This window comes from Saccoglossus kowalevskii, chromosome 1, assembly GCF_978046115.1.
Source record: "Saccoglossus kowalevskii chromosome 1, keSacKowa6.1, whole genome shotgun sequence".
Lineage (NCBI taxonomy): Eukaryota > Metazoa > Hemichordata > Enteropneusta > Harrimaniidae > Saccoglossus > Saccoglossus kowalevskii.
Window position 1 is genome coordinate 31,310,319 of NC_140641.1, and position 144,179 is coordinate 31,454,497.

General features: G+C 34.6%; 8 protein-coding genes across 10 annotated transcripts; 4 read left to right on the plus strand and 4 right to left on the minus strand.

The window, feature by feature from the left end:
* Nucleotides 1-12,471: 12,471 nt before the first annotated feature.
* Nucleotides 12,472-13,647, minus strand: LOC102801460 (heparan sulfate glucosamine 3-O-sulfotransferase 1-like). Its single transcript, XM_006812167.2, has one exon. It carries the CDS (start codon nucleotides 13,645-13,647, stop codon nucleotides 12,472-12,474), a length of 1,176 nt encoding a protein of 391 aa, XP_006812230.1.
* Nucleotides 13,648-17,305: 3,658 nt separating this feature from the next.
* LOC100373547 (uncharacterized) lies at nucleotides 17,306-47,783 on the minus strand. The gene is made up of 8 exons (XM_078012408.2): nucleotides 47,433-47,783; nucleotides 43,186-43,384; nucleotides 30,849-31,040; nucleotides 25,768-25,945; nucleotides 24,959-25,092; nucleotides 18,792-18,933; nucleotides 18,148-18,314; nucleotides 17,306-17,915 (listed from the first exon to the last, which is right to left on the minus strand). Exons 1-8 carry the CDS (start codon nucleotides 47,703-47,705, stop codon nucleotides 17,776-17,778), a joined length of 1,425 nt encoding a protein of 474 aa, XP_077868534.1. The 5' UTR covers nucleotides 47,706-47,783; the 3' UTR covers nucleotides 17,306-17,775.
* Nucleotides 47,784-49,265: 1,482 nt separating this feature from the next.
* Nucleotides 49,266-78,439, plus strand: LOC102801220 (uncharacterized). Its single transcript, XM_085500810.1, has 20 exons — nucleotides 49,266-49,553; nucleotides 53,678-53,877; nucleotides 56,029-56,137; nucleotides 58,088-58,204; nucleotides 60,748-60,809; nucleotides 63,036-63,188; nucleotides 64,188-64,301; nucleotides 65,233-65,304; nucleotides 65,884-65,986; nucleotides 68,500-68,576; nucleotides 69,533-69,597; nucleotides 70,041-70,224; nucleotides 70,342-70,494; nucleotides 71,119-71,196; nucleotides 71,699-71,861; nucleotides 72,736-72,893; nucleotides 73,084-73,178; nucleotides 73,773-73,851; nucleotides 75,968-76,076; nucleotides 76,604-78,439. Exons 1-20 carry the CDS (start codon nucleotides 49,466-49,468, stop codon nucleotides 76,678-76,680), a joined length of 2,256 nt encoding a protein of 751 aa, XP_085356936.1. The 5' UTR covers nucleotides 49,266-49,465; the 3' UTR covers nucleotides 76,681-78,439.
* A 2,328-nt stretch (nucleotides 78,440-80,767) lies between these two features.
* LOC144359189 (uncharacterized) lies at nucleotides 80,768-87,067 on the plus strand. Its single transcript, XM_078012401.2, has 3 exons — nucleotides 80,768-80,917; nucleotides 83,926-84,396; nucleotides 86,437-87,067. The coding sequence occupies exons 2-3, from the start codon at nucleotides 83,946-83,948 to the stop codon at nucleotides 86,472-86,474; spliced, it is 489 nt and encodes a 162-aa protein (XP_077868527.1). The 5' UTR covers nucleotides 80,768-80,917; nucleotides 83,926-83,945; the 3' UTR covers nucleotides 86,475-87,067.
* A 5,046-nt stretch (nucleotides 87,068-92,113) lies between these two features.
* LOC102801105 (uncharacterized) lies at nucleotides 92,114-99,270 on the plus strand. 2 transcript variants are annotated; one of them, XM_006812164.3, is made up of 5 exons: nucleotides 92,114-92,217; nucleotides 93,645-94,122; nucleotides 94,815-94,909; nucleotides 95,993-96,164; nucleotides 96,908-99,270. In XM_006812164.3, exons 1-5 carry the CDS (start codon nucleotides 92,164-92,166, stop codon nucleotides 96,955-96,957), a joined length of 849 nt encoding a protein of 282 aa, XP_006812227.2. In that variant the 5' UTR covers nucleotides 92,114-92,163; the 3' UTR covers nucleotides 96,958-99,270. The 2 variants fall into 2 exon arrangements, with proteins under 2 accessions (XP_006812227.2, XP_077868522.1); XM_078012396.2 differs by having other exon boundaries at nucleotides 92,114-92,208.
* A 5,247-nt stretch (nucleotides 99,271-104,517) lies between these two features.
* Nucleotides 104,518-112,959, plus strand: LOC102800986 (uncharacterized). Of its 2 annotated transcripts, none has more exons than XM_006812163.3 (8): nucleotides 104,518-104,609; nucleotides 104,829-104,958; nucleotides 106,883-107,130; nucleotides 107,701-108,582; nucleotides 109,589-109,738; nucleotides 109,857-110,060; nucleotides 110,633-110,681; nucleotides 111,450-112,959. In XM_006812163.3, the coding sequence occupies exons 1-8, from the start codon at nucleotides 104,538-104,540 to the stop codon at nucleotides 111,737-111,739; spliced, it is 2,025 nt and encodes a 674-aa protein (XP_006812226.2). In that variant the 5' UTR covers nucleotides 104,518-104,537; the 3' UTR covers nucleotides 111,740-112,959. The 2 variants fall into 2 exon arrangements, with proteins under 2 accessions (XP_006812226.2, XP_085348717.1); XM_085492591.1 differs by having other exon boundaries at nucleotides 107,704-108,582.
* A 3,260-nt stretch (nucleotides 112,960-116,219) lies between these two features.
* Nucleotides 116,220-119,656, minus strand: LOC102800863 (galactosylceramide sulfotransferase-like). Its single transcript, XM_078012455.2, has 3 exons — nucleotides 119,540-119,656; nucleotides 119,057-119,193; nucleotides 116,220-118,537 (listed from the first exon to the last, which is right to left on the minus strand). Exons 2-3 carry the CDS (start codon nucleotides 119,185-119,187, stop codon nucleotides 117,307-117,309), a joined length of 1,362 nt encoding a protein of 453 aa, XP_077868581.1. The 5' UTR covers nucleotides 119,188-119,193; nucleotides 119,540-119,656; the 3' UTR covers nucleotides 116,220-117,306.
* A 2,213-nt stretch (nucleotides 119,657-121,869) lies between these two features.
* Nucleotides 121,870-122,676, minus strand: LOC102800755 (uncharacterized). Its single transcript, XM_006812161.2, has one exon. The coding sequence runs from the start codon at nucleotides 122,674-122,676 to the stop codon at nucleotides 121,870-121,872; it is 807 nt and encodes a 268-aa protein (XP_006812224.1).
* Between the last annotated feature and the right edge of the window lie 21,503 nt (nucleotides 122,677-144,179).

Below are 144,179 nucleotides of genomic sequence, written 5' to 3' on the forward strand. Positions count from 1 at the left end.
ACGACGCACGGTGTAGTTATGTGACCTTCGTAACATATTATAATTATTATTCATATTTGGACACATCACACGTACATATCGCGCTGTGAATTTTAAAAGTCCTACCACACGGTGTATCATAAATTACCATAATGGAACCAGGCGTTCACTATCCAGGAAACGTTCACTATCAAACCAACTAGTGTTTAGTGATGATGTCACCTATTACGCGACTATGTGATTACAATATATGATATGCTGTTTGTTCTGGCGCCGATATCGATAGTCGCCGCGGAAAACTAGACATTTTTGTTTCAATTCAGAAGAACAAAACATACATATACTTGATGAAAACAGCGAAACCCCGAAGAGTAACACAGTTGGAAACATTTTTTCGAAGCAATCAGGACATTACTAGCGGTCGATGTAACAAACATAGCGCCATATTATATTCAAAGTCAATTAAAGTTATTATGCAAGCCCCAGAAATCGCTGGATCGCTGTCGGTAGTTCGGAAATCCAAAAATAAATGTATTATAAATTAATATCAACATTTTATTTGCATTTAAAAACCTTAATTATAACACAGCTATATGAATGTACATAAATGGGATATAATAAGTTTGATGTTAGGCATTTTGTGTGAACGCAGTTAATTCAAATATGGATAAGTGTCGTGCCACACTGTGCTATTTTATCTGACATATAATGCCAGTCCGCCCTCTACTGAACATGAATGACGTACATATACTGACCATAGTCATTCAAAAATGTTAAATGCTTTATTATTTATCTACTGAATATGTACATTACAACAATTATGTAACGTACATCTCATAATTGTTGTAACGTACATCTCAAAGGTTAGGACCAATAATACTTATTGACTTAAACAGATAATTGATACACTTCTAAATATACATATCGACGATGCAAACAAAACAACGTGACGCATAGCATATTATTCATAATATATGCATTAAAGTGTGCATGAGTATAAACAAGTTATTTCATTCAGTGTATATTTCCAAAACTAATTCTCATCCTAGTTTATGTAGACCATCTCATATATTTAGTTGTATTGATTTAACATTTCATGGAAGAAAGAAAAAATCGTTCTACTCACGGCATGATTTTCAGACTGCCTTAACTCCATTATCTGTGCACGTAAGACTACACATTGACAAGCACAAGATGAGTCACAAGCAGCTAGACGGCATTACAGAGATGCTACTACAATTTACGGAAATTACGAACAAGTGATTAGATTCTCCAGTACTATGCAACGAAAGCAATAACAGGCTCGGCAGGATAAGGACTTAAGAATGTCAGCACATCTCTACGACATCAAAATTCCATTTATTAACTAGGTACGACCACAAAAATTCCATTATAATGCTTTCAGAGTACGATGGAATTGGCAAATGAAGTAATGGGAAATTCAATTGGTTAGTTTACAGGATGCTCACTGATTTTGCCGTTTTATGTCAGCGGATTGTGAACTGACACATGATTTGTATGCAAAGTGCGTCCTATATACAAGCAGACTTCATGCTGACATGTTGACGTTCAATTTTTTTTTTCATGTTGTCTTTCATCGTGCCTACTGAGATACTTAATTTTATTACCTTGAAGGTGCATGTAAGCAGGATTTCATTGCCTGAGGCATGAAATGCACTTGTTCTCCGTGATATGATTAGGAATATATTATTGTGTTTTAGGTAACCATGTAAATGGATAATTTTTTCACATTGGTGTTTATTATAATAACAAGAACTCAAAGTTTCATGTAAAAAAACTCATGGTTGTTTCATGTTAAATTATTTCTATATGATTCCGTTATAGATCGTTTAATGTTTTAACAATCTCCCAAAAGATGAATTATTGTATATCTTCTCTTGGTTTGACGCCACAAGACAATAATCATTATAGCCATAGTCGTGTCAGTTCGACCAGTAGACGATATCGCTCCATGCTAGTCGCATGGTAATTATCATGGGTTATTCTTGTGAACGCGTGTGTTCACGTATGATATAGAACGCCTGTGTGTTCTCGCGTGAGTGAGTGTGCGATATAGACAAATTGGTCTGTACATCTCATAACATTTTTGTAAGTAGATTATATGAAATTTCATTTAATCTACCAGAACATATAATAATATTTCTCACAACATAAAATCGAATTAGAGTGAGATGAATTGACCAACAACTGACAGTTAAAATAGACATAGTGATAACATGTTGTGAGAATATTCATTATTTTAATCATAACAATAAATTCATAAGCATATCTTCGGTTTGTCCATCTCCAAGATGTGTATTTTGCTTCAACCCATACTCAAACTTGTTACAGTGTGGTTAAGCTTTATTGGTTAAGCGATACTTCAGCATAAGTTTGCAAGCGGGTACCCACAATCCAGACATGCATAGTGTTCAATTCGTGGAGGCCAAATTTGATGTGTAGTTTTAGCGCTCTAGACTGATCCCCGTATTCGATGTGTTACAAGACTAAATAAGCAGTTAGGTCTAGAGTAAAGACATTCGCAGTCTTTATTTTGTCTATATTAAAGACAATTTCATTGCAGCTTCACTTAGTCGATTTTTAAGTGCGTTCTCAAGCATTTATAACTGAGACTGATACACCATTAGGAGTATAGACAGTCGATCAACCACCTCTCTGAGTTCGAGCAGAGAAATGGAAAATTGACTTCGTTTAACCTCCTGCTATTCACCATATACGGCTCTGAGTTGTCAATCACCTAGGGAAATTAGGTAAAATTCTCCGAGCATTATTGATACATTATCCGATCAAATTGTGCACAGTTCTCTAATCGTCAGCAACAACCTCAACGGTAGACGTATTTAAACTGGAAACTGATAAGGATACAACGTTTTGTTACGAATTCGAATGAACGTGATGCGATGCACCTTTTAAACGTTATATCTAAATGATGATACTCAACACATAGCAAAATCGACGCGTTTTTTTCTCGTTCAAGTTAATGAAAGAGTTAATTGGTTTGTTTAATTACTTACGTTTACATATATAATTACTAGCAATTATGATGTAAGTGATATGTATAGACAAACATAATTTTCTCTCTTTAAGACATTGAATGTATATCCAATTCCACTGTGTGGACATGGATGACAGTCTACACTGTTCATAATATCATAGAATAAATATTTTTCCAAAAATCATGATCCAAGAAAATTTGAAGAAAAAAAACATAGAAAAATAACTGCTGCTCGTACCATGTGGAAATTGTTCTGTTTAGGTGCAGTAAATATGTGACGAACATTAAGTCCTGTATAAATGTAAAATTTTCGAATTCACACGCTCTGAGATATTCGTCAAATGAGTAATGCGTTGATATCAACGCACCTTTTGAATGATTGTAAACATATATGCGCATATATAGTGCTATATAATGATTCATTGTACTATTGTAGTAGGTAATATTATTGTGCATCCGCACTACATTCAAGTACAAGGGTCAGATGATGTACAGTATAAAGTAACATATGCATTGGTCACGACACTAATATAATACGTCTATTATATGTGCAAATCACGAGTACTTTCAAAGAATTAACCGATATTTATTTAACATGCTGAACAATGTGATTATATACAAAAAACATTACAGTTGAAGAATACACTGTCGTGAGAACCTCCTACAGAAGCTTTTGAACAGAATCATGTCAGTATATGTATAGAAATCATGTTATTAACAGTGTACAAGTAAGTGAAGGCCTTGTAATACATGGAATCATGATTAAAGCACGGAAAGCATGAACAGTTTTTTCAAACACGTTTAAATTGGTTGATATGTACGGTGAGAAGGAAGATTTTGTGGAGGGTGTGCGGCCGTCGCTGAGTCAGTATGACCTTGTTTATATAAGATGCGATTAAGAATTTAGGAAGTACGAATTAGATTTAGTTGAAGTTCAGAGACAGGAAACGACAAACAATAACCCTTTAAAAAGTCATGCTGTCGCGTGCAAATGCTGATAAAGAAATATCAATGCGTATTTAAAATGAGAGAAAGAGAGAGAAACTTGACTGACCTTTCGGGTCTGATGTAAAATGGTTGTTGTTGTCACAAACCAAGTCATTAATTCGTAGTATTGTCTGTAATCTGTGTAGTTTCGTGAGATAGTGTGACCAACCGTGTGCCTTTTCAGATCATGCACGCCTAAATTAACTAAATTAATTACGTATTCGACAAAAATTGCTAGACTCTTTTCCTTAATCAATGTCAGAACAATCCAAAGTAATTCTCGGAGCGTACTGTGAGTGACGTCAAAGAAACAAATCGTCGACTAGCTTGGACGTAAACAGTTATGCTGATAAAAGGGAAGACCGCGTACGCATATTAAATTGATTAAAATACTAGAATTTACTTCCTGCATTACACGACCAACTATCACCGGATATATTGATTAGAATCACAATAAAAAGCCAAAAAACATGTTGAAGTAGAAGTTAATCAGCAACTGTATTTTGATAACACGTTTAGTCAGGTGGTATTTCAACAAAACAAGATGGAAACGCGTTAGACAATATCACTATAGTGTATAGTATAAAGATGTAATACGGACGAAAACATAATTTAAAAAAAAAAATTGTTCGATACTCCATGACAAATGGATTACGATTTATCATAAACTAAAAATGTTGCAATTGAACTGAAATCTGTCATTATTGTTAATGAAAATATAGATAAGTTATATACTATTCAATTTTCTTAGTAAAATTGACACTAGTTGTTAAGTATGATGGACTCCCCACGATTAAAATTAAAGTTGATATTCATAGTAAACATGAAACCATCAAACGTGGCCTTATAAACGGCCATTTAATTCATAGTGGTGGGAGTAGAGTAGGCCGGTGCTTATTTTTATTACTGTTGCCAAGTCTGACCACCCAGTTTGCCTTTCACCATGACCATTTCCATGTGAACATAAGTTCCAGTGAATATCAGATTTGACTACGTGTTCTAAGGTGTAGTAGCACTTGGAAATGAGTGTTGTGACATGTGGCAAATGTTCAACTGCCTTAGGTAACAAGATCAGCTAAATTTCCACCAGAAGCAGGCAAACCTATAAACCTGTATGTACTCACGGACAAAGAACATTTTCGATGAGAACTAAATGTGACAATTGCCTCACTCCCTGTTAAACCCACCTTAAATATGTCACACCTGCCACATACCGCCCGACGAAATAGATTGACTGAAGCATTGCAAAGGACTGAATTGTAATCCGTAGTAGAACGAGATGGCTCAACGCTATAGGCCGCCATCTTTATTTTTAATTTTGGATGCAATCATTATCTTATAGGGTGGGGATCACGGGTCATAACTTGACGGGAGTTAAATATCATGATTTTTAAAAATGCCTTGATCAATAAGAGCCTTAACTGCAGGGATTTTACACTGATTTTTCAGTGTATAGAGTAATATAAAAACTTTATCACAACGGCGATTAAAACAACTTTCTGCATTATAAGTATCACTTCCCTGTCAAATTAGAGGTCCATTTGAAAGATAACAGGCCAATTATATCACGCTTTGCCAGGCTAAAACTTCCATCCAATCAGAGGATTCCAAATAAAGATGAGGTTGCTAGAGGGCGCTATAACTAAACATTTACCTTAATTTTCATTATTAAAGCTGATACTGTACATGTATATTTGCACATTGGCGTGCATATTTTCGATCAATTTATTTAATATTCTGTTGAGTAATCGTGTCATGTAAACTATAGTATTCCGTATTATGGAAATAGCTCATTATATTTTACCGGTAAATTCAATTAAACATAAGCTGTCGATTTCAATTAAAACATGCGTTTCCGTACGTGCCTGAATATGTCATATTTTATATGTGATCTTATATATATGTGACAGCGGAATGGACACTTCTCATGCGCACAAGAACCGACAGTGTAATGTACAAACGTGATTGAATAATTAAAAGAATTGTATGGATTTTAAATTAGCACAATTTGTTGCGTTGTATGTCCGATTTCGTACAGCTGTATGTGCCTATATTTATAATTGTGTTGAAATCAACACATCAAATCAAACACTTGTTTGTCTTAACTCTCGTTCAGAAAAAAAAATGATTCACATCGCACAGCTGTCAATCATTGGACAAGAAACGTCAATCCAACAAAGTAGGAATTTACTCTTATGTCGTCACAGTATTTGCTGCATTACTGAACATGAATCACAATCGTTAACACGAATCCCAATGGCAGTCGCACTCAAAAATGATAAGCATATGAATTTTTAAGTGACTCGTTGGCGTCATATATAGAACTCTATGGCAACTGGATAAGATTGTCTTATTACTAAGATGCAATTCCAGTAAACAATTATATATCTTATCTGTAGAATTATAGGAAGATAGCCTTAAAAAATACGTGTTATATACATCGTATATACTCTATCGTCAACTCATTTTTCAACCCTGCTCGTCTTGGAAGTTTTTGAAATAGTACTCTGACTATTTCGTTCTGCGTGTAGATAAAATGTTTTTTAATTACTCATTAGATTCTTGAAACGACTTGATTCACAAAAAAATACGTTCACCTCATACTGCCACACAAATACAGACAATATTCCAACAATTGAATTATATTACGTCATTAATACCCGGGGGATTTAAATATTAATGGTATATGAAGTCAATTTTACGAAAGTAACTTTAGCAGGAAAACAAATTACATTATTAGATAAAATTGGTCATTTCGAGAATTAACCACCCTACTCCCAGAAGCCACGAGATTTTGTAAAATAATATTTTTGTCGACTTCAGTTGACAGAAGGATTTAACCTTACTGTATGTTATTCACGTTGAGGCCCAATTCTAAACACAGAAAATCGTGGTATGTAAGGTATTTTAGATTTGTTTGAACTTTTATATATTACTATAAAAAATTTCACCTTCAATACAGCTTCATTATTTTAACAGTATGCAACCAAGACAGACTAAATACAGAGACATTTAATATAGGTGTTCGGCTGTACGGACCTGCACCTATAACTTCATTTAGATACCCGGAATAGCTACATATTGTGCACTGAATATCTTTAACCCAACATATTATTTAGCAAGCCAATGTTCCTTAGAATATTAATTACATTCATATTACTAAAATATAGGATTCGAACTTACTTGCAAAGTGTCTCAGTTAGCCACACTAACAGTCTCAGAAAAGGTGAAATGCCAAGTAACGCAAAAAGTGTTTTTCGCATAGCAGTTGAGGGCGGTATTTTATAATTTACCGTCGGTAGCAGATGCGAGTTACTATTTGAAATATAAGTTTCATACTTGTTTAAATGTTAGATTCGTCTATAATTTTCCGCGTTCTCAGAGACTTGTTTTTATTAGATCTAAGGACAATTTCCCATTATATAGGAATCCAGTTTCTGTGCTGTACACATGATTGAGACATACGTAGACAACTAGAGAAGTCATGTTGTGGTTTTGAACCAGTAATCAAATTAAATATACATTCATTACTTCGATGTATACTATAGTGCAGAAAATGGTGAGTTTTGTATATTTTATTTTCTTCGTTGGTATAGATCAGAAAGGTCACGACCAATTTTCAAGGTCAATGGTCAATGACATGGTGAGTCTTTTTTTCTTTTACCCCCCCCCCCGTGTAATGGAATATCCATACAGATTATCGTTGTTGTTTGTCATTATTATTTTAGTCTGCAATTGCAGTTTACCCTTTTCGCAGCCATCAACTAACTATAATAATAAACACGGCATAGAAAATAAGTATTTAATTTGAAATTGAATTAAAATAATCAAGCAGGGTTAACGGGTAATAGTTCATAGGTTAAACCTAAGAAAAGCCTTATTTTTTGGAGTCCGCTTTACGCCATTGGGAGCGAAGATTTGAAAATTGTTATGTTGTACAGGGATTGCTTTGGTTTTGTTGATATATATATGGAACTCGTGAGTTAGTGTGAATTTCGGTTTATTATAGACATTTTATACTGAAATTTAATTTAATTTAATTTAATTTAATTTAATTTAATTTAACTCTCAACAACAGGAAACCTTCGTACAAACTGCATCACAGTTTGCAACAGTAAATTATAATCAGTGACACTATGGCATGTCTCTTATGACTTTATGACTGTAGAAATTCACCACCAGTAACGCTATAGCATGAAAGTAGAAACTGCGAATGCAATAATACTCATGTTATCAAACTTTTCTAGAGAACATGAATATATCAATATACGAAATTTTAAATACGGCACAACGTTCAACATAGGGTTAAAGCGCGGTAGTCGTCGAGCTGCGCATGTACAGGATATATGGGACGTTTCCAAGCTTTAGATAAGTAATTTTCATGTGATTGGAAGGTATCGAAGGAGTCACCCGCGGTAATCAGTGCAAGTCGCGCCCAGGTCAAACCTCATACTTGCGATTTCCATTTGAAGAGCGCATTGAATTTAGGGAAAATCAATGTTTATCCACACAAATGTGGCACATGCGCAGCGCGACGACTGCCGCGCTTTAAGCGAATCAAAGCAAAGCATTGTCAACAATCGTCTTTGAATACAGATCAGCTTTCCACTAGACCAAGAGCAATTTTCTCAGACTAAAAAAAATAATACAATACTAACTACATTATCCAGAACATGATCTCGGGTATATAAAGGGCACACTAACGGCAAACAAATGTACTTTTACATTCATTAATGTGAATGGAACACACAATATACTAATCGTATACAGCTGTCAATGTAAATACTAACCATATATTTTTTTTTGCAAATCGTGTGGTTACACGCCTTTCATTGCAAATAAATATGTTGAATTAAAAATATAAAAGTCACAAGGATTCTAACCCAGATAATACGGTCATCATGTAAACCTGTGTTAAAATCGTGCTCCTGTCATTAGAAAAAAGTGAATGTGTGAATGAACATGGTTAGCCTGAAACTATCTGATAAACCAGCAAAGCCAGACAGCTTTCAAAACAGTTTTCAAGACAGCTCTCAAAACAAAGAAAGAGACTAGTTAACTCGTACAGTTCCTAGCGAGGAAACTGACCAATTCTAGGGAAAATGTAAATAATAGAAGCAAAAAAGCATGGTTAGAACAATAAGGGCGCGGCAATCCGTAGTATGAGTATATGTAACACCTTGGAACTACATAGAATTGTTAGAGCGTAATCGCAACAACAAAAAATGCTGCTCGCTGGCCATGGTTTTACGTACTGACTGCTTTAATTTCATTTACAAGAAAAATTGCTGAAAAATATAAATCGCTGCGTAGGTGCAATAGAGATGTTGCAGATTTGATGAGTAGACACTAAAATTGAATGTGTTGTAAAAGAAAAAAGTGTTATTGATCTGATGTTATCAAGTGGTGATTTTCTTATGGATGCACTCTCATAAAAAAGCTCATAACAAAGACAAATTCACTAAATGTTGGTAGTCTTTTGGATCCGGTTGCCATGATACAGGAATTGTGAAAAGGTCTTTATTGTTAAATCACACTAGTTATGAATTCATGAAATGTTCACAATGTTCACGAGTCATGTCATGGGTATTACCAAGACATTTTCATTGGGAATTACTATAAAGACCCAAGAATTTGCCATGGAAATATGATTGTGGTGTTGACGATATGGTTATGATATATACAGATTTATTGATATGTATCATACACATCAGATGTAATAAACATTTACATTTGATATGTATTTATGTATTATATATTATCGAAATACAACAAAACAAAAAACAAGTTTTCTTTTAATTCAGTTTACCAAACATTGATGCAGTCAAAACGGGTCAAATACATTTGTGTATTGTGCAATTGTTTATAAACGATACATTATTGTAATAGGGTAGATGTATTAGTGGAAATATCGAATTCTTTGCCTTCTAGTTTGTAATGTTATTCTGCTATTTAATTTGCAAACAACGTTAAATAAATTGATTTTAACACATTGACCAAGCTTCCACCGCGTTATTATTATATAAAAAGTATATTTATGCAACTCAGTCTCACGCACCAAATGAATTGAATCGCAAATTGGGCTACAATTGTGTCTGTACATCGAACACTTGTTGTCCTGAAAAATTGGGTCGGTCGGTCGGATTTTTTTTAAGCTCCGTGACTTTGCTAAATTTAATAGTTGACCCAGCTTTTGCTGTCATGTACACAGCAAACGTGTTCGCCATTTTCGTTACCGTTGTACACATGTACGTACACACGAGGATAAACCCGGAAGTGAGAATACTGACAGCGCTAAAACAACGTGCAAGAGCCGTCGTTTTGTTTGTGATGTAAGCGGATGTAAATTCAATAAAATTTTGTGCATTCCATGTATTTAAAATTATTATTCGGAACATGTCAGAGAAATACAGATCAAAGTCGCAACTTTATATTTGGGCCTATTAAAAAAAAACCGCGAACCGATATTTCATATTTTTCGGTCGGTCGCCGAGGGCAACAAAACATTTTTTTTGGCCTAAGCTAAGGTCGTATACGAAACTGGCAAAGATTGTTTAAACAGTATATCAGTCATTTCCGGTTTAGTAGTCGCACTTGCGAGAGCGCTGTACTAACATTTACAAAGTATTCTATCCTGTCAACAGAACTTTGTTATGGCGAATTCGGTATGTTCAATTACAACTACATGTATATAAAAGTTTTCATATTTGTGTATGATGTTTTATCGTTTTGTCTCATGAATATTATCTGGGACATATTGTAATGAATAGATTTTTATTACATCGAATTACCATGACTACAAGCGTGTCTTGTACAATAAATTACAATAAGGTATATCACAAACACACAACTATAACAATGCTACTCGTCACGGTGGGTAGACGCGCTGTATGATACGAAATTACAATTCAACAAGTCTCTTTTTGATTTATGACAGGGATTACACAAGAGAAATATGAAGAGTGTTTACTTACAGACTCGTGGTGTGGGTGGTTCTCCTCTAAATTGTTGTAACAACGATTGAAATCCTCACCACGAACCGTCGTTGGAACTGTCGATCAATATGTAGATACAAATATGTGTTTACAGCTACTTGACATTATGATGGCCTGAGAACCCGGAGGTAATATAGGTAACAATCTACTAACACCATAATTAAATTTATCTGTATTTTTTCATTCTTAAAAATACACAATTATTACAACCTCGTATATATTTATAAAATCAATTACGAATCAACATTAACTATTTATGACAATTTCCTAGAAGCGCACGGAAATCTAATTTGAATATTATGGGACAACTAACAACTGACACCAAAGATATGAAACAATTTCCGGTACATTTTATTCTAAAATTGACATGCACGGGCTGCTTTTAATCTGTTTTCATTAAATTTGTGATTTTTTTAATGGATATTTATTTTTCTATTATATTTTCTGAAATTCTTACACAAAAATGCGACGCCCACGTTTTTACCTGAAACGCGCAGTACCCAGAAACATGAGTATTTTGTTAGTCTAATGTTGTTAAACGACACTCATCATTGATGTGTGTACAAAGTTCATTTACCGGACCAAAATTCTATATGTTCGTTCCATGATACTTACCGTGTTTAAAATAACGAACATTCCCACCACACACACACGCAACACGTATCATAAATCAGTACACGGAATAAAACTAGGCCAGTCACTCGCATCAAAACAACGCATCCCTATTCACCTACACTTAGATATAGTTAACATCCTTGGGCCTATTCCGTATGCAAATGATTTAACCAGATGAGTATAAATTCCATGCGAATAATAAATAATGTTACATGCAGGGGAATGTTGTTCTTATCAATCGTTCCTTTTTGATTATTGTTGTATTATAGTACTGACGGGCATGCCTATTGTTGCGTATTGTGACAGATGTTGGGATGAAATGCATTAGGATATATGTTCACAAGCTTTGAAAAGACACATACACTTTTCACACACAATTGTACTGACATACGGACCAAAGGCCGCAAATGTACTTTACATATTAATTTATCAATTTAACAATCGCGTGCCAATATGATATATTGAAATATAAACCCCCCCCCCCCAAAAAAAAAAAAACTACAAAACTATGGAATAGTGTTTTACTGAACTAACCAGTTCTTTTATAAATTCGTATCATCATTGTTACAATAATTACATGGCTTTGAATTTGTTTAAATATGTCTACGTGTTGTTTGTATTGTGCGAGATTCGACGTACGCACTGCATTGTAGTCGAAATGGCCGTGTTCACTATATTTCGTTTTGTGACAGTTGGGTTGACGTGATAAGCAACGCGGCCAACATTTGCGTGACGTTTCTAGTGATTGTGAGTTGGAATATAATATTACATGTATGGTGTGCGTGCTCGTACACATAATTTTATACTACTGTTCTTTCACCCGCAATTTTATAAAATACGTTGGTAAAGTGCTAACTTAATAATAAGTAATAATTTGTCTTAACAAATTTCTGTCCAAGTGAATTTTTGACGGAACAGATTCTCCAGAGCGAGATTATATGGTCGATAAAAATCACATAGTTGTTTAAAAACATCAAGAGCAACATCTGGGTGAACTCTTCCTTTGTTCAAGGGTAAGCAGTGTTGTGTTGATGGAAACGACATGCACTGTAGTCCCCGTGATTCATTCCGATAAAAATGCTCTCTTCTGAAAAAATGCGGAACGCCGAGAAAAGTTTCAATTTTTCGCAATTCTAGGGCAGGGTCCTCTGCCAATATCCCGCCGTCAACTACGTGTAATCTATTCATCGGTATATGGTCTAACCATCGTAGGAGGTGTTTTAAGTAAATTCCCATATCAACAAACTCGTTTAACTGGTCTAGATAACCGTTTCGTATTACAGAACTTTCGAACGTTTCCCCAACGTACTTGTGGAGTCCCATCATTTCCTCAGTACCAGTTTTCTTTCGATTGTATTCCAAGTAATCCGAAACGGCTCGCCTCACTGGATCACAAAGCGTTACGATAAACACAGTTTCCGGGGGCATTTCCTCGGCGACTCTACGAGGCAGATCGGGGGGTCGGAACACGTAGGCTGGAGTCTTTTCAATACCAATCTCTTCAACGGTCGTATACGGCATCTGTTGTTTATACCACCCGTAACTTGGTTCAGAGTCTCCATTTGTATTATATTTTCCCTTTGAATCGAAGAAATGAACCTCCAAGATAGGACCAGTAATATAAGGATGGACAGTCAAAAAATGTTGAAGAGCGGCAGTGCCACACTTACGAATTCCCGGAATGATGGCCCTAGGAACACGTTGCACACAATCGCGTTCATGCAACTCCGAATCGTTACGTAACGCTTTGGGGATGTGAAAAGGTAATGTCGCCGTATAACATGATTTGTCAAACTTAGCTTTCACGTAGTCATCTTTATTGTGAGCGGCCGTCCATGGTACATCTATGGGTAAGTAACCATCGCCTGTCTGAGCAGTTGTCCTAGGCCTAGTTGTGTATACTGTAGTCACTACTGGAAGAGCGTTTTTTAGAAATTTGTCATCGGTTCTACAAGGCTTGAGGCTCACGTGGTTGTAAACAAACAATATAATAACGCACCCGACGATTGTGAATATTGGAGTTGAAGCATATCTGGATAGATACCTGTTAAACATCACGCCTTGTTAAAGGGGACATAAATGTGTATAAATCAAAACGCGATATGCGCGGCAGTAACAGCTGTAACTCGGGCATGCATGACTGTGAATTAATTTAGTCTACACTACATCATTAGTGTTGATGACAGTTCAGGATGGTGCAAGGTTACGGTTGCAGTTCAAGCGAGAAGGAACTAATCACCTCTTTCCAACAACACTGCGCATTAATCCGTAGTTTATTGTATGTAAACAATCAGGAATTTGAAACCAATTGGGGGGAAATAAATTATAAACTGTCACCATATCGGTTAACATTTATCACTGTATATTGAATCCGCAAAAAAAAACTGAATCAATTAACACTACATCACATAGTAAATTAGGCTTATCGCGGGAATAATATCACAGCTTTGCATACCAATCAGATGATAGCATATGCTATCTTCATTAATGAACAAATAATATAAATTACAGGACAGACTTAAGTTTGTCAAGGCTAAAGCTTCTGAGTTGCGAGAACACCTTTTTGCAAGTCCAAATTTGATAGAATTGTCTATTGGAAGAAGACCCCTTTTTGAAGGGCGCCAAAGCAGATTTTCAGGCGTCGAGGCAATCGCATTTAATTTCTCAATGAAATTCAAGCCCTGGTATATAATAAACACGCATACGGTCTCACAACCATGGCAAATGCGTTCAGCCACAATACACAGACACGCAAGGCAACTCACTACGCCACCCAAGCCGTCAAAACAAGACGGCTCAAAACAAGCCGTCAAAACAAGCCGTCAAAACAAGACGGCTCAAAACAAGCCGTCAAAACAAGCCGTCAAAACAAGCCGTCAAAACAAGCCGTCAAAACAAGACGTCAAAACAAGCCGTCAAAACAAGCCGTCAAAACAAGACGGCTCAAAACAATATAACTGAAAATGCTCGTATCGGTAGGTTCGAAATTTTATCAGCCAAAACTATTTACAAAAATCATTTAACGAACTCCGAATTTAATTTTAATTAAATATCTCAGCATTTTGAACAATAACTAAGTAGCAAGTCACGGGGAAAGCATTTCTACTATATTTTGGATTACTAAGGTAAACATGTTAATGCATGTCGTTGCTTACCACAGGTCCAGCTGTCGCATTTAATAACAGTTTGCATTTGATATTTTGCTTGACGCACTTCAATTATTTTAATTGCGCATTTTGTTCAGTGATGTAGACGGACAAACCAACATCTTAGAGCAGTAGTCAAACTTATATTATCTATTATTGATTTATTTGTATGTTTATTTTAAGCATAACAAACATTAGTGTACTCATATCATTATAAATATCATTGTAAAACGAGAATGATGTGGAGTAAGATTCGTCGGGTGATGAAAAGAAGCGACAACAGCTTATTGGCAGTTGAACAGATTTATTGAAACACCGATACAGTCATGACTTATGATCGACTTATATACATTCTGAATTTGGACGGGAAGAGTATAAATGGCAGCGTTATAATTGGTCAATTAAGATGCGCTATGATTGGCTACTTTTTACATCCGGTCACATTTGATTCGTTACATTTAAATGTAAGATTAAGTGATATGGTAATTGGTCTTATAGGGCAGACATGTGATTGGGTAAGAGGCTGGATTCGTATTCGAAATTGTCACCAAGCTCGGTGATTTTGATTTCCAACAAATGAATCGCATAGATGTTATAACATGTGAAAGTGAAAATTTCCAAATCATTCATCTGAAATGTTTTGTGAAAGTTCTGTATTAATATAGATTTGTATTAATTAATTGTATTAATTAATTAATTCTTTTTATACAATCATCATACAGTTTCATTGTCGATTATTGTTGGTCGAGTAAAACAGTGTGAAAATGGTTTGGTTATACAGTACATTTTCAGTTTATTTCTGTTGTTTGAAATTGATTTTTGAAGTGCAAACCATACAGTTAATTGCCATAGAATCAGGCCGAAGTCATCGAAAAATATTATGTGAGAGCATGACTTGACTAGAATTTCTAATGTGCATACGCTTTCGTAAAAATAATATATTAGTAATATAATATTGTGAATCCATGTTTGTTATAAAAATTATTTTATTATTATCCTGATTTGGTTACCTTGGTTACTTCTATTACCGTACTGGTAAGCAGTACTGTGTTTATTAACTATATAACCTAACCAACAGTTTAGTTACATATACTGCAAACGTATTTGAAAAATATAAACAAATTCTCTGGAATAATTTGAAATGCTGTATAGTAAAGTCAAACCATAGAAATAGCTTAGTATCGGATAGATTACTGGGCTTACTGCCAGAGGAGGCCGCATGTTGGAACTGTTAGAACCCCGGTGTCAGTAAAATAGGTCAGCCTGAGGGGAGGGTCGACAAAATATTGTAGTGGTGGGAGGCAGGCCGGAATATAATCAGTATGACTTCACTATGTAAAATTTAAGGGACATCATACTCACTATACCAGACTAGTATGCAAAGTACAAAGCATATCCGTAGTAGGTGATAGGTGATCTGCCTTAGGGTATGGTCATCATTGACCATCAAGAAAATTCTTCAAAGCTAAATATTGGACTTAAAAGAGTTTATAAGATTGAGACATGATCTATGTTTGGTGAACTGAATCAGAAGTCTCTCGTGTGTGAGATGTAGTGGGGACAAAATATTTATCTAGTTAGTGTTGACTACAACTAGAAAACATATTCTCAAGACTTACACTGAAAGTAACTGTGAAGCTGGGGGAAATTAATTACTCTAATGCCAGCGGAATCAACAACCTTCAACGTCAATTACAAAACTACCAGGGAGCACAACTTCTCGACTGCCACTTGGTAAAGAAATTGTCTAGGCATATATCCAGAAGCCAGTTACTGATCGGAACTTAGTCAGCAAATTAGAAAATCAGTGCACTCATAAAGGAACTAAAGGACTGTACTGAACAGTTTGACGAAGTGGGGAAAAGCCCCTCTATAGTAATAGAACAAAGGTGGATAGCAACATCAGATCAACTTGATGAAGAAGCAACATTTAAAACTAACCAACTAACTAAACTTGCCAATGTGACTGATTGACTGTATTGGTGAACTAACATCCTTAGAAAGTGAGTTCTGTTACTGTAACAGAAGAACTATTTTAAAGCCTAATGGCGCGAAACAATTAGAAACACGTCAAATGATCACTAAAATGATCACCATTTTGCAATATTGGATATAATTGTCGAATGAATGCAGGTCCGTATGTGTGACATCTATTGATGTATGCATGTCAGCACTATAGCCCTGGAACATTATTTTTAATGTATGCACCAAGGTTGAAAGATATCCATTGGTATCCATTTTTTGTGTTGCATTATCAACTTTAAGTATGAACATGATTGTGAAGGCATTTCAGAGATACAGCTCCGAACAGCATTTGTTGAAATTAAATATGGTCTAAAAAACATAATGATCAAGGGTTCGTTATGTGCAACGTATGTACTACGTTTAAACAAATCCATCCATACACAACCAGGATCTAGCTCAAGAATGATATAAATGCTTGAATGATGAATTTTAACCATAAAAATGGCCATCATTCAGCCAACTCGAATCGGATCGTGTAACGAATGGACGTGGATATGTATCCCAAGATGTATGGTGTATTGCAGATTAGTAATCCAACATGGTAAAACGAGTCAATACTTTTGTAATTTATTGTTTCATAGTAAGTACAATGTATTATGTCAATACATGTTATTCATAATAGAAGTCAAATACATAAATATACCAGGAGTTAGTCTTTCATCTCACAAAGCATCGAGAATCGGCCACTTATTTCTAGTTTAAGCCAATTATGTCATAAATTGAAATGAGAGACAAGATAACTTGTTCAGAATTTAAGTGAGTGTTTCATAGTCCAATATTAAATGCAATTCATTAAATACATTGTCTTGAGTACAAGGTCAATGTAATATATTGTAATATTGAAGCAGATTTTTCAAGAAATGCAACTTGTCATTTTGTCTTAAGTAATCTATGTAGATGTGTGTGCACAATCACACTTATAACACTCAACAGAATACAAACCCAGAATATATGTATAATGGAGTGTCATGAAAATTAAAACAGAGCACAATTACTGTGCAGTCACTCCCTGTCAGCTAGAGCCCATACCAGCAGTGCAGCCGAAACAATGATTATCAACAGCAATTCGCACATCAATCAAATCATCACACGATTCGATATCGTGTACATTCAGGAAATTTGACTTCAATCGATCCAGATGATCACTTCGCCCTGAGTAAAAAAAACAAAAAAAAAACAAATTGATAATAATAAGAAAACCACCCAAATTGTCTACATCTTTAATGACATACTCCAATCGTATTTAATATAAATTATTGTAATTCAAACAATGATATATATATATATATATATATATATATATATAATTGAATAAATCAGTAATCCGTAATTAGGAAACCTCCATTCATCCAGGCAGTGAATTCGGTGAATTTATTCAACATACCATGAACTTTCTTTGTACTAATGCCAATATCCAACTGTTGATTAAAGTCACAATCAAATAGCTGCCCATTCCAATTGACACTCAGTGTATTATAGCACATTAAACCTGGCACTGTAGCAGGATTAAAGTTCCTAACCAATACATCCATATAGTCTTGTAATTCATTTCTCCATGTAAGAAATTAAAAACATACTAAGTATTATATGCTATATACAAATTTCGTTTCAGTACACAAAATCTACAATATAAAGTATATTTCAATGAAAAACAAAAAAACTTTGCATCATATTTACAAGTGGTATTTTGACAAGTTGAAAACAGATGCACCAAAATACTCGGGGTAGGATTGAGTGAGTACATTTTCATCAATCAGTTGATATGATATAAAATTCTCATATTTGTATTTGTAATTCTTACTAATTTATTGGCAAGACTTTAAGTTCTCACCAACTGAAGAGTATCATAATTCCCAGCAGACTGAAGCAATTTTTTTTTCAATTATTTATTTTTATTTTCAAGTTTAATACAGCAGTCAACTTCGAGCACACATATTCACACATTCTTCAAAGTTGCATTTTCAAACCAATGTTAGTCAATCAGAAACTTAAAGTTCAACAATTATAAACAAGACAAGGGATCAATACCTTCTGTATAAGAAATCAGCAAATCTTTTAATTGGCATGTTAGTAATGGTGAAGAGTTTGTTAAATTCAATACCAAACATATTCCATAATTCCTCTCGATACTTCTCTTCCAATTGCTTCTGACCCGGTGGCAGGAATGCCCCTACAAAATAATAATCTATTATACATCTGTCACTATATCGACTCAAGTTACAGCCTGCTTTAAGTGTGCAGTATTACACATCAGTATCTGCCTAATACCATATTAAGAAATGTTAATTCCAAATATGGAACAATTACGTGATTTTTCTAAGATGGCAAATATTTTTGAAAACATATTCATCGCTAGAAAGTTGCAATAATCCTAATCATTTTGCTCAGTTAATTGGTTAGATCAAAAGATAGATTATTAAACAGTATACATGTATTATTATTATTCAAAATGTTGGTATTTACATCAACACAAGAATGCATGAACAAATATTACATTTTATCTTATGAACAACTGGGTCATTCCTAATATTTTGATTGTGGCAACATTTAGTGGAATTGTTGTTGAAAATTATGTTGAAAAAAAAAGTTTTTCCTCCCTGAATAAAGAATTCTGTTCAGTTTTTTTCCAACTTATTTTGACTCAATAGGCCAACAGTTCATTGTTAAATTTTACCAAGGATGTTTATTTGACCATAATCTTTAGACGACCCCGATTTACAGCACCTTGCATGCAGAGTTGTTCTTTTTTCTAAATTTTGTATTAAACTTTTAAGTATCAATATGTGTAAGAGTGCTGTGAACATTGAGAGAAATGTTTTTCTTGTATTAAAAATAATGGAAAAGATCCTGGAAATGTCACTAACAGTGATGTTCCCACGAAAGAACAAGCCATGCATGGCACAGTCCCCGTTAGTTATCAAATTTGAGATATATAGTTATGTTTATAGTAATATAGCTGAAATATAACCATGTCAGGAATATGATTTTTTTAACATTAAAATGATTGACATTTGTATCTGATCCTCAAACAAGTACTTGTCCATATTGAGAGATATTACTCTGGAACAGCATTCAAAATCAGCCATTTTGAATACATGTATATATATATATAACATGATGTATAACGAATATATAAAATTTGAATATAATCAGTCAAAGTATTTAAGAGATATGGCTCTAGAAGCCCAATCATTAAAACAAAATGGCCGCCAGTCAGCTATTTTGAATCCAATCTGAAAATAAAATGACATGCATCAGGAACCTGTAATGTCTAATGTGTGTTATAAGTTTGAACAAAATCCATCCATAAATGCAAGAAATGCTTGATATTCAAGGATTTTTTTAGCACAAAAATAGCACACTTTGAAAAAGATCATCAAACCAATATATCCGTATATCTGTGACATGATGTATAACGAATATTAAAAATTTGAACATAATCAGACAAAACAAGTCAGACATATGGGTCTGGAAACCCATTCATTAAAACAAATTGGCTGCCAGACAGCCATTTTGAATCTGATCTGAAAAATAAAATGACGTGCATCAGGAACCCGTAATGTCTAATGTATGTACCAAGTTTGAACAAAATCCATCCATAAATGCCAGAAATGCTTGATATTTGATGATTTTTTAGCACAAAAATGACAACCATTCGGCCATTTTGAATAGGATCGTCAAACTAATATATCTATGACATGATGTATAATGAATATTTAAAATTTGAACATAATCAGTCAAAACAATATATTGGAGATATGGCACGAGAACCACATTGATTAATACAAAATGGCCGCCAGTCGGCCATTTTGAATGTTATCTGAAAAACAAAATTATTTGCATCAAGGTCCCATAATGTCTAATGTATATACCAAGTTTGAGCAAAATCCATCTGTAAACAGCCGAGAAATGGTTGCTTTTTATGATTTTTTAGCACAAACATGGCCGCCATTCGGCCATCTTGAATCAGATCGTAAAACAAAATGATGTGCATCAAGGTCCTATAATGTCCAACGTTTATACAAGGTTTGAACAAAATCCATCTGTAAACAACCGGGAAATGCTCGATTTTGATGATTTTTAGCACAAAAATGGCCGCCATTCGGCCATCTTGAGTCAGATCATGAAACAAATTGACGTGCATATGTATGATATCATGTATGATGTATGTGTGAAGTTTGATTGTGATTGGTCCAGGCATTTTTAAGATACAGGTCCGGATGCACGCACAGACGCACGCACGCACGCACGCACGCACACACGCACGCACGGATGTCAAAACATAAGTTCCTGTTTTCGGACTGTGTCCGAACGGGGACTAATTAAAGAAAGCCTAGAAAGAACTCCTGTGTGCTGAAGATATTGGAGGCATGAAGTACAAATAAGGAATAATGTATTTACTATATATATTTACAGTTAGAACATTAGCTTCTATTAGAGCAAAACAAATATAAAAATATAACTGTAAGCAATGATCAGGAATCAAGTAGATAGGGATTAACAATAATAAATATTTAATGAAGTCATGACTATATATGATGACTTGATATGTTGGTCATATATCTTTTCAGACAACAAAATTATAGCACAAGTTACAGTACTCTGCAACATACTTAAGATATTACAGTTATGCATGTTATTGAGGTCACATGATCATATATAGTCATCTGAAACATTAGTCATATCATGTTGGTTATGCAAAACAGTTAACTAATATGCACAGATTTTTATGTGAAACTGATAAGGTCTGTATATTGTTCCATAGGATCCATGTACCAAGTTTCATTGAAATAGGATGATTAGTCACCGATTAGTACTTGAGATATCAGTGGGAAAGCAAATTAGGTGATTAATAAGCACATACGTTTACCCAAAACAAATTAGATTTGTACATAATCCTAGAGCATATATGTACCATGTTTCATTGAAATGTAATGAATAGTATCGGTACTTGAAATATCAAAGTCAAAAATTTACTAATAATGCAAATTAGGTAATTAACATGCAAAGATATTTGCCTAAAACTAATATAATTCTGAACTCTACTTGTCAAGACGAGTAAATTGATATGCATCTTAATAGGATTGGACCATTTTTGAATTTTTGACAAAAATGGGCAAAAAATGATTTTTAAGTTTGGCATCGCCCCTGACATGAAACCTTGTTATACAAGGACGTGATTTAGCATAGATGCCTGCTTGTAACAAAACATAGTTGAACTCTGGTGGCCTTGCCCTTTGTTATATAATATAATTCCCTTTATCATAGTTTGTTTCAATATAAATATGCATTGTCATAATTAATTTTGAATACAAACAAGTTTTAGGGTTGAACCAACAGTGGGGAATCAGTCTACCGAATGTCCTTAAAAGATGTAAATATCTTACAAAAACATTGGTGCCTTATTTGTTTAATTATTTTAAGGAACATAATTTCCAGCTTTATTCAAAGTAATTCAGATATTTTAGAATAAAAACAAATGTCTCATTGCAAAAAAAAGTGCTGCATTTAGAATGCAGATTCATAAAACATGCAAGATAACAGAAAAATTTAGCTGGCTTTAGTCCAAGTATTTTGTACAGGTGTCTGTCAAAAATTAATGATTCACTGAGACAAATATGAACTGCCTTATTGTGTGTCTACTGTATTATATGAAAAGTAAAAAAAAACACCCTTTATGAATAGCTATCATGTTGCAAACTCTGCTTTGTATGCAAATCAACTTAAATAGTTGGTGTCCAGTGGAGGGAGAAGTCAACAGTACTGTTGCCTCCTGAGAATCTACATCTTCAAACACTGCAATCTTTGAAGTGCGTTTTTAAACTAGTATTATAAAAACTCTATCATTCTGTTCTAATAGCTGAAACATATTTCTGTGAGTTTTCATTTGTCGAATGAACTGTTTGTCAAATACAGAATACATAAATTTTAGAATAATTTTCTTTTTAAAATGTGGATGAAATGTTTTGCTTTTATGTATTGTTTCTGATTTGATAACTTTGAACTAAACAGATTTTCTATTAGCTTCAGATCTTGATCAAAGTTAGGCACCCAGTTCATAGGAGTGCTTATATTGATTTGCTGACATCTTGTTTTCTGTAAAGATTTTATTGGTAGGTTTGCAAATGTGTATCAGACTGTGCAATCTCTCCATGAGTTGGTTTTAAAACCCAGTATGGGATTCTGAGATACATTACCAAGGATATTATTACAAGATAAATCATTTGCTTCATTGAACACATACAACAATGCATATTTCCACTGAGATCAGTGACCTTTGATGTGTATCACCAGTGATTAGTCAAGTAGAAACAGTCAAAATATTTTATCAGATTTTCTCAATTTTTGCATGATATTTTCATACAGGACATCTGTTGTTCAAACTCAGGGAAGACTTTATACTGATGAATAAGGTGACCAAGTTTGATAAAGTTTGGAATAGAATTAGTAAAGTTATTATGCACACAATAACAATTATTAACGACGACGACGACGACAACAACAACAACAACAACAACGCCGGACAAAATTTTTCCCTTAATATACCTTTCCTTTCCATCTTTGATGGTACGGGCAAGGTAAAAATGCCAAACAAACATTTTTTTGAACACTTTTCTACCTTCTGCTGGCTGTCTGGCTCATTAGCGCAGAGCATCTATGTACCAAGTTTCAGAGTAAGCGGTTCTTTAGATATCAGTGGAACAGACGCACACACACATACACATCTAATCTATGTTGTTACAATACACATTGGATTAACTTTTAATATAGTTGAATGAAGTTTTAATAACTTATGTTATGTTTAGATTAAAGGGCAACTCACTATAGGGTCGTGATTTAATTTGTGTTCAATTAAACTCAATGCAATTGCAATTATATATAGAATTGCATTTTAATTGAAGTTTAATGAAAATGCAAAGTAGAAAAAACATCATACATCCTGTAACATAGAAATGTTTACAAAGCTTCGGATTAGTATAGGGGGTAGGTACAGTTATATTAAATTTTATATAAAGTTGACCATACCTCCCCCCTTTACAAACCCCAAGCTATGCAAACTTGTCTTAAATTTTATTATATATTCATATAAAAAAACGTTGAGTAGACACACACACACGGCACACATACACAAACATGAGCCGGTATGCTGGTTGGCGTTCAGCTCTGCTTAAAAAACAAACAACATATTTTCGGCTGTTTCAATGGTAGGACGTGAAGCTAACTTATGCTTATAACTAAAACCGAGTCCAACATACAAAGTTCGCAAAATGCATTCAGTCTTCAGAAGTCACTTCACTTTATTACTAGCATGTATTTTTGCTCTTATAATTATTATATTCACGCAAGTTGACCCCTTAACCTATATTTCAATAAGATGACAAATTTTCTACTGTTTTGCAATGGTATTTTCTAGATTCTTTGAACGCAGCATTTACAGTTCATTCAAAGGTCAAAGTTGTTTTGGGACTTATGTTGATAAAGTGTAACAATGTCGACACCGGTGATCTCTCGTCAGTGCGCAACTAAAAAGCATGATCATTTGAACACTGCTAATACAAGACTGGTATAATAATTTGGGGCGAAAGTATTAAAAAAATCATTTTCTTTTTTGGCTGTTGCCATGGCAATGGTGGGTCAGGAATTTTTTTCTGATTTTACCAATCAACTAGAGTGATGGTATGACCTGCCTGCCAAGTTGAAGCAAAATTGGCCCAGCTAAAAAAAATTACAGAAGAATTAATACGTGAAGACACAGAAAATCACAAGCACACACACACACACATAGTGATTTTAATGGCAATCCTCACAGAGAGGATTGCCAGCATACAGACAGATGCACTAACTGCAAAGACTTCTTTTGTGTGCTACCCTGCATGATTTTTGTATCTAAATTGACCAACTATTAACTATCTGTGTCTGAAGAATCTTCAAGATGATTAAATGTAGCAGAAAAGATTGTGACTGTATGTGAATAATATGCAAGCCTGTCGGCAGTTTTGTTCCTGGTGTGACACACTTGAACTAACAAGTTTGAGACCTTGAAAACATTGAATTCTGATGTGTACGCTAAAAAATACATTATTAACCCCTACAAGCTACAAACACATGGTTGATATTTTAAAGCATTGTAACCTTTATGTAAGAAATGTATTTACAATTATCAGGTACTTATTCAGTTATTGATGCATACTCACCTAATGGGTTGTACACTAAGTCTAAGTCTAGACCAGATCCTGGTTTACCATACCCCAGGGAATTCAACAGTAATAAAGAGCGGATACTTTTATCAAAAACTCCACTACCTCTCTGTAAATTAACATTCTTTTTACTACAAACAATACAAAGATTGAAAATGAAAGATTAAAAAAGTTATACATGTATATCAAAATAGGTCATTACATCATCCTACCAAAAGAGGGCAGTATACATAATAGTGATTCATGATGAAATTCTTCAATTTATATTAGTTTTAACTCTCATGTGGTCAAGTCAATGTAAAAGTACATAGAGCTGACAGTATTATGGTTAGTCTCAATATTTGTCATATCCATTAAGTGTAACAATGTTGTATAGTTGATAATAGCATTTGTTACCATAACAACAAAACAAAAATTATCCCTATGATATAAACAAATGTGTAAGAGGTCCACCCATATAAAATATCAAAGATAAAGTCAACAATTTCATTTTTTCCCAAATATATTCATTAAATTAAGAGAATATAAGGCATCACAAGATGTCCACCAAGGTGTCTACATATAAAATATCAACGCAACTAGGCTAGGCATTTTAAAGAAGTAGAAAAAGACTTTTTCACTAAAAATGATGAAAATATTCAGCAAGATTTGAAGATCACAAAAACGAACAAATCTGAGAGAGGTATACCCAATATACTGCATGAGTATCAAAGCAAGTGGACTTGCAGTTTTCAAAAAATTATGAAACACGCCCCCATTGATATTATTATCAGTTTACTTTGTTTATTTTCAATCAAAATACTTACCTGTAACTTGGCAATGACGCAACGATCTGAATCTGATTAGCTGCAAGGAATTCAGCAGTATCCTCTTGCCCTGGTTCTAATAGTGCAGTTAGGTTACACCTATCTAATACCTTTTTGCCTAACTCTCTGGCAGACTTAGCAAGATAACGGAACTCATTGCACAGTTCTGGGGCACCACCTGTGAAGAAGTTTACAGTGTCTATAACAATGTAATGGACTTTGTTTTGGTGTTTTTATATGTACGTTGTAATATATTTCTAATGTAAATTCCTGAATAGTATTATATTAATTATATTCTACATATATATACTTGACATGCATGTGTGTCTTCTAAATTAAATTTATAAATTATTAAACGTAATTCAAGAAACTCATTTGATTTTCAGAAAAAGTTACTTACTTTTTTTATACATATATAAAAAGAAACAATTTATATTCGTTGATACATGCATATTTTCTGGTTAAAACAAATTTCTTTCTGCTGAAATTTCTTTTACAAACAAAAATTTTTCAGAACTTTTTCAGAATTAATTTTGACACTTAATTTTATTTAATTGTATTAGAATAAATAAATACACAAATTATTGGCAGCTCATTAATTTCATCCATCTTCTGTGAGGTACGAATTTATGTTTATTTATATTCATGAATATTTTTTTCAACATCAATAATACTTGTACGTAATACTTATTCCATTAAGGATGTAGTACATTTTTTTATGGCACATGCTAATCAAAGTGAACTTTTTATACTTTATTACAATCTATAACAATGTTTAATTATTCTATGGAAATTTCATACAGTGGTCAAAATTAACAACCCACATTGTTATAAATTACTAAATTTGCATATTTGCATAGATTTTAAATAATTAATAAATCACAGTCAAGTATGAAATAATTTTTGAAAATCTTTACATTGTCACACGCAGCGTAATATTACCGTAATTGGTATAGTACAGGTGTGATGGTTCAAATATCAAAATGGCAACAGTAACAAAAAGACTTCCCTGGCGGCGATGATAACATACGAACACGGAGCCAACAGATGAGGTTTCAACTGGTACTGGTATTATTATACTCTGCAAACATCAAGTACAATAACGTGGTAAAACTCCACTACTCCAATAACTAGATACTTAAACTCCAATACAATTCTCCGATCTGATCTCAGTGCTGAACAACTCCCCTATATATACCCGCACTGTCTATAAATAGACCATTACATCAGCATACATAATGAGTCTTGAGCTTACTACAAATTTCTAGAATGTTCCATTACCTTCCATTGCCTCCTACAGTGTTCTATTACCTATTCAACCAGTTTCTAAAAAAATATAGAATATTCCACCCAGACACAGTACGGTTCTAGAACATTCTCAGTGACATGGAAGTGGTAAATAAGTCGTATGCGACATGCCTCCCCTCTCAAGAATATTATAACATATAATATTACATGACTAGCAACGACGTCAATAATACGAATATGATAACAATTTCAAATAAAACAACAATACAATATATCAAATCGAACTGAATAAAGCTCTGAGTACATAAATTCGAAAATCACATACAGTAAAATATAATAAAATATGAAATATAATCATAGACGAATAACATTCTACTATACTGTTCAAAAGTTCCTCAGTCCATGAATCTACTCAGGTAGTCCGCTACCACATTGTCCCGTCCAGGAATCTCCTCAACAGTTTCGGCACAACCACTTGACGTACCGTCTAGCCTCCTGGAACTGAACGATCCCGATACACACGATATAGCAAGCCTCCATATACCTGGAACTCGGTTGTATGGTGCCCTCTCACTTCTGGTTCCCTCTTATTATAATACTTCTTCAACGATGTGTCTGCTTGCTGCATCTCGATTAATTTGTCTTTTGTTACATGTGCTCCAGTCTTTACATCACACACTTTGAGCGGCTTCAGCTTACCAGATTTCTTCGCTTGCGCTCTGGTTGTTACTGCTCTATTCACATTCCACACTGGATCCGGGTCATCTGGTGGTCTTGCTCCGGGTACATTCCCAACAATTAACTCATAGATTGGGTCATGCACACATAATGCTTCAACCGTGCCTCTCAAATATGGCGTATCAATTTCCACCATGGCGACTGGAACCCTTCTTACAGTACGATCAACCATCAATGTATGACCCATCTTTTTTGTATACTGGTCATCTGGTACCAAGCTCTTCTTGACTATAATGCCATTACACCTAGTGTCTCTCAACATGGTCACAACTGTGTCACCAACCTTCCCTTACCCCACAGGCAAAGTCTTGTCCTCCACAACGCCACTCCTTCCATACATGCACCATTCACAACCTTTAACTGCTCCCCCGATGCTAACAACAAATGGTCCTTCTCAATCATTCTAGGCACATCACTGCTAATTTGAACAGCACAGCTAGCACTGATATTAGACTCCTCTTTAACCACTGCAGCTGCACCAGTAGTAGTGCTGGGTTTGACACTCTTTCTTTCTTGACCCCTGTGTTGTACACTATGACAGAACTTAGCCACATGTCCTATGGCACCACACTGAAGACACTGTTCACCTTTGTCATGGTTGACATCAGTAACGCGGGATGGACATTGTGCTGCTCGATGACCAACACCCTGACATACATAACACCGGATACTACTACCCTGTCCCACATCAGTATTTCTAATGGCAGTCTTATTATCGTTACGCCTCACCTGGTCCTTCGTAGATTACTGTCGACCATGTGCTACTAGGTACTGTTTTGCTATTACTGCCAACTCATCTAAATCTTTGGGTGCTCTTTCTTTAAGATAAACTGCAAGATCTCTTGTACAGGCACCAATAAACTGCTCCTTCACCATCAAGTCGGTAACACCATCATATGTTGCTGCAGTGCCTGACAACTCAACCCATTGAGCAAAATAATTCCTAAGCTGCACAATTAACTGGTCAGGACTCTCTGAACTTTCAGGTTTAATTTCACGGAATCGCTTCCTGTACCCATCTTCTGTGAAATCGTATTTTGTCAACAGCGCCACCTTCACACGATCATAGTCAACTGCATCAGTGTTGGACATCCTGGAATATACTTCCACTGCTCTACCAGTCAACAGCGCACTCAATTTTGTGGCCCATCCATTTCTATGCCAACTCGCATTCGTTGCAAACCTCTCAAACCGCAATAAATAAATATCAAGTTCGTCCTTACCATCAACAAATGCAGGCAACTTTGGTGACTGTGCATCACTGACCACATTTCGCTGACCGCTAAAATCAGCCTGTTGGAGCCCCGGCATTGCTGCTTGCAGCTCTAATTTCCTCAACTCAAATTCTCTTTCCTTTTCTCGCTGTTCTGCTTCCATTCGCAATTTCTCTCTTTCGCCTGCTTCCGCTTCCAGCCGTAACTTTTCCTTTCTTTCCTCAATCTCCATTTTCCTTACCTCTGCTTCCCTTTCCTTTTCTCGCTGTTCTGCTTCCGCTTCCAGCCGTAACTTTTCCTTTCTTTCCTCAATCTTCATTTTTCTCACCTCTACTTCTATTTCCATTTTTTCCTTTCTCTCTTCCCTCGCCGCTTGTCTGTCAGCCCGCTGAGAACTCAATTGCTCCAAAATAAATTTCCTTTTGTCTTCTCCAGTCATTTCCAGTTCATCCGCCCATTCCATCAACTCTTGTTTCGACATATCTTTTATCTCGCTGGCCATGTTGTCTTCTATATGTCTTCACTGTTCCCGGACGAGCCCCCAGATGTCACATGCAACGTAATATTACCGTAATTGGTAATAGTACAGGTGTGATGGTTCAAATACCAAAATGGCAACAGTAACAGAAAGACTTCCCTGGCGGCGATGATAACATGCGAACACAGAGCCAACATATGAGGTTTCAACTGATACTGGTATTATTATACATCAAGTACAATAACGCAGTAAAACTCCACTACTCCAATAACTAGATACTTAAACTCCAATACAATTCAACGAGATCTCCGATCTGATCTCAGTGCTGAACAACTCCCCTATATATACCCGCACTGTCTATAAATAGACCATTACATCAGCATACATAATGAATGAGTCTTGAACTTACTACAAATTTCTAGAATGTTCCATTACCTTCTATTGCCTCCTACAATGTTCTATTACCTATTCAACCAGTTTCTAAAAAAATATAGAATATTCCACCCAGACACAGTACAGTTCTAGAACATTCTCAGTGACATGGAAGTGGTAAATAAGTCGTATGCGACATACATGCTTACCTATAATTTACAGTTTACTTGGTGTCAAAACATTAGTCACAGAAGATTTCATGACCATTTAAAAAAATAATGCAACAACTTTACTATTCACCTATTGATATGCAAATTAGCATTTTTCATCAATTGATATGCAAATTAGCATTTATCTATTTATCTTTGTTTTAATTTTGACATCAAAATGATCAATCAAACGAGTACTACTCATCAGATTTCTTCATTTTTTTAGAAATTGTAGACAGGGTATATATGAACAATACCTCATCAGCAATTCCTGTTAAATTTTTGCATTCCAAAGATTTCATTCTCTGAATGTAAAGATAAGCAACATATTCTGGTAAAAATGCAAAAATAAACATTTAAAAGAAAAAGAAATTTTGTACAAAATCTCTGTGACTGTTATGTTTCTTGTGTTTTATTCAACATTTTTCAAAAAAAAAATGCAGTCCGTTATATTTTCTTCAAAATACTTCAATAAAGGAATTATTTACCGTGACCACATGAAGGTTGTATCTAATGTAACATTGATTTTACATTAATGTGAATAATGTGCTATCAGATATGGTTTCAAATAAAAATATGAAAATAATTTCTCACAAAATAGTCCCTTTTATAGTCTGCACTTTCCTTCAGAAGATTGGGACAAAAAATAGTCAAATTTTTTGAGTAAAAACATAAAATTTACTAAAATTTTGTTGGCTCCAAAATTAGGGTTCATTTCTAGAAATATTGAAGAATATAAGAAAATAGTGCAAAAAAATTGGGCGAGAAATTCTGGTGGTGAAAAGGTTAAAGGCAGCTGTCTTAACAAACAGAACTGAATACCTGTTAGATCCAGAGTGTGAACAGAAGGACTGTTCTTCAGAAGTTCAAGGCACTTTTCAGCAGTTTCTTTGTTCATCATTTCTTTCCTCTTAGGTGAAGACTCTACATGGCAATGGCTGCAAACCTGGTTACAATATAAACCAATGTTTAGCTGCAGAACTTCAACTGATTTCCTTTTAAGAAGTCCTTCAACTGAAAAATAAATGTTTAAGGATACAATATGTAACAGTTTTTACTGTGCCTATTATACTATCGGTTTACCAATATTATTTAACTCAAAAGTAGTTGCTTCTAAATTCTAAAGTAAAAATGCTTCAGTATAATAATCAAAGAAAGCTTAGAAAGAACTCCCATGTGCTGAGAGTATTGGAGACACATTAAATATAATTTGAAATTACTTAGCTGAAAACTAATTATGCAAATCAGAAAATTAACATGAACAGATTTGATTGTAAAACTAATGAGGTCTGCGCAATGTAACAAAAACTCTATGTACCAAGTTTAATTGAAATGTGATTAGAACCAAAAAATTATGAATTATTATGCTAATTAGGGAAATAATATGACCAGAGTTTTACCCCAAACTAATTAGGTTTGTACATTGTCCTAGAGCATCTTTGTACTAAGTTTCATTAAAATGGAAATTAGTACTTTAGATATCAGTGTGAAAGCTTAAAATTGGTTAATTATGCAAATTGGGTAATTAATATGTACAGATTTTAACCCACAATTATCCAGGTCTGTCTATTGTCCTACAGCATCCATGTATAAACATTCATTGATATGTGATGATTAGTACCCGAGATATCAGTGTGAAAGTTGTAAATTGGTTAATTATGCAAATTAGGTGATTAATATGCACAAATATTTACCAAAAACTAATTGGGTCTCTGTATAATTCTAGATTCATTGAAATGTGATGATTAGTACTTTAGATATCAGTAGAAAAGCAGAACATTAATTATGCAAATTAGGTAATTAATATGCACAATTATTTACCCTGAAACTAATCAGGTCTCTGCATAGTCCTAAAGGATCTATGTACCAAGTTTCATTGAAATGCGATGATTAGTACTTGAGATACCCGTGGAAAAGCTGAAAATTAACTAATTATGCAAATTAGGTGATTAATATACACAAATATTTATCCGAAACAATCAATCTCTGCATAGTCCTTGAGTATGTAAGTACCAAGTTTCATTGAAATGTAATGCTCACTACTTATATCAAAAGCTGAAAATTAATTAATTATGCAAATTAGGTAATTATATGTACTGATATTACCATAAAAACTATCAGGTCTGTGCAGTGTCATATGACATCTATGTACCAAGTTTCATTGAAATGTGATGATTAGTACTTGAGATATCAGTGGAAAAACTGAAAATTGACTAATCATTATGCAAATTAGGTAATTAGTATCCACGGATTATTACCAAAAACTAATCAAAACCTAGCATTAGTTCAGAGCATCTATGTACCAAGTTTCATCAAATTCCAATGAGTGGTTGTTTAGATATCAGTGGAACAGTCATGGAACCACTAACAAATAGCTAATTATCATGCAAATTAGGTAATTAATATGCACGGATTTTTACCAAAAACTAATCAAATCTGCGCATATGTTCAGAGCATCTATGTACCAAGTTTCATCAAAATCCAATGAGTGGTTCTTTAGATATCAGTGGAACAGTCATAGAGCAGCTAAAAATTAGCTAATTATCATGCAAATTAGGTAATTAACGAGCATGGATTTTTAACAATACCTAATCAAATCTGCGCATTGGCCCAGAGCATCTATGCACCAAGTTTCATCAAAAACCGATGTATGGTTCTTGAGATAGCAGTGGAACAGTCGGACACACATACACACATACACACACACACATACAGACACACTAACTGCAAAGACTCCCATTTTGTGCTTCGCACATGGGAGTCAAAAATGATGATGTTGGGTAATTAAAGAGGGAATAAATAGAGCCTAATTTGGTGTTTGTTTTTCTTAAGTTACAGTACTCATTTCGCCCAGCCTCCCGCCCGCTTCCGGATTTCGATCGCTTTTTTTTCGCTCGCTTTGTTCAATTCGACCGCGCAATTTCCGCTTTTTTTTCGACCGCGCAAATCCGGAAGTTTCCGCTCGCGCAATCGATCGCTCGCTCGCTCGCTCGCTCGCTCGCTCGCTCGCCTGACAGAGCAACCGCCCGCATTTACAGTTCATTACCTACTGTTTCATGTACAAGTGTGTCATTTTTGTTTTTATGATGTTAAAATAAGAATAAATACAATCAAAAATTTATAGAACGACCGTTGAAAAAATACGGTGGATCACACGGCCATATAAAATTGGTAATAATACATACGCGTAGCAATAATGTCCACCATAAACAAGATCGAACCAAACATGTGAAATCAAATACGACACTGACACAGACACAACTAATATGAAATAAAACCATTCAATTTTTGGTGGAGAGATAAAAATGTCTACTGTAGAGTATGGTATTCATTGAGTAACCGTGTATAGGGTGACGGTTGTCATGCACGCATGGTTTGGGTTTAACACGGGTCAAGTTGTAGATATGTAAATCTATGGCACCTATAACAATTGAAGAATATCTGCAGGAATAGTAAGACTGTGAAAAAAAAACGACCAATCGATTGTTATAGAATGACAGCAGTGTAAAATTTGTCAAACAAATATAATACTTGCAAATGTAATGTCGGCCAGCGCCCATCTTACTTGTCCGAAGTTGTCGAAGCAGACATCAATGGAGATCGCGTTTTTTAACTAGGCGGCTGGCAAGCGGACTAACACGTTACATAAACTTGTTGAATTACAAGTATGGTTTTTATTTTTGCGCCCAATGTCTCGTTATAAAATAAAGGATTCAAAGTTTGCAGGGTATTCCGTTTTTTGCGAACTCTGGGCGAAATACTTTCATGAGCTGTACGTAGTTCACTTACAGCCAAAACAAAGTCAGCTTGGGCATTAAGTTGTGAGACGCGACAAAACAAACGCTGCCAGTGATAGATTACGTGAATAAAAAAAAACAAAATCAACGCAATCAAAGGCGCCGACCACACGCTTTGGAAATAAATAGAACGCGTTGCTAAGAGGAATCGCACCTGCATCTCGACGACGTCTCCGGTCATGAGCAGGGTTTGCCGCGTCTTAGAAAAATTGAAAGTTAAAAAGGAATCTGTGTCGGGGAACCATTCACAATGTTTGCATGAAAAATCCCCCGCGAAAACCTTTTTTTTTTCTGTTACAAACACTATGGTACCTGAATCCCGATTAATTCATAAATATGAATCGTTAAGGGTCAATTTCCTGCAATCCTTCAAGATTAAATTTGCCTCCGAAAATCTTTCTAACGATGACCTGGAAGATTTCCATGATTGAGTGCCAGCATTTCTGTTCTAAGATTTATTCAGTATAATAATACAAATGTTCACCCCAACAGAGGTGCACATACAGTTTTAGCGACCCGAAGAGCTCATTGTCAACCGAGGCGAAGCACTACGATAAAGACTTTCCGTTCCCAATAAATAATAATAATAACAACAACAAAAATTCTCGTTCCCGACATTATGAAATTCTTTCGTTTTGGGGGAAAAACCCTGAAAAAAAACTGATTTTGACAAGATAATTTAGAAATTGATATTAAGAATAATTCATAACGAAATGTATTCCATATGTACCCATAATTTTTTTTCATAATTACTGATTACACACGAATATTACAGAAAAAAATAATTTGCTATATTATCTATATTTGTGCCTTTTATTTGTCTTGAAACAAACTTACTTGGTAAAATTACTGTATTTTTCTACATAAAAACAAAATAATGTCACAATGTCTTTATTATCATAGCGTTGTTGGTAAAAGTTGAAAATGATACATCCACGTGAACCTGCTTATATGAGATCGAAGGAGTCTCTGTTTTCAACAGCCGTATACATCTAAAACTGTGTCATCGCTAAGTTTCCTTGGTGGACCACGAGCTCTGTTCCTTGTTTGCACGTTATCATGTTCACACAATCGCAGACATTATTTGTAAGGGTGCTCTTTGAAATGGCACATTTTCTCGATGTTTTAGCGAGTACTCCGCGGGTATATGGCTTGTTCTCACATCAGCATAATTTTTCTCGAATTCACTCATCGCTTTCCCACATGCACTTCTCGTTTTTTGCTGCTAGCTTTTTTGCACTCTAATATGTTGTTGTTTTAGTCTTTCTAAACATCGAGTTTATTTTTGACATTCAACGAGATCGCTTGAATTTTGAATTTGATGACGGTTCGAATTTATCCACTTTTACAGTGATCAACATTGCGTTCGAGTAGAGTTACTAGTAATTATAAGCCTGATTTACATTTTTCTTGCGGTGTTTTTCGTCAATGTATTAAATATAAGTGCTTTGGGAAATAACATAATTATATTGCGCGAGTAAAAAAGTTTGGTGAGACTGTCACAACATACTAAAACAGATGTTTTATTTATTTCCAACGCGCATGGTCGGCGCCTCTGATTGCGTTTATTTTGTATTTTTGTTTTCAAAATGTATCACTAGCTGCGATTGTTTTATTTTCCTCAACAAATTAACTGTTCCGAGATCTCTTTCATTTTTCGTCCGGCTGCTGCCAATCCAATAATTCGTCGTCACATGTAATCAGACAAGCGATTAATCGTCACAGTCATTATACTAGTAGTTTAAGTCCAATTGATTTGTAGAAATTCAGCTATGCGATAATTATATGTGCAGTTTTGTTTTGCGCACCCAGACACGATCAAAAGTTAACCAATAGATTTTCTGAACTACAGCATTCGTATTACTTGTGCAAATTGAGTAAGAGTCATAGTGTGAGTTGCGTTCGCAAATAACAAAGTGTCAAATTATTTTGAGCGCCGTTCGGAATAAATTTAGTCAAAATCACACAGAAACACACACACAACACACAAATACTAGTACTCAATAATATCGCGATTGACCAGTCATATAGCTGCTTGAACTACACACACAAGGACGTAAATATGTAAATACAGGTCACAGTTCGACTTGCGTAGCAAACGTTACAATGTGTCAAGTGATTTGAAGGCGTCTTTTTTCCAAAACAGAGAAGCAATAGGCGTTGTATTTTGAATCGTCATTAAAACCTAAATTTATTACGAATAAAAACTTAAGTTTATACATACAATGTACGATCATTGTTACTCCAGCGGTCGGTTGGCAAGCGGACGGTGTTTCTGAAGCCAGTCATAGCAGAAGCGAGCGAGCGAGCGAACAAAAGCGAGCGAGCGAGCGAACAAAAGCGAACGCGAGCGAGCGGAAAAAAAGCGGTCGGTTTCCGGTCGGAAAGCAGCGAGCGGTCGGAAATTAAGCGATAAGCGGTCGGAAAAAAAGCGATAAAAGCGGGAGGTTGGGCGGAATGAGTACTGTATGTATATTGATTATAAATTTAAAAAAAAAAAATTTTAAAAAGTGATTATTATAAGAGTTATGATGATTTAAATATGAGAAACCATAAAACTGTGAAAGACTTCCGTCCACGCCATCTTGCCATAAAGTAAACGCCCACCTGAGGTACAAACAAGAAAGGCAACAATTATGTATAAACAACTTGGGGATTCATAGTTGACTGGATTGGTGAATTAACTTCCAGTCTAGGGAGTTTCGACTTTTATGTTAATGTTTTTTACAAGCTAATCAATATGCAAACATTATGGATGTCCAAATGATCAAGACAGGCATTTTGTTTTCTTTTTCTGTCCACCTGGTTTCTAATAAATCAGTACTGCTTGATGCGTGCAAATTATTTCAAAGTCTGGATGCTGGAGTATGCAATCTTGAGTTCGTAGGTGGTGGTGGAAAAATTTTCATCCATGTATTCACTGGGCTGCATGGGCAAATCAATGGAACAATTGTCACGGGAACACCAAGCAGATTGTTCACAGACTTCCTCGTAATTTGAAATAAAACTATCACCCGAACAAGGGTCTTCGTCGACATTGGAAAGACTCACGTCACTCACACTGGACTGATCTAAATCTTCGCTAAGTTCACATTCTACCCTTACCAAATTGTCCGCCCCAATAGTATATTAATTGTATACATATTCTGTACAAAAAGTATACTTTTTTGAAATTGTGTACATTATTTGTATACAAAATTCATACATACAAGAAAACAGCAGTACATTATTTGTATACACACTTTATACAAATTCATTAATGTATATTTGTTGTATACTAAAAATGTACAGATTTTTTGCATAGGATTCAATGCCTAAATATTGTATAATTTACATATGCAAAAAATGTACAATATCATGACTAAGAAATAAAGAGTAACCAAAAAAATTTATGTTAGAATCATGTCAGAATGAAGTATAATTTATGTATACATTAATTGTACAAATTATTGACTTGGCATCTTGACAAATATTAGTATTATTTATGTATACATAGAATGTACAAAAATTGGACTTAGAATCTGAATAAACTTAACTACGCCCAATAATACAATATATGTATACATAAACTGTACAAAAATATGAAATTTAATATTCAATTAAATTCATAAAAGAGTATAAAAACATTTTTAACAGATTAATTACAGGAATACTGAACTATATTTTTGGATATCAGTAAAATTATATTTTTACTACAGTTTACTGAAAGAATTAAGTCATTATAAGAAGTGTGCATAACACATTTCCCACGAAAGTTGTTTGCCTAATTTGCATATATTAAAAATTATTCTGTTTTGGATCCTAACACGACTTATTGCCAATTTTTATGAACTTTTTTTTGATCAATTTAACTAAATTAAAATTTAATTTTCCATTATATATCTAGTTTTGGCATTTTCAGTTGAGGAAAATACAATGAAATAAATCAGTATTATTCTCACCACAATCAGTTTGTTGTACATCCTTGGCTCACATATATGTCAAACAGATCCAACATAGGTTGTAAATGAATGTACTTGTATAGTCAGTCAGGTAAGCATAAACAATTGATAAATTGAATTCTAAATGCAAGTATGGGTAAATACAAATACATGCTGTTGTGTAATAAGACCTTACACTTGGGCAAAAGAAACGCACAATGAAGTTGAATTTCATTTTGTTAAATAAATGCCCTTTATATGAATTGAGCTTTGTACAATTTTTGTATACAAAAGTGTTCCAAATATGGGATACTTCTTGTATACAAAAGTACATTTTTTGTACACTATTTGCATAGTATTTGCATACTTTTTGTATACAAATCTGTTCCAAATATAGGGTACTTCTTGTATACAAAAATCATACATAAAATGTACAAATTTATTCAGAATTTGTATACTTTTTGCACACAAAAAGTATACATTTTGTCTAATGAATTTTGGTAAGGGTACCTAGATCATAAGCCCAGGGGCATTAACACGTAAAATCAGGAAAAGTAAGGGATGAGCTTATACTCGAGGACCACCTCAGAAAAGATGTTTTTGTTTTTGAGTTTAACATTGTAACCATCATGCCACCCACAAAAATTATACAAATTACATCTTTCGTTCACCACGGTGGGTAAACTGAGTGTGGAGGAACATGGACCTACCAACACAGGATGAACATCTACCCACTGTCTTTTGATCTATGTGCGTTGCGGCTATTTACTCTCTACTTGAGATTAATTAATGTTCATTATCTTTTTACTGCAGGCACTCGACTCTTACAGACTAATCCTGTGCAATTCACACCTTCCGAACATGTTTGAATGACATCGCGTAACTTCTGACCGTATAACCACGATTATCGTGACACCATGACGTGATCTATACATTACAACAAACAAATCATGTCAAAAACATGTGTATAACACGATCAAATTTGCACCAGAATAACCGAGTGATCATTTTATGCGTAAAAAGTAAAAAACTAGTTGTTTGTCAACCCTGAAAAATGACACAAGATAGTTAACACACATGTAAACAAACAATTCTGATCAAATCAAAGCAATATTCAGAGCAAAAAAAACCCAACAGCAAACTCAGTGTTCTCCCCAGGCCTTTCAAGCACTGCGGGCCCGCGTCGCTTAGACAAACAGCCGCGTCGCTTTTGTTTCGCCCGCGATCCTTGAAATCCTGCCCGCGATGCTTATTCACGTTGTATTGTTTACAAGTGTCAGCCTCGTCTAGCACATCTTTAAAACAATAACATGTATTGATCGAAAGGTAATTCCGCCTTTGTACATAGTTAGCTTTACAAAAACAGTGATAAAAACGGAAGTCTACAAGAAATTACCAAGTCTATCAAGGGTGCGGAGCTGGCAAACCCAAAATACTAGGGTAGTAATAATTTGCCCATTGCGTCGGGATGGTTTATCCCGAGTTGCTGCACTGCGATTAATTGCGTTTTTACTACTTCATCGCCAGTGACACTAATTACCAAGAATTAAAAAAACAAGTGAAATTAAGTCGCATCGGAAAAAAAACCTGTAAATAAATCGAAGTAAAAATTATTCAACTGCAGACGAGACGGACGAGGAAAAAACGAACCCTGACCTCTAGAAATACCTCATTCATAGTGCATCATTACCGAGGAACGCCACCCTAAGGCGACGTAACGCATGTAGTGACATCACAACCGATGCATGCTGGGTTACAACGGAGATTTTGATTGAGGTAACAAAGATGGCGGCGCAGAGTGCATGTTTTTCCACGATGTTTAAAAACAACATTTCGTTGGCGATTTTGATGTAATTTCTAAGTTAATCATCAATGAATCGTTTTAATTAAGCAAACATTCTAAGTTTGTGTATTTTTAAACAAAAAAGTCAGGAACCGATGATCGCAACAGCAGTGGTGAATACCCGTTCAACGCAATGCCGTCAGCTGAAAATGTTACGGTGATCGTAGCGTTACACAAATAATAGATAGATCAATGAAAAATCGCTGACTTTAGTTTTGAAATGCCGTTATAGAAAAAAAAATGTCATTATTGATTTATTAATTTCTTCATACAGATTTTACAAATTTAACAAACAAATGTAAATTAGCCACGATGCTTGGCTTAGAGTCTGGGGAGAACACTGAAACTACTACAAACGGTCAACAAATGTTGCAGTCAAAAGAGAATACACGTAACTATTAACATTAAAAGCGTCATGGATCGGAAATTGTCGGCAGTCAAGTTATGATTTCTTGAAAAATGTAATAATTTCTAACATTAAATGTGGAGAAACTGGTTGGCTGAAAGGTCAACTAACAGATGTGATGAATTGCACATGTCTATTGACTCGTCACTGAAACTGCGCAACTCTTGTATTATATTCACATAATATTTAATTTTCCGTACTAACGCTACGCCCACTTTTTAGCGGCAACACACATAGTACATCAAAGAGATTAGGTGAAGAAAAGAATAAGCCGATTAACTCTCCTAAAACAAAATGTTTTTTTAATACTTTAATCTTGATATTCATCCTATGTTGGTAGGTCCATGGGAGGAAGTATTTAAACACCTTTTACGGTCGCCAACAGGTCACACCGTTCACACTTCTTTCACGATAGTCTCAAAGTAAACGATTAAATAAAACCATGTCCAATAACCAGGTACACGACTTGACGATCACATTTTTGGCTTTTCGAAAGCTATACTACTCAAAGAAATATGAATTACTTCAGTATTGCAACATCGGGGTTCATCCTGAGTAAATGACAGGATAAAAAGGATGCGCACCACGTTGTGTACGTTCGCCATGCACTATAAAATAATGCGAGTTTTCTCATAAAAGCATGAACCAAACTACCGAACCAATCACGATTATTTTGAAATGAAACATTTTTCACAAGCATATATTTTAAAGAATATCATTGACGCCAGAAAAAACATGCTGGACTTATAATTGTGAATGCCCTCAACTCGATGAATGTCTAAAAATAGAGGAATGGGCTTATAATCGGGGAGGGGCTTATGATCGGGGGAAGTACGGTACTTTAACGCAATTGGGCTTCCACTGTCAGAATACTGTGGTTCAAACGCATAATGTTCTAATCAAAGTTCTAAAAAGCACATTGTGTATATAAAAGTTGAGTTTATACTAGTAGTACACAATGCTGGGCAGCATGAATGGCTATGTACAATGGTGTATACGCATGTGATCAGATACTAAAACGTCATAGCATTGAAAAGTACCCGGATGTTAAATATGTTCGTTTGTTATTTATCCCCTCCATGAATGGCCTCCATGGTGTTTAATTGTAAGCATTTCAAATGCCTATCCAAGCTAGTTAAAATTAAACCATTGCAATTTTATTTCAAATTCAGTTTAGAATATACACAACTATAAATTACGGCCGCATTGAGGTTCGCTTTAAGTTCCATTACATTCTGATTAAAATAAGACCTTAGTTTAGCCTTTATTTATTTAATTTTACTTTTTTTTTCAAATATATAATATATTCATTCATTCTTCATAAATTTTGATTTATTAAAGTAGTAAAGTTAAATTGGTAATTGGTAAGCTCACAACATTTGAAATAATAGACAATGAGTTGTATGCAATAATAAAAATTCCAAACTAAAAAAAAAAGTACAAATTTAATAAAATAAAACATAGTCCCTGTTCAGTTTTTAGTAAAAGTTGGGGGAGTATTCAGCATGCTAACCCACCGTAAGTGATGTCAATGTCAATGTCAAGTTTGATTGAAATCTGTCCAGGCATGCATTTAAAAGAATGGTTGCTCGTCAAGTGAATTTTGTTTTTTGTTTACATCAGTGATATCGTTATTTCAATAATGTTTTTAATATTTAATACGCATTTAAAATGTATTCAAATTTATTAGGAATGATACAATTAACCCATTCGTAACCAGTCACAGTTTGTACGTTTCTAGACAAATGTTACACTCAACCAACAGAAATTTAAGTATGCGGGAGTCCAACTCTGGAATAACGTTGACCTCGCTGATAACTAGCTGATAAAATATTCAAACAAGACCAACACAGCTCAATTAAAAAAATATATTTTTAAAAATTTGTCTTTGAACAAAATTTGTTCAGGTATGTTCGAGAAATGACAAAGAACACACAGCATGGACGGAAAGACACACTGACAGAGAGAACACACAGCATGGACGAAAAGACACACTGACAGACAGAACACACAGCATGGACGGAAAGACACATTGACAGACGGAACACACAGCATGGACGGAAAGACACACTGACAGACGGAACACACAGCATGGACGGAAAGACACACTGACAGACGGAACACACAGCATGGACGGAAAGACACACTGACAGACGGAACACACAGCATGGACGGAAAGACACACTGACAGACGGAACACACAGCATGGACGGAAAGACACACTGACAGACGGAACACACAGCATGGACGGAAAGACACACTGACAGACGAAACACACAGCACTTAAGTCCCCCTTTTGAACTTTGTACGATGAGGAAGAAAAAAGTACATGCTGTGCAATATACTGTCTCATGACAATCTAGGTCAGACATTAACAATCCTTATTTACTGAATTTACAACTTTCATGATCCCGTATTTAGATCATTCGATACAGGAAAACTGCTTGTGTATGTACTGTGATTGCGAGCTATGAAAGCTATATCTACACCATATCCATACAACATATACCATATACATTTGCACCTTATAGTGCCATTACAAATATATGCTGTTGTTTCAAGAGACTGATGTTTCATTTCAGTTAATAAATTTAATCCCATTTCTGGCACTTATTTATAGATTTTTATCTGTACACTAAAATTGACACCACAACAAGATGGCTCTAGTGTACTATAACTCACAAGTCTTTTAAACTGGAGCATGCATGTTCAGGTTTTTTTCTAGAAAAAATGAACAGGAGGGAGCACACACAGGTGAGGGAGCAGAGCAACCAAGCTGGGGAGTAGGTGTGGAAAGTGTGGAAGGGCGAATCGACCTGGAAACGCCATATCAGAAGGTTTCTATGCCATTGAAATATTTTTGAAGTAATTTTTTTTCATTTGGTGTCCAGACACATTGTCAGCTGGGAAGTTTTCATGGAGAAAAATATATATGGCTCAAGAAATATATTTAAGACTTGAAAGTTCAATCGGCAATTCGGTAATAGCGCGCCAGTCTGGACGCTGCACCCCTGTTCTTCGGTTTAGAAAAAAATCTGGTAAAGTGCTTAGATTTGTGTTCCACACATACTTCTATACAAGACAGCTATAATCGCTGCATGGAGTCTCTAGTGAATGGACTGAAAATAATAGAAGCTGCATTTAGAACTATAAGCATCAACTGAATCCACAACACTGAATTTCTGATACTCACCAGAAATTTCTCTTTTCGCAAGTTGCTGTTTTAAGAAATCCCTGAAGTGCGGAACTCCAAGGTTATATAATGCACGTTGTCTCTTCTTCCTTTCTTCCTTTGTCAATTTCACCTGACCAAACTTCTTTAAGTTTTCTGTAGTTATTTTAAATTCTTCATTCTCGCTCATGTGTTTCAGTGTTTCTGGGATTAATGAATTCTGAATTAATAATAAAATGTTGTTATATATATGTGTCATTTGTGTAATCAATCAAAATTGCGTGGCTTGACCTTTCATTCATCACATTTCTCATCCAAATGATGATATAAATTTTTTAGCAAAGGACTATCCAATCAGCGTTACAGATAGACCCACCCTTATGACAGTGACTTTGATCAGAATGCACATGCAGTGCTAAGCTCATTATAGTATTATTCAATGTTATTTGTATTTTTGACATTCCTATAATTTTCACAAAAGCAAATAAAGTTGAATATATGTAAACGATAACATTTTTTTCGATTTTGAATTATGCAGTTCCCTCTTTTCCTCACAAATTCACAAAATAGTCGTGTTATAGTCTGCATTTTCTTTCAGAAGATTATAACAAAAATAGCCAAAATTTTTAAGTAAAAACGTAAAATTAACTAAAATTTTCCTGTTGGCTCCAAAATTTGGGTTCATTTCCAGAAATTTTGAAGAATGTAAGAAAAAAGTGCAGAAAAATTTGGGAAAGAAAGTCTGGTGGTGGAAAAGTTAAAAATACAGTCAACCAATTAAGCTACTTGCACACAAGACACAGGTCAAACCTCTATGGTGGTTTTGAGCTATTAACAAATAGTTTCTATGGTAAAAATTTCTAACAATATCTCACTCAAAAACCCACAGAAATGTTGATAATATATGTGTCCAACTCAATAATTATGTAACACTTTTGAAAATTAGTTATCCATCCCTATTTTTTGGTTGAATACAAAATACCCACATTCTACGTTAAATTAGTTGTTTTCAAGCTTTCGATGTTCAGTTATAAGGGCATCCCCCTCTAAATCCACCATGGGCAATTAAGAATGAAGATAGTTTTCAAAATTTGCTAAAATTTGCAAGGCTAACCGAGTCGTGACCTCGATGTGGTTCGTAACCAGTCTTGTGATTGGTTGTTGACAAATGCTGAACAGGCCACGCCTCCAACTGTGCCATGCGTTCGGGCAAACCGTTAGGAATTCCTAAATGGAGTCAATTTGTGTAGTTTTCTTGATTTATTCTGCAGATATCGGTAAAATGTAGGTAAGGCTTTGGCGAAATTCGAAGGAGCAACTAATATTCTTCAACCTAATATTTTTTTTAGATTTTATTTTTTATTTTTTTCGTCTGTTTTTTTCGAGTTTAAAAAATGTGAGCTGGCTGGAGCCTTCATCCCTTGTCTATTTCTTACACTAGATACCAGCCGATACCCCCCCCCCCCCCCCCCGCGCGCTCATAGAGACTGCGTATTACAGTTGATTATAGTTCCTGGGCTCCCTGTGGTCCAACGCTGTACGTCAACAAATTTGGTGAAACGCAAGTTTGACAGTCACTTTGGTTTCTTCGCAGTACGGGAATAACATAAACTCGTCCGTGGGCTGCAACACACTGAACTCAGTTCTTTCCAAGCTTTTCGTACGCTGACTTGGTGCTTTCCAGAACACGTTCGTGTTCACGGTTCCAACACAATCCCGTTTTCGGCTGCTGCCATCTTTGTCTGTCCTGCACCTTCTTCTCTTGCGCGCCGAGTGGTGTGACATCCCGGGACGCACCAATCAGTGTAGCGCGTCTCAACAGGCGTCGATCATGAGACCAAAACTTTTCCATGACGTCACAAATACGGGTTACCTTAATAAATAACACACGGGCCCGTAGTAACAAGAAATATAAAGAAAACTACATAGATTTAAAGAAACGGTAAAATTACCCTGGTTTCATAATCATTATATTTCAATGACATTTGGTACATAGATACTCAAGGACTATGCAGAGATCGATTGTTTTGAGATAAATATTTGTGCATATTAATCACCTAATTTGCATAATTAGTTAATTTTCAGCTTTTCCACTGATATCTCAAGTACTAATCACATTTCAATGAAACTTTGTACATGGATGCTGTAGGACAATGTACAAACCTGATTAGTTTTGGGTTGAAATCTGTTCATATTAATTCCCTAATTAGCGTAATAATTCATAATTTTTTGGTTTGAATCACATTTCAAAAAAACTTGGTACATAGATGGTCTGTTACATTGGGCAGACCTCATTAGTTTTACAAATATGTTCATATTAATTTGCATAATTAGTTTTCAGCTTTTCCATCAATATCTCAAGTACAAGTAATTTCGAATTAATTTTTAGTGTGTCTCCAATACTCTCAGCACATGGGAGTTCTTTCTAAGCTTTCTTTGATTTTATATTGTCACTTTTTGGCCTTTCAGAATTTAACCCTTAATTCCCTTATCATATTTATTCTATTCAGTTTTAAAGTTTTAAATTGTTTTAATTGTTTTAACTCTATTCATTATTTCTTATTTAACAAAAGTATTTTGCAATCTCCCTTCATAGTCATAACATTTTCAGTCCAGTGTTGTTTTAAACAGTATGTTTGTTAATAAACATTCAAATATGATGAATCTACTCATTTACATTTTGAATTATCATTTTGAAATTCATATATATTATTTTTGTGATATTTCTGCTATACATGGCTTTTTAGTCAGTAATCTTATTTGTAAATCAAATTTGGCAATTTGATGAATTAAAAGCATAAATAAATCTTTGTAAAAGTCACACTAACTCCTATTGTCTTAAACCTTTGAATGCCAAACTGCGTAATAAAAAGTAATATATAATCAATTAATTATAATTAAACAAAATAACAATATTGACAATTAAAGCTTTTATAAATTATAATTAAAATTATGGGAAGCCTTACAGTTGTTTTAACATAAGCCTGTGAACTTTGACCAAGTATAAGATAGAAATCTAGTGCAAAATAAACATAGAAACCCCATCAAATAATGACTTATAATTAGAATAAGCCATAAATTGGCAATGCACAGTCCTTGTTCTGTATTTAATGCCACAGTCAATCACTGTGTGAGTATACTTTTAGCTAAACAGTACAGAGATGCAGTCTTTGCTGCCATTAACCCTCATCTGGTCAAGGAAAACAGGATTGCAAAATAAGGGTTAATGCACTGTAATATTGGATATAATAATAAAGTATGTTTGGTTATATATTAAACCAAAATCTAGTATTTAGAATCATTGTTTGAATTCAACTATTCAAGTAATATCAGAAGAAAAAAATGTGTTAAATGTGTGTGTGCACCTATAACTCAGTATGTATGGTACCTATACGAAGACAACATTTTATTGAATCACAAAATAACATAAAAATCTTTTGTATGAGTATAGAACTTTTTTGCAAACTTTTAAGTGAATCTGATGATATAATATGAATTGGTATCGAAATGAATTGACTATTTGTGTTCAAATCTTGAAAAAAAAAGAAATATTATATCAACTTTCTACCCATACAGTGATGTCATATATAATTGATGAGTGAATCAAAACACTTTTCATAAAACTATGCACAAGAAAAAAAAAAGTACTGAGAAAAAAAATGATTTGTTGCCACATTGGTGAGGAAGAAATTGCATTTTATTCATTTCCTCCACCCCTCCCCAGTTTTCAATTGGTTCACCCTAGAAAGGAGGCACGAGGGATAGCTGGTACTGCAGGTTACAGGAAATCAAAAATGCATTTTACGTTTGTACAGGAAACAAAAGGAAAGTTCCAATTACAGTAAAAATAGTTGTTTACACTTTACAGATAAAGCAAATTCCTATTTATATTTCACAATTTTATAATATACTTGATAATTTGTGTTTAAGAATCAAAATTGGAAATTGCGTTCGAATTACAACATTTAATGTTTAAAATGCTTTAAACGCTTACAAAAAATAAGGTCTCCGTACAAATTACGAATGAATAAAATAGCTGATTACATTTTATACGTTGTCCATGTCTACAAATTTACGTTTTTAATTTATTTAAATTAAATTACTACGAAAATAAAAAACAAATGATTACAGCTTACGAAAATACCCCTTGCCGACCCTCACCCTGGACTTGTTGATCGCTGCGGTGGCATACCGGTAAGCCGAGTGGGTCATAGACCCTCTTTTAGAGTAGGCTAACCGATTTTCAATAATTAAAACAATCTATCTACCTTTGTACGTGTATCTAAATCACGAAACCATTCTCTAGACACTGCAGGGCTGGGCTTCTCCGGTCTTTTCAGTCGGTGTGCGTGAATGTTGACGTCCGTGTTGTAGTCCGGGAGATCAGAGCCCGGTGGCCGATCCGGACCGCGACCGTCTGCATCTTCCAATTTACCAGGCTTCTGGCGTTTGATTGGATCGGGGCCTGTCTGGTATGACTTTGCCAATGAAGTTACAGCGTTGATTCGTACAAAGGCTCTGCGTGACCACGATCGTATCATCTTAGCAATAACAAATGCCCGAATGATGACGCTGCCTACTCAGAGCATGGAAGGTCAGAGCTGCAGTGCACAGTCACGTGGTGGCTGGAAATGCAAACAAATATAACTCAGTACCGTTTATTATTTTTTATTTCACAATTTTCCTTCACCACTTCTCTCAAAACTTAGGAATTACAAATCGAGGACAAATCAAAAATTTAAAAAGTACTGATCGATGTAGTAGGATGTCAACTCTCAAGCGACAGGACGGTGCCCCCCCCCCCCCACGGGACGGTGAACCCCCACGTATTGTTTTTTTTAATTTTGACGAGGATCGAACCGTACGCCGCTGACTTCACAATCGTGATCCAGTTACATAATTGCGGATGCTCCGGGTAATGTCCTAGTTACGATGTTTTAGAACAAACTAGGACTCCTAACACATCTTGAATGAAACATAAATATGTGCGCCAACAATTCCACAGTTTGAGCGTTTGTTGTTTTCAATCAATGACGCTTGATTTAAAATGGCTGCTACTATATAAGTGCATGGGATGGACCATTTGAAACCCTGGGAGGGGAACATAATTAAAAGTAAATTTAATTTAAGTTAAATTACACAATGTGGCACTCAAATAATTTATAAATCAGTCATTGTCTGATTTACTTACTATCTCATTTGCATAATGTTGCATGACATCATCTTATTTGAAATGGTTGGAAAGACAAGTTGCTGATAACGCAACTTTCAAGAAGAAAATAGTAAAATTGGACGGATGTGTGGAGCTTCTTGAAAGAAACTGACAAAGATTATTTAGTGACATTAACAACATCTTTGGCTCGCACATCAAATGTATAGTTGTTATCAAAAGTATATTATGTGTATAAAAAAAAAGTAAAGGGAAGAAATAAATTATATGATAGCTTGACATGTTCATGCTCATCCCAAGATTTCAAATAGTCAATCCATATTCAAAGTAGCCGTCCATCACAGTTTGAGTAAATTAAAATCTTAATCCCCTAAATGTTTTATTCAATGTACAAAAACTAGTCTGACCATGAGTGAGTGGTGCCCTCGCCGGCCGAACGGCATCAGACCCAAGTACTGTGTTGGGTTTGGATTACCGCGGTGGGCGCAACTCACGCGACCTTGTCAGGAGAGACAAACACTTTCTGGTTTGCAAACAATATGATGAAGTTTGTCTCTTCACTTGGCATTAGCATGACGATGTGCAAAAGGAAAAAATAGATGAACTGGTCATTTGGTTTGGTCATTTGTTGGCGAAAAACACCATTTTGTGAGTCAAAACATCGACCACTTTGGGTCCAGTTTTTAAATGGCTGTTTTAGTATTCCTTCGCAAATGTACCCTCTCCCTTCCCGGGGAATAAACAACTTTTTGTCATGCTAAACGCAACACAAACGTTTCACTTTACTCTTCCTTGATAGATGATGCTTGTGAATGACACATTTCACATTGTGAAAATGGACTGGGATTGATTTAATTGCATTGTTGAAAAGCCCACTTACATTCGCCTCGTAGTGCGCCATCAGGCGGCGGAATGGAACAGGAACCCTGAAGTCACCTGACTTTGAAACTTGATGAAATTGAAGAATGGGTTTGGTACAACAACTGGGTGCATTGTTTGTTTATTCCTCGGAGATTTGTCACGATTGAAGCGACACTTAGCGGAAATGAACAATTCTGTGATATGAGAACCAGACCTCGACCTGCGTGAACACCAAAAAGACTATATCCTGTGTTATATATCCAACACAACATGACGACGACGTCCAATCCAGCGCTGCAACTTTTTGCGGAAGACGCTGAGGAAGAAACGTTTGCCGAGTCCACCAGCGTTCCTCAAGGTACGTCACTGTTACTACTGTCCCCCCCCCCACAAACTACGACCATGGCCGATAGTAATGTGTAGTTTGAACGGTTAATTATGAAAATGAATGTGGCGTATTCACTCTTGGTTAACGTGCTGTCACATGCTATATGCATGGTCTTGTGACTAATGGATCCTGGCTGCGTGGCTGTATACGGATGTGTTTCGGGAATATAGTACAACAATGATGCAATAACAGTACAAAATACTAGTGTCACATGATTCTAGGAAATCTGATTAATGTTGTTATTGTTTGCTTTGACTATAATAATATGAAGGGAGGATATATAGTTGTTCAGAGTGTCATCATCATCGTTGTTGTCAGTCAAGGAATCGACTTGCATACAGTCTCTTCTTTATTTCAATAAAATAGAATGTTATTGGAGTGTATAAATGGTGAAAGCCGAGTTACCGCGAACATCAGGGTCACCGACTTTCGAGTTTACTCAGCTTACGTCAGAATTGAAAATGTAAACAATGAATGTAAGAAAACCAAGTCTATGTCGTGATTTTTATTTACATTCAAGAAATCGCAATAATTAGTGGTTGTTTTATGGATTTCTAGACGATCCGGCCCTGGTTTGTTGCGGCCCTGGTTTGGACGTTCCGGCCCCAAAACAGTTTGGTTGATCCGGCCCTGGTGTAAATTATATTCGATACATGTTCATATCTAATGTTAATATATTAAATGCACAACGAATGCTTGACAATCTTGTTTAACAACTATTTTTCGTCTTTTGCAGGGCATTTTCACGATTTCACACCGTGTTTGACAGATGTATGTTCATTTATTCGCCGCTTATGCATGTGAATGGCAGACATTAGATTACACATCTAATACAATCTGTTTTAGTCAGGGTTCATTTGAAACATTTGCTAGACATCATATAGAAAATCATTCCGGCACTAGGTCCCACATTACCAGTACATGCGGTGTAGTGTGGTATCATCAGGCGCCACCTGATTCATTGTTGCCTAGTTTGAGTTTTTTTTATAATCAGTGGGAGTGATATAATGCGACCGTGACATGGGACGATTTAACTATTATCATTGGGACTGATATAATGCGACGTACCGTAACATGGGACGATTTATTTATTATCAGTGGGACTGATATAGCGATTTTGACGTAAAGAGGCTGTTATAAAATATCAGTGGGACTAATATGAGACGATGCGATACAGATTATCAGTGGGACTGATATAGCGATTTTAACGTAACGTGGCAATATAAAATTTTCAGAGAGCGAGCAATATAGAATTCTGAGCAGTTAACTGATAGCTAGACTGAATCAGAATGACTGAACTGTGCTTTGCTCCCTAGTCTTATACACTGAGTGTGTGAACGACATTTCATTGTTCATAATTTTGACCACTTACGTACGTGCGCGGTATCATCAGTCACGCACTTACTTCTAGTCAAGTTGTTAACACCTTTTAGCGGTGAATTTTTTTCTTTCAACAATGATCTGCCGCCAACCGACAGGTCATTGTTTGTAATTTAGCGTATAATCACGATTACTTTTAGTACAAAAAGTCGAACATTTAACATGGCGACAAAGTGAGGCATCTTGCTACATTGTTACATTCCGACTTCTGCTCTTAATTTATTCACGCAATTCCCCATGGAAACACATGCAAACGAACCACACAAACGCGGACCCTGTGCGGAACTAAAATGTTTATTTGTTTATTTACTGAAACACCAATAAAACTATTTTGTCTGCCTTCTACATTCTTTTCCTCTGTTGATTAACGTTCTTAATTCATTACGTGACAAACCACAAATGTGTATTCGAACCCTGACTAAAACGGATTGTATTAGATATGTATTCAAGTTGTCTGTCTGCGGGCCACACATGTCCATGTGCACAGTGTCAATCACTCGGGCCATATGGTGCTTAGTACAAAGGTGGCGGCGAGTAAATGAAAAAAACATCTGTTGCATTGTGTAAAATATGGTGTGAAATCGTGAAAATGCCCTGCAAAAGACGAAAAATAATTGTTAAACAAGATAGTCAAGCATTCGTTATGCATTTAATATATTAACATTAGATATGAACACGTATCGAATATAATTTATACCAGGGCCGGATCGACCAAACTGTTTTGGGGCCGGAACGTCCAAACCAGGGCCGGAACGTCTTTTTTTTTCACCAGGGTCGCAACAAACCAGGGCCGGATCGTCCTTATACCGTTTTATGCAGCCATCAATATAAAAACTCGCTGAGGCACTGCTCATTTTCGTCCGGAGGAGGGGGTATTTTGAAATTGAATAAAGAGGGTTATGTGCGGAAAAAAATTACATAGTTTAAATAGGCTCAATATTTACTAATTATTGTATATATTTTATTGGCTGCACACAAATATTCAAGTTCATAAACTTTCTTTCACTATCAAAATTCAAACTTTTCTTTTCACAAAATGTAAAGTTTAAACAAATCTTTGCACTAGTTTTCTTCTTTGAATAACTCAACTCATCATAATGTATAATACTAAAGAAGGTAGTAAAAAATTACTATTATATATTTGATTCCCCAGCACCCCTGACCAAATAAAATGACCAGTCCCTAATGTTCAAATTTAGTTATTTTTTTAAGCTTTGGTTTAGCAATATATAATATATGCAAAAACACATAGAGAATAAATATTGTTTCTGTCTATATATATATATATATATATGGATAGTGATTTTAGAATGTTTATAACTATTATTGTATTGCTAGCAAAATATAACATATATTTAGTCCTTGTTTTTGATCTCTGTGCATCCGTGCGTCTGTGCGTGTGTCCGGACCTGTATCTCATAAAATGCCTGGACCAATCACAATCAAACTTCACACATACATCATGATATTATACATATGCACATTAATTTGTTTCATGATCTGATTCATGATGGCCGAATGGAGGCCATTTTTGTTCTAAAAATCATCAAAATCAAGCATTTCTCGGCAGTTTACAGTTGGATTTTGTTAAAACTTGGTATATACGTTGGACATTATAGGACTTTGATACACATCATTTTGTTTTTCAGATAAGATTCAAAATGGCCAACTGGCGGCCATTTTGTTTTAATGAATGTAGTTCTAGTGCCATATCTCTGACTTGCTGTGACTGATTCTGTTCAAATTTGAAATATTCATTATACATTATGTCATAGATATACAGATATATTGGTTTGACGATACTATTAAAAATGGCCGAATGGTGGCCATTTTTGTCTTAAAAAATCATCAAATATCAAACATTTCTGGCATTGGGCCATTCCAGTTTATATCTGCACCCCCCCTGTTGATGAGCTTGTGTGTTTACTTCATACAGGGTATAATTTCCATGGTTGTATAAGTCATACAAAGTTTTATTTCCAAATCCTTAGTCCTGATTCACAGTGTTGATGAGCTCATTCGTGCCACCATCCTTATCTAATTTCAGTAATAACTATTTCATACTGGCCCAATTTTTTTACCATATACAGTCAGAATTCCAAGTTTTTTTAGTCATACTGTTGGAAATCCAACCTTATTAACCGGTATGTGGCGAGATAAACTGGGCCATATTCTATTTAGTAGCCATAACTGCCTGGATTTCCAGGAATTTTTTTCCATACTCATCTGGATTCCCAGATTCTGTTTCTCCATATACAGTTGGAATTCCGGGGTATTTTCCCCATCATACAGTGCTGGAATTCCGACCACATCAACAGGGGGGGGGGGGGTGCAGATATAAACTGGAATGGCCCATTTATGGATGGATTTTGTACGAACTTGGTACATACATTAGACCATACATTAGACATTATGGGTTCCTGATGCACGTTATTTTATTCCTGATGCACGTTATGTTCCAGAGCAATATCTCTCAATACTCGTTTGACGATCAGATACAAATGTCAATCATTTAAATGTTAAACAATCATCATAATCATATTCCTGACATGTTTATATTCCAGCTATATTACTATAAACAAAACTATGCATCTTAAATTCAATAACTAAGGGGAACTGTGCCATGCATGGCTTGATTGAATGTTTTTTCTGAGACTAGAATTGATTTAAAAAATGAAATGAATTTTAAAAATGTGCACGGATTTATTCTGTAGATGTCGAACCTGCAAACCTGCAAGACGATGACGGATCAGTTAACAACGGCACAGCAGTGACTGTGCTTTCCTTACCAAGACAGAGAACCTACTCGGCTGGGACTCCATTGACACGTGATAGTATGGTGGATGGATTTGTTATTCTGGGTAAACCGCCAGAAAATGAAATTGAAGCACAGAGAATATCTCAAAACTATATGGTAAGCGATATATCTCCAGATTCACTGCGTTCCATTACCCACCATAGACTCCGGTCAGTCAAAATGACTATTTTAAACTGTAGGCATTAATCAGCGATTCAGCCAATCTCCATATACAGTGATGTGTGAATCAAATCACTGTGCTCACTGGCAGTATGTGCATGATAAGGGGTTGATATTTATTTCTGTTTTAATTGTGTACCAAAAATGTTGATTACCGGTATGTATTCTAGGAATCCTGGTTTTATACTTTTAAATGTATTTTTCCTTCATGCACACACATGTCTTCTTCAGCAAAGGTCTCACTTCATTATTATGCTTAAGTTGGCAGAATTAAACCTGTAATTTCTACTTATTCTTAGTAGTATTTACTTATATGTTATCATTATGAGACATATTTAGGCAGATTACACATTTTAGGCATGTGGCAGTTTTGAAAGCAAGGAAAGCTGACTTTAGCCCACCTTAGAGCCATTATTGACCTCCGTGTGCCGTGCGTGCGTGCGTGCGTCTGTGCGTGCTTCCGGACCTGTATCTTAGAAATGCCTGGACCAATCACAATCAACATTCACACATACATCATACATGATATTATACATATGCATGTCAATTTGTTTCTTGATCTGATTCAAGATGGCCGAATGGCGGCCATTTTTGTGCTAAAAATCATCAAAATAAAGCATTTCTCGGCTGTTTACAGATGGATTTTGTTCAAACTTGGTATATACATTAGACATTATAGGACCTTGATCCACATTATTTTGTTTTATGATCTGATTAAAGATGGTCGAATGGCGGCCATTTTTGTGCTAAAAAATCTAAAAATCAAGCATTTCTCGGCTGTTTACAGATGGTCTTTGTTCAAATATGGTATATATATTAGACATTATGGGACCTTGATGTGAATAATTTTGTTTTTAAGATAAGATTAAAAATGGCCGACTGGCGGCCATTTTGTTTAATAAATGTGGTTCTCGTGCCATATCTCTGACTTGCTTTCACTGATTATGTTCAAATTTTAAATATTCATTATACATCATGTCATAGATAGACAGATATATTGGTTTGACAATCCTATTCAAAATGGCCAAATGGTGGCCATTTTTGTACTAAAAAATCATCAAATATCAAGCATTTACAGATGGATTTCGTTCAAACTTGGTACATATATTAGACATTACAGGTTCCTGATGCACATCATTTATTTTTCAGATCGGATTCAAAATGGCTGTCTGGTGGCCATTTTGTTTTAATGAATGGGCTTCTAGACCCATATCTCCGACTTGTTTTGACTGATTATATTCAAATTTTAAATATTCATTATACATCATGTTATAGATAAACAGATATATTGGTTTGACGATCCTATTCAAAATGACCGAATAGTGGTCATTTTTGTGCTAAAAAATCATCAAATATCAAGCATTTATGGATGGATTTCGTTCAAACTTGGTACATACATTAGACATTACAGGTTCCTGCCGCACGTCATTTTATTTTTCAGATTGGATTCAAAATGGTTGACTGGCGGCCATTTTGTTTAAATGATTGGGCTTCTAGAGCCATATCTCTTAAATGCTTTGACTGATTATATTCAAATTTTATATATTCGTTATACATCATGTTATATATATACATGTATTCAAAATGGCTGATTTTGAATGCTGTTCCAGAGCAATATCTCTCAATATGGACAGTCAAGTACTTTTTTGACGATCAGATACAAATGTAAATCATTTTAATGTTAAAAAATCATATTCCTGACATGGTTATATTCCAGCTATATTACTATAAACAAAACTATATGTCTTAAATCTGATAACTAACGGGGACTGTGCCATGCATGGCTTGTTAATTATTGGGGTGTACGTCCGGGCATATTCACAGCCTGAAATTGTACTTTGGGATAATTGATATGACTCCTACAAGTGCAACATACCGGTATATAAATTCGGTTGCTCAGGATTACTTCAGTTGCACCTTTACGGGCTTTTCGACCGGCGTTCCACAGCAACTTGAACAGTGCCCATAGAAATATGCATCTTAGCAATGTAGAACATTCTGTGAAGTAGCTCTGCTCCGCCCAAAGAATTTGTAAATGCGGTTTGAAATGTATTTCATTCAATATTTCTTTCTTTCTGTGTTTTAAAGTTTGGTTTTAAAAAATGGAAAAGTCATCTTACACCAAGACCGTTGTCAGAAAGATCTGATGTTGTGAAGGAGCTTTATGCAGAACCTAAAGCTGTCAAACCTTTTGTAGGTTAGTATTCAAAACATTGTTATTTAGTTGATTTCATTTTCTGCCTGCCTTTAATTTAAATAATCAGGCAGTACTGTCACTTGACCTCTGCTAAGTGTTGGTTGGTATGATTGTCTTATTGCCTTTGTGCATACTTCTCTCTTCATAACCTCATATTGAATGACTGTTGATGCGTCCATACTTATCCAGACACTTCTCTCACATGATTTGGCTGCATGATCAGGTTCTAACATCACACATACATCAGACATTAAAATCAGACAATATGCATATGATTTTGTTCCATGATCCAACTCAAGATAACCAATTGGCAGTCATTTTAATGCCCAAAATGCATCAAAATTACACATTTTCACCATTCTGCAACCGAATGTCAGTCATGTATGGACGGATTTGGTTTAAACTTCATACATATATTGAACACACTGGGATCTTGATGCATTTTATTTTTTGAACTGAGTTCAAAATAGCTGAGGGGCATCCATTTTGTTTTAAAAAATGCAGTCCTGGTGGCCATTTTTTGAAAAGTAATGCATCTTCGATATGCCTAGACTGATCAAGTTCTAAATTCACACATACATCAGACATCATATCAAACAAACGCACATGCATTTTTGTCACCCTCAAATCCAAAATGTCTGACTGGCAACCATCTTATTTGAATGATTGTAATTTCACAAGCCATATTTTTGTTGCTCGTTGCTACAAAGTAAACTTAATTACGTGAAAATTCACGCATCAGAATAAAGAGGGAGACACACACACAAGTTAATGGTTTGTAGGTTAGCTGCGTAATGTGATTAGCTAATAAGGTCATGGTCATGACACGTAATTGTCATACATGTCTCTGTCATAATTATGCATATAAGCTTAGTAATTGTGTAATGTAACAGGGACTATGTCATTGACAATGACTTATCTTTGAGAATTTCAAGAACTAGAAAATTTTCTCCAATTAAATTTATGTTGTGGTTTCACACATATATGCTGTTTTTTGGTCTTTTTCTAATTTTTGAATTGTTATTAACTAATCGTAAGTACTGGCACAGTCCCTCTATCAATGGTAAAAATAAATGGCTATTTTAATAGAAAAGTGCAGAAGAGACGAATAACAAATGTGCCGACCTGCTTCTAACGTTGTTAAACTGTTCGATTTATTGGTTAAATGAACGAATTGAACCCCCACGTGAGGGAAATAAAAAGGGCGTAAAATACTGTTCGTCTCGGTCAAACTCAGTGTATGATGCTGCATATGTTCAAAAAAACAGGGAACAAAAATTATGGCTAAAATAAGATGAAAAAACTCTCAGGAAGAATCATTAAACATACTCACCAGAAAGAATTACTCCTCGTAATGGTAGAAATACTTCTATATTGATTATAACAGGTGAGATTGGGTTAAAAAACGTTGGAGAACAAGACAAGGCGAATAATGGCAGGAACTAAACTGACAAATGATGTGATGCTTATTTTGTAGCTATGCCTTGGGGGAATGCCGTACGCGGTTGGTCACACCTAAAACAATAGTCATTGCCAGACCATTGCCAGACCGTTGCCAGACCGGTGATAGAGGGACTGTGATACCGGGCATTTTTCTATACTCTTTAAATTTCAGCCACATATAACAAATGAAATATATCTACATGTATTTATATAGATTTCAGTAAAATTTTTAAAATGTCATAATTGTGCTCGTTAATTCATCTATCTAAAGGTTGGGAAAATGTTTCTCATCAATTTGATCTCCAAAATGGATGCTTCTTTAAAATTGTTATAAAAATGCTTTGACTTTGTCATGAAAAATTAATTTTCAGGTTGGTTTTAGAAAATTCTACAAAAAACTTTCAAAAAAGCTGTGGTGCACACATAACCGATTCGCACGAAACATGATGCAACATGAATATTTATTTCTGTTCCTAATATAATATTTAATATAAAACTTATTTTCAGCTTCAACTATCTCTATTGGTAATGTTTTATACTGTCTACTATTTGGATGGTGGATTGCATTGGTATATCTTGTTGTGGCTTTTGTGATGTTGATAACAATCATTGGAAAACCACATGGTAAGTTTAAAGGCCGAAAACGTGATTGTGTAACTACTGTCAATTACAGTGACAACAACCATGTGACCTCTGACACACACTTAGAGATTTCAAACCAGCCATGGAGGCATGATAGAAAAGATATTCATTGACAAGTTAGGTTATTTAAGTGTCCTCTCCCCAAAATATAATACAAAATACTTCACTCAACATACGGATTCTTATCCTCCTGTATGTGGACAGTCGTTTAAAGGCTCACATCTTGTGCCAGTAACATAATCCTTATTATCGGCAGTGCTCTTGCATTCTTAGTTTGTCATCAATCAAGTAGTTTTTCCATTTATAAATTTCCAAATTCAGTTTGCTTATTATTAAATCTGGAAAGTAACATGTTAAAAGCCTGGTAAAATAAATATTTTTGCATAAAAAACAAAAATATTTAGAAATTCTGGATTTACAAATAATAGTTGATGTTAAACTACATCTGTCTCATTGTTGCCATGGTTACAAAGCATTATACTGTAGAATACTTTATTTTCGCTTGGAATTTATTTTCGCTATTTTCGCTGAAGAGATGATTCCGTGAAAATAAAATCCAGCGAATATACTTTTTTTCCTATATTTCACATTAAACTCATTAAAATCAGTGAAAATAAATTCCAAACAAAAGGCCCAAAAAGCCTTTTCAGCGAAAATTAATTCCAGCGAAAATAAAGTATTTCACAGTACTCGAAAAATGTTATTTAGTGGACAGCTTTTTTGAGTTAAAAAGTGGTCAAAATCCCACCAAAAAAGTAACAGTACTGAGAGTCTCAAATAATTTGCTGCATCTGCTCATGAGAATCACATAAGAAGCATTACCGCCCCGGTAGTTTACCAAAAATTTCATTAAAATCTGTTTGACCGTAGATACAATGCTGTCATTTAGGTACATGTAAGCACATGCCCTACTAATAGAGCAAATATTGTATTCGGCTTCCAAAATAAACTTTAGAGCCCTGTGAAAGTCAGCACACTGTCCTAATACCAGCCATTCATGCTGCCTTGAGTTGAAACCGCTTTCTTCACAGACTATATAATGTCTGTGCTTATGTCAAGGCTGTAGTTTTAGGAGATGGATATTTTTTGTAAAGTGGAACAGTCAACACTGGTGTGTACTTGTATGTAAATTACCCCTAACAATGGATCGATTCATGAATGGGTCGATTATTGCTCATGTGTGTGGAGTCACTCCAGTGCATGGTTAATTCCATAAATTATACGCTATACATACATGTATAGTTGGTAAACTCTGTTTCTAAAAGATATTACCTGACCTTCTGAATGATTTACATTTTTAAATAATGTTTTCTTTTTATATAGTAAGTAAGTAAGTAAGTAATTCTTTATTGCTATCGTATCCCATTTGAGATCTTGACATAAAATACAATAAAGTCAAAAACATGTAATAATAAAAAAAATGAAAATAAAATGAAATACTAAAAATACTGTAAATGAATGAAATAAATACATATCTCACAATAAGAGATAAATGAATAATTGTAATATTTTATAATGTAAATAAATGTAAATCTGTGTTTTGTGGGGTTTTTTTGAGGCAGCTGGTACTGAAGTTATTGTTTGATTTTTTGCTCCCTAAGCATAAAGCAAGTATAAATGTGTTTTGAAACGTCTTTAATTATGTGATCGTTTTTATTATTTAATATGTTTATTAATGTTTATTAATTATATAGTAAGCTGCAACAAGGCCAACTAAAACAAATTTAGTGTTTCTGGTAATGGTTTAAAAAATACTGAGAGCATAATTATGGTTTAACTACAGATGTTAAAAATCACATCTAACTTAGTTTTCAAAATATATTTCCTTAATACGAGAGCTAGTCATTCACTACATAAGTGAAATGCATGAAATAAAAAAAAAAACATGGGTTGAATGACCATACATGACCTTCCAACAAAAATTGGGTAGGTAGTAGGATTACTGAAAACACAGGATTTATTTTATTTGGCATTACAAATGTTGAACCAAAGTGTCAGCACGTAACATGCAAACGATGTTAAATTATGGCAACAAATAAGCACAATGTAAATATTGGTTTATGTAATTAATTTTATTAGTTGAAACTTGTGCTTCTTTGACTGATTATGCAAATTAGCATTTTTGAAATAGGACTGTGGCAACAAATAAGCACAATGTACAATATTGGTTTTATTAAATATAATAATATTAATTATTAGTTGCAACTTGTGCTTTAATATTTGATTGATTATGCAAATTAGTATTTTTGAAATAGGATATTGTTCTCCCCAGCTAAATTACAACAGCTAAGTAGTTTGCATATTAATATTATCTAATATGATTCAAAATATCTAATATGATTCAAAATATCTAATATGATTCAAAATATCTAATATGATTCAAATATCTAATATGATTCAAAATATCTAATATGATTCAAAATATCTAATATGATTCAAAATACTGGGAAGAACACTGTAAGAAAATCAGTGGTTAGCTTTGTGAACTTTTTAATGCATTATGTTTGTTTTGATTTTTTTTGCAGCTGTTTTTTGTGCAAAGTTTGCTGGTTATTTCTTCTGGCCATTTGGGAAATTTGTACAAGAGGTAGGAAAAGTATTTATTTATTTAATTGTTTGTTTGTTTGTTTATTTATTGTTGAAGTCAATGCAAATCATGAAATTTTGTAGCAATGAACATTCTTTACCAGAATTCAGTGACTTTAGTAAATTTTAGTCTATATTAATTGGTTTACAGTATTTGTCATTTTCTCCTAATAAAGACAGTGGCTTTACTTTGAGCACCATCATTTTCTCCGGCATAGTTTTGGTGTGTCATTTTGTCATTTTTCATGTATTTTTCTATATTTTTTTGATAATTTTGTACCATAATTTCATTGGCTACAAGTCTTGTTCAAAATGTTGGAAAAATTATAAAAAAAAATATGGGTTTAAAATTTGGCAATAGTGACGATAGTTGACTTTAACGCTCAAATTCATCTAGTAATTTGATGTAGAATCTCTTATATAGCTATCAAACTGTCTAGTCAAGCGTGAACTACTATAATAATACTTAAGGGTGTGTGACTAAATCTTCAAGATTAATTCTAGTGGTTGACCTAAGTTCAGCATTTTCTGATAAGACCATGTCAAAATGTATGTGTCTGGCACTTCCCCAATAGAAAATTTCTTTGTTAGAGGTTGATTGATAGAGTTTAATGAAAAAATTCAGAAATTTCTTAATACTTTGTGAATAGACTTCTTATACATGATCACATGCAGCAAACTGTTGTTGACATGGACTAAATATTTGAGATGACCTGTTCAATTTTGAAAATATTTTGTATTAGGTAATGAAACAATGTGTTGGGATAAAACATGTTCTCACATGAAATCTCTTGCATGTATTGCTCTAACTCTATCCACATTCGTGAAACTGTATTCATCAACCTTAAACAAGTGGAATTACATTTGCCTTGTATGAGGGCGCAATTTATATACATGTTTTGGTTCAACGTCCACCTTAATTGTCAACGTGTATTTTGAAACAAAGCGGTTTAAGTCCTCCATGTAACACAAGTTTAAATTCTCTTCTAAATATATCTCTTGTCATGCATTAAATAAATCACTTTTTTTGAGAGAAAAATTTTCTAGTTTACATGAACACATGAATTAAAGAAATAATGTTGTAGTAATGAGCATTTTTCTTGGTTCCTTACTACTGCTGAAAGTAATGTTAGGCAGCACACATTGCGAGTCATTGCAGTTACACTGTCTGCATGCATTTTAATTACCTATTGTAATTGTCATAGCTATTAGTCAATTTTTTTCTTTTCTTTTCTGCTGATATTTCAAGTACTAATCATCACATTTCAATGAAACTTGGTACATACATGTAGATGCTCTAGGGCAATGTATACAACTGCTCAGTTTTGGGTAAAAATCTGTTCATATTATTTACTTAATTTGCATAATAATTTAATTTTTTTTATTTTCCATCTATATCAAGCTCTAATTACATTTCAATGAAACTTGATACATGGAGGCTACAAGACAATGCACATAGTACCTTAATAGTTTTTTACTTTAAAACCTGCGCATTACATCTGCAATTACTCAATTTTCTACCTATATCCCATTACTAATTATTTATTGTATTTCAATAAGACTTGGTATATAGTAACAATGATAAAGACCCGATTAGTTTTGGATTCAAATTTGAGCATAATAATTGCCTAGTTTGCATAACATGCAAAATCATCTCATTTCATTGAAATTTGATACAATATACTGGTAGATACAATGTACTTTGGGGTAGTCCACAGACATTAGTTTAATGTTGAAAAACATGCATATTGATCAGATTTAACTTGTACTTGTGGTGAATGTGCTCTGGAATAAAATTAATCTGCAAACCACTGATGTAAAATCAAAATTTATTATTATAAATTACTATATATTATAAATGTAGATCACATTCATGTTGTGCATCTCAAAAAGCAGACAAATATTAGTTGCCAAGCTTCTTGTTTGAAAGGTTAATCTTGAATTTTGAATTAATTTTCAATAGGCTTCCAATACTTGTCAGTACACAAGAGTTCTTTCTAAGCTTTTTTTCCATAATTTTTGCTATTACAATTTTGTTTTGAAATTTCTTGTTTCCCCTATACCTACAGTGCATTTAAGTCCAATGAAATATTCAAAATACAGGTGCAAAGTTGTATGTTGAAGATAGGTAACACCCCTCAAAAGGACAGTGACACAGTAATTTCACTGTTTCAAATAGCCCTGGGATTTGGCCACACACTGTATTTACAATGTCTTGTTTTTTTAGCATACAGAGTATGCTGGTGTTCTTTCATTCAATAGCTCTTACGATAGCAATAGTAGTAGTATGACGGAATTGCCAGATGAAAATACGCCTCTCAACATCTCATCGTCGCAGGCAAAAACAGATTTTGTGAAAAAAGACAACAGTAAATATTGGGTGAGTATGACATCTGCTGATATGTATACTTATCTGAGTGGAAATTGTATACAGTAAGCCTCATTGGTAATTGCTGGATAGCCAATTTTTTTATCACATGCAGTATTACCCTGACATGGTCAATGCGAGTTGCTGCCCCCTTAGCCACCAGATTCATTCATTTGCATCAGTTTGCATTGCATTATAGTGAATGTGGCAGTAACTCACACCAACCATGTCAGCTTTAATTCAGTATAGGAAAAATATATCACCCTTGGTCTAAGATAATTTTTGTGGATAAAGAGGTATGTATGGGGGTCTAAAAACTAACTCTGCGACGCGATTGTGCGTCTCGCCGAATGCCGATTATTGCACTCTACGACAGGATCGCAGTGTCACTCTGTGAAGAGCACGATTCCCAATGGTTGGTTAGTCGAAAAAGCGCGAATCTGAATGGTCGATCGATTTACCTCCTTGATTGATGTAAGGCTACACCACATGCCTTATAGAAATATTCAGTTTTAAATGGTTATTTCGCCGACTGCTCGCGAACTACTACACAAAGTATTTACCGATGACATGCCACACGGTTCGATAATCAGCAAGTATTTAACATTGATTCATTAACATAGATAACATCCCCCGGAGGGGATGAAGGGGTACATGAGATAAACGATGATGCAGATAATTTTTGTTCATGTGAAATATTGTTGTATTTAGAAGAGCTGTATTTCTTCTTCACTCCATTTTGATGCTTGTATTGTAAAGAATAATATTCGCAGTTTACAATCACTGCTTAAATTGATAAGTTTGGTTTTCAATTAAAAGGTTAATTTCCAAAATACACAGTTAGTAATAGATATTTCACGTTAACCTGGCTTTTGCCATTTACCCATTCATGATATTTTATTTTATTGAAAAAACACCAGAAATTAAACAAGAGACTGTATGCAAGTCTAAACTACATTCTTAATTTTTATCCTTACCTAGTAAATATTATTGTTATTTTTATTTTCACAGCGAAGAGTTGAGACATATTTTTGGCTTATATTAGGCGTACCTTTATTAATTATTATACATGCGGTTGTATTTTTAATAACCTGGTTTTTCGTCATATTTATACCAGTTGCAAAGGTAGGTTTACAATATTATTATTACCGTACCCATTTGTTTCAATGTCTGGAAACTTTGGAAATATTCATTGGCCATAATGAGATTTTGATGCACATTATTTTGTGTTATAGATGGGATTAAAATGGCCGACTGGTGGCCATTTCGTTTTAACAAATACACTTCCAAGTGACGCTATCTTTTTGATATGCTTTCAAACTTTTCACATACATTATACATTATTTCAAGTTCGGATTCAAAGTGGCTGACTTGTTTCAGTTTTGTTTACCATTGCACAAGTCAATGACTGTCATTATTATTTGTCCAGGGCCTTAGTTTTTTCATTTGTGGGTCATCTTACCCATGATAGTTATTTCATGAAATCAAAAAATTTATATAAATACATAATAATTAAAATATGGAATGGAAATTACCAGGCAAAGATTGCCTATTAAATCTTAATTAAACCAATTGATTTTTTTTTAAATATTTTCTGCTGTTATTACGAATATCCCATACAAATTTTTCTATGGATTTGGTCATCAGAAGTGCTGTTGTACCTATTTAGTGCATTTGAATGGATATGGCTTTCAATCATACTGACCACACTGGGAAAACTTCATCCAAAAAATAAAAATACACAATTCACATATATACTCTCAATCAAAGATCCCGGCATAATTAAAAAACTTGCCATTTATATTTACACAACACAAATATTTATTTAACATTTACCAGTAAATACTAGTTATGTAATTTTTATAATATTTTTACATATATTTTGTTATTATTTTAAAACTATTTTTTGCTGTACTTATCCTATGTAATTCTTTTTACACAGAGGCAATAGAGTTATTATTATTATTATTATTATTACTAACCACTGATCTAAATTGTAACATGTCTGCAGTGTGTGTATATATATCTCTTACATTTTGTATTAATCTTTATCCAGGTCAACAGCATTGCAATTAGAAAACTTTTGTTTCTTCCTCCTGAGAAAATACAAATAAACAAAACTAGCATGGTAAGTATTTGTTGTTTTATCCTTGTCTCACAATGTGTAGTCGCCCCCAACTTTTTAACAGTGTTGTCATTCAAAGCAGTGTCAGTCTGTCTTTTTACCTGGTAAACAAAACTTAGCATGTAATATTATTGTACAGTCATGACCTGCAATAGTTTTGTGAGAAACCCATCTCTTGAGCGAGCTGATAGTGGTACATGATTCCTTATAAACATCTACAAACCTTTGGGGCCTGTAATGAAATAAACCTAACAAATGATTTTTGAAAAAACTTTAAAAATGATCTACATTTGGTTCAAAATTACCAAGGGGAAATTATATGAAGATATGACACAAAATGTTGCTCTGATTACCCCGGTAACCATAAACAATGATGTGGGATAATAAGATTTTTTTTTTTTATTTCTTATTAAAATGGAATCGGCTACAGAATAAGAAAAGAAATAATAAATATGAATTTTTTGTTAGTATGAATTTTGCCAAAGAACTTTCTGTGACTTTGTTATAAATTACAGAGATATGCTTTCTACACTACATGTAAATATCATACAATTGTTTTTCTTTATTTGTTCTCTCTACCAGAATGGAAGCGGTCCTCATGCTGAAGTGGTTTTGTGTACATACCAGGCAGTCAACATTTACTATTATAAATACACAATAGATGGAATGAATGTTATTTTAGTTAGTATCCTTTTATCACTTAAGACATTTGATATGTAGTGATTATGTTGAGCATGCAAGTAGGGTTGTATGTGAGATAGACACCTCTCAGGTATTGTTGTGCAGGAGATAGACCTCACTCTTATTGTACATACGTATTGTCATAATTAAATATTATGCTTGTATAAATACCATTAAATGTTCACCACTAGGAACTTTCATGATTTCATCATTTGATTTGGCAAACACAAAATTGTCCCTGTCCAAAAGATCTTAGTGATATCCTGCTTAATTAAGTGAAGGTAAGCCACAGGAGGATATTGCACAAAATTATAATACTGTAGAATACTTTATTTTCGCTTGGAATTTATTTTCGCTATTTTCGCTGAAGGGATGATTCCGTGAAAATAAAATCCAGTGAATATACTTTTTTTCCTATATTTCACATTAAACTCATCAAAAATCAGTGAAAATAAATTCCATACAAAATGCCCAAAAAGTCTTTTCAGCGAAAATTAATTCCAGCGAAAATAAAGTATTCCACAGTATATTGCATTCATTGTTTATCATTGTGATGTGTTGACTCAGGAACACACAAAACATCAAAGAAACCAGAGATGCAAGCTTTCAAATTCAACTTCTTATTTATTCTGCCATTTTGAATTACTCCAACAGCACTACATTTCACATATCAATACACTCGGGTGGTCAGATGACATATAACACCATTACAAAAATATGTATTCTAACGCATACAATAAAGTAGTCCCAAAAACGTCACAATCATTGATCAAAATTTGATGTATGTGATAATAAAAATCAGACTCAGTATTATGACAGAACCCCACAACCTCCCCGTGGCTTTCGTTGCGTATGGAAGTTATTTTCACGAGTGATGCGGTATATCCTGCGGCTGTACTTTCTCGAGTGAAAATAACTTCCATGCGCAACGAAAGCCACGGGGAGGGTGTGGGGTTCTGTTATTATTACATATGTTCCATACTTGATTATTTCGTAGTAAAGAAAGAACGTGCAAACCGGGATGGAATTTAGGTCGGGGAACCCCATTGCCCATTAATATGTTCCAATATAAGTGTTACGCCCTAGCAGCGCGTGTCAGTGTAGAACGCGCCCGGAGAACACGTGTCACTGTTTGTATCATGAAATTAAAATAATCAGACGTCTAATCTGAGTCACTGTCCGAATAAATAACTCGTTGACGTTTAGTTGGGAACACGACAGAAGCAGAACTTGAACTGGACGACTATGATACACAGTTTATGTTGAAGTTAAAAGTTCCGCAAACATGCCGTACAACTGCGGTACTCCACTGACGGGATGACTTTCGTCGACAGCGGTTGTCACTGAGCTGCACGCTACAACTTCGTGTGCGATGTTGCTTACTGGTCGTGGATTGACTGAGTCTTGATTACCGGTTAAAATGTTGCTCTTTTGGCGTTGGTAATTTTTATTTGGAACTGAGTAACGCCGCAACGTCGCCAGCAGAAACCTGGTATCACGATGCTGATGGTTGCGGCTGCATAGTAATCGCTGATTGTACTGCTGGTGGATCTTCTGAGAGCTCTTCAAGGTTTATAAAACTCAGTTTCCAGGTGGTCAACATACATTAAGTTCTTCCAATCGTAGTATTCCATGTGATGTACACCTGACATGCCAAAAATGTTGTTGAACGATTTGAACTGGATAAAAATAGCAGACGAAAATATGTTTACAACTAAAATAAAAATAGTTCGGTAGCCAATGAAAATACCATGTTCATTTGCATATCGACCGTAAAAATACCGAAAACATTATTGCATGGGTGATATGCAAATTAGTTTGGGCCAAAATAAGTGACTGCCTAAAAGTACCATTACTGTTGTTCAAATTTCATTTCACTCGGCAAGTATATTCATGTACCCCAAGGGGAAAATATCATACTTCTAAATATTGTTTATTTCGAAAAACTGTACTCCTGAAGGGACTACTTTGTTTGCTCTCAGACTTCATTTGCATATGGGTTGTGGAAATACCGATTTTGATTTCATGGACGAGTCAAAATAAACTGCAGTACATATGTAATAATGAATGTTATTGTATTGTAAAGAGCAACACAATCTCTAACCACAGAATGAACAAACATTGGGAAATGGACCCTTCCCCCCAAAAAAGGGTTAATTAATCTAATTACATAAAAGCACACAATTCTCCTATACGTTATTATTCTGAAAACGTATTGCAATATTGACATGCGTTACTGCAATTAATCTATTACTAGTATTCTGACAAGCATTGGGCTTCTATGATATTAGGAATTGAACTTGTCATCTTTAGTCTGCGTCCGAACAGGGGACTAATGTTTTGACCTCTGTGCATCCGTGCTTTTGTGCATCCGTGCATGCGTCCGGATCTGTATCTTAGACATGCCTGGACCAAACACAATCAAATTTCACACATACATCACACATACATCATACATGATATTATACATATGCACATCAATTTGTTTGTTATTTGTTTTAACTAATATCTTTCCAGATCTTCTATCATTTGTGATATTAGCTTTATTATTAGGTTATATTGATCATGAAGATCAAGTGTCAAGTGAAACTACAGTAAGTATTGACAAGGAGATGATATATTTTACATTGTAACAATTACCTATGTAAAGTCAAGAACGCAGGATATTAAAGAGGTATACAAACTCCTCATAGCTATTAGTGAGGTTGTAAGATTTTTAATATGGGGGGGGGGGCATACATTCCTACAGTGTGTAATCTTATCACAGAGACTGCTTGCCTAATTTATTGATAATTTACTATTCAGATTTTGAGTGTAAAATAAGGAAAAATAGCGATATATTGAATAAATACCTAATACATGCTGATAGTACATTGTTCATCATAACAGTAATGAGAACCGGTCACCAATATATTACTCATGATCAATAGACTCAGTTCATATCCTACCTGGAGTTGAACATAAAAAAGGGTTGACCCTAACCCTGGCTGAGTGTGCCACAGACTCAATGGGAAGGCTAATTCCACTGGTCGAGTTTCATTCACTAATGAATGTAACTTTGGGGGAACCTTGCATTTGACTAGGCTTGGTTGATGCCAGGATAGCACATTAAATTGTCATTATGATTGGAAGATGGTCACACAGCCCTGTCATGCTGATGTAGTCCATATATTTGGTCTCTTTGGCGCTATATGTCAGCACTCGCACTCGCAAATTCACGTAAAAAAAGTTAGGTGAGACAACAGTGACGTTTCATTTTTGGAACAGTTGCCTGGCACAAAGATACCTGCAACTCAGACATTAACTTGCTTGGAATTAACTACTCTTTAAAATTGACACTGAAGGTCATTCATTATTGTTGTAATCATAAGTCGCGACATGCAAGAGTCTAAATACTGGTATTCTGTAGTGTGTGCTACATTGCCATATGAGGGCACTGTTTATCTTGGAATCTTGTCTTATTTTTTATCAACCATTAATTATCACAGTTATCTGTAATGTACATATCTGTGTTGCATATTCAAAAGATTTTCATTTCTTTTTTCTGTAGAAATTTGTCTTATCCCTACTTGCTATTATTCCGTTAGCATACTACATTGGGATGGCTGTTACCAGGTTTGTGTTATTCTAGATCAAAAACATCTCTCTCTATCTTGCCTAAGTGTACCGTATTATTAAATTGGTATCAATTAATTTTTCCTAACATAAATTACAGATGTGTTTCTATGGTAAAAATAAGTAATATTTAGATGATTCTATATACAAGGAATGTAATTTTTGGTTTATATTCACTAATATCGAAGATGGTTTTCTAATAGAGCAAATACTGTGCATCTATATACCGAATTTATACTCAGATCCTAATATAATACAGTGACAGCATTCTACGACAAACATTGAACTGTATTTTGTATCGTAATAAATACTTTATTTGCAAATTTATTTGCATAGCCAGCTTGTTAAAACATGTGTGTAAGTTCACATTCTTGCATTCTTGCAACTGGTTTGAGAACTGATTCCAAATGTATTAAATATTCTTTAATTCTTTGATATTGCAGTATTGCAGCCCAAAGTAACTTTGCAGTTGGAGCAATATTGAATGCAACGTTTGGATCCATTGTTGAAATAACACTCTATGTATCAGCATTAATCCACGGCCACACGAACGATAACCACTGCTATTCAGAACTCGTCAAATCAGCTCTGACTGGCACAATATTAGCAACCTTACTTTTCATTCCAGTAAGTCTCTGATTGGTCAGAAACATTCACATCTTATTTGCATACTGATTTAGATTAGAAATGATTCTGCATAGAAAAGGGTTTGTTTTTGTGTTTACTTGTTTGTTTTCTTAATAGGGTCTGTGTATGATTCTTGGTGGAATAAAACACCATGAACAAGCTTTTAATTGGAGGTCAGCTGGTGTGACCGCGTCATTGTTATTTGTCTGTATTGCCGGTGCCTTTGCTCCAACCATATTCTCCAAAGCATATGGCGTTCTCATCTGCAGTGTAAGTGTGATCAATTTTATTTACAAAATAAATAGGTTTCAAAATCAACATTTCAATAAATTAAATTGAAGTACATCTACAGCCCATCCTTTTACACGCTTTGATGTTGTTCTACAATAACATCTGCATTGCATGTATATTGTAATCACCCTGCATCACATATTTTCTTCATGCTATTTACCACACCATACTGGTAATCTAATAAACTTGCTCAGCAATGATAAATTGTTTATTAGACCCTTTCTATAAAGAAATGATCTTGCAGGCATGGGCAATCATGGAAGTTAACTGGTGACGTTTTGTTTAGATCATTGCTGCAGTGATTAGAATGTGTGATGCAAGATGGATGAATTGGCGATGTGAAAGAGATAAATTCTTGCTATCAATCTGATTTAAACATGATATAATGTGATAAATGCATGATAATGTGCAACATATGAACTATAATCATGTACTTATTTAATCTTTACATTATGACGATGCATTTCATTCTGGCATATGTGTAGTGAAAAACTAGTAATCTATATATATACCATTATTGTATTCTATGTTCATTCATCATCATCGAAGAGGGAAAATATATAACCGTGTTTTCAAAAAATCTATAACTATTTTGTTTTCCAGGGCTGTACAGAAATGGCAAACCATACTATATTTGATAATGATACAGAGTTTATCTGCTCCCGATGTACCAGTCAAAGAGTGAGTGTACAGTATTATTAGATAAATATGGTTCATGTAGACAGATTAACTGCAAATAATTCATTTTTGAAATGTTACCATTCTTGCCAACTGATGTTATTCAACAAAATTCTGGTCCACAATTCATTGGCAATGTCCCAGTCCCCTTATTGTATTTGGCTGAATTGACATTTGAGAAGACAAAGAGGGAAAAAAAAGTGTACATCTATGGTTGCCAGTCAGCCATTTCAAATCAAATCCTAGACACACATCAATAACCCATCATGTGTGATTGTAAGTTATGAGTATGAATAAAATTTTCCTTGACAAGCCCGGAAAACCTTTGATAATGTATTGTTTAAATATATGTAAATATCTTTTTAGGTGAGAAATGGCCACCGGTCATAAATTTCATTGAATTGCAAATATTTTCAGCCTAAAAATTATCTTCAGAAAACATTATCACTAAGAATGTTAACTATTTGATATTTTCATTTTTTTTTTCTATGATATTCTTTTTCAGTTTGATCAAAGCAATGAGCTATTTACTGAACACATCCAGCCTTTGATTTATACATGCACAGCTCTATTACCGCTGGCCTACATTGTTGGCTTAATATTTACATTAAAAACTCACACGCATATTCACAAGATTGAAGTGAAAAAAGATGAAGGCACTTCACAGAGTAAGTTTATACAAACCTCAAATGATTATTTTGAGTTTATATACTCAAGTACCCATACCTTACTATTTGTAGGCAATTTTGACTTCCCATTCCCTTAGGAACTTCCCAAATCTGACTGACTCTCTGTAATAAATTGTTTCACTTTTCTAAATGATAAAATTACAGCATCTATTATGACTATCAATTATGGAGAAAGGATGAAGATCATTCTTCAACATCGGTAAAAATTGAATTTGCAATTCTAAAGGATGTTGGTGCAGCTCAACTCATGCAGCAATGAAGTATGGTGGTAATTGCTTTCTTCACATTGAGGATTACATATGAATGAAAATGTTCAACATCGTATAGATCTCAGTAACATTGGACTGCCGTATTTCGGACAGTAACAGCTTCTGTTATAACCTGCTCACAATCACATAGTACATTATGTATATTTGTTGTAGTTTATTGTGGTATTGTGGATATAACTATAGACTTTTTTTTTGCCAAATAATACCCCTACCCAGGTTCATTTGAAAATTAACTACCATGACTGGAAGTAAAGCCTGCCCTCTATGGTGGTGACTAGCCAGTCAGCATTTGGGAGGGGGGGTTAAAAAAATTTGTAACATTGTTAGACCCGGGCCTAAAAATATTACAGACTCTGAATGCTTCTATATTTCACCAAATGATCCAAAACTTTCTCAGTTTGCAGTTTTTAAATTTGACATGTGATCGCTTGAAAATGTTCGATTACTTATTATGAATACCGATACCTGCATTCTATATGTAACATGTGATCTATATCAAACACCACACAACATGTCGACTGTGTTGCATGCGTAAACAACATTACTGTATCGAATTATAGTAGCTTTTATGTGATTCCGTTCAGGTGGGAGACATGGACATGGACATGGTCACGGGATAGCTCACTGGTCGAGGACAAAAAGTTTTTTCATCTTACTTATTTCGACTGTTCTAATGTCGCTATGTGCTGAGCTTGTAACAGAGAATATACAACCACTGCTGGAAAAGTCTGGCGTATCACTGGTAAGTCTATCATCACTGCATCATACATGTAGTTAGTGTTTATAAACTTTATAGTTTCTTTCACCATGGTGATAAATATCTACTTTTACCTCCATGATTTCACAAAGCACACAATTTTGTGCTGCAAACACATTTCATTTTACAAAATACCTTTGTTGATTATTTTGTTATTGTCATATATTATTTGCAGTATTTTATTGGTGTGACATTATTAGCATTGGTGCCAGATATCCCAGAGATTGTCAACGGAATACAGTTTGCTTTACAGAATAACATGACTCTAAGGTAAGTATTTGTAACATAACCAATGAGCACTCGACACCATCTGTATTAGAAACCATTGCTTCTATTAAAATGGTACAATGCAACTAAAGGGGTGCGACTTCTATTAGAACATCTACACATGAGAAATTGTTGGTTCTCAACTTTTCAAAAAGATTGAGTTAGGCCTCTATTAGAGATACGGCTTCTAGTTTTATTGCATGCATTAATACTAGACATGTAGTAACATTTAATTTATTCTCTATACTATGGCATGATGTTAACTGAATGATTGGATTACTATGGGTCTATAGAGATGTCTATGCCAGAGTATCCGACAGAATCAAAATGTATGCAATTAGAAACAACTGTTTTACTGTGGAATACTTTATTTTTGCTTGGAATTGATTTTCGCTGTTTTCGCTTCAGGAATGATTCAGTGAAAATAAAATCCAGTGAATACCTATACCTTTTTCCTATATTTTACATTCAACTCATCAAAAATCAGTGAAAATAAATTCCATACAAAACACCCAAAATGTCTGTTCAGCGAAAATAAATTCCAGTTAAAATAAAGTATTTTACAGTATTAAATTAGTCTGATTTCTCTCCATACAGCATAGAAGTTGGTTGCTCTATTGCAGTACAGGTGTGCCTTCTACAGATGCCTGTTTTGGTTATTGTCAATGCAATTTATGTAAGTAAACATTACCAAATATTTATTGGATTAAGGTAGAGATGCAGGTTTGTGGGCACTTGGGAGTGAAATATTTTTTTTTTTGCTTTTTATTATCCAAACAGTCTTGGCTATTTTATAGAATTGTGAATAGTGGAACATACTCAAAAAACGATTTTAAAATATAGATAACAAGTGCAAACATTGTCTCTTTTGAATACTTAGCAAGATTTAGCAAGGCTGTACAATAAATAATAAAAAAGAAACATGGTGAAAAAAAGAAATGCACTATATTTAACTTTTAACAAAACGATAATACATTTAAATTTGGAACTGTTACAGCCATTTTAATTATGAGCATTAGCAAACTTCTTACTGAGTGAATTGTTATGCAAATTAGCAATTATCTCAGCTTCTTTTTAGTGCACATTCCAGAACTTTAAAAAAAAAATAGCTCCTTGACGCTTTGACCTTTTGTTTTGAAATTTTCACAAATGGTTGACTATGTGTTTATCTTTAAAACGCTGTCGGGGCATTGTTTTTGGTTGAACAGTGTTACAACAATCGGACAGACAACTAGCCTGGGTGTTAATTTATGCATAAACTTGAAGTAGTGAAATTTGAGCTGCTGCCCTGCACAATTGACAACTGGTAGACAGTTTTCAAGACGGCACTTTCTTCATAGTAAACAGATGTACCCATAAACCAATTTTGACAGGAAACAGAAGCATGGTTTAGAAGCTAATTTTTTTTAAATCACTTTTGACCAAAAAAGCACATTTTTGTGCATATTTCAAACTACAGTGTCCATACAAAAAAATACTAACAAAATTTTAAAATTCATACAATAAGCTTTCCGAAAATATATAGTTTTGTGGACAAGAGGGGTCACCTTGGTTTCCTAATTAACTAATTAAAATACCTGTCAGGTAATCTGCATCTCTACCTTAAGTATGCAAGGGTGTGATATGTGATGAAGATCACACGCGAATGGAAAACTTACTGCGAATTGGATTGTGATCACAAAATCATAAAAGAAACCTTATTTCTACAACACCTAAATACAAATTAGTAAATCTGTGCAAAAATTGTTTGTATTCATCACAGATAATTTTTAGGTGTGTTTTTTGAATTATTGGATGTGGTGATCAACTCGCTCATTTCTTTTTACGTAATCAAACATTTCCAAGTGATCACATTGTTTTGTGACGTTGTTGGTTAGAACTGGTTTAATTCATGCACATAGAGCAGAATCTCTTTAAATCCCTCACAAAATGCAAGAGTTCACGCCTCTTGAGATCGTCATTACATGGTTATGAAAGTTCACCCTTATATTATAAATATTTGATATTGTCTAGCCACCCTATCAAAAACACATACTATTCACTCTATATTAAATGTACACTTGCTGATTTAAATGACAGAGACTAGTCTATGGTCAAAATAATCATATTTCAATGATCTATCATACAATAAATGCAATTTTTTTTATGCACTTCTATTAGAGATGTATTTCTAATTGAGCAAATGTAAAAGATTTCCATAGTTTGGCATTGTGCTATTGACAATGCATCAAAAGAGAAATGAGTACATTTATTTTTTATTGAATATATGGTAGATAATTAAACTATGGTTTTCACTGTTCTCATTACATGTACAAGTAATACAGCTACTATATCTTCAATATCTTTGGTTATTTCACGGTACAACTATGGAAAGCTATATCTAGTCCTCTCCCACCTCCTTTACCGGTAGTTTGGTGTCAATTGAATGGGAAAGATGACATTTTTAATATCCTTTAGATGTGATTTATTATAAAACTACACAGTATCACTCCCATTGTGTCAAACCTGTAAGCACAGTACTCTGAATAGGCGGTCACATTATGATCAGGGGCTACTCATAAGGGGGGATAGTATAAAGGCCACAATTAATTGAGTTAATTACCTGTCATTTGATACATTGTCAGGCGGTCTATGCCCAAATAATTTTAATTAGGGAAAATATGGTTTTGAACTGATTACTGATATATATTATTTTTATAGTTTTTCTACACCAATTGCATTACATCACAAGCTAATAACAATTCATGTGTAGTTACAATGACATTTTTTCTTTCTCTTTTTTTTATATTCAGTATATTGATTTTATTTTAATATTTAATGACTTACATCTTTGGTCTGTGGTGCTGAGTGTTGTGCTGGTCAATTACACTTTCATGGATGGCAAGTGTGATTATTTCCAAGGTAAGCATAATCAAACTTTATTCTGGGAATTACTGTTCTTGCCCTTGGGTCCTTGTATATAGGGTTGAACATCTTATTTTCATTGCAAACATTTCAGTCTGAGCATAACTTGAGACCAGGAATTTGTACTTGAAATGAAAATCCAAATTTCATACTCCTGATCACGCTTACATAATAACATGTAGTACTGTAAAATACTTTATTTTCGCTTGGAATTAATTTTTGCTATTTTCGCTGAAGGAGTGATTCAGTGAAAATAAAATCCAGCATATAAACCTTTTTTCCCTATATTTTACATTCAACTCATCAAAAATCAGTGAAAATAAATTCCATACAAAATACCCAAAAAGTATTTTCACCGAAAATTAATTCCAGTGAAAATAAATTATTTCACAGTAAATGCAATTTGCATGCAAAATGTATACATTTTCCCACTTACAACATGTTTACCCCTGTGTCAATCACAATTTATGTAAATAATAATTGAAATAAACAATTTATGTATTTTTTTTTTCAATTCATTGCAGGCTCCACATTGGTCATAGTATATTTGATGTTGGTTGCTATGTATTTCTTTGCTCCAAACCCACCAGGTTGTTCGTAGGGGACTGAAGTCATTGTATATACATGTAACTTATTTGCAACTGAGTAACGATGTCCTAATTATGACATAATATCCATCAAGATATCAAAGTTGCATTCCCAATTTTGCAAATTTGTCGGTTCTGTCCCCTGAATGACATACAAGTATATTCAATGTGATTATGAATGGATGAAAACAAACAAATAAGAATACAAAGGGGCTAAATCTTAATAGAGCTAGATTCCTAAACAATAGAAAAACACTGCATTAGGAAGGCTTTGTTTTTTCATTAAGGTCATTAACATTGTAGGAGTGAAGAACCTCTAGTATTTTCAAAATGAAACAAGTGGGGAAAATGAGAGCAGGATTACTGATTTTAATGTATCATATTTTTTAGCTAAAATAGCATAATTTGAATATATTTTTGGTATTAGCTTTTTCCTGGAGTGATGTTTCACATATTTGCAGAATAAGAAAACCACTTTGAATTGTTGTTACAGAAGTGGTTTGCTACATTGCTTGCCATAGGTACATATGAATTATATCAAAACGTACATCTGGATTCATCAACTTCTAGTTTTACAGGATGAGGATGATATTTTTAATAATTTTTAATTGCTCTAACCCATCAGCAGTTGATAAACTAATATTAAATTTGAACGCACTAAGGACTGTATTTATCAAATACCAGTAAATACCTTTTTGTCTTTCACTGTATCTGTATTACCGTAGTTCACCTCTATGTTTGATTGTTTCTTGTTAATTAATATTTTTAGAACAGTGTGACAATTTTAGCAACTTCAGTATGATAGTGATTCATGTGATACAAATGTATAAATTATATCATTTACTGTTATATTTAATTGTCCTTGTGTACGAGTGCAAGCTGCTAATTAATATACTTCCGCTGCTTCATTTCATGTGAGGCAAATTTTCGCAATTTTTACCGAGGAAAATCCATTTCATAGCATCCTTGGCATTGTCTGAGATTGGGAGTCGCAGTGACTGAAATCAGTCGTCTTGAAAAATTGCGAAAACATTTTTTGGTTTTACATGAAAATTACATGCATAAAAGTTTGTAAAGATTTAGTGGAAAGGGTCTGTGAAAACTAAGTGGACTAAACAGGATGGGCTTTGAAGATGTAAGTGGGTGTTTGTGTTTTTTGTATTTGGAAAATAACTTGGTTAGTGGTCGTTGTTTTGTGTTCTGTACGACATAGCTTCAATACAACATGTGCAATGTATGTAAAATACATTGTTTACATGAAATTCAAACACATGTGATGACCATCAAATGAAAAAAAGATTGGGGTCACTACACCATTTTTTGAGATACAAAAGTCCTAAATGTCATGGAATGAAAAATCATATTTTGTGAAAACACTTATTGACATACAATTTTACATACATACAGTTTTCAAGGTGATGATAACTTTCCATCTTATACAATGGGAAGTTCTCTCCTATAATAAATATATATGCAGTAACTGCCTCAACACCTCATATAGCTTAGCTGATTATCATAGAATAAATTATGTACATTTACAACTACATCTTTTTCTAATTGTTTGTTTTTCTGAATTGTTTTCTCAAAACATTTTATTGTATGCCGATTTACACTTTAATAAATAAAATGTATATAGAGTATGGAAATAAAGATGCAAGTTGTATTTTCAAGTTGTTCTCCATAACTTTTACAAGAAATACGCAGAATTGTCGTTTGCACAGTATGGGTAACAGCCTAATTAACAAATAAAGATATTCATGCTATGCAAATTAATCTGATGGTGGAAATATTCAATGTTTCTTGAAAACCTGGTAAATATGTTCATTGGCTGGACCTCAATGAGATTTGATCTTTTTGTGACAATATCTTCAATTCTCCATTTTAGCTTCGCTGTCATCAAAGATGACAGAGCAGAGCTGTTTATACAGGTGATTGTATATCGTCCATTGACAATTCTATTTTCAACTTTTCGAAAACTACCAGCTCAATTTCTTTCATACTTAATATGTAGGATGGATCTCTGTCAAGATTTGTTCATTCCATGATATCTTCAATTTTTGATGAATATTTTTGGTAAAAAGTGGGTGGACCTCGATCCATCTGGTTTGTTCACTTTGTGTCGATATCATCAATTCTTTATGTTGAGCAAATATTTTTGGTACAAAATTATATTTTTGATACAAAGTGGAGCCAATTTATTTGCGCGATTCCTTTATTTATTCTGCCCATGCCATTCATAATGCATTTCTAGCCAAACAATGGTGGTCAGCCATCTTGAATCAGATTCTAAAACAGATGCATGTGCGAATGTGTAACATGCCGTGTGTGTAAAGTTTCAACATGATTAGTTCAGCCATGTTAGTGCTCCAAAAACAAAAAAATATTCAATTTTGGTGCTAATCTCGCCTCATTGAAGAGCACACTTTCAACATCGTCAAAACACAAACTAAATATTTCGAACAGTCAGTCAATGAAGGTTATTTTCTGTATAAATTTAGGCAAACATTTTCAAGGTTTCAAGTATTATCAGAAATCTTTAATTTGCTAAGCTCACTTACAATATAGCTATTGCACAAACAAAAGAGTTCACATAAACTAAACAAAAACTGACATACTAGTATACTGTCAATGAGGGCGTCACTAACGTGATAATGTTCATGGAGATAGGGTGTTTATTTCCGGGTAGGTTGTGCCGCTTTGAAGATATTTTGATATGCCGTGCTGGACCTGTATACTTAAACCCGTTTGATACTTTATATTATATATATGTACCTTGGGGGACCTTCATGAGGTCTGTACATTTAGTGAAGTCATTTTGGTTTCTCTAATTCATGTTTGTCATTTTTGACTTTCGACTTCTTGAAAAGTTAAATCTATTGCTTTTATACTTGGTGCACAATATATATATATATATATATAACGACCTTTATTGATATCGTATCTCCTCTGGGATCTAGATTAGAATACAATAAGGATATAAGGAACAATAAAATACATAAGGAATAATAATAAAAAAAAATAGTAATACTGTGAAAATATTATATAAATATTTTTTTGGTGTTATTTTGAGGCAGCTGATAAATTGCTTTTCATGAAGTTCTCTCTTTTAGTGAAATAGTCGCTGATAAACTTGGCAATTGCTTGGACAGTTTCAGAATTTTTGTTATTGAGAAATGCTTTCAGATTACCGGATAAGTTTAAGTTTTCAAACAAAGCATCTCTTTCAGATTTGTACAGGTTACAATTGAAGAGGAAGTGTTCTTCGTCTTCAATTTTATTGGAGTCACAGACAGGGCATGTTCTATTTGAGATATCTATGTTGTGATATCGCCCAAATTCAATCTGAAGTATGTGGGCACTTATCCTCAGTTTAGTCATAGATGATCTGTGGATGGGGTTTTTAATATACATTAAGTGGACCTCTGAATTTGATCATTTTGTGATATCTTCAATTCTTTATTTTTAGGTCTGCTGTCATCAAAAATCACAGGTGGAGAAGTTTGTATAAGAGATTGATTAACTCATAGACCCTCTATTTTTTTGGAAAAACAAAAGCTTTTAATGATTGAAATGTGTTCATAAATAAAACAAGTTATTTTCAATTAAGTCCTCGTCCAATTATTAATGAATGTCTACATTAGTGCCAAATGATTTGTTATACTCATGTACTCATGTGACAGACATGATACAAAGTGAAGCCAGTTTATTTGTGCAAGAAAATAACGGCCAGCCATCTTAAATCAGATTCTGAAACAGATGCATGTGCAAATCTGTAACATGATGTGTAAAGTTTGAACATGATAAGTCAAGCCATGTTATCAATATGGCTTAAAAAAACAGAAAATATTTAATTTTGGCTCTATTCTCATTTCATTGAAGAAGCACACTTTCAACATAATCAAAACACAAACTAAACATTTTGAACAGTCAGTTAATGAAGACGATTTTATTTTTTGTATAAATTTAGGCAAACATTTTCAAGGTCCGAAGTATTATCAGAAATTTTGAATTTGCTATTACGCAAACAAAAGAGTTCACATATACTGTCAACGAGGGCGCCACTAACGTGATAATGTTCATGGAGATAGGGTGTTTATTTCCGGGTAGGTTGTGCTGCTTTGAAGATATTTTGACGTGCCGTGCTGGACCTGGAAACTTAAACCCGTATAAGATTTATTTAGAAACAACTTGTAAAAGAAAGACTGCGATACTTAGATTCATGTGCTTACACAGAATGTTAATTTGAATCAGGTAAGTCACTATGTTCTACACTATTCTTTCGTGTGGTTGGTTTTAGGTTGGTTTCCGAAGTCAATAAATTTTACCTCCATGATAAATTGGTTGTCTTGGAGATAGAGCGAAAATGATTTCACATTAAATTCGTTCTAATCTCAGACAACCAATTAATTGTTTGAGTCCTAATTCACATTCGTCTCACAAGTCGATCTGTCCCAATACACTTTCGTCGCATTGACTTACGATCTTGTTTGTTTATTTATTTATTTATTTAATCACTTAAAGGGGCACTTCCAGTTAAGCCTAATCTCACAACTAATTTACTTTCTGGATTAAAATTACAATGGATAACAAAAGATAGATTAACTTTGTAAACAACATAAACAATAGTGTCCCATGATTCTTTGGTGCAATCCCTGGGCTTGGAAGGTTCCCCTTTAACATTACAATTACACACGCAAACAACGAAAAGTGACATGACAAAAAAAAAACATACACAAAGGAAAAAAAACAATTGAAAATGAAAGTGACATAAAATCTAATAATTTGGAAAGTCATTAGGTGACATCAATGTTTAGGTGTTGCAGTCAAGATTCAAAACAGATTAATTGTCAGGGATTTATTGCTCAAGATGTATCTGAATTTGTCGCCAAGGTTTATTTTGATTATTTTTAAATTCGTGGATATTTTCCTTGCTTCCATAAACAGAATGTTTATGTGTTGGGCATAGACAGGGCAACACATTACAAAATGTTGTTCATCATTGATCTGATTTGTGTTACATAGAAGCATAGACCCTCAACAGGTTGAGGGTCTATGATAGAAGACATACCCTTTCAGTTGCTGGCAACTGAGTATGGTGTCCTGTTTCAATTTTCAGTGAATGGTTATATCTACACAAAACTTACAATTAATTCAATAGTTCAATATTTTTCATAGTTGTCAAGTAAACCACAGTCCCTCTATCCCCGGTCTAGAAACGGTCATTGTATTAGGTGTGAATTGGTTTCCTTCCCTGGCAAAGGCGCATTGCGGATGTGGGCAAAGCATTATCACGTGATCAGTACGTGATTTGACATCGTCAGTGTTATGTATTTTTTTACAACTTAGTTGTTTATTCCAGAATTCGTACTTTTTCACATAATTTTTTAATCAGGATATCTGTATAAGGTCATATTTTAGCTGGCGAGTAGTTCTTTAATTCATCTATTTTACCAGCAGCGACACATTTTCGCAACAAATTTTCATACCTTTACCCAGCTATTTGTCGTTTTTGATTTTAGGGTGATTGAAATTAACTCAATTTTATTTACCGTACTTCTTGACGCGAAACCAATATTTGTCTTCGATTTTGACATTTTATGATCGAAACATATCATTAAAAATTGGTGGGCTGATTTGTTATTTGTCACACCGCATTTTATTAATGTTAAATTGAGCGACTTTTATGGATGCTTTTTAGATCGTAAATGCAAATGGCGACGTTTTGAAATGACAATGTACTCAATTCTGTGCTAAAAAAATCATTTATATACAAACATTGAAGCATTGTTATATACTTTTGCATAGAATAAAGTCATTAGTTGTTGTATAGTTGACTTGAACTGTTATGAACCCCCAAGAATCAGAAATATCACAGGTTTTTCGATCGACTACGTTAACATGAACAACGACATTTTGACAAGATTTGTTTAGCGATGTCAGCATGTTGGCACGCGAAGTTTTTTCCCTATTAAAACGAGAAAATGAACATAATTCCCGATATTAATCTTTGAATTGCAGGAACTGGATGTTTATGAGTTGGTAGGCTGGTTGTGATGCGTATCAGGGTTCAAAAAACCCAAATTTCATAGTGATAATTTTGTTTACATGTTTGTTTACGTTGTGGTTGCCCGAATTTGAAGTCAAAGTGAAGTCATACAATGAGGTATCGCTTTGCATGACGGTAACTTTTGAAGGTATTGTAATCTGTCTGACTTCCTGACTCCCTCGGCCCGCGTGTGAACGGTTTGTTTACCCGCACTGCGGTTCGAGACAAAAGAAGGCTAGTCATTTCCAGACCGGGGATAGAGGGACTGTGTCTAAACAAATAGTTTATTTCATCTGTTGTGCAGGGTGGCTTTTTGTTTATATTGGTAACAAGACAATCATGCTTGATGCATATAAAATACAATCAGAAACACAACATGTTCACGATATTCAGAAATAAACAACTTTTACCATGATTATCATTTTTCTGAACATTAATTAATTACACTATAATTAATCTTGAAATATGAATAACTTGATTTGATGGTTACAAAGTGTAATATGAACAACTGGGGTTCAGTCATTTGGATCCTGTCATATGCACGATGAGTGCGTAACCACGATTAGATATCGTTTGTTGTTTGGACCTTTTTGCATGTATTACAAGTTAGTATCAGGCTGTCTTTGGGACAATTAAACTCATGGGACGAATCTACATGGGACTAATCAACCTATTGAATGAATAGACTTTGTACAATCGCCCATCGGAATGTCCATATCCTGGTACAGGACCTTATTCTTGCTCAAAATAATAGAAATTATAAAATTGAAACAGTTTGGTAATGTAATGCACACATACATCATCAACCTCAATCATCCGCACTCCAAAACCTCCCAAATCTCTAATAGTTGTTTTTGGTCGATCAACCTGCACAAAACTGGGCAAAGCTACAAAGCCTGACCGTCATATACCTAAAACACCTGAAAAAACAGGTTTCAGAACAAGAGGTTTTCAGAACATAGGGTTTCCAAAACATAGATATTTTCTAAACAAATTTAGCAAGGTTTGCTCCGGCAATGACTTTCTTTCTTTCATTTTTTTTCACAGCAAAGTCTGACTTTGTTTGTATAAAGACATTAAATATATTCCACATAATATATGGTCACTCAATAGGTTAAGATCTAACATATGGGAAAAGTTAGAAACCATGGCAATTATTGTTGATATGAAATAAATTGAAATAAAATATAAGAATGTTTTTTTTTTAATTCAGTGGATTTGACTCAACCAGCTATGGCAGACCTAGGCTATACTCAAGATTTCTACATCACAAGCACTGATGAAGATTGGGTAGCTACCACTGCTGAAATGCTGGAAGAAAGGGATTTAAGTGGAGTGTACGAAAAGCGTGATATGCTAGGTGGACCCAAAACAATAAATATACAAAACTTTATAAAAAGCAGTCGGGTCGTTATATTCGGATTTGACAAGTATAACAAGAATGAAGAATTCCAAGCGTTACTTGTATTGCAGGATATGTTCGATAAGAATGATCGCTCACTAAATAAACTAATTGTAGTCAAGTTAACTGAGCACAGTGAGGTTCCTTCATTTCTAAATATATATCATCCCCTTGAGGCAAGAATGGAGGATTTTAATGACAAAGTTGTGAGAAGTATTAAAATGCAAATCAAGGAAATGAAAAGAAAAGAGAAAAATGGCACCAGTACAGATCAAAGCTTGGGTGAGGTTTTTATGTTTTTCCGAGTACTGTAAATGCATTAATTGTTCGCTATTTTTGATGATAAGTAAAATTTGCTGAACTAAATCCCATAAACAATGAAACTTACTGTTTTTATGCCATGTTCAGTAACTTAAAAAAAAAAATAAAAAGTGGTAGCATGTTATTATTTCAAGATTGTGAAAGTAAATTCCTGTGAAAATAAATGGTTACGCAGTATTTGAAATTACCCAGCATGCTTTGTTGTTGGTATGTTTCTCCTCCTAACAAACAGTGACCAATTCCTTTGATTTATAGAAGTCTCTATTTTTCATGAAGTGTTCTGGAAATATTGCCATAATTATTGCTGTAGTACTTGTACCATCTACCATCTTTATACTTAAACTATAAGTTAAAAACTGAGGATGAGGATTTATGAGGGTATCATTTAAGGTAAAGATGCAGTTTACCTGACAGGTATTTTAATTAGTTAATTAGAAAACCAAGATGACCTGTCTACCAGTTGTCAATTTTGCAGGGCAGCAGCTCAAATTTCACTACTTCAAGTTTATGCATAAATTAACACCCAGGCTAGTTGTCTGTACAATTGTTGTAACACTGCTCAACCAAAAACATTGCCCCACGGCCTTTTGAATATAAACACATTGTCAATCATTTGTGAAAATTTCAAAAGAAATGCATTCAAAAGAGAGACTGTTTGAATAATAAAGAGAAAACAAATATTTCACTCCCAAGTGCCCACGAACCTGCATCTCTACCTTAAATGCATAATTAAATGAATATATGACAGTTCCAAAAATCACCAAATTGACGTTTATTTGTAAATATTTGTAAATGCCTTGAATTGCAGGCTCATGTTTGGGCGAGGCATGGTAAAATAGGAAATTCTTTTATTACAGATAGTAACAGATTTTCTAGAATCTGCTGTTGCTGTTTTTCTAACTAAAGAAGATTCCCTTTGGTTAGTGATAGAATTTAATTATAATATTATATAGCAACACAGTAATAATTTTACACATGGATTCTGCGTTACAATGAATTCTATTATTGTTCAATTCTTTGTGATTCAAGTTGAACATGACTAATCCAGACATGTGTGTTCTATGCAAAAGAAATACAAATGAATAATAACCTAGGGGGTCAACCATGAATTACACAATGAAACATGAGCAACATGAGATGATAAGAATTATACAAAATGTGACTGGAAAATTGTTCAGGATTATTTGATTTCCCTGTCATGGCATGTGCAGTAAAAAAAGCTACTTTATATCAAATACAAAATTTCCAGTTAGATTAAGACATATATTTTTTGGATTATTTGATCAAAAGTTCCATAAATGAACTTTGATGTACAATTGTTATTTCTTCCCTAGAACAAAAAACAGAACAAAAACAAAGTCACCATATTTGTCAGTAATTTCAATGTGCCTCGCCCAATGTCATTGAAACGTAAGTGTAAAACACAGATAATGGGTTACTGATACATACTACCAGTAATTGTTTTGTTTTATCGCAGTCCCTCTATCCCTCTATAGAGGAACTGTGGTTTTATGTTTGAATTCAAATTTGCTGGCAGCCATTTTGTTTTAAATTTCGGTAGACCCTGGACCCAATTGGCCACTAAGCTCTGCTGTCAACTTTGTCGAGCGGAGAGAAAATGTGCATGTGCAATTTGAATTTCGTGGAGAAAGGGGTATACTTTTCAGGGTTCACAGGAAACCAAAAAAAGGATACTTTTCAAAGACGACTAATGTTTAGCTTGTTCAGGAGTAAAGTCAGTGTTTCTCTAAAATACTTGTAAGGGTATTTCGATTTCCCAAAAGTTAGATTTATCAAAAAAGGAGAGTAAATTTTTATTTAAAAATCAGTGGGAAGGGATTGTTTTTTATTTTGAAGAAAACTTGTACGCTAGACAAAACTTTCATGACATTCTTTTCTCTATTGTGTTCTGATTCAGTCAAATACAATAATGACTTAGATTGTGATCCCAAGGGAACAGAAATAACATCAGTAACCAGATATCTTTCTTTTTTTTTGCAGCACTTGGAATAGAAGAAATGACAATTGCTAGTAAATAATTAAAAGACGTCTATTGGCGTTCATCATCAAGGAGTGGTGCAGCCTCTATTCTGCCCAAGACTGCATAATACACCAAGTCGACAATATAAAGATTGTATCATTTTGGAAATTGCATCTCCAAATCCAATTCTTTTGGCAACCTTTCATAAGTCCCTGTTTGTTTTATAATTCGGTCTTCCTTCATGCGTGCGTCTGTGTGTGCGTCCATTCGTCCAACCATCCGGAGTCATATTTCAGAATCCTTTGGACCAATTCTGTTCATTCTTTGCATGTGCCTAGTACTTTATGTGGAACATTTGCACATGCAGTGGTTTAGCGATTCGATTCAAAATGGCCGACGAACAGCCATCTTGTTTTTTAAAAATGTCGAATTTTGGACATGCTTTGTCAGTTTTCATTCAAATTTGGTAAATATATTATACATGTTAGGATACATGTTCATGACAATTTCTGTCTCAATTGGATCAAAGATGGCCGACTGGCAGCCATCTTGTTTTTTTAAATGTAGTATCTTGGACATGCATTGTCAGTTTTCATTCAAATTTTGCACATAATTTATACATGTTAGGATACATGTCCATGACAATTTGTTTCAAAATCTGGTCAAGAATGCTGATTGACAGCCATCTGACTTTTTGGCCTTACTACTATATTTCCAAGATTTATGTACCATTTTCATTCATATTTGGCACATACATCATACATGTCAGTTTGTTTCATAATCAGATCAAAGATGACCGAATAACGGCTGTTTTTATTTTTGGCCATATTACTATATCTCGGTCACCCATGTATCATTTTCATTGATATTTAGCATGTCATAAATGGATACATGTACATGTCAATTCAATTTGCAATTTGATCAAATATGGCCGACTGGCAGCCATCTTGTTTGTTTAAAATGTGATACCTTGGACATCCTTTCACTTGTGATCTATGTTTTTCTTTGCTTAGTCTTAAGGTAGAGATGCAGTTTACCTGACAAGTATTTTAATTAGTTAATTAGGAAACCAAGATGACCTCCCTTGTCCACAAAACTATATATTTTCGAAAGTTTATTGTATGAATTTTGAAATTTTGTTAGTATTTTTTTAATGAAAACTGTAGTTTGAAATATGCACAAAAATGTGCTTTTTTAGTCAAAAGTGATTTAAAAAAAATTAAACCATGCTTCTGTTTCCTGTCAAAATTGTTTTATGGGTACATCTGTTTACTATGAAGAAAGTGCTGTCTTGAAAACTGTCTACCAGTTGTCAATTTTGCAGAGCAGCAGCTCAAATTTCACTACTTCAAGTTTATGCATAAATTAACACCCAGGCTAGTTGTCTGTACGATTGTTGTAACACTGTTCAACCAAAAACAATGCCCCGACGGCGTTTTGAAAATAAACACATTGTTAATCATTTGTGAAAATTTCAAAACAAAATGTCAAAGCGTCTAGGAGCTATTTTTTTTAAAGTTCTGGGATGTGTACTAAAAAGAAGCTGAGATAATTGCTAATTTGCATAACAATTCACTCAGTGAGAAGTTTGCTAATGCTCATAATTAAAATGGCTGTAACAGTTCCAAATTTAAATGTATTATCGTTTTGTTAAAAGTTAAATATAGTGCATAATATGGAGATCCCGTCATTTCTTTTTTTCACCATGTTTCTTTTTTATTATTTATGTACAGCCTTGTTAAATCATGCTAAGCATTCAAAAGAGAGAATCTTTGCACTTGTTATCTATATTTTAAAATATTTTTTTGAGTATGTTCCACTATTCACAATTCTACAAAATTTTAACAGTCTATAGCCAAGACTGTTTGGATAATAAAAAGCAAAAAAAAAATATTTCACTCCCAAGTGCCCACGAACCTGCATGTTCGAATTTGATGTAAATAAACAATCTGTTGTATACGCCACTTGGGACTCAAGTTTCAAGGACACGCTCACGACAACCCTCCACTTTAATATGACGAACACAAAGAGAACTTTCAAAAATTTAACGGGGACTGTGTAATTTATTCTGCAGTAAAATTTAATTTTGGTACTGACCTTCAAGCCTGTGAAGTTTGCTTCAAGTTTTACTATGGTAGTTAGTTTTGTAATTTGTTTCTAACTGAAAGACTGGTGATCATGTTAGTTTTATTTTCGTGTGTCTTAACTATTTCCAAGACAAGACATAATATATACCTATGCATGTCAATTTGTCTCCCAATTTCATGATCTTTGACCGACTGGTGTCCATTTTTGTCCCGCATGTTAATTTCTCTGGCATTGCACAGGTCTGATTTCATACAAACTGTATGAATGTCACATATGTTTTGTGATTTGATTAATAATTTCCAACTGGTTTATGTGTAGAATAAACAAATTGTATGATATAACAATGATCATATTCTTAGATGGTATCACTTTGACTGAACAAAACCTGGATAAGATGCCATTTCAACTAACACCATATTTTTAACATACTGAATACTCACCTGGCATTTAATTACCGATATGATCTATCAAGATCTGTATTTATATTTGACATGGTCACTAAAAATTGAACGACAACTTTATTTGACAGTGACTTGGTAATTATAATAATAACTAATAACTTTATAGCATCCTTCTATCAGTTAATATCAATAAAATGGATTGTTGAGCTGTCACATTATCTTAATCCCACTCTTGCTTTTAAAATTCTTATTGTTAGAAAAGTGAGGCTCATCTTTCCTGAACATCCAACATAGTGCAGTGAGAGTATCAAAATATATGAAAACATCAACACTCATTACAAAAAACTTAATTTGAATCAAATTACCGGATAACCAGTGAAAATATTTAAATATGTTTCAATTTTAAGGTTTGAAAATTTCATGTGTTAGTGATTCATACTTTGGATTCACTATGGATATGTAAAAATTAATTTTAATGGTGTTTGAAAATTATATATTTAAAATTTTATATATAATTGTTATTCCTGAGTGCAAAGTAGAAGCCTTTGTGGTCACAATGTCTGCCTGTCAGTATGTTTGTGTATATGAAGATAATTTTAAATGTGAAATGTACTAAATTATTCTTATACACTATAGTCTTTGGTGCACTCTCAGACTTTAAAACTGAGTGTAAGCAACACACAGCCAAACTTCATAATTTAGAATTATACATTTTAAAGAATTTTCGTATTTCAAACAAGCTAGTCTACTGTTTGCCTGTAGTTTAGACAAGTTTGAGTTAGTTTTACTGTATAGATACTATTACTTGTATAAGTATTTATGTGTGTATAGTAGCAATCGACCATTTCCATTGAAAAACTAGTTCTTAACTAGTAATTAAAAGAAAAACTCATGGGGTTGACCATTTGGATACGCTGCTCAAAACTCATTTTTCTTCTAACACAGTATCTAAATGGTCAACTCTGAAACTAAATAATTATTGAAATACACTTGTAGATGTGTTGTATCTCATATTAAAGGGCACTGGTCATCACGTAATGTCATGTTTGTTATGGGACTATAGTGACGTATAAAACGCATGTATAATACATTGTTTACATGAAATTTGAACACGTGCTGCGCCACGACCACCACTTTTTAAAGTTCGCTATTGTTTTAATAAAATAATCTGAACAAGTAATTATATTAAAAGTGATATTTCCTGATTATTTAATTCAAGGGTTTTACTTTGACTGTTTTTAAAATTACAGTACTGTATCTGACATACAATGGAATAATCTGAAATAAGGAAACCACACAATTTATTTGCTGTATAGAATTAAATCATGAAAGCAATTAATTTTCTAATAAACTTTGGAAAATACAGAATAAGGAATGTACTGTATATAATTGGAAAGTGTTGCCTGTGTGTGTGTGATTTGTGTTTGTTTTTTTTGTGGTAAAATAATGATTATAACAGCATAGCTTTGATAATTTGTCTACTACCGGTACAAGACATGTGTTTTAAAACTGACAATTTATTCACGCATTAATTAATTTGCAATACCAATATGTACATTCAAATCATTCAGAGAGAGAGCAGCTGTATTTTTCAACTGTGACTGTCAGAATAGAAGAACATTACATGTTGGACATTATACATTACAATGTGTAACTAAAGACACTAAAAGATACATATGTATATTTTAGTGTCTTTGATGTAATCAATGTTAATAATTTGTTTGAAGTTGTCCGCAGGTGCTTGTGTTCGACCAAGCCTGGTTGATGCCACGATAACGAAATTGCGATTTGACAGAGAGGTGGCCACACACTGTAATTTAGTTTTGTTAGCTCCGCTGTCGACTTTGTCGAGCGGAGCTTATCATATGAGTGATTGTCCGTCGTCGTCCATGTCAATGTTTTACTTTTTCGACTTCTTCTTGAAAACTACAAGCCTGAATGCTTTGATACTTGGTGTGTATGTACCTGATATTACATATATAGATACTACATGTAAACCTTTCTCAGATTTGTTCATGTCGTGATGATATCTTAAATTATCTAATTTTGGTGAATATTTTTGTCATTTTTGGTAAATAGTGATATTTTTGACTTCTTGTTAAAAACTGAATGTCCAATTGCTTTGATATTACATATATAGATACTACATGTGGACCTTTCTCAGATTTGTTCATTTCGTGATGATATCTTAAATTCTCTAATTTTGGTGAATATTTTTGTCATTTTTGGTAAAAAGTGATATTTTCGACTTCTTGTTAAAAATCAAAAGTCCAATTTCTTTGATATTACATATATAGGTACTACATGTGGACCTTTCTCAGATTTGTTCATTTTGTAGTGATATCCTCAATTCTCTAATTTTGGTGAATATTTTTGTCATTTTTGGTAAAAAGTGATATTTTCGACTTCTTGTTAAAAACCGCAAGTCCGATTTGTTTGATATTACATATATAGGTACTACATGTGGACCTCTCTCAGATTTGTTCATTTCGTGATGATATCTTCAATTATCTAATTTTGATGAATATTTATGTCATTTTTGGTAAAAAGTGATATTTTTGAATTCTTGTTAAAAACCGCAAGTCCAATTGCTTTGATACTACATGTACATATATAGGTACTACATGTGAACCTCTCTCAGATTTGTTCATTGTCCGATTGCTATACATACTATACATATTGTTCATTTTCTAATGATATCTTCAGTTCTTTAATTGAAATGTGCCTTGCTAACAGCGGAGCTATCTCAGCCGAGAGGCTGTTTGTTTTTATTTTGTGTTAATAATTAACTAACGTTTCTTAAATTCCATGTGTTTGTATGACATATATAGTTTCTGGCAGAATAGGGTATACCCGAAATGGTTGTGTCTTGTGGCCACTTAGTGTGACATTAAATTGTGTACGCGAGTCCTTTGCCCTTTTTCGCAAGTCAGGATACATGTATGTTTCTGCTGTGGAAACAAAAACAAATGCGCAATTAGGAATCGCCACAAGAGGGCGTGGTAAACTACAATGGTAGTTGGCAAAACGATCTGCATATACATTTATTATACTGAGCAAAATAAAAGCTAGTGTTCTATGATCAACAATACAAAAAATATGCTGTATCGATCGCCAAGTTTATCCTTGTTGAAAAATAGATACGCCATGAACGTACTGGAGATCCTGAAACCCCCTAACTCTGTTAAAATAATACCACATCATTTCCGGGTGCCGTGTGGGGCTAGCAGGGCCGCTGGGACTGCTAATGCATTATTGATGGGTTGTGTTTTAGGCGATCTTTGCAAATCGACCGATTCTGAGGTATATCAGGTATATACAGCTACAATACTTGTTATTCTAACTTCATAACTGTGTTATCGGGTACAGTATATATATATAGTTGTCATAGTAACACATACCATCGTTTTGTTTATGTATCACTCCATGGTGTATACTATATAGTCACAGGCGGGTTCACATTCTTTAGTTTGTGGCAAGATTCTGTTACATGTGCTCCTTAGACATTGTTATGTCATTGCGCTGTTTGATTTGATTTCTCTTGAGTGAAACAAGTTGGTTAGTAATTACGCGATTATCTCTAAGTTTACGCAACTACAAGATTCGCCATGGCGCATTTGGTCTGAAGTTGACATTTAACCGTTTTCAAAGACCAAAGACAAAATCAAGTGTATTTCCATATCCACTATCCATGATATGCCATACATATCATATATATACATATATATATATATATATATATATATATATATATATATATATATATATTGGTCATTTGTCAGAACTTTGAGCTGCCACGCCCCTTTCATTTATTACACCAAAAAAAAAACAAAAAAACAAAAAAAAACGCTACAACTCTGGGGGGTGGGGGGGTACCAATCTCACCGATGATCATTGACTGCAATATCTTGTGAATTCTGAAAAAAAATAGATACATCCTGTTCAGTGTCCTCACCAGGAAATAAATATGTAAGACAGAAATGTTCCATTTCTTTAAAAAGTATGAGATAATTACCATGTAGGACTTTTAGCATTTTGTCCCCACGGCAACATAGTGGAGATTATTATTGCATTTATAAGATGTCACTTGTATTTGTAAAAGAAATTGAGTCAAAAATATAAATCATGAGGCAAACTTCTTATGCTTATTGAGTACACTGCCATTATAGCCTGGTTAAAAAAAATACTGTAAAGCATTTGGGCAATTTTATGAAAAGGGTATCCTCATTTTCACATAATTAAAGTGATAGGCAATACACCCTTACTTTATTGGACTAGTCCATGTAATTACCACCCTCCATCCTCCCTCATGCTAATAAACAGTTACAATCAACTAAATGAACTTGCTTTTACCTATTAGTGAAATAAGTGAAAATGATCCACAACCTATAAGACTGATTATATAGCATGACTATTTCTTGTAATTGCTGAAGCGGAGACACACTTAATAGGTGATGGTCACTGCGCATCACATGTTCAAATTTCATGTATACATGCAAACAATGTATTTTACACATGCTATGTACGTCGTAGTGCAACGACACCCCCCCTTTAATTGTCATGCATACTAGTATTGTTGTGTCTGTACAACTCTTGCAGAATATGGTAATTCACATAAGTCATGAAAATCTGAATATCATTAGAAACCATAGAACACAACAACAACAAAATGATGAAGAAATATTTATCAGTAACAATGAGTATCTAAACTTTGAAAGATAATATATTGTTTCTTCCAGAGTGTAACAATGGCCACTTCATCTCACACAAAAGCTTATGAGTATGACTTCTACATCTCAAGTCAAGATAAAGAATGGATCAAAAATACTGCATGTAAACTAGAAAAGACTGGGCTGAAAGGACGATATGATGACCGGGACATGCTAGGTCTACCATCAAAGATGAAGCAGTTTCAAAACTTTAACCAAGAATGTCACAAAATAATTTATGGCTTTGGCCCCTACAGTTCAGAGAATGATCACAAATCTGAACTATCTCTGGTGCAGACTTTTGAAAACAATGAGAACTGCAGGATAATTGTTGTTAAATTGACAGACGATAGTCAAATTCCTGATTGCTTTGCCAATCTCTATGCTTTGGATGCGAAGAAGGATGATTTCATTAGCAAGCTAGAAGAAAGTGTGAGGTTCAACCTAGGTGAATCAAACATGATGGGGAAAAAGGATAGACCACCAAAATTACCACAAACAAATGCAGGTCAGTCATTATTAATGCATACATGATTTTAAACTATTTGTGAGCTCCATAATACAATGCTGCTAGTTAGCCAGATTTTATTCAAACTGGTGGTCATTTTGTTTTACTGTGAATACTGTGCATTCATTTGATAATGTAATGCTATATGATTGTTTGGCAACATATTGGTGTTAAAGATGCATTAAAATCATTTCTGCCATTCTGATCTGGATTCGATTTGATTTGATTCATGCATCATTTGAAATTGATAAATACCAGTACATGGAAAATCATATCATGCATGTGTATACAGTTTGAAAATGGCCAAATAGTGACCATTTTAGGGTTAACATTTTTCAAAATCAACTATTTCTGCGATTTCAGAATGGTATTTTAATCGTGCATGGACAGATTTTGTTCACAATTGGCATATGCATAAATTTGGTAGTTTGAAGCTCAAAATCAATGATGATGTCTTTTTCAAAAACTAATAATTCTAGGTTTTATCACAAGTTCCTGTTTTTCACTCTTTATTCATAAATTTCAGTATTTTAGCTTTACTATAATTGCATCAGTCACATTATATGGAATTTAATAAAATCATATATATAATAGGTCTAAATCATTTCATATCTTGATATCATAATGCAAAAGTAACACTTTCTCACACATATATTATTTTAAATTAAAAAAATATTGATGATTAATTCCAGGAATGGCAAAATATCACAAAGACATTCTCCGAAAACATATGAACAACTTTGCACATAATCTACCATATCAAAGTGTACTTGATCATATGCCACAGGTGAGAACCATGAAACTTTAATTTACACAATCTCACCAAACTATGACTATTTTTATACCTCACTCCACAGCTGAACTAATATTTTTTTTATACCTGTGACTCCCTAGCTGGACAAAAACTATATGTATCATACTTGACCAAACATACAGACAAACTAAAATAAATGCGTGCAATACTAATAGAACAAATCCAATTACAATACAGTAATTGTGTTATACCTGACTCCCTAGGTGAACTAAGAATTTTTATATCATACCCCAACGTGACTCTAGCTAATATTTTCTCATACTCAACTATTGTTGACTGGCATACATTTGTTTTTTCTCACGATTTCTGCACAATTCCATCAATTTTGTTCAAAGTTGATACAAAGACTAGTCTATTTTTAGGTTCATGCCAATTTTATCGATACTTATTGATCAAACATGATGGATGGTATATATAATCACTGATACATCAGTTGGTGTTGTGATTTTATTAAAAATGGCCGATTGGCAGCCATGTTGTGTTTTTAACTATTTTCAGACAATTTGAAACCAATTTTGTACAAGGACAAATCATAATGGCATACATATGCTTGACATTTTGCTTTTCATTCTGCATTGTCATTTAGCCAACTTGTAGGTGCCTTTTTGTCCTCAAAACAAGTCTAATTAATAGCCTAATTTCAATACGGAGTCATGTGTATACTACAAATAGTCTTATTTATGCTAGAGCGTCAGGTGTGATACAGATTTAATAGTCATTATTCAGTTAGGGAGTCAGGTATTAAAGGTACCGGGTACATTCTGAACAGTAACTGAACAGATTGATCTGCCATGCATTCATAGAGTGAACAAAAAAGCATAATTCAATTGACAACATATGGATAGTATAGTTTACCATGCCTTGGAAAAACATCATCAAGTAGAACTTAAAATACGCTGGCCATAGAGGGCGCCCCTTTCATGAACCATGTCTTAACAAACTTGAGCATCCAGATGGTTTATTTTTCCCATTTCAAGGCAACTTGTTATACCTCATACCTGACTAGTATCTATTTTGTCCTTAATTTAATTATCTTTCTTTTGTATATGGTTATAGGTGTTCACGCTAGAAGATGAGTCTAGAATCAAGAATATTAGTCTTACAGACTTTGAAAAAAGAAGAAAACTTGTTGAAATTTTGATGATGGAAAAGAATTCAAATGCATTTCAACAGTTTGTGAAGGTGCTGGAAAAAGTTTGTTCCTTTATGGCTGATGCCTTGAAAAAAGGTATGATAATTTCTATTTTGCACTTTGATCCATGTGTGTCTGTTCCACTGATGTCGCAAGAACCACTCAATAGGTTTCAGTGAACCTTGAGATAATTCACAGACTGACTTTGTTCTCAGTTATAACCAATGAATATTAAAGGAGAAGTCAAGGCTAACAACATAATACATAACAGTTTTTTATATCTCTTTTCATTCTCTAGATATTCATCTTTTTATCATAGCTGAAAGCATTTTCTAATTTTTAAACAACAGTGGATATGATGTCACACTTTACCCACAACCCCTTGCTGGAGAATCAAGATGGTAGACTACATAATACTGATGAAAAGTTGACTATCTAGAGAATGAAAAACTGTAAATTGCATTCTCTTACATTTGTAGAGCTCTTACAATATGTTGCATTATGTTTTTTGCCTTCCCCTTTAAATATCTAAATTTGCATATTACTTAGATTAGTTTTGATTCTAATCCTTGCATATTAATTACCTATTAAAGTCACCTAAATTAGCCAATTTGTAGCTGTTCCACTGTATATTTGCTCTAGTTTTGAAGCGTATCTCCAAGAAAAGTTCATATAAACCGAAACATGTATTTCCTTGTATACTGGATAATTAAAATATATCTGAGTTTAGCCATAGTAGACATATGCCTGTCATTTACATACAGCACAACTGAAATATTTTTTCTCATCTTAGCAGAAACACTGATCAATCTGAATGTATGTTTATATTATTTTAACAGATGCTACTGATGCAGAGACTGCTGCCAGAATAAAGAATTTAAAGATCTAGATAAAGGATTGTTGACGAGATCAGTGCCAACATTAATACTTCTATCTATCAAAAGGCCAAAAAAAAAATTGTTTTGTTGCCCTCAGCGAGCGACCGAAAAATATGAAATATGTGGTCGCGTTTTTTTTTTTTTTTTTTTTTTTTTTTTTATTTTAATTGACCCAAATATTAAAAAATCAGCATTTTAAGCAGTAAAAAAGTGTTTCCTCTAAAAATTAAAGATCCTGGACTGTTGTTTGATTCCCAGAGTCCCCGTAAGTGGCGACTGTGAACCTCAGGTTGATCTGTATTTATCTGACATGTTCCGAATACTATGCAGTCCATATACCTTGGCTATTTTCGATACTCTTAGTTTTCATGAATTTAAAAAAAAAAATCCGACCGACGTACCAACCCAATTTTTCGACTTGAGGGCAACATAAGTTTGTTTGTTTTTTGGCCTAATTACTAGGCAGTACAATTTTTGCTCAACCTGTCACACATATTCATCCATTTACCTTGTCTATTTATGCATATCATGCATTGTACCGAATCACACTTGAATTTGTATATGGCTTGGTCAGGCATTGTAATTGTATTCATTATTGAATCATTATTATCAGAGATATTGATATTGGTGATCATAGAAGTCAGGTTCTTGTTTGTGCTTTCCCAGAGTTAGTTTTGATCACCAATGCGACGGTTGAAATGTATGTTGCAAATGAACAATCAAAAAGTGATGGAAATACTCGACTCAAATGTGATCAATGTGTTGGGTAAAGTGATAAATATGTGACCCTGATGCAATCAATATGCGATCAATATGCAATGCGAAAGTGATAAAAACATACAAGGACTGTGTAAGTTACTTACCCCCGGTACATACAGACCAATTAGAGAGCAGCTTGTTTGCCTTATATATATGCTCAGTCTCAACTGGAATAATGACAGGGTTTGCCGTACTGTATATAATTTAGGTCAGTTTAGGTAATGTCTACAATGATATTATCAATCTATCCCCTAAACAATAAATTTCTTATTTGAAAAATTTACATCACATGTACATCACAATTGAAAATTGATGAAATAATATGTACAAATGATGTTAATGTACAGCTAGTGAATCCTGTGTACAGCAATCATCAAAATAACTGAGACCAATTGGGTCTTCACATCATTTGATTCACATGGTTTCACTGAAGCCGACCAATCATGGCTGTCTCTACAAACCCGTGCATGACCATGTTAGAGAAAGCTGTATATTACCTCAGTTAAATTCCTCAGTTAAAAGAGCTTGTTCCATCAATCAACATTCCACTGACAAAAGTCTTTCAGTTTCAAATTTAAACCAATTAATTCTGTTTAAGTATTTGTTGACAGATTTATGTGGTGTTTGGTTTTTACTTCATGTATTATAAATATTTTCAACATACTATGCAGAGTGTGTGGAACAATTTTAATATTTCTAACTGTAAACATATTATTCATTCACTGGTGTTTAATTTCACTACTTTTGCTCATAAGTAAAATCCACAAAATTAAATCCATGGGAACATGTAAATAATATTAGAACTTATTGTTTTCCCTGCAAGGTTTACAGAATTAAAATCCAGTGATATCACTCAAAACATCAAAATAGTGAAATTAAATTTTTTTAATATTCTTGTAAATTACTTGTACACGTAATAATTTAACCCCCTCTCCCCCACATAATGCTATGAAATTTCCTATAGTTTGTATTTGTTACTCTGTCTACCTGTACAGTAAGATAAACTATTCTGAAATCATGACACAATCCAAATTTACTTTCATAAATGTGTAATATATTTTGAATACAACTTTATTATATTTGTACTAAATCTTGTAAGAAACAATTGTGAATACTAAAAAATATTTATAACAATTAATTTACAGAACTTTCATTGTAAATTTATCCTTATAACTACATTTTGTAATTCAGCAACAACTTACATTTTCATCTGGTTTTAATACAATAAAGAATTATTATGTATGCTATAAATTAAAGGGTGGTGGTCTTCACGCCACGCATGTGCAACATTTGTGTTGATAAACATTTATTTTCCCATAATCCAATGCGCTCTTCTAATAGAAATCACGAGTTTTGACCTGGGCGCGACTTGCACTAATTACCAAAGGTAACTCTTTTGATACCTTTCAATCACCTAAAAATACTTATCTCACACATGCATGGTGCAACGACCACCGCCCTTTAACTTAATTTGCATACTAATTCCATGATTATGTTAATGACATACGATTGCTGGTTAATCAATTAATGTTGTCAAATAAAAGTGAAAATTCACAAATACACAACCAGTCCGAAGCTAATTTTTACATATTAATTGTTATAATCTGGCATCTGGCATTCAACTATTCCTTTGTGATTGATATTATGTCCAGAATTGAAAAAAAACAAAGTTAAAAATATCTGTGCGTCTCGTTTTGGTCACAACTACATTAAAGCCAAACTAATGTGCATTTCACTGATACATGTCAAATAAATTAGTGTGCACCTTACATATTAATAGCCATTTTGAGCATCCGAACTATATTTCCCTTCCTACACATGCATTTACAACAAGCCTTGAAGTCATTGACATGACCATCCTACTGCCTTCCATGATATGACACCGTCTCTGTCGTGCAATAGTAAACAGAAGCTTAAACCAGTATTGTGAATCAGAGCATGAGCAAAGCATATTTTGCGGTCAGTAATATTTACGAACATTTTTGTTAACTATTGAGAGGGGGCAAGGGGGTAGCTGGTACAGTTTTACAGTAAATAAAAAGGGCTTTTTACAATTTACAGGGGAAAAAAAAAACGTTTTTACAGTTTACAGTGAAAATTGAATTTTGCAGTGAATTGTGTCATCTAGTCGTTTTACAGTTTCGAAAATGTAATTTCTCGGATTATTCTTTACGACTTTTTTTTTATTTGGATGTGAATTCTTGTATGTACCGAGAAAAATGACACATTTTTACAGTGTACGAAACAAATATTTGATTGATTACGTTGTACGTCTAGCCTGTGATTACAGGATTACGGAATTTTTTTTTTTCAATTTACGTTGTACGAACAAAAAATATTGCAATTACGTTGAACGAAAATAACCCTTGCCCCCTTCTATTGACGATCCACTCCGCTAGGATTGCCCTTAAAGGGCGGTGGTCGTCCTGCCGCGTCCTGTTCGATATGGGACTCATAGCGACGTATACAACGCATTGAAAATACATTGTTTATTTACATGAAATTCGAACACGCGCTGTGCGACGACCACCGCGCTTTAAAATCAATGTTGTGTATCTGTGTGTGTGTGATTTCCAGTGTTTTCACGTATTAATTATTCTGTGATTGTTTTGGCTTGGCCTATTTCCCTCCAACTTGGCAGGCAGGTCACACCATCACCCTAGTTATTAGGTAAAATCTGGGAGTGTGGGCACAAAGTTATTATTTGAATTTTTGATATCTTTTTTTCATTACCGAGAAATGTGACTCTTCTGTGATTTTTTTGGCTGAGCCAATTTGGTTCAAACTTGGCAGGCAAGTCACACCTTCACTCTAGTTAGGTTGATTTTTTTAATACTTTCGAGTCAAATGTGTCTCACCCTACAATTCTAAGATTAAGTAGCTCATTCTACCCTGCTTGAGTGGGGGCATAAATTTACCGGTTGTTTTATGTCTATTTTCATTACCGAGAAACTTGACCTCAAAGTTGGGGTTACTTTTCTCCAGCGGCTTTTAACTGCTCTGTGTTTTTTTGGCTTGGCTGATTTTGTTCATACTTAATAGGCAGATCGTACCGTCACTAATTGAAAAAATATTCTTGCTCACCGCTGCCATGACAACAGCCAAAAACTGATTTTTTAATACTTTCGCCCCAAATTTATTACCTCCTACCAGTCTTGTAATAGCAGTGTTCATATGATCATGTTTTTTTTTTTATTTTGGCTACATTGCACCGTGACACTGGTAAGAGATCACTGGCGCACTGTATCAACGTAATCCCAACGCAACTTTGAACTATGAACGAACTGTAAATGCTGCCTCCAATCTAGAAAATACTATTGCAAAACGGTTGGAAATAATAAATGAACGTTTTTTGCGAAATTCGTATACGGGCCCGGTTTTAGTTATAAATCGCCTGTGTTATAAACCGACGTTAGCTTCACGTTCATCTCCTACCATGTCAACAGCCGAAAACATGATGTTGCTTGTTTTTGAGCGGAGCGGATCGCCCGCCAACCTACCTATCGGCTTGTTTTATAAACTAGCCTCGAAATTCCCACCACCAATTAGACCATGTCACAGCATTTCGTCTACTTTTCCAACAAATCCAAAATCACTCGATAATTTTGTTTACTTTACATTTGTACTATGATTACATTTTAAGTTACGATAATTGTAATTCTAATACATGTACACTCACAAAAATACCCCCAAAATAAGAGAAATTAGGATATAGCCTTGACAAAAAAGCATTAATTTTACTTGTCTTAAAATTGTATTTTTGAAGAACCACGCCCAAATCGTAACTCGATGTTCAATTAATAGTTAACAGAACTTCGAGTTTTTTTTTTAAGTGGGCGTGGTTTCTAAAATATGGGCGTGGTCATTTGCGTAACTCGGTGTTCGTAACTCGAACTATTCAGTATCTCTTGCCCGTAACTCGAAGTTAGTTAACTGTTAATACAAGTTCCAGTTACTAAATTTAACCACGGTTCTAGTTACCATGATTAAACAAAACAAAAAGCCATGTTGCCCATAATTCGAAGTTCGATGAATTATTAATGAACGTTCAAGTTATTGAATGTGGACGTTCAACAAAAACCAAAAAGTTTAGTTAAAGGGGCATCTTTCAGTTAAGATTAATTTTACAACAAATTTACTTTCTGGATTAAAATAACAATGGATAACAAAAGATAGATTAACATTGTAAACAACATAAACAATAGTGTCCCATGATTCTTTGGTGCAATCCATGGGATTGAACGGTTCCCCTTTAACTGATAATTTAACATCGAGTTACTGAGTTACTGGGTGTGGTAATTTTTGTAATTTTATGATTTCGTAACTCGATGTCCGTAACTCGATCAATTCACATCTCGATAATGTAATGTTTGTTGGTGATTTGTTTTTACAATTATAATTTTTTGAGTTTTCATTTTTCTATTTTAAGTTAAATTTTCATTTTATTTGTGCATTGCTATTTATGTCTATATTTTCGTTTATATTATTTTTTTTTTAAAATCCGCCAACCGAAAGCGTGCAAAACAAAATGGCCGTCGTCTTGGAACAGAATGTGACCCTTTCAAGCAACAATTTTACAGCAGCACAATGCAGTGTGTCTTGAAGGAAATAAAACCATGTGGACAATCACTGTAGTCTGGGGGTAATATAAACAAATATTGATACACAAATGGAACAACCTTTGAGATATTGATGGAAGGAGGAACCCAACCTGCCACGAGACAGATTTTCCGGTCACATTTATGGGTGTTTTAGCCAATGAAATAGTCATTCTGCATACTCTTCCCGCCCTTCTAAATGAAGGGCGGATAGCTGGTACAGGTTACCGGAAATAAAAAAGGGATTTTACGTTTTTACAGGAAATAAAATGAAAGTTCCATTTACCGTAGAAAATAGGTTTTTACACTTTACAGAAAAAGCAAATTCCTAATTACATTTTTATAGTATAGTTGATAATTTGTGTTTGAGAATCAAACTTGGAAATTGCGTATAAATTACGACATTTAATGTGGAAAATGCGTTATACGCTTAAATAAGGTCTTTGTACAAATTAAGGACGAATAAAATAGCTGATTACATTTTTCACCTTGCGTGTCTACGAATTTACGTGTTTTATTTATTCAAATTACATTATTCTGAAATAAAAACAATTAATTACAGCTTACAAAAATATCCCTTGCCGACCCTCTTCTAATATAATATTCCGAAATGTGACATTCATTTCTTATTTTTATCCAATGAACAGGCAGGTTGAAAAAACATAAAATATGCCAATCTTACTCCAGAGATGGCGGAAAATTCCATCATTGTTTGTTGTTGCTACGGTAATCACCAAGTTGAGGCAACACATCATGAGGCAAGTGACCCACATTCAGATCAGTGCGAAAAATTGCCAGCTAAGCAGAAACTTGAGCAGCTGGATTTCTCATCAATTTCTTCCTTGCTCCATGTTCATTTGGTAATATTATTTCCGTTAGTTCCTTTGCAACACTTAAATATGTGTATTTTTTGCTTGGAGTGAATTTATGCAGCTTTTTTCAAAGTTTGCTGATTAATTCACCAGGCAAACAAGACTTTTATAATACGGAATACTGACAATTTAGTAAATCAAACGACTGGTGCGGAATACAGACAAGGAGGAAACTCAAGCCAAAATCATCGGGTAGATATTTTATAATCAACTTACGCGAGCACCACGTGTAATGTGGATTTATAGTGATGAGTGGTCTTGATGCATTACTTGTTTAAATTTCCCTCCTATCAATAAAAAAGTTGCCTCAATTTACATGTAATTGTGTACTGCTCTATTAGTAGTACATACTGTAACATGTAATGAAAGAGGCGTGTCTTTGGCCAACTACGTCACGTTTTAGTGACTCAGTCACAATAAATGCATGGCTTGATTTAGGTGTACTTCAACAAATAAACAAATCCGACACTTTCAGTTTGTTTTCAGTAATGCCGGTCGGTCTGAGACGGATTTCAGAATGCTCGTTTGAACAACCTGAAGTTTCATTCTGTAAAACAATGGCCACAAACCGACACATAAAAACCGATAAACTACAACTACAACTACAAAGACCTTTCTTTTTACAACTAAACCACAGTCACATTGAAGTAGCTTGTCGGTTCATTTCATAATTTTAAGGTAGCAAATTTCGCCGATAATTACGACCGTGTGATTGAAATCGACGATCGGTAGTTGCGGAACTTCTCTTACATATGTGTGACCAGAGCATGTACATCTTTGAAACGAGCATACATGATGTATATGACCAACAAGGCTACATTACGCGTGTCTGTGAACCGAGCCCCCAGTAATAATGTTGAAGTTACTTTGTCCCGAATCGGGGCTTGACAGTCACCGGTCATAATCATTCCAACTGTCGTACAAGTGAAATGTGATTCATCTTGATGTCAATTGGTAAATATACTTTAATCACTGTTTAATGATAGAACGAATAACACATGACAGCAAGATGTGTCTCAAGCTCGTGGTTATTTCATGGGAAGCGAGCGCACGTACGTTGCACGAGGACCACTTCCGCCCATTAGTTGTTTGTGTTGTATTATAAACATGGGACTGACCTCACAGGAAAACTGGCAAACACACCTAAAATGTGTTGTACCATCCAGTTCTTTTCAGAAAGTGCTCATTCATAACCAGCAGAGACGCACACACGTAATCAAGACATGTTTGGATTTCCGCTACGTCAAGGGAATACTTCAGATCCTATTTTTAGTACTTCCTCGTGTTGCTTCAGCATAAAAGAGAGTCCAGAATTTAGAATCGTTTATTTGTCTACAACGTAGCCATACTGATTCGATCACAATGACAAATCAGTATGGTTGTAGATGGTTTTTTATTCCATCATTATTGACGATTATTTGGTTTAACGGACAGGTAAATGTAGCAGTTCAAACACGTTTTTTACCACATTACATGGGCGCAAATATGGATATTATTAGTTTACTGTTGCGCGATCGGAACGTCATCATTGTTCTTATCCCCTTACATTTACATTGCCTCGATGTTTAATAATTGTGTTAAATTGGTTGCTGTTTTGTAATTCTCTTTCATGAAAATCACATAGTACTTATTTGTATTACCATTCACATATAGGGGTGTCAATCGTTTCCGATAGAAAATGGCATGGTGAAATCAATGGAAAATAGTGATGTCGGCGCTCTATTGTTAAACTTGCAGGGGAATTCCCATGGTGGTTTCTCGAATGAAGACGTCATAGCAGCAGGTAACGTCACAGAGAATTGTCGTGACTGGTGAATGTTACAATAACAAAATCAACAGATTTAAATGTCAATAATGTAAACATGTTGTAGTCGCTTGGATTTACAGCTTCCTTCTTTCGAGTTATTGTACACAATAATACTCATTGGAATTTCTAACATAATTCATCACCAGTGTTTTGACACTGTGTCGTAACACCGTGACCCGCTCAGCATTAAGATTACTTCCGGGTACTCGTTACTCGTGCAAGTATCGCGAGGAGGGTAGGCGAGCATAAAAACACGCCAGGGCCACATTTTATAGTTTTTGTCATAAGAAATAAATAGTAAACTAATAGTTGTCTTGTACGCAATTAATCAACTAGTCAATCTGGGAGGGTATATTCGGCATATGTGCAGCGCGTCGGGTCCGCATGACGGATGATAATTGTTGTTAACATATAAGGCTCTGCGTGTATTGGTTCACCCATGATGGAAAGTAATACCTTCCATGGTTCACTTATCAAACGATATGTGACGGTTTGGTAAACGGTTGCTCAACTCAACTTTATACGAATTTCTGTCGCTTGCGACGCCAACACAGTCACCTTGAAGTCAAAGTAGTCATATCATATCATATCATATCATGTATAAAGCGGTTTATAAGTATACATTTTTATACATCAAAATGGGTGTATAATTCGAATTGACCAATCCGGAAATGGTATTGAGACCTCAACGTTAATTCTCGCACGCGCCTCGTTTTGAATGCATACGCGCGCATTATGGGCGTAGACAATGTTTAGTTCTTGATCCAATTGCTATTTGAATTGTCATAAAAGCTGACGATCGGCTTTTACATTTTTTATAAATACGATTATAAGTAAAGCCCTAACTTTCCACATTCAACATAACGCGTTTAAATTACTTGGGTACTGTAATTTCGCAATGGAACATGGCTGCACGCACGGTATCTCACATCTACGCCAGCCAAGATTTCTCATCATAAATATATATATTCACGAGGTGTAATGTTGCGCACTAATTGAGCCATGTTACTTTATCAGGTTCGTACCTCATTTGGGGAGAGGGCATTTTTATTTTAGAGAGATTCCACAACTTCGTGATATTAGCGAAACAATTAATCGGACCTGGAATTACGTTTAGAAATGCGAAAAAAAAATTATGTATTTGTGTTTGTGAGTTTGAGTTTATATTGAACTGTTAATTAACAATGGTCTACATGATTCTATACAACTCTCCTTAGCTACAGTGACAGTAAAATTGAGGTCGATGTTTTTAGCTCCATGATTATTTAAAGCGGGAGAGTCGTCATCTGCGCATGCGTTAGATGGCCATAGCGTGTCATTGTTTACAAACAAGCGTCTACCCATGTGCCTTTTCGGTTTTTAGCGTGTGTTGTTACTGTCGCATAGGACTCAATTCCCGCGCGTGCGCAGATGACGACCCTCCCGATTACACTACACATCCATTGTACAATGGTTGTTTTCACTTGGTTCTAAATGGTCAAGACGGTTCCAGACTAACTACTGCCATGAGTGCCACAAGAAATAACTTGCAAATTGAACATTTTATAATTCTGCTCAATGTGCATCAATTGACTAGAGGTGCAACAATTGATTAATTTCTATCTTATTTACAAATACTTGTCACATAGCATATTACATAACATACTTCTGTAACTATGTTCTGGTCTGTGTCATAATGCATATTTTGCAAAATTGTACATTTTCAAAGAATTTAAATAAATTTTCTTATAGATATTAAGAATGGAAATAGCTAACTTAAAATATAAAGCACGTGTATACTTAAATGCCATTTTCATTGATAAATCTCAGTTCATTAATAAATTCATTTTTAGTGGTTTGAGGATAAATACAGGTTTCGAACCCGGGTCTTTGATGATGTTATCCTTTTCGTTTACAACAGTACTGAATAAAACTGGCAACCCCCTTCACCGGCACCTCTTGTCAGGGGACAATACCAGGGACGCTGCCTATGATTTGGACTCGGAAATTCAATCGATGTCCACTCGAAGCTCATCACCGTGGATGGTGCTAGTCATGTTGGGAGGATGCATGTCAGTTATTGTCGTGGTGTACGCTGTATTGATTCAAACATCAGTCCAAAAAGATGAAGTGAAACGTAAAAATAGTTGCTTCTATCGGCTAAATATGGTAAGATACTGTAACGTCATTGAATGTTTTTATATGTACACGGGGTTCTTTTAAGATTGTTCGGAAAAAAATCCGGCGAGTGGTAATTAAGGAGACACTTTATCGCGGTAACCGTGACTATAGTTATGGGGTTAGGTTTCAAATAAAAAATACACGTAATACCCGTGGCACTAGACTGGCGCAGTCGGGGTGATTAATTTGTTTTTTTTATAGTTTAAATAAAATGAAAAAATTTCGCGAAATCACCCCGAGGGGGTGATTTCGCAGTTACACCTCCATTTCGCGGATTTTTTTATTTTATTTAAACTACAAAAACAAATTAATCGCCTCGACTGCGCCAGTCTACCGTGGCACCTGTGGTAGTATGTATATCAACCTATTAGACGATTACATCATTCCATTCATCCACTCCGTCACGAGGATATGAGTCTGTGAAAGATTTCACTAGGGATTTGGAATTTGTGAGGTGTGTTGTTTCTTCTTTCCAAGGTAATATACCATTTTTTTTAAACAAATGTTTTCGATACTCGAAAGTGATAATATTAATTTCCTTATTTTGTTTCCAATTAGCAGTGTATGAAATGCTTCAGACCTTCGTCAACGGACATCCAACAACATACTAATTACCCCGTGTATATGGTGAAAGGTATCGACTGTTTTCGACTCGGAGAAGAGGGAATAAAGTCCACGGAATTGAAATACCAGACACTGACGTGCCTAAGTGAAAAGAATGACGATATCTACACTGAAAGACGTGATTCTGGTGTTGAGTGTTACTCTCCCACGGACGAATTAAAACAAATTCTCAATGATGAGATGCTGTGCACGGAAATACGCGGCGCTTTCAACTGCCAAGGTGGAATGATGTTCTCTGAAAACTCCGATGTCAAGTTAATCATTCCAGAGGGCGCACTTCACGGCGAGGAAATGAGGGAATTGTACGTTAAAGTGTTTGTCGATGTCGCTATTTTTGCTACCAAAATGGCAATCGACGACGATTCGTTTATTATGACTCCTATTGTAGAATGTGGGCCACCTGGACTTCAATTCGAGAAACCCGTGCAGTTGATAATACCGCATCGCGTGAGGGTTCACCGTGATGCCAAGAATATAGTGGCCAAGACCACGAGTAACTTGTTCCGTGCCTTCTACAGCAATAAGAAATTGTCAAATATGGCGACACAGAATGACATTCCTATTAACTTCATACCGCACATGAACGACGCATGCTCACACAAGCCAGCAACGTCGATATCCTTCAACGTGACCGGACAATTTGTGAACATCAGCACTGATCATTTTACCTTATTTGGTTGTATTGGTCCACGGCAGAAACATAATCTTCACCTCCAGACTTTTGCTTATTACAACAACTCGACTGATATCGCCAATAATAGACTATTAGTGCAGTATAGACTGTATATATGTTCACCTGACAAAGACAGGCGAAAGGTGAGTTCGAATACTGTAAAACCATTAATTTCACCAACATTTAATTTCACTGTTTTGATGTTATGAGCGTTTTAACTGGGTTTCAATTTCACGAATTTGTCAAAGAAACAACGATTTTTTTTTTACATATTCACGTAGATTTAATTTAGTGGATTTAACTTTTCAGCGAAAATAGCGAAATTAAAACCCAGTGAATAAATAATACATTTACGGTACACATTTCCAATAATCTCGCCCGCTAGCGACAGAACTCTTTCCTGACGTCAACATGACGTCGATAAGTGTAATAAATGCCGTTTAAATATAAAAACAAATGGGTATGTAGTCTTCGCCACAGACTGTTTCAAATCTAATAAAATGCAATAGTTTTATTGATGGACGGCAGCGTATTAACACAATATGGACGCTGAGAATTGCACCACTTAATACACCCCATTCATGTCACGAAAACGATAGAGGGCGCGATGTATAGCGACGTTCTTTTGTTTTGTTTTCAACACTTAAACGATGTAGGCTGATATGTGGCGCCACCACATGAAATGAAACAACCTTACACCTTTTTTCCGTGAATATCTAGTACCATCATCGTCCTGAAAAATGGGGATTAGGGGTGTTTTAATGGTTAGGGTGGGGTTCCGATACCCCCATTTAGGGTATCCGGTTTGATAACGGGCTTTTGAATCTTCCTCGGAATTTTCTACTGGTGATGTTCAATGGCAGCGATCCGCTGTTTAAAGTTGCTTCTCTCGAATCTGATGAATGATATAGTTGGTCTCAACTCATGTTTATATTATTATAATTTGCCATGTGCCGAGTTGATCTCACCTATACAATGATGACAACTAACAACACAACAAAGATATGTGACTCATGTAGGTGTATTTATTCATGGACGATGGTGATATACGGTCACCTAGCCAGAGACCTGGGGGGGGGATTCTACGTTTCAAGTTGTCATGATGTTATCATTTAAGTTTAAGTTATTTGCTTGAATGTTTATTTTCAGAGCATCGAAGAGACCGAGAAATCACTCGGAGGTCGTCTATGTACTCCTATCAAACCATTCCACCTATTAAGTCATCATGACGTCAGCGTCGAGATACAACTGGAACAAATCGATGTTTGGAAGTTAAGAAGAACACCGGATATTGATCAGGTAATATGGCGACAATTCAATTTCTGTCTATCTTGGAAGCAATAACGTGCATGTTTATTGACATAATATAACTACTCTATAAACATTTTATTAATTTAATTTGTAACGATTTTTTCAGCTTATCACATTTGACGAATTTTACGACAACTCTTCATCGTGTGTTCAGTTTACGACATATCGGCCGTTATCATCAGGTGACATGCCACATCCCATTTGCATCATGGGAAAATTTCGGGTCAGCCAACAATCTCGGAAAGGTAAAAAGGAAACAAGTAACATATACAGTCAAGAATTAGAGCTGACGGGCGTTCAAGTTTCAGAGGTATGTTTTGTGTTGAGAAGGGTAAACTGGATTTTATAAATTGCTTTGTTACATAATTAATTCTCCTCAAAATTAAGAACTGTATTGATTATCGACGAAATGATGAAATTAGTCAGTATGCCGTAGATCATATCGCCATGCATTTCTACAATACAAAAGACAGGCATTTCACGACACTTATACACGCAAACTGGAAGTTCTTGACAAAACATCAGGCAGTTAAATCTTTATTTGGAGACATCAAATCGGAGTGGCCACCTTTATGACTATTTGCCTTCCATCACTCGTGGCTTAATTGTGTTCTCGCGAGATCGATTAGTTTTTTATCCATTCCTAATCGACTCGCCTTCTTGAGGCCAATAGTCTATATAAGCGTCGTGTTCGATATGGGTCGCATGCGACGAATACAGCGCTTGTGAAAACATTGTTGACATGAAATTGGAACTCTCGCTGAACGGCGCTTAAAGGGTCAATCACTTGCAATGATGAAGGTGGGTCGAAAAAACATCATCATCAATTAGGCAATAAGTTAACCTGGCATTTAATCACAATGTTTACAATTTATTTTTCAGAAACGTTTGGTAAATTGTAGAGCAGCCCGACCTGTATCACGTGACTCGGGTAAGTGAGTCATTATTTTAACTTGCTGGAAGGACGTGTGCCACCAACGATTAGGTACTTAATTACAAAGCTGTACAAAGTAGAAATATTCCAAGCCATAATTGAATACATTCTCCCACTTTGGTAATCAAACACATGTTTAAATATATGATTTATTCACATTCAGATAAACCATGCATGAACAGTTGTAGTTGTTATAATGAAGTCATCGTCTTTTATCAAGAGATAGGGATTTTTTAAGCCGATTGAATTTTCCTATTAACAGTGCAAATATTGTACCACTCAGTTTAAGAATATTGAAATAAATACCGTATTACAGATAACATTTCTCAAGATTCTATATTCTACATACTATATCAGTTCTGATCCCAATGATATGAATGTCCAACTGACATACTTTCACTAAACAAATAATACTTGCAAATATACTAAAGAATACTCAACACGCGTGATTAGTTTATGAGTAAACCCGTGCATTAATTATTTAATTTACATAAATTAGCCAATTTGTAACTGTTACATAGATAAAAGAAACAGATTATACATTATTATTTTAATACGTTTTTTTAGTTTTTGTTTTGTAGATCAGTTTGATCTCACATTGTGCTTCAGAGCAGAACTATATTAGCCAACAGGCTTTAGTTAAGGGGTTAATCTTACATTGACAAATATTTCTTATTTGAATTCATATACCCTCAGCACACGGAATATTTTTCAAATATTTTTTAATTATTGATTTATTAAGGATTGGTTTCAATCTGTCTCTAGGCAACGACGTGGATGACGCGGAAGTACTGCACAAGGCATTTACATGTATATCTGAGCAGTTGCCACCAAGACTGATCCGGAAATTTGCCAGGTTTCTTGGACTCAGTGAAAGCACGATCAAGCACATTGAGTATGATGAAAGAGGGTCTGGGGCCCAGGAATGTGTTTATCAAATACTTCTTAAATGGGAATCTGAGAAAGGCATCACCGTATCGTCAGAAGAACTATTAAATGCACTGGAGAACATTGAATGTAATGAAATAATAGAGGCACTTAATATGATTATATGACGCGTTGTTTATTTTCGACCATCTACATTACCCAAAGGAATACCGAGATATTTAGACGGGGGCAAATGCCCTGACCATCTACGCAACTCCCTTTGCATTTTAAGGCCGAAATCGTGATTTCATGGGTCCCTAGAACCATATTATACCAGCCTGATTCAACATTTTGAATATAGACGTATATCACGTGACTGAATATCACATTTAATTAAAACGGCTATATAATGTGATATGTCAGGGGAGGATACATGATTTTTCTATGGGGGGGGGGGTCCAAACTTTAAAATCGCCAGACTAAGTTAATGATTTTTTTATATTATACAAAAACAAATTGAATAAATACATTTTTCAACGGGGAGGGGGGGGGGGGAGGAACCCCCTTAAATCCGCCACTGGATATTTTTAATGATTGTCAATTTCGTTTTGGGTTACTTAACCAACTTTGAAATCAAGGATAATAAACTTAAAGTACGGAACAATACTGAAAGGAAATCTACTGTTACGTATTTGTGTTAGAAATTATATTTTATACATGTAATATATTTATATCCATATTACGTTTATACTAGATTTTAGTTTTTTACTTGGTACTTGTCAAAGATATTTGTTTACACGTAGCCATGTTTATTTTTTTTCATTTTATTTCTTTTAACTTTAAGGAGTTAATTTGTCGTTTTTTATACATGTAATATACGTTTATACTAGATTTTAGTGTTCGGCTTGGTACCTGTCAAAAGTTATTTGTTTCCACATAGCCATGTTTATTGTGTTTTTTTTTCATTATTTCGTTTAATTAATTTGCCATGAATCTCGCACACTGGTTGCGTTTCGTGTTTTTATTTGTATACAAGCAATAGCACACCACATGAACGTACCAATACTAAATCTAAGCTTAGAATTGTGCACAAGCAAGTTTATCTAGGATATCTTGTTACTAACAACTGTATGAATGACGAGGATATAAAACAACAGAGTCGATCATTTTACGGCAGATACAATATTCTGCTTCACTTTTTTAGTTGCAGCAGCGGTGTTAAAATTACATTGTTCCGAACCTTTGGCGCTAACATGTATTGTTCACAGCTTTGCTTTCAAAAGTATAGACCACAGCTACTCTAGAGTACTGGATTTCTTTCAATATGTTCTTTTGTTTGTTTTTAATATGCGATGTATGAGTTTTTTTCTCGTTATGTCCTGCAATAAAGATTCGATAATAATAATAATTTCATTGGCCCGTGCATGTACTGCCAGCGCATACAGATGAGAATTTACTGAGTCATACAGATAATTTTATTTTGATATATGAAAATGCTTTTTTTTTCACGGGGAAGTAAGTAGAAAACACCTCTGACAAGTGTTGTAAGCCCGAACGAAAGTCCAACGTCCCGTGGTGTACACTAGCTGATATAATTTAAAGTACTAGCCAAGGTCGGTATAATCTCTCCATTTCTACTTTCTGTTGACAATGACAACTCAGAAGCCAGGACCACACCTATTTTATTGCTTCACTGGTTAAAATAACTCTACCTTCTCAACTGCTTAAAAGCTTGCAGTGGAAATGATGGCCCGCAGCGCCATGTCTTGTCTCTCATTAATGCAATAAACCTGCTGTAACACAGTCGCTGATTGGCTGTTCGCGCTAACAATCACTTGGCCGGTGTATAAATGCAAGAAGATTAAGCTAATATGACTTTAAATATTTGTCTGAAATATTAATTCTGCAAAACCATTAATGTGATATGTTTTGTCTAACACATGGTTGTGGAAGGGTTACCATGTTTTTATTATTCATGAGTTATCAAAGAATTAGTTTTCTCTCGTATTATTGATTGATTGATCGTATTATTGATCATCGTTTGATGGAATTAGTAGTAATATGAAATGTTCGAGCACAAGTGTTGTTCGATATCGCTTAGTGGACCCGATATTAAATATCCAAATGGGGATTCAATCGACGTTGAGATGGCCTCGAATGATGGTGAGCAAGTTTCTTCCCTGTCGTAGACGCATAGTGTCGTGTCATTCTTTTCTTGTAGATGCATAGGAAGGTTTGTCTTCTGGGGCTTACTGTTCCCACAGCGATTTCACATGCGCGTCGATTATGATCTGGGGCTGGTCATATCTTACTTTCAGTAGTTTCGATTATCAAGGGTAAATGACGATGAATAATGAGATGCAGCATATATAAAATATTAACTGGAAACACCTTTATTACAAAGACAGTGTCAGGAACAGCCCAATAGGTACAGTGCAGAGGGGCTTTTATAACCTCGCCGGGATTCGGGAAAAGATTGGCTGAATTACATCAACTATAAGATTGTAATTATGTATAAAATTAATTTTCTTCAACGTTCATAATATCCCTGAAAAGACCGAAAATAACAGCGATGTGTTAATTAACAAAACGAATATACGAAATGAAGTATTGACCGATAAATGTATACTAAGAGAGAGCGGTCGACAAGTCAACAGAAGGCAAGAATGGTAGTCTACGCGCATTCAACACGAGTAGATATTACTCGATACAGTAGTCGAAACGTCGGACTAAAAGCTGAACTCCAGTCAGAGTTGTTTAGTTAATCAACAAATGATCAGTTAGTTTGGAGGTCACGGTTAGTGATAAATCAAGTCAAGTCACTCTATTGGAGTATCGTGGGTCAATCCGAGTATATCGCCCAGCGATAAAGTCAGTATATGTGTCGCTGTTACTCTTTTTTAATACCACAACCTTTGACTGGTAAGTGTTCTCTTGTCAATTATGATAACGATTTAAAAGCATATTGTGCACCAATCTGTTGCATATAATCTGGCTAATAATAAGGATGCATATCCTAGCGAACGGGCTTCTGGAGTGTCCATGTTACTGCACCAGCTGTAATTGTCTGTCTGTGTCTATTTATTCTATTTGTAAGATACAATTGCATTGTTCATCTTCTATAATTTCACTAGATAAAGCGACGTCGTAAAGTTCAGCGTAAAAGTGTTCCGAGCAGAAGATTCTTAATAATCTATTTTATAACACTAATTTTAAGTCTTTTTATTATACTTTTGATTATCAGCAAAACATATGTCTGTCAGTGCAGTTTGTGAATGAAGTGAGTAAAATTGTCAATTTTACTGACCATATATAACCACTTAATTTATAAATGATGTTTATATCACTATTAGATCACCATCACATTCATACAATTTGTAGATCTTCATCATCAGGTCTCCTGGCTTCTGATTCTGTGACTCAACTTTGGATCTACAACATTATGTATTATAGCTGGCAATCAGAATTAAGCATATATAAACATTTTTTGTTTGTTTTTCTGCTGCTCATTCTTTGACTGAAAAGTATTCTCTTTCCAACAAGGATTATGATTTCAAAGTCTATTGTGTTACCCATCTGATGAGGGATACATGTCTTAGCGAACGTGCTTCTAATTTTCCTATTTTAAAATCTATTAGTCTGTATTAAGCTGGGGAAAATACGAGTGGTGTATCACTGCGAGTTGAAGATAAATGTTCTGAAATAATATGATTATCCCATGCACGCTTGTTACTTTTTTGGGACATTGGAGTATGTGTTTAGATGTTGACGAGTAACGGCGTTTCTGGCCCCACAATACACTGACAATCGGCGTCGCGCAACTTATAATCTCAGATCATTTTGCGTGGACGGTATTTAAGGATATTATTTGCGGGAATGCGTCTATTATTATGATTATATTTTGATGGACTGGCTAACGATATGCATGGAAATAATATGCTAGCATGAGTCTCTCGATTGCGCCTTTATCACGGGATTGTGTGTCGAATTAATTCGTCTTTTTCTGTCGTCATGTAGGTATTCGTTATCGATAGTTCTTTATTCGTGAATATTTTACAGGGATCGTACATTGCAATAACTATACGCGCAAAATATTCAGTTTAATGTCTGTTCCGTTTGAGCCAGTAGCTGAAACACCCGGTAACGCCCGTCGACAACTTTCCATTTTTCTCAAACTCACAGCAAAATCAGATATAATCGATACATTGGAAAGTCTCTGAAACCGCCCTCTAAAGTTGTACTAGTCCTTCATCTTCACAACATCAAACCAATCATAATCGTTTACATTATCAATATCATGTCTATGTCACTCAAACAAAATCAGCACAATAGCTTGACGTGCGTGGTTTTACTATCATTATGGAGACTTGATCCTTATGTATTAAATGAATATTTCAATTGTGTCTCGTTCGCACTATCATGTTTACCTGTGTGTACAAGTATCACAGTACCGCAGTGTATCTTCGCAGTATATTCGCAGTGTAGTTTATCCGTAAATACAACTCACATCAAGGATAACTTAAATTTCGGCTGCGGCATATTGAATGTTTGCAGATTGTTTCCGACCTGAAAATACGCTATTATTTCCCAAATGAATACAACAGTAATAATATAACTATACTTTTATAATTCATGTAAACTGAGGGTAAATAAATTTCCAATATCGAATTATATTGTGTTTATAAGAATGATTTTGTTTATTATTATGTAAAATCTACAATCCTTGAAATATATGAAGTCCACAGCTTACACTAGTCTATCAATGTTTTCCTGAATATGTGACGATGATTATTTATAATATCTAAATCATTGACCTTGGAGACTTGACCGAAAACACATCTGCATCTTATAGTCTCTAGATTACTGATTCAGGGACAATTTAGTTTGTCTTAAAGGTGTGTCACTGTATATTAAACTTAAAAGCTAGTGCATTGAATGTGTTTTATTTAAACTTGTCATTTACAATACGTATTTTATATGCTTGAATTTAAGTAAATAATTTGGGCATACCATCCTATAATAAGAGTAGACAGCTTACAACTCGGTATTGCCACACCCATCATTGGTAATGCTGAAGTACCCTTATTTAGTACTAAGCATACTAGGTGTAGTGACACACCAATAACACTTTAGGCTTTACTGTTATCATAATCACATATCAATGACAGAAAGATAATTTCAAACAGTCCCCATCAAAAAAATAGTATACAATAATGTTATAATGTAATATCAGCTGCTCATAAAACTGGTTGATAACGCGGGTTGTCATGGAGACAATATCCACTCAGCCTACAAATTATTGTTTTAATAATTGATAAATTAGTAACTGATACTGTGAAAAGTAAACGTAATCTCACGTAACCATGTTTGCGAATCATGGACTGATTTATGCTAATAAGGCATGACACTTAAATACATTTATGGGAGAAAATGTGCAATTAGGACCGCCGGCAGTTTTTGATACTCGTCAGAAATGTTATCTTTCTATTGACATATTTTTATTGTCATATTGTTGTTAACGCATCACTGAAATAAAAAGGCACTGTTTCTTTCTGTTTTTTTTTTTCATGTCTTGGATGACGTATGACGTGATTATTTGTGACGTTACCGTTTCACACTAAACGTCACAAATGTAAATGCTGCACAACATAGTAATTAGACATTGCATATCATGAAGCGGGTTACATTAGATTTATTTGGTTTGAAACATGCATTAACATATTTTAAATTATGCAGACATGAGATGTAGATTGAATCATCTGAATTGACTTATCATTTCTGTATAGCTGAGACGCTTTGATTCTTGTAAGGCACGGAAATCATGTAGGTCCTTTTCAAAATCTCCATCGTAATTTTTTATTTTCTGCCATAGCGTCTTATTAAAATAGTCATATAACATAAGGTCTGCAGTCAACCTACTCTTTAGTATTTGTTTCATTTGTGTTGTCATTGGCAACCTTTTTCGCTTAACCACGCGTCGTGACGCATACACAATGTCATGAAATGACCAGCACATCATTTGTTTTAAAAGAACAAGAGATTCGTCCATGTAATCAGTAATCATCATCAGATCCAATTCGTCGTTTATCTCTTGTATTTTCTGAGTAGTATTTTGTTTTATATCGTGCCCAAACCACCGAATCTGATTCGATATTACATTAAATCTTGAACGTTCTTGGATATGGGGATCTAAAAGAAAGGTTTTAAATGCATTGGTGTCATTCTCAATTCCAAGTATAATATTATGTCTCTTGTAATAGAAAAGAGATTCTACTTGAGTGTATGGAAAACGAATAATACTAATGTATTTAGCGTTTGGTATGACTTGTCGTGTCGCTTTGTAAGTGTCTCGTCCCATTGTAAAATGACAAGCAATAAAATCGTATATAGAATTATTGAGTATTGCAGCATTTAAACTTTGAATGAATGTTTCTTTGAGGCCGTTCTTCTCACCAAAACTGTGTAGAATCGACGACAATGTTGAACTACCTGTTTTGCCAGTTTTAACAAATACAAAGGAGGTCCTTGGTCGGCATTGTTCCGATTTATTATCAGATAGGTTGTATGTAAATGAGCTGATTACGTTATCTTGCTGAGTGTTCTTGTCTTTTCCCGATGGGTTATGTTCGTGTTTAATGGTTGTTTGTATCGCCTTAATATTGGTTTGGTTTATGGATTGCTTTTTGTGAACTTTCTTTTTTGTTTTAGTACTGCTGTTATTTTTCGTCATTATGTAATCTCGCTGAGTGTTTTTCACATTTCCTAATTGTTTCTGTTCGAGTCCAGTAATTGTTTGCATCATGTTAATATCAGTTTGGATCAAATGTTCATTTCTCTGGTTCATCTTGCTGTGTTGTATTCTGTTATTAAAATTAGGCATTGTACTGTTTCCGCTTCCCTTCTTGTTAGCATTACTGCTTCTGGTACCCGTGGTTGACGAAAGCGTCACATTATCGCTTTTATTTGCTAGTCTGGTGTCCACGTATCTGTAGAATGATAGATAAACAAATGATTACGAGGTGTGTAACATATGACGGGTTGACGATTTATAAAACTACTATTATGATACAGAAATATATATCAGTGTAAATACGACGGATCGCTAAAGTGAACAAATAGCATGATTAAGTTCATCTCCGAAGTGACATCATTGTAGAAGGTTTAGTCTTATGTAAATTGCAAGAGTGTTATGTAAATCCCAGGAATGTTTAGCGAACGCTGGCACGTACGAGTATGTCTATACATTTCTGTATACTTCAGGATATATTGCAACAAAAACACATCAGAAATAAGTAAAGTTTCAACCAGAACAAGATATAGCATCAAACAGGATATAAACATATCTGGCGTATATCATACAGGCTATTGTCTAGTATTTAATTCTAAGTTAAAATAATTTACACTTAAAAAAAATGTAGTTTATTTTTTACTGCCTTACAAATATCTACATTCCACGTTTTCCAGAACTATAGTCTCGCTTTCTCATAAATTGTGTTAAGCCTCACCCCATTTGTTTCTGTTTATATTTCGGTTCTGTGAATCGTGGATTTTCCAGTAGATCCCTGAAGTCCACATACATGTACAAGATACAGACTGTGCCAAATAGAAAAACAAATACAATTGGCTTCATAACCATTGTAATCTGAAAACAATAAGGAATTTTGTTACACATTCTGTATTCTACTTATTGCCCTGGAGTAGAGATTATTTTATTTTATGTTGTGGTGTCTTGTTAATTTTAAAATAAATTAAACCAAGTACAGACATTTTTTTATGAACTTGTTACGCCAATATTGTCAAACCTTCATATAATTAATGAAGGAAACACGGGACATGTCTTCAACCATTGAACAAGTGTGTCATGATTTTCCATAAATTGTCCATGATTTGAAAAGACGAATCAAGAAATAGTAAAAAATTAACTTGCCAAACCCCATCTTCTTAACTGATTTCCAATCAACAATCGACACTACAGTATACTTACTTACCTATTCAGTTCAGGGTCTTCGAATTTCGTAGTACGATATGAATGCCTAGTAGATTCAACAACCTGGCATGGAAACAACAAATGATACAAAATGTGTGTTTGTTTGTTTGTGTGTGTGTGTGTGCAGCTTGCACAGTTTAATCCTTTGTGAACTAAAATTGTCATTAGCGCTATTCACACAACGCAAATTCAAAAATTAAAAACAAATCACCAGAATTTAACAACCTTTCATATGTAGATTACACGCACAGGACCATAAGCATGACTGCTGTTTTGGGTAGTATAATAATAAATACACATTAAAGTCTAATCATTGACGACATTTTTTGCCCAATTACACTGAAGAGCACCACCAGAGTTAGAAGGTTGGTAAACTTTTGTTTTATTTAATGAAGTGACTGTCGGTGCTACTCATGATCAAAACATTGCGAATGTGCTAGACTAAATATGTGTTGAGTGGGGAAAAAGTGAAAAAAATATCAAACTTTGAATATTAGTCCTGTTTATCAACAATGCATATTATTTTCATAAGATGTAATATCATTATGAAATACAGTATGAAGAATTTGGTCACATTACCACAGTAGAAATCTGCAGATACTAACATTTGTAACAATAACATTTGTTTAATAAAATTTTGAATATTAAAATTCCTCCAATGTGTATCATTAGTACTGCTGGGACATCAGCTGCCGAAAAAAGAGCCCTCACACAGCCATCACAAGGAATGTCCTGAAGTAATACAATGAAAACAGATGCAAGCAATGAAACTGGTGGACTAATGTGTAACATCTTCCAGCAGCCCCTAAAACAGACAGAAAGGCTTGTTTTATTAAAAAATAGTGTAGTAGCAACAGACCCACTCAGCTGTTCGTTGTTTATTTACAAAATCATTCACTGGCTGGGTATTTTTTACCTCGTTTTAGATTCACTGTTTAACTTTCTTGAGTGTAATGATATTTGTTTGCCAGTTAATATAAGTCGGAGTCAGTCAATGGAAACCATAAAATGTTGTTTCTTGCTTTTTTTTCCATGTTTTCATCGACACCCGACCACTCATCGATCTTTGTACACTAACTAGGTCGCAAATAATAGTATATATGTATCTACCTTTCAGTAAATGAATGTATGTACATGCCGATAGTTCGAAAATTGAAACAGTGAGTATGTAATCATTTCCATTTTGGTCCGGGACTGACTTTTTCTGAGCATGCTTAGTCGATTCAAATGACAGACATGCTGTAGGGCGTGATCCAATCTGATTAAAATCTGATGTATTGTACGGCGTGTATTCCATTATATATTTATTTTACTTTTACAATTGTTTTTTTAATTATTTTGTACTTTTTTATGTTTTTTGTTACGTACTTGTGATTCGGTATATTTTAACTATCTTTCGCAAATACCAAAACAACTTCAAAAAATAAATACAAGATCAAAATAAATTAAAATAAATATACAATAAAAAAAAATCCAAACTAGGATTTTTTTTAAACAGATTAGGGGTGAACATTTCTTGGCACTTCAGTCAAAATATGTGCATAGTATGCACATGTATATATATACCATTTATATTGTAGTAGATTAATGATAAGATAATACAATCGTAGTTGATTGTATTATGTGAGTGACAAAAACACCACCACACAACGACTTGAATTTTTTTAATCAATTATTGATTCAACCAATAGAGGGCGTTGTTATATGACTTGCGTGGGTGCATTGAAGGCTGCATAACCTATATTACGTTTGTTTGAACTTAAAATGCTTTCCGTTGTAATTCAATGCCAGAAAGCTAATTACGTTTCTTGACAAAGACTTTCTGCAAGGTTCAGGGTCGAATTGACTTGTGGAATGGAGTGAGTCAGGACAGCTGAGATCATGGTTGAGTGAATATATTAATAGCGTCTGCTTTATCTTGACTTGCTGCGTCTCGGCCATGACCTACATTGTGGCCAATCTTGTTGTAGTCGTCGGGCAAATGTTGCATTTATATCATACGCCTAACATTATGGTGATACGATTGTTCAATATTTCTGTACATTCAGATTGAAATAAAAAAAATCATTTAAATATTAATTAATATTTTTAATTAATTGACGTGAACTTGGAATGTGTTATATACTCTATTCGTTTTGTGATTTGTAACTTTACATTGAAATGAGCGTTTACGATAAATGATAATGTTATCTTGTGCTACGATATACATCACTAAGAAATTGTATCTGATACTATGTAGTATTGAATATTATTGATTGCTTTTGCTAACTAAACACAGGCAATTTTAATGTTTTAGTATATCCAAAATAACCCGTATGTAGACAACAGGGTTCATTTCATTAGTTTCACTAATTCATCATAGATAGGTTTAGATTGTTCAATGAGCTTGACCATTTCAATTGGCAGATCGCTGGGTAGTGGCCTGTTGTTTTCATCCTTTTTCTGCACAATGAAATGGGTAGATTCCGTTGCTGTCTTATAAACCGCGTCATAAACAGGCGATCCCATTATATGTTCATTAACAAATGGATCACCATTCCCGGGCTTCCATTTCAACATCGAGTTGGAGAAAGGAATGCCTACATCGCTACAAAATTTTTGTAATGTAGCTGCAGGTGCGGCTGCGAGGTCATCTCCGTCAACTATTATGGGTTTTTGGCCAAGTTCATCTTTTACGTACTTAGCAACGCTCAACACGGCGTCTAATGGTACCAATTTCGATGTGGTCGTGATGGGATCTTTCAACCAATCAACTATGCTACTCAAACCATTGACTTTCTCATAAAGAGATGGAATGGCTTTATCCGGTCGTCTTATAATGAATGCATGGATGAATCCTCGCGGAAAGTACTGCATGTCATTCACGATAGATACCGGAATATCTTTAGCCAAAACAGTGTCGTAGCCTTCGTAGTCGGCCTCCAGTCTTCTCTGGACCTCCGCCTTCGTTAAATCAGACATACAAGGAAAGTCAGGGTCAATAACCCTATCTGCAGCGAACAAATCGACAAAAATATATGGTTCGTGAAACGCTTTGATTGTTGGTTGAGCCGCCAAACACATTTCCAAAATGGTTGATCGTGTTCGGGGGTGAGCCCATATCATTATTCGTTTGGTGGTTTTCTTTGTTTCGGCCATTATTCTGAAATGATACAAAAGAAAAGTGTGATAAAACAAAACCATTCGACCGTTAATATACATTTATCTCTATATCTCCAAATTTCATGTATTTGAATTATTAGGTTATTTTAACTTTTGATAAATTTCAGATATTCTTAGTATCTATGTCATTTATTCCATATCTGCTTCCAGTACCTTCAAAGGACACACAAGTGTTATTCTAGGATTTTAATGCGTTGCTAGCTTGGTTTTTGTATTGTATGTTTATGTCTACAACATATATTGGTCACTAGAAAAAATATACAAGGCTGATGATTTTTGTTAAAGGTGTATATTTGCGTTGGAAAGGTTATTACAGGCAATACTAAACGAATCTTTTTTTACCCTTGTCCGTGTCATAGTATATAATTTAGAATTCCAATAGACTACGTTGTAATAGTTATGTTATGTTTTTATATTGCACTGGGTTATCTTTACGTGCAATTATCGATTCAAGCAAAAATCGGAGGAGTGATCTGGCTTAACCAGAAGCCCCCGATTGAAGGCACTAACATTGGCATTTTGTATAGTTAACGGTATCATGTCCACACGAACGTACCTGGTGGTCGTTCCATTTATGACATTTATCCTGTGAATTCACTCCTTAAACTTTTTTTTATTGCTGTATTGAAACTGCATGGTAAGTGGAGTTAACGGAAAAAATACCTTAAAGTTGATCGTTACATACTTTCAGTATTTACAGGACATGTTAGATGATTTTACGCTTTAGAATTTAAAGAGATAACGTTATGCAGGTTTTCGGGAAGGTTTGCACAGTATAATCATGAAGTCACCCAATGGCCAGATTTATATTTCTTCAGTCCGGCGATGCGCTGTATTGCTTTGTGCCAGGGTTTCTTACGCATCATTTAAGACGTCTGTTGATTTATTGAACGAGGCCTTTTTGACCCCAGTATTTTACTTCCTTATTTATTTATTTATTTATGCAAGGGCAAATCACACGTTGCTGTATTTGTTTTCAATTTCCCATCGCAAATCGCGATATTAAATTGAGATATAAACTACAGTATGCGGTATGGATATATTATTGACATACCCGGTATTGTATGTAGTATTGACATACCCGGTATTGTATGTAGTATTGACATACCCGGTATTGTGTGTAGTATTGACATACCCGGTATTGTGTGTAGTATTGACATACCCGGTATTGTATGTAGTATTGACATACCCGGTATTGTGTGTAGTATTGACATACCCGGTATTGTGTGTAGTATTGACATACCCGGTATTGTATGCAGTATTGACATACCCGGTATTGTATGTAGTATTGACATACCCGGTATTGTATGTAGTATTGACATACCCGGTATTGTGTGTAGTATTGACATACCCGGTATTGTGTGTAGTATTGACATACCCGGTATTGTGTGTAGTATTGACATACCCGGTATTGTATGTAGTATTGACATACCCGGTATTGTGTGTAGTATTGACATACCCGGTATTGTGTGTAGTATTGACATACCCGGTATTGTATGTAGTATTGACATACCCGGTATTGTGTGTAGTATTGACATACCCGGTATTGTGTGTAGTATTGACATACCCGGTATTGTATGTAGTATTGACATACCCGGTATTGTGTGTAGTATTGACATACCCGGTATTGTATGTAGTATTGACATACCCGGTATTGTATGTAGTATTGACATACCCGGTATTGTATGTAGTATTGACATACCCGGTATTGTATGTAGTATTGACATACCCGGTATTGTGTGTAGTATTGACATACCCGGTATTGTATGTAGTATTGACATACCCGGTATTGTATGTAGTATTGACATACCCGGTATTGTATGTAGTATTGACATTAGCGTGTTTACAAAGTCCAAACATTTTATTGAAGGCTTTTTTTTACTCCTCGTTTAAGTTTAGCTCAGCTAAATCAAAATGTAGACAAGATATAATTGACACTGAACCAAGTAACACCACGGTAGATTTTCTCCGTACATAGTTAGACAGGTTGGCATTGCAGACAGGACAAAATCCGTGAAATCCAGCCACTCCGTCTATAAATAGTACTGAGTTTGCAGATTTGCATGTTTGTTCGTCAACTACCTCCTCGTATGATATCTAAATATAGTTCAACCAATATCATGTGTGTGTAAAAGTCACGAACTGTCGCGTACATTGTACTGTGACACGAATAACATGATAATAAATCAATGACTGCATTATATATGTCATGGCCAACATATTTTAGACATACGATATCATGTTATGCCCTACATATTCTTTGGTACAAGTACGAAACAGTAAAAGTCGCAGTAATTGTCACACTGTGGGCAGTACTTCTATTGAAAATGTATGTAGCAATGTGTGGTAAAATGGATGTAGTTTTTTGAGACGCCTGGCAAAACGTCAAATTTTGAAGTAATCCTTAAAAAAAAAAATCAGTGAAGAGTGACACGTACCCCCCGAATAAGATTCATTTCAATGTTAAGTATGTTTCATTAGCAAAAAAAAATCGAATTAAATTCGGTCAGAACAACAGTATGAACATTTACCCTGTTGCCAGACTTAAATTTCAACCATTTTACGATTAAAATATAATAGTCACTAACCTTTGTGCGATATATGTGTATACGTTGAGACGAGAAAATCGTAACAGTTCTGGCCACTAGAAGCTTCTACCACAAATAAAAGAAGAGGATGTCAGAGAAGACGGCTATCAGATGGTAGTCATGTGAGCCAGACACACTGATTGGCCAAAATATTCGAAATGAAGTTATCTAGGGTGAAAAGGGCGGAGCCTTATCAAGTACGGCTGACAGATCCCCCACCGTCTGGCCAAGTGATTTAAACATAGTGAATTATTATCCCAGGCACGTTACTTTGGCATGCACTGAAGCATATAGAATGTGAGCACCCGAATGTTAACTTTGTGCCCACACTCAAGCTGAGTAGAATGAGCTATGTCCTAAATTTGTAGGAGGAGATACATTTGGCGCGAAGCAATTCGAAAATCAGTTTTTTAGCTGTTGCTATGGCAACAGTGGACAAAAAAGGTCACAGAAGAATTAATGAGTGACGGCACGGGAAGTCACACACACATACATACACACAAAGTGATTTTAAGGGCAATCCTAGCGGAGCAGAACACCAATAAGAGAAGACACTGTTTACACGCACACACAGACACAAGTGATTGTAAGGGCAATCTTAGTAGAGCGGATCGCCAATAATCTGCTCTTAATTTTTACCTTGAATTAACCACCCATTCCCTCAAAGAGTTATTTATCCCTCAATATGAGCCATAAATTATACCCTCTTGCATGCAGACATGCTGCCCCAAATATGTGTCTGAATTATACTCCCCCATACAGAGATATACTAATTTTATGTCCCTAATACATGTAGTTACACTGCTTCCTATATACATCTGTCACCGTAACGCCAATTTGTGGTATTGCACTGGGTATTTTTTATTCTACCCTATTAGTAAATGCGAATTCCAAATATGGAACGATTGCGCGAGTAAGCTCCCCTAATAATAAAAAAATAAACATTGCAGCCCCCAGAGTTTGACCGCGTGGGTCGATAGTCCCGCTGTACTGTCTTCGTGCATGCTTTTCGTTATCCTCGTAATAACCTCATATTATGTGTCCGAACATATTAAGCGCTCCCAATATGTGATGTGAACTATAGAAGTTGAGAATGGAAAAATTGAAATTATGTCGCAAACATAGCAGGTGCAGTCAATGGAACTGTTCATCAAAAAAGCTGTTCCATGAAAATGTTTTGAAAACAGGGAAAAACCTCTATTGCTTGAAAGCGGGTGAATATTTTGCAATTTTCGAAAGACATGGCATATTGTGTGCAATTTCTTGAGGGTAGGGACAATCAAACAAATCCGGCGGGTAGTTGAGACATTGGCTAAGGCTTGTTAAGAACAGTTTCAATATCTACTCTTTAGTCTAAATTGACCAGGTTAACTTTATAGACTTGAAATATGTGAATTGATAACATTCTTATTGATAATTTATAAAATATTATTGTAAGACGACCAATATCATAAGATATTAAGCCATGATTATTTCAAAAGTTCAATTGGCTTGCATTTTCCAATCAAATTTTCATTGCAACAATTTATTTATAACACCAATATCAGATACAACGTATCCACTGAGTTACAGAGAACCGCGCTCGATTCAACTGACACTACTGGCAGCACGTAGGCCATCGTTGCAACATTGTGACACAATTTAACATAATGTACTAAAATGTTGATTGCTATCAGATTGTCATCATTTGATTGGCTAATACGAATCTTTTCTCGCGCTGATTGGCCAGTGCTAAGTCGGTCTAACCTATAGTGAAAATTATTACCCAGCTTTATTACACTGAACTGCCATGATTTTATCAAACAATAACACAGGGGTCAACAAATAACACAGGTCAAAAAATATCGCGTGATTGTGGATGGAATATTGCAGTATATTACCGCAGCTGAAACAAAAGAACAATATGAATATAACAGTTGTGCATATTATAATGCGTATATTACTTTACCCGTGCTACATATGCGCACGATAGAAACGACGTCGTTCGGATCGAAAGCGAGGCTACCGTAAAACTACTTAACATAAAAACGCGACAGCATGACATAAATGCAGGACTGCATAATATAAAAAAACAGAGAAACATAACATAAATGCAAGACTGCGTATAATAAAATTGGAATTAAGTATTATAAGAAAGGACTACATAACATAAAGACAAGACTGCATAGAATAAATACAAAGCATCACATAAGACACCGTTCCATAATTTTCTCCTAACTTCCTGTATTCATATAATTTATTATGTATAAGTATTTTAACTTAAATCAATTTTAGATATTCCCCGTTTCCATGTCATTTATTACATATTTGCTTCCGATGCCTTCACATGACAAAGAAGTTCTTTTTATGGTTGTTTAAAACTGTTTTAATATTTTTACTGTATTTATGTCAACAACATACATTGGTACAGATTACTAGAAAAACAAGTACGCGGCTGATGATTTTTGGTAAAGGGACAGGTTTGCCTTGAAAAGGTTTATTACAGACGATTTAATTAAAACTAACGAGTTTACCTTTGTCCGTAGCATTTATAGGGATAACATTATGCAGGTTTACGGGCAGTTTTACCCAGTATAAGAGTGACATCACGCAATGGCTTAAGTTGTATTTCCCAGTCAGGTGATGCACTGTATTGCTCTGTTTTATGGTTTCATACGAATCATACGATCAGGCAACTGGCAATAGACATATAAATCTGTTGATTTATTGAATGAAACTTTTGACCCCGATGTTTAACTGCCTTATTTATTTATGCAAAGTCAAATCACACATTCCTATATTTGTAGTCAATTTCCCACCGGAATACACGCTAAACATACACGTTTTTAAAAATCGATATTAAATTGAGAAATAAGCCACTGTGCCAGTATCTGCCATGGATATAATATGGCCATACCTGATATTAGCGTGTTTACAAAGTCTAAACGTTTTATTAAAGGCTCGTTTAGGTTTAGCCATGCTAAATCAAAAGTTATCACTCTAATGCCTGTGAACAAGATATAATTGACACTGAACCAAGTAACATCGCGATAGCTTTTTCTCGTACATAGACATGTTGGTATTGCAGACCAGACACAAACCGTACTAGCCACGGTTCTGTGTTTGCAGAGTTGCATGTGTGTTTGTCAAGTATCATGCTATTTAAATATGGTTTAACCTACATTATCTGTGTCTAAAGGGCACAACCGGTCGCGAATAACAAGACAAAACAATAAATCAAAGACTGCATTATCCATATAGCGTCATGTCCTACATATTTTTTGGTACAAGTACGGAACAGTAAAAGTCGCAGTAATTGTCACGCTGTGGGGATTACTTCCATTGAAAATATACGTAGAGAAGTGTCGTCAAATGGATGTAGTTTTTGAGACACATAGCCTGACAAAATAACAAATTACATTGAATATCAGCATTCGCATTGCAAATAATCCAACCAGTGTAAAGTGACATCTACCCCCCGATTGAACCGAATGAGAACTATTTCACTATTACTAGATACATTGTGGCATCAGTCCAATCAACTCAGTCAAACTTATTTAATAACACAAAAAGAATGTGTGAATATTCACCCCGTTGCCAGACTTAAAATTCAACTCTTTTACGGCACAAAATATAGACTCATAACCTTGTGCGAAATATATATGTATATTCGTTTAGATGAGAAAAGTTCTGGCCACCGGAAGCTTCCTCCGCAATGTGAAGGACGTTAGATTAGACGGCTATCAGATGGTAGTCATGTGACTAAGGCAGTTACTCTGATTGGCCGAAAGCATAGGCGTATATATACAAACATTGACCCCCTAAATATTCGAAATGAACATTATCTAGGGTGAAAATGGTGGAGCCTCATTAAGTAGGAATATACCCAGTTTGATCTATTCATACAACTGTCATCTGCTGACAGACCCCCGCCGCCTGGCCAAGTGATTCAGTGATTTAGGTAGTGAGTCATTACCCCAAGCACGTTACTTTGACATGCACTAAAGCATATGCATGTCGTATGTGATCAACACAATACGCAGGACACAGTGGCAATGTAATGTTATGTATGACGCAATATGGAAAAGACTTTATGTGTTTAAAAATGTGTTCGGGTAACGTATGTTGCATATAGTTTGCAGAATGGGACAAAACGTTTTAAAATTTAAAAACGACACATTAATTAACTTAATTAATGGAAAATCATGTTTTGGCAAAATTCGCCCCATCATACATATCATGTATTCATAAACTTCTTACTACTTTATCTACAGAAGCTCACAAAGTTATTAAATAACAGTTCAAAATGTAGAATATAGACGTTCATGCAAAATATATAATTTAACACCACAAAAATGCGTCTTACATAGCATATAGTCATAAACTTCTTACTATGTGTTGCAAATACTTCATTTACAGAGAAAGGATTTACCATTTCGTGAAATTATGAACGATGTTGTCTCCGCTATAATTGAAATGGGAGGTTACTTAAAGAAGACGATTGAGGGCGTGAGTTGGGCTCCGATAGTTGGGCCCCCATTGCGTGTAGGGCTCATACCACTAATTGAATTTCCATAGACGACAATGTTAACATATGACGAGATTGCTATATGAAAATGATGAAGAAAGTTGAAAACAAGGCTCAAAAATGGGAAATCAACATGCCAGTAATCAACCATATGAAAAAAACAGCTCAAACTCTTACAAATCTCAGGTAAACAAGACACACCTACTGTATTTGAATTGCACCTAGAGAAATCACTGGAAAAACACCAAGATTAGAACATCCAAATACACACAGAATAAACCCACAGGTACACAGCCGCTAAGTTGTAAACAAAAGACCACATGTTGGTTTTACCTTTGACCCAGGTGATTACGCCCTCAAACACCTGACAAAAAAAATATTTAAAAAAATTCATTGGTTCTTGCAAGGCATTTAATTTGACTACGAGCAGCCATTGGTTAATTAGTGGCATGAGACCTGTACACGGTCGGGCCATGTCGGGGCTCAATCAACGAGGGAGTTCAACCCCGAAGGTATATTTAAGCCAAACGCGTATACACGTCCATTTTTGCTGGCTCGAGCCGTAAGACTCCAATAAAAAGCTGTCGTGTGAACGTAGCAATTATTATTAAGTATTTACATCTTTATACGATGTGAACATACTTTTATACGATGTGAACATACATTCATACGATGTGAACATACATTTATACGATATGAATATGTCAATATACGATATGAATGTTATTATATGAAGTGATAGTACATTATAATATGTGAACATAGCGTTATACGATGTGAACATAGCGCTATACGACGTGAACATAGCGTTACACGATGTGAACATAGCGTTATACGATGTGAACATAGTTTATAAGATGTGAACATAGCGTTATACGATGTGAACATAGCGTTACACGATGTGAACATAGCGTTATATGATGTGAACATAGTTTATAAGATGTGAACATAGCGTTATACGATGTGAACATAGCGTTATACGATGTGAACATAGCGTTATACTATGCGAACATAGCTTTATACGTTAAGAAAATATCTTTATACGTTAAGAAAATATCGTTATACGATGTGAACATAGTTTATAAGATGTGAACATAGCGTTATACGATGTGTACATAGCGTTGTACGATGTGAACATAGATTTATACGATGTGAACATAGCGTTATACGATGTGAACATAGCGTTATACGATGTGAACATAGCGTTATACGATGCGAACATAGCGTTATACGATGTGAACATAGTTTATAAGATGTGAACATACCGTTATATGATGTGAACATAGCGTTACACGATGTGAACATAGCGTTATACGATGTGAAAATAGTTTATACGATGTGAACATAGTTTATAAGATGTGAACAAAGCGTTATACGATGTGAACATAGCGTTATACGATGTGAACATAGCGTTATACGATGTGAACATAGCTTTATACGATGTGAACATAGTGTTATACGTTGTGAACATAGCGTTATACGATGTGAACATAGCGTTATACGATGTGAACATAACGTTATACTAAGCGAACATACCTTTATACGTTAAGAAAATATCGTTATACGTTAAGAAAATGTCGTTATACGAGGTGAACATAGTTTATAAGATGTGAACATAGCGTTATACGATGTGAACATAGTGTTATACGATGTGAACATAGCGTTATACGATGTGAACATAGCTTTATACGATGTGAACAGGCCTTTATATGATGTGAACATACCTTGATATGATGTATGTATGTCATTATAAGATGCGTGTATGATATTATATGATATGCTGATATACTGTCTTTTCGATGTTTTTATTCCCCAAAGCGACACTCGCACTTGATTATGTCATTTGTTTATAGCTTTATATGATGTGTTAATTCCATTGTACACTTTTATACAATGAAAATATAACTTTATAGGATGATCACATGTCAGTTTATACGATGTGCATGCATCTTTATATATTGTCGTTACACCATTATACGATGTCAGTTCGTCTTTATGTTGTTCTCTAACCGCCGATTCACCGCAAGAGGGTATGCTTTCGGATAGATCGGGGGAAGATCGTTCCAGCACCAAGCAAACGCACGTAAACGCTCTTGGACGGAGCATTTTGTTTGCCTGGCCGATCAATGCAAATCGAAAGTGCCGACCTCTTCTGAAAACAAATTGAAGCTAGGGAGGGGACAAACAAAGCTTCCACAACTCGATCTGTACTTCGATTGAGTCCATTAGAACTGTCTACTGATTCGGAGATCGATTCACAGTTAACCCACGAATTGATTCCAGCACCAAGTTCTCCGATCAACATTGGTCAACAAGATGGACACGCACAGAGAAGACGTACACACGCAAGTAGTTTCGCTGGGTATGGTGACCAACGATTACCACAAGCAAGTAGCTGTTGACCCCACCTAGACACTACTCTGACCACGACGATCGAAAAGAGCGACGGCTCTCAGGGCTTGAACCAAGAATGAAAACTCTTATACAGCACGACCTGGTTTGACAATCAACAGTAATTCCCAAAATAAAGTTTGATTATGCTTACCTTGGAAATAAACACACTTGCCACCCATGAAAGTGTAATTACCAACACAACACTCAGCACCACAGACCGAAGATATAGATCATTAAATATTAAAATAAAATCAATATACTGAATACAAAAAAAACAAACAAACACGTCCTCGTAAGTACACATGACTTGTTATTAGCTTGTGTTGTAATGCAATTAGTGTGGCATTTATACTGCCCCGGGCTCATAATGACACCGCCTATTCAGATTACTGTACTAACAAGTTTGAAAGGGATACTGTGTAGTTTTATAATACATCACACTTAAATTAGGCTATTAACAAAATAAATAAGTATAAAAATATCATCTAAAACAAAAATATCAATAAAACTAAAGAATGTTTAAATATCACACGAGATGATAATTGACAAACAAACCACAGAGTTGGACACACTTATGTATTTTAATAAATTATTAAATAATAAAATGTTATATAACTTTTCTTTTACTATAATAGGGTGTGTCTACATCGCGCGTTAAAATTTGCATATAACATTAGCGCGTAACAAAGATTGTGATGAAGGAAAGAGTGATATAAACAAAGATCAGTGATTACGTGAAATCGATACTAGGAAGGGGGGGGGGGGTAAAAGAAAAGTTATATTACATTTTAATATTTAATAATTTATTAAAATACATAAGTTTGTCCAACTCCCTGTGAACAAACGTACAAATAGGCAAACACAGAACCATTTATAGACGCAGTAACTAGTACGGATTGTGTCTGATCCGCAATGCCAACTATGTCCAACTTGGTTCAGTGTCAATTATATCTTGTCTACAGGCATTAGAGTGATAACTTTTGATATAGCTGGACAAAAACTAAACGAGCCTACAAGGCGGCCACAATATAAATATATATCTATCCCCATCGGGATTTGGATGCAAGATTTTGCACATTTCTATGTAATTTATTATTTATTTTCATGATTGCTGACATGGTCATGGACATTTTCATTATCATTGAAAAAATATGCATATGTTCATTTTGTTCATATGAAAAGTAGCAAAATAGATCAATACTCAACATAGAGTCAAATATTTTTTTCATTTCTCAGTACTGATTTACACGATGAGGTATTGATCAAAAAGTGGAAATGATTTAGTGTCTTTATATTTCATAGCAATAAAGAAATAAATCAGTCAGGCAGTGTCGGCGCATAGTTTGTTACATCTGGAATGAAAATATTTTGTCTAGTCTTATTTCTTCCTCATTAAATTTCATGTAACGATGTGATGTCAAGGCGACTATTTAGGAGTGTATGATCGTTTGGGGAGTTTTGGTATTCAGTACTGACTAGAAAAGTGACATTCCTGTCTTTATTGGCAGTAAAATATGTTATGAATGAACTAACAATTATTTCACCAATGCTAACACAGAAGGTTTTCAGATACAAATGTAGTACCAGGATATATAGTACAGGATCATTTAAATAGGCATTACAAAAAACACTGTATTCTTGTACGATTTTTGCATGGGACAGCACCATCAAACGCTATCACATTAGTTTCATTATTTCAAGCTATGGTATATGTAAATGTGTGAATGTGTTGGGGCAACTATCAAACTGCCTCTGTGAAAAGAAGTTTTCTATACTGTGTATTCTTATGAATCTGGATGATATTCCACCAATCACAAAACGATTGTTATTTCTCTGGTGGTTGTGACATTGACGACAAATAACATGCTCTATTTATATTCCTGCAGACCATACCAGGGGCGTTCAATAAGTAATGTCACTGACCCACTTCCAGTTATCTCATCTAGATAAAATGTTGTATGTGTAATGATTTACATCTCTATGGGCTATGTTGCAAAAACAGCTCTGAACTAATTGTGGTTTCTGATTTACAGGTGTTTGAACTGAGTCAGGTGTGAAATGGAGCCAGTTGAGTGTCGCACAGTGATCCGGTGTTTTGTATTTGAAAGAACGCACACCAAAGGAGCCTTTTGCTGAAATGAAAGAAACTCATGGTGATGATGCCCCGTCATATGTGAAAAGCTGCCATCGGGAATTCAAATATGGCCGGAAATCTGTGGAAACAGCTCCCAAACCTGGTCGCCCCTCTTCTTCCATTGTCCATCAAGTTGAGACAGCCATTTTGGAAGATCGACGCATTACTGTTCGCCAAATAGCCCAAGAGGTCAAAATTAGTACAGGGTCAGTGGATACTATCATTTATGACCATTTGCATATGCATAAGGTGTCTGCCAGACGGATTCCCAGGTTGCTCAGATCTTTCCAGAAGCAATAACGCATCGAGTGCTCGATGATGAATTTGGAGATGTGCCAAAAAGATGAGTCCAATTTTTTCAAAAGACTGATTATACATAATCAAACTTGGATCCATCACTATGATCCAGAGATCAAAGCCTAGTCAACGCAGTGGAAGCACTTGCAGTGGACTCACCACCTCCAAAGAAGGCAAGGGTGCAGCCCTCCGCTGGCAAGGTCATGCTCACAGTCTTCTAGGACCAGGACGTTGATGACAGATTTCCTGGCAAAGGGTACCACAATTACAGGAGTCTATTACGCTTCACTTGCGATGAAATTAAGAGAAGCTATCAAAATCAAGAGGCTGGGCAACATCAGCAAATGTATCCTCCTCTTGCAGGACAACGCTCCGGTCCATAACTCGTATGCTCTAGATCAGAAGCACGGGCGTGTGGCTATGAAATCCTCCCAATCCCCTTACTCTCCTGATCTTGCACCCTCTGACTTTCATCTCTTCCCAGCCATGAATTTGTTTTTGAAAAGAAAGCGTTTCTCAGATGATGCAGCCTTGATTTCTGAAGTTACGACATGGTTGGAAAACCAACCTGGGGTGTTCTACAAAAACGGTGCCCAGAGCTTCTTCAAACAATGGGAGAAATGCATAACTCTGGGTGGTCCCTTTGTAGAGAAAGACTAATAACTGTGCCAAGTTTCATTAATCTCCTGCTATGGGAAATTGGTCAGGGGCATTACTTATTGAATGCCCCTCGTATGCAAGTACTTTACATATATGATCAAAATCTGGTCTATGTTCAGTTAAATTATATTCGTAATATGTTTGTTTTTTAATATTAATGGTTGATATACCTTGCGTGATTTTATCATGAAAAAAGAATAAATCATCCTGTCAGTGGCAGTTCCTCGAATTTGAAGTGGCAAACATGAAAACTGTGCCTATTTTATCAAGCTTTTTGAGGCAATTCAATTTAGAAATCACCATCCTATTTTCCCACGAAATGAAAATTGCCATTTTATCATAGGTGCCGTACGCGAGCGGCGGTTCGAGTTACACACGCAGTACGTGTTTTCATTTCATTTCCCCCTAGCTTAAGACAGAAAACATGTCAGGGAATAATATATAAATGAATTAGAAGCACGTTCGACATAAATGCATACATCCCTACAAGCCAGAGTATGCATCAGATAGGTAAAACAATAGGCTTTGAAATCATAATCCTTGTTAGAAAGAGAATACTTTACAGTCAAAGAATGAGCAGCGGAAAATCAGAAATTGTATCTATATGCTTAATTCTGATTGTCGACTATAATAATCTTGTGGATTCAACGTTGAGTAACATGAAGATCTACAAAGTGTATGTATCCTAACAAATTGATTATATCTGATTTAAAGAATCTAATGTTTTGCTAATAATCAAAAGTATAATAAAAAGACTTGAAGGTATTATTAGGAAAATTAGAATATTAAGGATCTTCTGCTCGGAACACTTTTACGCTGAACTTTACGACGTCTCTTTATTTAGTAAAATTATAGAAGATGAACAATGCAATTGTATCTTACAAACAGAATAAATAGACACAGACAGACAATTACAGCTGGTGCAGTGACATGGGCACTCTAGAAGCCCGTTCGCTAGGATATGCATCCTTATTATTAGCCAGATTATATGCAACAGATTGGTACACAATATGCTTTCAAATCGTCATCATAATTGACAAGAGGACACTTACCAGTCAAAGGTTGTGGTATTAAAAATGGGTAACAGCGACACATATACTGACTTTATCGCTGGGCGATACGATATACCCGAATTGACCCACGATACTCGAATAGAGTGACTAGACTTGATTTAACAACTAGCCGTGACCTCCAAACTAACTAATCATTTGTTGATTAACAAAACAACTCTGTCACTGTAGTTCAGTTTCTTATTTATTAAAATTTATTTGAGGAAACCAACACCCTTCCCTGCACTATCCCATGTACTTTTGTATACATTTATCGTTAAATACTTCATTTCGTATATTCGTTTATTCTGATTACCGCGCAATGTTACACTAATTGGGCGCCTTTCCAACAGGCGCATCCAATCAAACTTGATCATTTGTTTAACGTAAAATACGCACGGGTTGGTGGAGTCGGCACCAACAAACCGTGCGATTCGGACGATGCACTTTCGCACGGTTTGTAGTGAATGCAGGTTTGTGGTGAGAAATCTTGGCTGGTGTAGATGTGAGATACCGTGCGTGCAATCATGTTCGATTGCGCAATTTAAGTACCCAAGTCATTTCAACGCATTATGTTTAATATGGAACCCATTCGACGTATGTTAAACATCAACATTAATTAAATTGTGAATTTCCGACAATCGATAATAATTACCCATTCTTTTTTAGGTTGATCGAATCAATAACAAAGACGGTCATTATTTTAGTTGTTCAGGCAGTAAATTCGTATAATGTCGGCCTTTTGGCCGCTTTTTTTTCTATGAACAAGATTTCGAATAATTCATACGTACACTTCATTGACATTTTCTATCCATATGTACAAATTATTTGTTTGTGTGTTAAATGATGAATTTACAACATTTCAGCATCGATAAATATGAGTATATTGTACATTATATACTTTCATGGCAGACAACGATTGTATAATACGCCGGCAGAGATCGTTGCATAATACATGTATGTCGTTATATATAGCATGTTAATCTTATGTCTGACGTTTATCATTTTTAATCTGACGGGATCCCCAACTCGAAACAAATTTGTGTCAGCGATAAGCAGAAAGTTAGGAAACGCCCTCTGTGTTGGACTGCGATATCAATCCGTTATAGAACTTGGGAACATATTCAGGTGCAGCCAATCGAGCTTATCCAAGGGATTTTGTTTAGGGCAGGGGATTTTTTCTATTTTTCGTAGGGGGCGGGAAATATCAGTACCCCCCCCCAGTTGGCAGGGCAGATTTCTTTAAAAAAATGCAAGGACAGGGAAACTTTGTTTTAGTGAATAGGGTACTTACATAAAAAAAAAGTATTGCAGGGTGGCAAAACAGCCTTTAGGGCAGGGTATAATAAAAAAAACGCATTGGGGGAAATAACATCTGCTAAATGTAGGCAGCCGTATGCTATCAATAACTGAAAATGCGAGTCACCCACTGATCTGCTGAGTGGTTAATGTATTCAAGCCTATAGAAGCCAATGACTCGATGAATTACGCCACCAATCGGCACAGCAATGTAGGTTCTGCCACAGTGAATATTCACCCGGGATTCAGCAGGAGGGCAAGTCGCCGGGAGGGGAGTAGGCAAAAAAGTGTTTTTTAATGAGGGGAGGCGAAAGATGAATTTGGTTAGCAGGAGGGCAATAAAGTTGGCGGTAGGGGAGTAGGCAAAAAGTTTTTTTTTAATTAATGAGGGCAGGGGAAAGATGAATTTGGTCAGCAGGAGAGGAAGTTAATTTTTTTTCACGTGGAGGGTAGCTTATGAACCGCTTTTAATTTCCCCTCCTTCTTTTATATTAATTAGCATACTTCAAAAGGCCAATAAAATAAATTTTGTCCCAGAGAATTGACTATTTCAATGTATTGCTCGTTGGCTGCACCAGTATTATAATATTTGGTGGCAATGAGGACCATTGTTGTAAATGCTAGGTCACAAATATTAAATTGTCAATGAATATTCATCGTTTTGTTTTTAGTGACAGCCAATATTAGTGGCATTTAGGAAAAAATGAGACAGATGTGGGACAAGTTTAGTTGTGCGATTTTTTCATCTATTTGGCCCATAGCATTCATAATGCATTGATTGCCTTTCACTAGAGGTCGCGACCAAATTATTGCATTATTTGACACTGCAAGTGGGAACATCACTAGCATATTTCCTGTAAAAAATCAGGAGACATGGAACCATATGATTCAGAAATGGATTCGTTTGAAAGGAATTTCTAAACCTAGGATGCGGCATGGTGTTACATAAGTTGTCTAGAGAACTATGTCAGAAAATTAGATGATAGTAAACATATTTCTTTAAGCGCACTCTATATGGTGGCCACATTAAGTGCAAATTATTCTGATTTAACCCCGGATTTAAACAGTGCCAGTGCAGTTTCGTCTTTCGTCGATCGGTTTCGAAAATAGTACAACTTCACTACTAAAACAGAACAAATTCGTCTCTGTGTATTCGCGCTCTCTAAAAAAATCTCACTTCGTTTATCGCTTCTCCTTGGATAAATCACCCAGGCTAACCTTAGTTCATCGACACGATCGGACGGGATGCCACGACCAGGACAGCGGCATCAGTCGCGGAAGCCAGAAGCGCGCGTTCTTGGTTGTTGAACGCTGCGACCGAGCGCGCTTTCCCTTACCAAATTGCACGCACCAATAGTTTATTAATTGTATACATAGTCTGTACAAAAAGTATACTGTTTTGAAATCGTGTACATTATATGTATACAAAATTCATACATACAAGAAAACAGCAGTACATTATTTGTATACACACTTTATACAAATTCATTAATTTATATTTGTTGTATACTAGAAATGTACAGATTTTTTGAAAAAGATTAAATGCCTAAATATGTATAATTTACATATACTTAAATTGTACAATATCATGACTAAGAATCAGAGAGAAACCAAAAATAAATTATGTTAGAATCATGTCAAAATGAAATATAATTTATGTATACATTAACTTTACAAATTATTGACTTTGCATCTAGACAAATATTAGTTCTATTTATGTATACATAGAATGTATAAAAAATGGACTTAGAATCAAAATAAATACGATATATGTATACATAAACTGTAAAAACATTTTAAATTTAATGTTCAATTATATTCACAAGAGAGTATAAAAACGTTTTCATTAGATTAATTACAAAAATACTAAATTATTATATTCTGATAGCAGTAAAATTATATTGTTACTACAGTTTACTGAATGAATTCAGTCATTGTAGGAAGGGTGTATAACACATTTCCCACGAGAGTCGTTTATAGCTTAAACATTATCTTGTTTCGGATCCTAACATGAATTATTGCTTTGAACTATTTTTATGAACTTTTTCTTGATCAATTTAACGGAATTAAAATATTATGTATCTAGGTTTGGCATTTCCAGTTGAGCAAAATACGTCAATGAAATAAATCAGTATTCCTTTCACCACAATCAGTTTGTTGTACATACTTGGCTGGCATATATGTCAAACACATACAATATGTATAAACAAGCATTAACAATTGGTAAATTGAATTCTAAATGCAAGCATAGGTAAAAACAAATGCATGCAGTTGAATAATATGACCATACACTGGGGAAAATTAACACACACAATGAAGATAAATTTCATTTTTAAAATAAACGCCCTTTTATGAATTGAGCTTTGTACAATTTTTATCTACAAAAGTTTTCCAAATATTTTGTATACAAAAGTACATTTTGGTACACTATTTGCATACTTTTTGTATACAAATCTATTCCAAATATCCCTGTATATATATATATATATATATATATATATATATATATATATATATATATATATATATATATATATATATATATATATATATACTTCTTGTATACAAAAAATATACATATATTGTACAAATTTATTCAGAAGTTATGTACATCTTGTCTAATGAATTTTGATAAGGTTTATCATACAGAGCGGACGACGATGTTCTTCCAAAATGTTACGATTTTGACATTGAAGTCGTTGTTATTGGCAATGGAACATTTTATTTGATACTGATTTTAGTATTAAATACTTGTTACGTAATAATTGTTTTTCTATTTTAAATTACTCCTTTATTCGTTTTCGAAAACAACATTGTATACATATTTGATCTTGAATAATTCAAAGAAATGTGTTTTTGCCGCAACTGTACCATCTCTTTGTTTTCTTGATAAACAGATGTCAAATGTATAAGTTGGCAATTCATAAAATAAATATTCCAAACTCCATATAAAATGCCACCTGTCTATATAGATCATGCTTGCTAAAATCTCCCAACAATTGAATAATACGTGCTACTATGTTGGTACGAATCTCATATATTATTAATAACAGCTGAATAACAGATGCTATTATTGTGGTACCAATCCTACGTCGATATTTAACAGCCCCCCCTCATCACTGATTTATATGTGCTACTATTTTGGTACCAATCCCATATATTATTAATAACAGCTCCCAATGACTGAATAATAGATCCTACTATGTTGGTATCAATCCTATACGTATTTTAACAGTTCCCCACAACTGTACGAGAAGTATTAATTAGCTGCTCGTTATTGACACGGTTCCAAACTAGTATGATGTAAGTGTTAAGTTTGAATGTGATCAGTCAAAACATGTCTGAAATATGACACATGAACTTATCAACGTTGTGACGACTTCCAATTAGCTTTACACCTACCAAGTGACGACAATCATACCAAGTGACGACCTTACTGTTTTTCATAATTTATATTATTATTTAATCGAATTTAAGTCAAGTTTGCATAGCTTAGGTTTAGTAAAGAGTTAAGGTATGGTACAGTTTATATTAATATAATTGTACCATACCTACCCCCTTTACTAACCCTGAGCTTCACAAACATATCTAGGTTAAGTAACAGGATGTTTTACTTTTATTTAATTAAACTTGAATTAAAAAACGCAATTCCATGTTGAATTAAATCACAACCTATATAAGAGTAGCGTAACGCCATAAGTTACAGCGTGTCGTAATTTCGCGGTATTGCACTGGGTATTTTCATCCTACCATATTAGGAAATTCGAATTCTAAATATGGAACGATTACGCGCGTAAGTGTCCTCTAATAATAAAATACAAACATGGCAGCCCCATGGGTTTGACCGGACCCATAATTACAAAGAAGTTCTAAACTAGTTACAGTCAGTGTAGCCACAATGTCACCATCTGCCTTTCCCATAATGATATTAAGATTTCCAAACAAGATCACAATGAGTTACAAACACTTGTCCCGCACATTATGTCAATAATCTTTCATAGCAGCGCTTTCTCATTTGTTTTATTTTGTTATGTTTGAATCTAACACTCTCGTCAACACCTTCGGCCAAAAGATAATTTTCATAATGAATAGCATTTTAACAGCCATTTTTGCAGCTTTGTGACAAATCAATTACTGGATTGCTCAATGGGTAGGTATCACTTCCATTATAACTGACAATATACCATTTACTATTTGTTCATAAAATGTTAAGAAGACCAATCACCATTCGTACTTTACAGTAAAATCAGCATAATCATGAAAACAAAATGAAAAATCCCCATCACAAAAAAAAAAAAAAATTAGGCAAATGCAAGTCAACTGAGATCATCAAATGGCTCTTAACAGATACAGATAATGGTCAAATCAATGAAGCATTAATTTCCACATTGCGCTGACCAATCCTCATTAAGCTACACTTCTTCGATTCTTTACATTCATTCGTGCAACAACAATCTATGAGTGGAAAAGTATGCAGAGTCATGCTGCATGGTGCAACAATCCAGTACAATTTCATTGTATTTATTTCTGAGAACATATCAAAGCAAGAGTGTATCAACTAGGCAAGCAGTGTTTTAGGGGAAATAGTCAAACACAGCATGTTTCATTAAAAACAAGTATCCGCTTCAGCAACAATCTGGCACAGAAATGGTCGACCGCTGCAACCCATTTAGTTAAGTAGTTAGGTAAACTACATTGCAACAGTCTTACATAAACCAGGAATAATAGTATGATTGAGTTGTGGAAACATTAAAATGTATAAAAGTTTGCGACATGCCATTACGCCACATTGATCACTTTTCTGTTTATACATAAAAACAAATTCAGGAAATTAAAATTATTCTACTAATATAAAAAATATTTACATGACGCTTCCCCCTGGCATTGTTCCGTTTCAAACACACCAGCAAAGCTTTTTGCTCATTATAATATATATACAATAAATATGTCGCTTAAGTAACTTATGACATCTATGACTAAAGTAGGCTATTGTAAATGACTGTGTTCTCCATTTGGTATAGGTAATATGCTCAAAATATACACTGTAACGGGGTCAAACGTAGCCGTGCAATCATCAACCTAAAACAGAATGTTGAATAATGTAAACAAGTTATCATTTATACAGTGATACAACCAATTGGATATAATGGTTTGTCTTGCAACGAACTAGAACACGTGATAACTTCTTCATTCAGATGAATACCAATCAAGTCTTCAATTAAAAAATGGTCACTGTTTACCACGTTGCAATATGCAATATGTTGAACAAGTACATGTAATTGCAGTATATGCCTGTAGAGAAGACAATAATGACATGTAAAATAACTTACCAATGCATATACTTGTTGTTCTAGAACATACAGCTTGAACCTAAAAATCTAGAAAATATATAAGAAAATGAAACCAGATGTAAATATGTTGAGCTCTCAAAATAAATAATTCGTATATAACAAATATTTATATAATTTGACTAAACATATTGTTTATACACATAGATAATATATTCACTTTTGGAAAAAGCACAACATAATTAGGATCATGAAAAAAAGGCATAATAGTAGATAATTATATTTCAATTTGTAGCATATTATTTAAGAAATGAAAAAAATAATCCTAACATTATTGTCAGAGAGATAAGCTGGCACATAAGTGTTACTGGTTGTCAAAAATAAAAGCTGTTCAATATTTTGTTTGTGATTTGTGCTTATCTACAGTATTGAAATTCATAATACTAAAAGGATTTTAAGGGAATACATTTGAATGCACATCTGAGGTTTTAGTGTGTTGTATCCAATAGCACCTTCATGTATGCAAATGTATGCACCATTACCAGAACAGTTGATAGTAGGTTCATATGTACAGTTACAATCCTGATAATAACCAGATAATCTGTATACCAAGTTTTATTGAATTTCTATGAGCACTTCTTGTGATATCAGAGGGCAGACAGACCGACAAACAGACAGACAGGGTAACAGCATAAAGTCATATTAGGGACTGTAGGTCATATGTACAAGGTCATCCCCGACTTCATTCTCCTCAGATTTTAGAAATTAGTGTTGAGACAACTGGTAAATTTCCCGAGATCGATGAGTGCATCAGGAAAATCCTCTCAAAAAATAAGCAAACTTGTAGAGAATGTGTGGATAGATATATCATAGTGATATGATCTGACGTATTTAAAGATGTGTGGATAGATATATCATAGTGATATGATCTGACGTATTTAAAGATGTGTGGATAGATATATCATAGTGATATGATCTGACGTATTTAAAGATGAAATACATTTTCATAAGCATTAATGTGTTTTTAAAATTATATGTTCGCAGTTTGCTAGTAATTATATATATATATATATTATATTTCATTCTCATTTGTGTTAGTGTCGTGTCAATCTAAGTGTCCATGAATGATGTGCATCTAATTGACGAATAAAGGTAATGACAAAGTCCCAAACAAATCGTAAAATGAAATATATGGTCGTTGTCTGACTTGGTACACTAACTTTACAGACGACATAACACATCATTTTGAACAAATTCAAATTA

What these genes read in the sequence shown, in the direction of transcription:
- LOC102800863 (XM_078012455.2), bottom strand. Translation starts at nt 119,187, where the DNA reads ATGGTTATGAAGCCAATTGTATTTGTTTTTCTATTTGGCACAGTCTGT. An exon ending in TATAAACAGAAACAAATGGG is followed by an intron (nt 118,538 to 119,056) that starts GTGAGGCTTAAC and finishes ATCATTCTACAG; the next exon opens with ATACGTGGACACCAGACTAG.
- LOC144359189 (XM_078012401.2), top strand. Translation starts at nt 83,946, where the DNA reads ATGGCAGACCTAGGCTATACTCAAGATTTCTACATCACAAGCACTGAT. An exon ending in CAGTACAGATCAAAGCTTGG is followed by an intron (nt 84,397 to 86,436) that starts GTGAGGTTTTTA and finishes TTTTTTTTGCAG; the next exon opens with CACTTGGAATAGAAGAAATG.
- LOC102801105 (XM_006812164.3), top strand. Translation starts at nt 92,164, where the DNA reads ATGGGTTGTGTTTTAGGCGATCTTTGCAAATCGACCGATTCTGAGGTA. An exon ending in TACTTGATCATATGCCACAG is followed by an intron (nt 94,910 to 95,992) that starts GTGAGAACCATG and finishes ATATGGTTATAG; the next exon opens with GTGTTCACGCTAGAAGATGA. An exon ending in GGCTGATGCCTTGAAAAAAG is followed by an intron (nt 96,165 to 96,907) that starts GTATGATAATTT and finishes TTATTTTAACAG; the next exon opens with ATGCTACTGATGCAGAGACT.
- LOC102801220 (XM_085500810.1), top strand. Translation starts at nt 49,466, where the DNA reads ATGACGACGACGTCCAATCCAGCGCTGCAACTTTTTGCGGAAGACGCT. An exon ending in TTGGGAAATTTGTACAAGAG is followed by an intron (nt 60,810 to 63,035) that starts GTAGGAAAAGTA and finishes TTGTTTTTTTAG; the next exon opens with CATACAGAGTATGCTGGTGT. An exon ending in TTATTGTCAATGCAATTTAT is followed by an intron (nt 73,852 to 75,967) that starts GTAAGTAAACAT and finishes TTTTATATTCAG; the next exon opens with TATATTGATTTTATTTTAAT.
- LOC102800986 (XM_006812163.3), top strand. Translation starts at nt 104,538, where the DNA reads ATGACAAATCAGTATGGTTGTAGATGGTTTTTTATTCCATCATTATTG. An exon ending in TGAAGACGTCATAGCAGCAG is followed by an intron (nt 104,959 to 106,882) that starts GTAACGTCACAG and finishes CGTTTACAACAG; the next exon opens with TACTGAATAAAACTGGCAAC. An exon ending in CTGACAAAGACAGGCGAAAG is followed by an intron (nt 108,583 to 109,588) that starts GTGAGTTCGAAT and finishes GTTTATTTTCAG; the next exon opens with AGCATCGAAGAGACCGAGAA.
- LOC100373547 (XM_078012408.2), bottom strand. Translation starts at nt 47,705, where the DNA reads ATGATACGATCGTGGTCACGCAGAGCCTTTGTACGAATCAACGCTGTA. An exon ending in ATTTAGATACACGTACAAAG is followed by an intron (nt 43,385 to 47,432) that starts GTAGATAGATTG and finishes TTATTAATTCAG; the next exon opens with AATTCATTAATCCCAGAAAC. An exon ending in TAGTACAAAGAAAGTTCATG is followed by an intron (nt 17,916 to 18,147) that starts GTATGTTGAATA and finishes TTTTTTACTCAG; the next exon opens with GGCGAAGTGATCATCTGGAT.
- LOC102801460 (XM_006812167.2), bottom strand. Translation starts at nt 13,647, where the DNA reads ATGTTTAACAGGTATCTATCCAGATATGCTTCAACTCCAATATTCACA.
- LOC102800755 (XM_006812161.2), bottom strand. Translation starts at nt 122,676, where the DNA reads ATGGCCGAAACAAAGAAAACCACCAAACGAATAATGATATGGGCTCAC.